Below are 136,547 nucleotides of genomic sequence, written 5' to 3' on the forward strand. Positions count from 1 at the left end.
ATCTGGCTTAACATTAAAAACTTTGGGGCATTGTTTTCATTTCAGAGATTTGATAACAGGAAGTGAGGTGGTCCCTTTTTTCCACTTTCCTCTGCCTCATGTTCTTTCTCGGATGAGGGGACTGAACAGTTTGTATAATATCGCTTTTAGATAATGTAGAACAGGACAGTTAATTGGAAATTTCATTTGTGTCATCATCTGGGATTCAGCCTTTTAATTCAGTAAATCAGAATGAATATTTTGATGTTGACCATCTCAAGGCAAGTAAGTATCAAATGTTCATATCTAATGATTCCTGATAAACGATCTTGATGTTGGCGTCAATTCAAGTTTTGGTGGATTTTTCTAAATACCTAGGGAAAAATTCAGATTGAGGTAGCAAATTTGGATGTTTGCATCAAAAAATAAAACAGCCTTTGTTAGTAACAACCTTCTGATTTATAATCAGCACACAAATTGGTAAACAGTGTACCTGAGTGACAGAAAAAAAAAAGAAAATTTGTTTATTTCACACGCTCTGCCGTTCATATTGTGCAGGGGTATGAGTGGCATCCATTTTGAAGTTTTGTATTAAGAAGAATATAATAAGCGTAAAAACAATAAACTTTCTGTTTGTTTGCTTGTTTGTTTGCTTGTTTTGCTAGTGGCACTCATCAGATTTGCATTGCACATGCAAAATTCGTCTTCTATTTCTATGTATATTTTTTGCCATTCATATAGTACATGAGTATAGGAGTGGCGGCCCTTTTGAATTGAAAATAAGCTTAAAATACTAAATGTACCTCTTCAAATGAAAAATTTCTTGCATGTGCAAGTAGAATTACTCAAGGAACAAAAATTAAAAAAAACTTTGATGGAATAATTTTTCATAAAATTGACATAACTGGGATTATCATGGTCAAATTAGCATATCTGGCGGCCATTTTGTATTTTTGCGTTTTGCCGAAAATGCTCAAGGTTACGCGAGTGGCATCAATTGGATTTGGAATCAACACCCTCGAATTGACAAGAAACCATCAAAAAATATTGTATATATAAAAAAACAAGGTTAGGTGCACTTTCTATGGAGCCTAGCCTGGACTATGATCCCGGCCCTGAACTTCCAATAATTATACAGTCAAACCTGTCTATAGCGGCCACCCAAGAAAAACAACAAAAGTTGCCGCTATAGACAGGTGACCGCTATAGACAGGTTGGGGCCATTTTGAATTTCAATACTTGCATTTTATGATGAACAGAAAATACCGCATGCTGTTCTTGATTTTAAAAAGAAATAACAGCAAATAAGTTTGCATGTGCAGCTATATTATGAGGATTTTTGTTGTACAATTTACTTTATTTATTTATTTGTTTATTTATTCATTTATATATCTATCTATCTATCTATCTATCTATCTATCTATTTTTGGCCTGCTTTTGTTCTTTTGATTAAAAAACAAACAAAAATTTGGGGCCTGAGGAACTCCTCTGGTTCGTACCAGTTTGCACGAACGGGGTTTACTAGTGAGTATTATAGTAATTTGAATACGGTATCTATTTATTCATTTATAGATTTAATGTAATGTGCTGTGTGTAGATTGAAAACAACATCTGTATGAATAAGTATAAATGACCGGCATATACAATTACCATAAACCGACATTTTTAAAATAATTTTGGAGAATAGTGATATTAGACATTGTATTTGTCATATTTTTTTTTAATAGGTTGATCTCATTGGGCAATTGTTAGATGAATAAGATTGATTTTTGTTGTTTTATGCATTTTTTTTCTTTGCTACGCTGTATCTTATGTGTATTTTTAATGTATTCCTGGCCCTTTGTTTACAATGTCTGTAATTCAGCCTCCGGGCTGTGATGGACTTGGATGAATAAAACACCCTTTTCAATTCAATTTCATTTCAGTCAATTCGATTCAAAGATCGACGGAGATTGAAAATGTGTAAAGCTGACGTAATCAACAAACAATACCCAGACAAGAACCCTTTGTCCTCATCTAATCTTCAAGGGGATTTAAACACTAATTAGTCGGCATTTTGGTAAAATTCTAAAATGTTATTAGGAGCTGTCTTTGAGTTTGTAGCATCTATTTAGGGCAGTATTACTGAAGCCTAGATCTAATCCAGTCAAGTTAGTGGTAAAACGGGCTTTTCGATGCACTCTCTTGGTGGAATCTACGTACAGAATTTCGTAGCATTTGAGTTATTTATATATATGTACAAGTTGTATACATATATATATATACACATATCTCATATATCATATGTACATTGTATGTACATGTTTTTTTTTAGTTTTTTTTTTAGTTTTGTTTTGTTTGTTTGTTTGTTTGTTGGGTTTTTTTTTGTTTTTTTTTGTGTGTGTGTGTTTTGTTTTGTTTTGTTTTTTTTTGGGGGGGGGCTCCCTCAAATTGCCATTCTGTTTTTGTCGATCACATTAAAAATCAAGCATTCAAATTCGTTTGTCTCTGAAATTTGTTTGTGCCTCTTAGCGAGCTGTGAGTGCCCTGATCAAATTTGTCGAGTAATTGAGTTTTACATAAACATGTAAACATGTATCTGTCATTCAAGTTTGACAATTACAGTACAATGTACTGCATTATACACCTTTTGGCCTTTGTATGGTGTGTGTGGAAATACATTCACAGGGCTATGCAGCCTACTAGCTAGTAGCTGTATCACGAAAATGAATTTGATTCGTGTGCTTGTTTTGAGGTGTCAATGCAATTTGAGAATACATGTATTATTCAAGTGTAATTTGAGAATATTTTCACAAGTATTTTAATTTTTCTTGTCACTTGTTTCAAATATATCACTGTGTCACTGTGCACGTTTACATGTAGGCATAGCTCTGTGTGAATGTTGAGAAACATGTGCATGTAAAGCGAGAGTGTGAAAGGAAATGTTTTTTTGTTTATGATTCATGCCACGTAAATGTAACGAGTACACTATTTCAGGTACATGTAATTCTTACAGCAGTATAATGCACAGAACAGATTATGCCACCTATGGATGCCACTAGACGAAACTGATTATACAATGTACATGTCTAGTGTATGTACTACTGTAATCCTATCTGTCATCTCTCCTTTACCATCTTGCTGGTGAAGAACTGGAGCCCACTGTTTATTCATCCATCGTATGAATTTTGAACTACAAGTGTATTTTGTCCTTTTTTTCTATTACACATACAACATATCGTACTACAATGATGCTCTTTCATGATAGAGATTTTTAGTTTTTGTATTTTTTTTATACACTGTATACATGTAATAAGCCGTAAAATTTTCTTTGCATAATGAAAATTAGATCAAAATCTGAATAAAAATCAGTAAGTTATGACATTGTAAAGTTATGCTAATTTTTCTGAAACAGTTCGCGAATAGTTTACATGAATATGCAGATAGCGAAGTGATAATGTCATTCCTTACAATTTGCCATTTATATAGTTTGTATGTAAAATTGTGAAATTTCCAGGTTTTCATTAAACACAATTTTGCCCAGGTATAAATTCCTGATACCCTATCTGACCTTTCATTATTTTGAAGTTATTCAACCAGGAACTACAGTATATTCTGTTTTAAACTTTAATAAAAGAAAATAATTATTTTTGTCATTTGTTTTTTTGCACATGATCAATGGAAAATCTTGAGGGGATGACATCATCACTTCAATCATTTGAATATTCATATCAACTGTACAAAACTGTTCAGCAGAAATTAGCAAAACTTCACAATTCCATAAATTCTCTAATTTTTATCACAATTTGATCAAATTTTCAGTGTTGTTTTCTTAAGATTTTACTCTTTCCGCAATCAGACTGATTCATGACTGGCATAAAATTTCCTTTTAATACATTCAACAGTTCAACACTCTGAACACCACAGGAATAACAAAGGTAACAAGGTGATATTCATAGAGAAGCATCTTTAAAATTTCTTTATTATTACAACATGGAAAACAATCTACTTAACATTGTACAAAAATTCTCTTTGCAAGACATATTTCAGGTGAACATCTCTTCTTTTAGGATATCACGTGCATAGTTCAAAATTTATTTTGCATAGACAGTAACTTTTCAAAATACTTAAAGATTTGGGCTCGTAATTTCAGATTGTACTGTAGATACAATCCAGTTTACAGTTGCATATAATGGTCAGCACATTGGAATATTCCTATTCCTAAAGATACACTTCCGGCATCTAAAAGCTCTAAGAACTGAAAAACTCTGGGTTCTACATGTACAAGAAAGACAAACCTGAACAGTTTCCACGAACATGAATAATCACACAAAGAAAAAAAGGCACAGACACTAATTCTACAAAGGAGGCCTCTAGAGTCAGCGCTAAGAACTTACTTAATCTGACAAACCAGAAAGCTAGCACCATTTCAAAGCATTCAATGAAAGTAAAGGGTTTACCTATAATTACACACAAACATCACAAAACTTTTATAGCCCTTTTTTCTTTTGAGAATCACAACTTGATATGACATATCAAATGCCTTTTAAATAAATTTTGACACCAATGACACATAAGGTACAAAAATATTCTGTTTGACATACAAACTGTATACACTGCAAAAGAGAAAAAGTGTACAGTGTTAAGTAGATTGGAACAACAGTTTCTCTAAATTTAGACTATTTCCCCCTAACCAACCATGAAAGATCTATTGCAAGTTGTTACTTTGTGACAGTGTGCTTCACTATGAAAAAAAAAATATAATATTGCTCTCCAAAGTTATCAGAAGGAGTCTGAACAACAACCGGTACACAGCAGTTGAATCCTGTTGGAATGGTGGCAAGGGGGAGTGAAACATGGATGTTCACTGATTGATGATTGTTTGAAGTTCAAAAGTTCCTGGGTCAAAGTTCATTCATGAGGGAAGAATGGGAGTAGTCTTATGAGAAGCAGACAGGTCCGAGGACGACTCCAAATTGTTGATCTTCTCCTCCGATATCTGACGGAGCCACATCAATAATTGGAAGTCGAGTGTTTCTCTTGGTTGAATAGCTTATCACTGTTTGGCTCCATTCTCCTGTATGATACTGGAAGTAAAAAACAAAAAAACAAAAGAAAAGGTGCACAGTGAAGTACTCGTTGCTAGGGACAGAGTCTATCTGCAGCGCTAAATCCAAATCTTAAGACACGTTTCTGTTCTGCTGAAAGTAGGAAAATCATGGCCTACAAAAATGCTTATTTCTTATCTTTCCTTTGATAATTTAGCTTCAAATATTCAACAGATGACAGACAAAACATTAGACTACAACATTCTGACTAAGACAGAAATTGGATGGTTTTGACCGATTTTGATGATCTGACTTCAAACTCGATTTTCTCTGCTCAGCCATCGGTAACTTTCAGATCCTTCTGTTGTGGTGGGTCACATATTCTTTCAAATTAAAACCAATCTTTTCATATCTGCAATGACCTACATAATAAAGATGTTGGAAATTGCAATTCGTACCATCATTTTTTTTTCTATTGATTCATAATTGATTACAGCGAAATGTTGAATTGAAGTCAAAGGAGGTTATACAAAGTGAACGGAGCCTTAAAAATGTAAACATCATCAACTTCATTTAACAGGAAATAAAAATGTGACTTACTTGACATCCATCTTCAATGACATCGTATTGCTCTAGGCTTGGCCCATCACGTGAAAGTTCCACGTCTGATGTTGTCATGAGTCTAAGAGCCTTCTCTGTTGATCCACTCTCACCATTCGCCACGGCTACAGAGTTCTTACAGTGGTATGTGACGTTCTGGTGTGCCTTGTTGGACAGCAGACGCAGGAATGTCAGCTGAACTTCACTGGCCTCATAAGAGAACTTGGGAAAAGAAAACAGACACAGACAGTTTGATTGTTAATAATAGAACCGATATCGTGGACATCAAATCACTTTCACAAGAAAAAAAAAATGAGTCTTGCAAGGAAATCACTATCATATGATTCATACAACGCTCAAGTTGCACAAGAGTGAAATGTTAACAATACATGTATTCAAACACGCATGGACATGCATGGTGCAGCCAATGACCATTCCTAAGAGTTATCAAGAATGAAACTAATGTTTCAGGGTTGTCTTTTTTTTTTCAAATTCAAATAAGATTTTACTACTAATATATCAAATTGTTTGTTCCTTCCATGTTTCCATGACCAGAAATTATTGATAAAACTGCAGTTTGTCAGGAATTTATAGTACAATGGATAGTGTGAGACATGAGGGCACTCTTCATGTTACCTTTTCAATGCCATTGATACTGCTGATGTATCTATGTCCAGAATCGCCAAAGTACCATGGACCAGGAGTGATCTACATTGTGAAGGAGAAAAACATTCCTATCAATGAACGCCACCAACACCATAGACTTCTGCATGCAATAAGAAGGAACACACATCATCAGAAAATCTGACAGATTTACAGCAACCCAGTGCCATCATACTAATGCATCATAAATCATAACACTTATATACATAATCTCTGAATCCTCAATGTTGCAGTGTGATCTAATAAAATGATAGGAGTAATGTAAATTGAAATTCCAATAGAAAAAGAATGCGTTCCGACATTGATATCTTGTTATTTATGTCAACATCTGTTCCCTGAATTTTTTTTTTTCAAAATCATACATCACTTCCTTGTTGTAAATTGTACATGGATTCATTGATAACTTGAATACAAGGTTCAACAGTTAACCTAATAAGACAAATATCTGGAAACCTGATGTAACAGTGTTTTGAAATGAGCTCAAGGGCAAAATTTGTCAGGTTTGTGGCTCTCACCGTATCAATTCTTGGGGTGATGCAGGTCTCTGGGGTGCCCTCCTCTCCTCTCTTCACACAGTGGGCTAAGAAGGCATCCTTGACTGAACCCTCGTTGGAATCGATCCAGTAATTACCTACATGCAATCAATTGAAACCACTTCATGTCAACTACACATACCTCATAAAACTCATCTCATTACTGCTTTAATATACAAAACTACTAATGTATGGGATAATCATCATAGATTTCACATGTTAGTTTGTTGACAGTTGGTTTTCTATGTAATATCTATTTTTTATCAAAAATTCACAAATAAGTAACCTGTAGTGATACCACATTACAATGACAATAAAGCTATTAAAGATGTGCTTCTTAATTGTCATTAGAGGAACTATGGTGACGCAAGTCATTTTAGGACAAGGTCCCTTAATTCAGTAACTTCATTCCCATAATATGAAAGAGACTTACTGTCAAGACTTACCTCACTCCAATTAGCCTGAATAATTAAGCAATTTTCTAGCACACTTTACAATCTCATTACCAAACTGTCACATCATAAAACATAATATATCTTTAAAATTAGAAACAAACATATGATATTAAAAAAAACTGTGCAAAAACTCAAGTCAAAGATGACATCTTGATTTTAAAGCTCTAGTTATTCTTCCTCAGTCTCAAACACCAACCTGTGTATTAAGTTTAAGGTGTGAAGAGGAGATAACACGGTAGCTATTAGGAAGACAGTGAGGAAAGAAATGCAAGCTTACCATCAGGGGCATCAGGGAAACACTTGAAGAGATCCTTGCAGCTACGTACTGGTTGGTCTTTGCTACCAATGGGTGCTGCTAGGGACTGGATCTCACTAGCAAACTTGTTCAGGTAGGATTCAAATTTGGTCCTGTCCAGGTCATCAGTGGTGGTTGGCAGTTCATCCCGATACTGTGAAAAAAAAAGAAGAAGAAAGAAATATATATGCCACAGTGCAAATTCCTGCCATATGCACAATATTGCGATTATAGATGCTAGTTTTCTAGCTTTCACTTGTACAACCACTCTGCTTCTAATATGCAACAAACTGACAGCTTGTAAATGGAATAAGACTTCTTTTAATGTAGCATATTCATACCAAACAGTGGCGTATCTGTTGTTGTTTATTTTTTAAGGATGCTTACTTCTACGGTACAGAAACATGACTGTTTTTTTTGTCATTTATCTTTTGACTGATTAAGGCTGCTGATCTGCAGAATAATCTACATCTCGAAAGGTACTTCGAAACAAACCTACTTCTTTCTTTCAAGAATTGACATGCACTCCCTCATCCTCTAAACAATCATAATCTTCAAAAATGACAATATAAACCGTTTTGTTCTATTTTCTGTTTTGTTTTGTTTGTGGGGTTTTTTTTAAAAGAGGAAATCCTGTACAGAAACCAAATGGACCATTCTATCAAAGCAGAAATTGCCACTCCTGTTGTGTAGTGACAAAAAAAAAAAAAGAAAAAAGAAAAGGAGAGCTTCTGTGATCAAATAGAGTGAGGATAGATAGCTTACGTAATGAGAGTACTGGTTTGGACCCTTGGACTGCTGTGCTGGAGGTTGGTAGGCATAACCCTGTCAGCCAGAGATGGAAGATAAACAGCACATTTCACAATCATATATCCACTTACATTCTTCATCACACATCATCTCATAGTATTAACATATCTTCATATCTTCATACACCTAGTTAAATCTCATTCATGAATTTCATAATCCATAGCTACAGCAAACAAATCATTTGTTCACATTATATCAGTACAAACAAAGCTAATTGCTGGATTGTAGCGCCAGAGGTGCAGCAATTTGTTGTATATTAGTATGCTTCTAAAATTGCATTGGGAAACCCACGTGGTTGAGAATTCATATGAAACAATGGCTGTGAAATAAAGTGCAAAAGCTACCGCTACAGTTGTTGCATGTAGGTTGATATGCTTTGATCTGATGCACATGTGACATGAATTTACATTTGAAACTGTCATTACAATGGGGCATGCATACATGGAAATGTACTTACCATTGTTGCTGCAGCACCCTGTGGAGAGCAAAATCAGGAAAAAAGGAAAATAGTAAACAGAAAAATAACTAATAACCCATTTCCAAATCCACAGCACATATATGTGCTTTGGATGGTTTGGTTTGGTTATGGTTTGATTTGATTTTGATTTGATTTGATTTGAATTTATTTTCCATCAAAAAGTCACATTACATATAATCATTGCATACACAAAATAGTACATAAAATGAACGGAAGGATAGCCCTACTCAGCTACGTTTGTCATAACACAGCTGTTTTCCAGAGGGGTCCTAGAAATTAACAATGTTGTGATACACAAATTGGTAAAGACATGAATTACTAGTACATGATAATGAAGAAAATCTATAAATCTTAAATCAAACCAAAAAATTAAGATTAAGATAAGAACAAAATGGAAACGTACCTCTGACACCTACCAGTGGAATCAAATAAATTGCAACCCCAATTATCCCGTCATTATGACTCACTCTCCCACCCCCGGCCAAAATATCCATAATACATATATATATATATATATATATATATATATATATATATATATATATATATATATATATATATATATATATATATATATATATATATATATATATATATATATATATATATATATTCATATATATATATATATATATATATATATATATATATTAATCCATTAAAGCCATTTTGATATATGTTGATAAATTTCTTTAAGAAACAAATTGTATAGAGTTAAAGATTTAACTTTATCCAATTTGGTTTGATTTGGTTTGGTTTTTAAATTGTTCTACCATTCATGACAAGAGTATCATGTGCAAGTATTTTCACAAAATTTACATATGATGTCCAATAAACATGCAGTCACCATGCCAACTGATATTGGCACTTTTATCATGCACATGATAGAGCCCTTCATAAGACTGCACCCTCACTATTTCACCTCCTGGGACTGTTTGGAGATCCTATGCAGGAGGGTTTAAATATCAAGCATTTACTTTCTTACATAACATTTACTCCACATGTAATATTGTTAAGTAATAAGTAAACGCTACTTTTGAAGTGCTCATAATAATTTTTGTTCCACGTCATCACTGATAGTGATCATGTCTAATACTGTGATGTGATGTGTACACTCCCCAAAGGTTTCAAACCTGGAGGATCTCTTCACTATGTATATATATAGCTTTTACTTCTTTCACCTATCAAGTCCCTTTGCCCCTCTCTACAAGGAGTTTTATGTAAATTAACATACTAGCTACAAAACATACAAAATATATATATATATTTTTTTTTTGGCAAAGTTCTTTTAAACTGAACTCACAGGGGGTCCGGGGGGTCCAGGTGGGCCGGGGGGCCCTTGAGGTCCCAGTGTTCCACGCTCTCCACGATCTCCCTATAAAGAGATAAAAAAAAAAAAAATCAGTTGTTTAGTACAATACCGAGGTAATTGCTACGATGTATACTACATAGGCTGGTTGCTTTACGGGATGTTACAGTATAATCACATTCTCATAGAAACATATATAATCAACATGCTTTACTAAATCTGAAGATACAACGCCTGTAATAGTGTAGGAGTTGAAATCAACGCAACCCCATATTTATTGCATTCTTAGATTAATCTGTTTGTCGTGTGAATTAGGGTTCATCAGTCTGCCTGACAAAAAAGAATGCACTCACAGGGAGAAGGATACGATAAGACAAGAATGGTTGATTACTTACAGATCCTCCCCTGAGACCTGGTGGTCCACGTGGTCCTTCCTTGCCACTCTTACCACCCTCTCCTGGTAAACCCTGTGGGAAACCAACCAATAAAAACACATCAACTTTCCATGATCAGCAACTTCCAAAAGGGATGGCTTCTATTTTCTCTCTCTGATCTTCCCTTGATAATTTCATTACTCTGTGAAAGCAACGGTGCCAACAAACCTCAGCACTCAGGAATGCAAACAATCTTAGCAAAATACACTTCACTTCATTACTTCATGTATACATGCAAGCAACTATTTTTTCCACTTTCTTTTTCCTTCCTTCTCATTATCATCTAATAATATGAAATGGTCAGCAGACATGACAACATTTGCACATCAAAATGAGAGAAATTCCAAAAGCTATTAGGAAGATACTTGTGTTACATGCATCCCAATGACCACAAATAACTGGTGAATAGGAAGATTTGTGTATTTTCTTATCTGGATATCAGGATACAGTCAAGTTTCAAGAAGCTTAGTACAAAATCAGAAAGATCTGTGTCATTTATCTCTAGCTACTTACAGGCATTCCTCGCACACCAGCAGAACCAATAGATCCCTGTGGTCCCATCTCACCCTGTACAGATAAAGAAACAGGTTAGTAGATCACCTGCTGGTCATGTTACTGCAATACATTCAAAGCAATATTAGTGTTCTGCCTTTATAATTCTCTGATAGTTGTCAATATCCACAGATATTATGGCATACCTTCAAAATCTTTAAGCCTCATATGGGTCCTTTTCTTGGCAAGTGACTTTGCCTTTAACCATCACGTCAATCCATAACATATATATCTTGAAAAGGTGCTACATGGATATTGGTTATTATCATTTCCATTTTTATGTCATATACCATACCACATTATATCACATTCAAACCATTCATCACTGACATATCGTTGCTGGGGTGTCAAGACCTCGTATCTACAAAATGTCAAATGTTCAGAAGAGCCAAAAACATGGCGGCCAAAGCACTATGGTGAATGGGATAGCCTTTCCTTTGACATGCTGTGGTGGCTTCATATTTGGAGTCAGACAGTTGGGATTTGGACAGGACATCACTTAACCCATTGTTTAACCATTAATCCAAAAAAGTCATTTTCACCAAAATCTAAAATACAAGCTCCCCTAGTGACGATATATATTTATGCCAAAAAATCACCGCAGGTATTGGATTGTGGAAAGAAAAACGCATAAAATCACAAATGCAACCATTCCAGCGACATCAATTTTCATTGCCTGTAGCTATCCTCAGAACTCTCAGGGCTAGGAAAGTCAGGTTTCTTACCATAGATCCTTGAAGTCCAGGCATTCCAGCTCGACCAGGTAATCCTTTGTGTCCCTGCAGGAATATGAAACAATATCATAAGTTACTACCATTGTAAGAAACATCTTCAATAAATATCTAGGATTTTACTTTAAAATGGGGTAAACAATTCTAATAGGTCTTGTAGCAAGCAATCATGGCAAGGAAACCTTAGAGAATGCATCATACAATTTTAGCCCTAACCTATCCCTCAAGTTTGTGCTTATAGAAGAATTCAAAGTACATGGCTTTCCCTGGATGAGAATACTTGAAATGACTCACCGTAGGTCCAGAAGGTCCTACTTCACCACGAGGTCCAGCGGGTCCAGAAGGTCCCTATGTAAAGAGAAGAACAGAAGTTTCACTTAGGAAGGGACGATTCACACAAATTGTCCAAGGTAAATACTTCATTCAAACATAAAAGCCTATTGTGTAATCAAATTTTGCACAAAACAATTAAAACTTACTGAAGACCAACTTTCATGCAAATGCCCAAACGTCAAGGACACAAAACAACAATCATCTTACACAGGCAGTCTAAGACATACCGTTTCCATTCTTATGTAATACTAGTATAACTATTTTCAGGTCACTCGTTTAATCTTTTATTTATTTATTTATTTATTATCTTCTTTTTTTTTGAGGGGGGGGGGGGGGTGGAGTTCCATGGTACATACCATGGATCCTGATTGTCCACTCTCTCCAACATTGCCGACAGCTCCCTGAGCTCCAACCTTTCCACGCAGACCTCGCTCTCCTTGTGGTCCAGTCACTCCAAGTGGTCCCTATATAGTTAATAACATAGTGGAGCAGTTCAGAAACATTCACTACCATCAATCGCAAAAACACATACACACCATTAAGTTAACTAAAAAAGGAAACTTTGCTTTGGAAATATTTTGCCATGAGAAGGCTGGCTAGATGTGGAAATAATTATGAATTGTACAGAGAATCACTGACCTAGTAAAGTACACACAGAGCTGAAGACTCATATGCTACCAATGAGCGTATGCTTCAATATACTTATTCATTGACAGACAATTCTCTTAGAGAATGAAGTGAGGATGCTCAAGGTATTCTTCTTCTTTGGTGATAGAAGCTGGTACATGTTCAAGTATAGCTGTCTACGGCTGTAATCTTAATTATGGCAGTATATCTATGACTATGGAATCAAATAGATTTTATCCATGCTTGCTTGCTTGCACCAATAGGGTGCTTAAAATATTGATTAAAACATGAATGAAAACCAGACTTACAAGGATGCCTTAATTATGGCAGTATATGGAATCAAAAAGATTTTATCCATACTTGCTTGCATATTGATTAAAACATGAATGAAAACCAGACTTACAAGGATGCCTTAATTATGGCAGTATATGGAATCAAAAAGATTTTATCCATACTTGTTCGCATATTGATTAAAACATGAATGAAAACCAGACTTACACGGATGCCTTAATTATGGCAGTATATATGGAATCAAAAAGATTTTATTCATATTTGCTTGCACATTGATTAAAACACGAATGAAAACCAGACTTACACGCATGCCCATGAGTCCATTCATCCCATTAGCACCCTTAGCTCCGGTATTTCCACGAGGTCCAGGGAGGCCAGTGGGTCCAACCTTGCCATCATTTCCATCACGTCCCTGATAAGACAATGTAAGTCACATCTAAATCACTCAACCTTTACATATGATACTTTCAATAAATGTACAACCATGACCTTAAAACATTTGAAAGCAAGTCCATGAAACAGGCATGAAGTTGCTTCAATGCTTTCCCAGTCTAAGCGCTAAAAGACAATGGCGATCTATCATCGCATCTGTTATGATATAAAAGAGCAGAAAAAAGGAATGAAGTTGCTTCAATGCTTTGCAAATGGAAGTGCTAAATGGAATGTCTATCACAACTGTTACAAGAGTAGAATCATAGAGACAAAGCTATTGTAAATAAGAGCAGAATTAGAGAGCCATAGCTGTGGTAAATAACACCAGAATCATAGAGACAAAGCTGTTGTAAATAAGAGCAGAATTAGAGAAACTTTGGCTTTCCTACTTACATCACTGCCTGGGATTCCTGAAGGTCCTTGAGATCCTGGTGGTCCCCGTGGGCCAGCAGGTCCACGTTCACCAGTGCCTCCATCAGGTCCTGCATTACCATCACTTCCCTGTATTCAATAAGTAAACACTATTCACTGCCATATCATACTCAATTACCACATGCCCATATCATATATCGAATCCTCTTTCTTTTTTTACCATTGACTATGGAGTATGGAAGCCTTCAAAGATTTCATCTGGAGTATGAAGTTAGAATTTAAACTTTCCATCTATAAAGGGAAGTCTTAAGATATACATGATAATGTCTTTGACATCAAACTGTCAATAAACATCAATAATCAAACTGCAGTAGAGTACATACATATCCTATGTTAAGCCTGTACAATAGTATCATTGAAACTACTGATTCAAGAGCTAATGGATTGGCTGTATTAGGGTGTTCATGCCTTCACTGATGAATTCTAGAGATATAATGCAAGCACACACAAACACTACATAGCCTCAGTTGAATACTAACTCTCAATCCACAGTCTAAGCACAATCAACTCATCTCACAAAGTCTGAATCACTTTTTAAGGCCTCATATCAGCGCACAAAATACAGTGCACTCCCGTTATAACGAACATGGTTATAACAAAATTTCTGCTACAATGAAGTAAAAATTCAGGCAGCAACATTATCTGTCCTGTGTATTTTTATCATGTGCATTACCACAGCGAAGTGTACTTTTTGCATGTGCATTTTTGGCAAGATGGAGACTCTTTCACATCTAAACATTTCACATATGTGACCGTGCACCTCAAAACGAACATAAAGTCGCCCACACTGATTTTGTGTGAGGACTGAAAATAAGTGAAATGGTTCAACCTAGCGGAATTTGACTTTTTCATTTTTTCTGAAAGAGCAGGTCTTCTTTTACGTTATACTAAAATTTGGTATCATAAAGCGGGCATGAAAGTGTGTTTTTTGGCAGTTTATCTCGAACATTTTTTTGGTAGAATAGTGTGATCAGGTGTGTCTTTGGAACCCCTGTTTCATTTCTGAAAAACCTTGTCCACATACTTCACTTTCAAAACTCTAATAACTTTTGAAAGGATAGTGCTACTGCTTTGAAAGTTGGCATTAATTATGGACAGAATGTGTTAATGAGGCAGGCTTAATTTCAATTTAATTTGAGAATTCCTTCATTGTTGTTACTCTGCTGGTTTACTTCCTGTTTTTTGTCCCATTCATCGCACAGCCAGCACGGTTTAGAAAAGATTAAGCTCTTGAATAGACACTGTACTTCAGAGCCTCTTTTCTCAGTTCACACTTTTCCTGAGTTTGTGCTTTCTTTCCAATATTTAGATAGGTTAGGAGAGTCCATTTGATTTGAGTTATACATAATTTTAAAGCTTAAAGTCTGCTCTTTCAGAATATGGTCTTAACTAAAAATTCATGTCTGGCGACTTTTTGTTTGTTTTGAGGTGCAGGGTTACATATAGTACATAATTATTGACGAGGACGAAAAAAAAATGGCTGTACACCAAATTATCCTTCACTGGTTCCCAAAAATAAAATTAAAAAAAAAGCAACGAGATCGTTCCTGCCTTATATACTTACATGTCTACCAGGGGCTTAGTAATGTTACCCACTGCTCCTTTCATTAAGCATAGGAGTGTAAGAAAGAAGATCCCTCCTGCCTAATGTACAATGTACTTACACGTCTACCAGGGGCTTAGTAATGTTACCCAATGCTCCTTTGATAAAGCATAGGAGTGTAAGAAAGAAGATCCCTCCTGCCTAATGTACAATGTACTTACACGTCTACCAGGGGCTTAGTAATGTTACCCAATGCTCCTTTGATAAAACATAGGAGTGTAAGAAAGAAGATCCCTCCTGCCTAATGTACAATGTACTTACACGTCTACCAGGGGCTTAGTAATGTTACCCACTGCTCCTTTGATAAAACATAGGAGTGTAAGAAAGAAGATCCCTCCTGCCTAATGTACTTACACGTCTACCAGGGGCTCCAGCAGCACCAGGGGCTCCATTCAGACCTCCACCTCCCTAAGGTAACAGCAAATTACAGACGAACATTATTGCTAAACAGTACGTAGCACACAGCTATGGCATTACAGAGAAAACTTGCATGGCAGCCACGCAGTCACAAAACACAAAACTTGAATCAATATATGAGAACTGATTCCCTCATTGTGGTTTACAATCTTTCATAAAATCAAAATCCACGTTCAAATTGGTTCTCACAAAAAACAAAATATTCAAAAAAATAGAATGGCAGATGCTCATCAAATTTGGACACAAATGAGAAAGCTTTAGGAATTTTTTTGTTTCAATAGATCTTTCTTTCAAAGAAATTTTCATGTTTCACATGATTTTTTGTCTTTTTGAAATGACAGAAGTTGCAACAGCAGAAGCAACTGTTTAAAATTGTTTAAATTTTATACATTTTAAAACTGTAAAAACCAGAAGTGTTTGTGTGCAATTTAAATTCATGAGAGTGGTTTGCAAAATTAAATTGCACACATAAGATCTTGTCTACACTACATGCACTGAATGCCAGTGGAATTCGCAAAAAAAAATACAAAAAAAAAATCATGCTGTGAAAAAGGCCATTGGCTCCAGGTTATAGAAATTTCATGATGTAAAAATACCTTGCTTTACAGCTAAAGGTAAGATAGATAAGGTTTTCATTAAGTTTTCGTGTTGGTGTAGTATTAGCAGGATATTGCTGTAAGCCAAAATCACTATTTGATTTATAAAACATATCAATCCTTGTATTTCCACAACTTTCTGATCTTGTGGAATATCTGCCACTCTGCTCTCACAGTAAAAGTAAAAGTGGAGTAGTACTGCAATAATTAGAGGAAAGTGGATTAGAAATTAGAATTCTCACAGATATTACATACTTAAATAAGAAAATTTGTTTTAGCTGCAGTCTTAGCCTCATAAAGTCCATGCATACAATGAAGAAATCATGTGAATGACTTTAGGTAGCAATAAATACTCACAGCAGCACCCAGAACACCAGAAGTTCCCATAGGCCCAGCAGGTCCACGAGGTCCCTAATGGTGAGAGGGAAAGAAAGAAGTGGAGGTAAACTGTGTTTCATATCAACAATTTATAGAAACACTTTATTGAGGAACATGGCCCTCTAAAAAAAATAAAATAACATATAGTTCCATGTACTTCACTGAATGTCTAAAGTGTACTGGAGTGAGGCACCACAAAGTACCCAAGTTACATAACTGAACAGGATTAGGAATAATCAATACTATTCACAGGAATTGACAATAAATCTACTGCATTTAGTCAGTAAACCACTTAAAAAATTGGTAAGAATGATATTCTTTCATCCTCAGTCAAGAAGAGTTGGTACAAACCATGTTGCCTTGACGACCATCGTCACCAGTAGAGCCAGTTGGTCCTTGGAGACCAATGGGTCCTGGGGGTCCACGCAGTCCAGCCGCACCAGTTGGTCCTCGAAGTCCCTGTCAATATCAGCAGAAAGTACAACACATCACTAAACCTATTGGTACACATCCATTTTATGAAGATACAACGTTATACACAAAGTAGCCTACGATAGACCGTAAATGTAAAATATTACCCTCTTGATGGTGTTATTAAGTACAACTCAACATAGGCTAACTCTCTGCATATATATACATACACAATTAATGAAGTAATTAAAACCATGTTACATGTCACAAAAGTAGATGAACTCGAATTGTTGGAAGAGGCTTAAAGTACATGTGGTGGTATTTTTTTACGTTAAAAAGTCTTGAAATGCACTGGTTACAAAGTTGTAGAGTTGACAAATGGTGTTTGATGGCTATAATCTACTCTACTTTCACCTCTTGCCAGATTTCTTCTTCTCAAGTTCAGCAGAAAATACGATACAATATGGGCACTTTAATATATAGTGCATTTACAATGAGGGAACATGTATCACAGCCCTTCACAGAAATATGATATCCAACTAACACTTTGTGGGAGGTATGAGGGAAAAAAAAGAAGAGTTAAATATGGCAGGACTGATTCTGACAAGTAATATCTTGCTGGAAGAGATCTCAAGATATAATAGGGAATGATTTTGGATCTATATCATGCAATAAATCTAACAACTATCCAGTATAGAATAATCACATCTGACTGACATACTTAATAAGTTTGGCAATCTATTGACCTTTCGGAGTCCTGGTCAGTAAAAAAGGTTTTTTATATTGGTTCTACAGGGTGGATTGCAAATATCCAAAGGGATGATTGAACAATTTATATACAGTGGGTACTTACAGGGCGACCAGCTTCACCAATATTGCCAGTAGGTCCAGTATTTCCTCCAGGGCCCTGGGGTGCCAAACCAACATGAAAATAACTTTTCAGTACGACAGTTTTCATTATGGTGAAAATGATGATCTTAACAGCTACAAACTATCCGAATATCTCCGACAAGTTCTTCACCACAAATTTTTGTTAAAACAATACATTTTGATGAATACGACAAGAACACAAGTATCTTTAAGGAGGTACGTAATAACACTTGGCTCACACACACATACAAACAAACATTATCATATGCCGAAGCACTTTTTTGAGTAAAATCTTCATATCAGCCTATCTGTCGTTTAAACTCATTAAAGCACACATGCTGAAACTCTTTAACTACAATTGTCGTAAAGAAAAAAACAACACACTTACAGCTTCTCCAACAGGTCCTGGGGGTCCATTCATACCAGGGGCTCCCATTGGTCCCTGATCAAGAGATCAGCAAATCAGCAGTAAGTTTGCAAGTCTTGCATGAATCACATCAGTTTTGACAATACAAAAGGGTTGCTAACTAGAATAAAAATCTTCAGATTTGGATGTTCGGGATATCTACTAATCAATATGTCTGTATAGTTTGAACTCTCTAACTATGATGCTCTGTTGCAAAGCTTGGACGTTAGAAGTTTGCAGTGTGCCCTAATAATTCTTTCTGGAATGAGTATAGTCCTGATATATGGACCACTATTCATTAAAAAAATTATGATAAAATACAAATATTTTTTTTAGCTACCGGGGACAATTCTAATCAGCATTAGAATGGCAATTATTTTATGGATAGGTAAGTAAAGCATTGAAGTAGATCAAGGAAATTTCATTAAGGTGATGTTTGTCAAATCAATAAATGGTAATAATATAACATCCCCGGAATGGGTTATTTTTCCGCTGAGGAAAATTTCTATAGCAATAATAGTATGACAGCAATACTACATATATGGACACAAGACCGGACAGGATTTCAAATAACTGATGAAAGATATCAACTTACCACAGGTCCTTGGTTACCAGAATCTCCACGCGGTCCACGAGGCCCAGGTAGGCCCTGTTAGAATGAGAGAAATATAGAAAAGACAAGAATGTGATCAGGTGGACTCTTAATCCCAACCTCAGCCCTAACCATGTCATTTACCACATTCCTAGTCCTTGTCCAGATATACTTTCACTTGAAAGAAAAAGTATAAATAAAGATCTAATTACCTTTCCACAAATGCAAAGAAGAGCTATTATACCAAGATCAGAATGCAATTTATTACACCAGAACACAGTTTGTTACCAACTATGTGTATGCACTCATTTCGTATTGCTGACGAGTTTCAGTTTCAAGATTATCATCAATATCAGTGCATCCATCACTCTCATGTGTAACTGCTGGTAGAAAACACCATTACAAAGTCTAATGGCCCACCTGAAGTCCAGTCCTTCCACGGCCACCCTGACCTCCAGGGGCACCTACTTCTCCTTTGGGTCCTGCTAGTCCAGATGGTCCACGTTCACCAGGAGCTCCACCAGGGCCCTGTGGGGGAAGAAGGGTTATAAGGAAAAAGATCAGATAAACAATTATCAAATTTTCCAAACAAAGGAAAATAGTTATAGGAAAGCAAGCTGTGGCGTAGTGTTTCTACTGTATATTTCTTGTGACTTGTTATTCTGTTCAGTTTTAGAGGTCTGCACACAAAGGCAAGTCTATAATTACACAAAATAGACAGAGAAAACAGTTATGATTCTAACATTATTCGAGGTGAGAGACAAGTCTTAGAAAAAAAAAATGTGTTAGCTTTCATTAAACCATTACATAAAAAATTTTTATACTACATCAATATCAAATGCCATTTTTGTTCATCTTTGACTGCTTTTTCTGAGTTCTGTCTGTAAAGCAGACAAACTTTGTATTAAATATAATCTCAGTGCTATTATCTTCCATTTACTGAGAGAAGAAAAGAGAAGACTAGCTTACGGGGCTGCCAGGGATACCACGTGTGCCCATAGCTCCCTTCTCTCCAGGAGATCCCTACAGGGAAAAGAGCAACAAGAGAGAGAGAGCAGTCAGACGCAAACCAGCATCAATTGTGAATGTGACATAGATTGGAAATGGAATATGTAGAGACATTACACTTGACAAAATGAAGCAATGCTGAAAAAAAGAAAATATCATGTCAGGTACATAACAATAGAAATATGAATGATGAGAATTTTCGTTTTAAAACCAGAACCACAATACTCCATTGTTATCCAAAAGCACTTTATGAGATGGAGGAGAAAACGAAAGATACTGTAAATGTGGTATATCTTACACGAGATCCCTTTGGTCCATTGGGTCCATTTGGTCCTGGGTCTCCTGGTTGTCCCTGTTGCATACACACACACACACACACACACACAAACACACAAGAAAAGAGAGAGACAGAGAGGGGTCAGCAAACACTTCATGCTATTGAAAGACTGATTTGATATAAAAAAGATAATTTACCCTCTCTCTCTCCATCCAACCAGGATTAATGTTGCTATAAACATGCATAGACATCTGCCGGCGTATACTAAGAACTAGTCTTACACAGGTTAACAAAAGGTCAAGTCAGCCTGAACAAGATATGCCGTTGTCAAGGTCCTCTCAATAAATATTGCATGCAAAGAAAAGCTCTCAGTAAGAAATGAGGCCAAGGGAGGGAGCTCACACGAATGTGCTCTGTATTTGCTCACTTCACTCACAATCAGGCACATCGAAGTGAGAGGAAATTTTGAAGGGGCTAGTGGAAGTAAGCATTGTCCTATATCCAATGCACATGTTCACATGTGTTGTTTCATGGTGTGATGCACACGCAGGCACCTCAGCTTTTATTCCCATCCTAAGTTGTTGTTTTTCCTCATCTCAGGGACAAAAGCTCTATAGTGAGAAGGCACACAGTGTGGCTTTTTTCAATAAGTATAGTATTCACAACAGACGCAATACTCCATCTACTTTCTCTTTGCAAGTAACTACGGGTGTGCGATCTCATCTCAAAATTGTACAAGCAACTTCATACAGTGACTATGTGTGATGAGAAATGGTGTGACTTACACTGTCTCCTTGCACACCAGTTATACCAGAGGGTCCCATTGGTCCTCCTCCTCCCTGTAGCACACAAGAGTAAGAGGTAAACAATCATTTATTACTCCATTCACCAAACATAGGGCAACTGCTCTACGATTCTAGTTGTTCCTTTATCAATTTTAAACTTTCAAGAAAGTTTCTACCTCTTGCTGAAACTGGAAATCATCATCTGTGAATTTTTTTGCCAGGCATTTATCATTTCATGTTTCTTTAAATAAATACATTTTTTTAGCTACATCTATCGTGATACGTGTATTTCTGCTCCTTGCAGAAACATGGAAAACAGCAAGATATAAAAGCATATTGTATGAATATGTTCTTCATATCTCAGGTTGATGATCTGCAGCATTCATCAGAGAAACATAGACAGAATACTACCTACAGTGTAGTTCCTTTGAAGTAAAAAATGTCTTTATCATCCTGTTGCTCTCCTGAAAAAGAAAAATTGTTTGCTACTGAATACCACAAATCAGTATTTTATATTGTTTGCTACTTTATATAAAAAACATGGAAGTAACTTCAGCATTCATGTGTGAAAAAATGTTTTCCAAAATTTAAAAGTGATCTTGGCATACTGACTATGAAATGACTGATTATGTTCTGCTGACAAGAGTTACTGCTTTGATACTAGGTCCAACTCCACCACGTAGACCAGGAGGACCCTGGGTGCCAATTAGCAAAGTGTCTTGAGATTACACACAACATAATCATTCATTTTTATTCAGCACATACCCTATGACACTAAACATAACAACACACATTGCAACAATTGCGATTCTAACAAATCAGATGTGAAAGAATTTTAGGTTCGTTTGCTTGTTTCTTTGTTTAGCAATACCATTTTACATTCAATACTGATCAGACTGACAGATATATCTTTTGTAATTGGTAAGAATATGGAGAGAATATCTGAAAAGTTTGAGAAAATGTCAACACTTGTTTACATCAGTGGATTTGATTGATTTCATAACTGTATTGTCTCTCAAAGTTTTTTGCAAACAACTAAATCAGCTTGATTCTTTCAAATCTGAATGTGATACAGATAACAAAAACATTGAAGGAAAAACAGTAATAGAAATATGCATAATCAACTTGACTTCAAGCTTATCAATAAGCTCTTCATCTGTGTGCATGTGACACGGATAATAAAAGAGATTAATATCAAGCATATCATCCACCTTGTTCATTTGCATCACATATCCTATGTGAACTCCTATAAAGGTTTACTAGTAAGGCATGAACTATCTCTGTATGGAGGGGCTGCCAACATTAAGTATCACATGTGTTGATCGGGTAGACTTGGCAGCTCTGTTAGGTACGAGGAATATAAGTTTCCTTGTCAAAAGAGACTTACGGGGAGTCCGCGAGGACCTAGAAGTCCCATGTTACCACCAGCACCAGTTGGTCCCTGCATGGAAACAATCATACACACTTCCAAGTTTTGTTGTGTTACAAGTCTTACTTTCATCAACATGTAGGATGTAATCAGCAATAATAGATTAACCTAAAATTGAAACATGTCCATGACATAAACACACCTCAAGTATGCTGTATTAACAGTGTAATGACTAACTCCCATTTCCTCAGCATAATATGCTCCACAGACTAAAAGTGAATTGTTTGCAGCAAGACAGATATGAGAATTGGTTGATTTTCCAAATGCAATTCATAGCACCACTAGCTTGGCAACACAAAGATATCATAATTGTCAAACATTGGGGATTTGTTTTGATAAGTGACCATCTGACAGTAGTACAATTATGGGCGTTCTGTCTCAGAAACCAGATGCTCAGAAATGTGATAAAGAGGTGTACTGCAAGTACATTATATGTTCTCTCTTTAGTATCATGCAACCATTCCACACATTGCATCATGACAATTTCCCTTTTTTTTGTGTTCAAATCAGTTATTAGAATTGAACTCTTGAATCTAACAATAGCTAGACAAACCTGAAAAACATAATGCTTCAGTTCCACATAAATATCTTACTATAACAAAAGTGATTACAGTGAAATACATTCTCCTCTTTATCAGACAGTACGTTTCAAATATCTCCACTTCTTACAGAGCACAAAAGCAGGTTTGCCAATTTCTTAAGCACAATTAGGTCAAGAAGTAATATTCTTTCGAAAGACAAGTGAGAGGGATGGAATTGCAGTTTCATATGTTCATATCCTTATTTCAGGAATACAGTTTTTAACATTTCCCTTATCTATACAATGCAAAGTCATTTCTTGACAGATCAATTTACCAAGTGACATCCAGGGTACATATCGCGTTACCATTGAGAGGAGCCTTGAATAAAGGTGCTTACCACTTCTCCATTGCGGCCAGAGCGTCCATCAAGACCACGCTCACCAGCAAGACCAGCAGGTCCCTGGATACCAGCAGCTCCACGCATACCTTGTTCTCCCTAGCAACAGGAAGACAGGTTTCCAGAATAGAAGTTAACATTGAATCAGGAAAAGACACACTAAAGCAAGCCAGTCATTAAAATGGCGTGTGGGTGCCTTCTGTATCAAAGTTAGATCTATTATATGCCAATGTTCTTATAACTGGAATGGAATTAATCTTTTAGAACCTCAATTTCACACCACACCTCCCTACCCACTGGGAATCATTCTGCCAAGTGCTTTCTATTTTTCTTTTTTTGATTAGGCGATTAAATCTTAAAAAAAAAAAAACCACCTTTCTGTCTATTTCTTGGTTGTTAAGAAAAGCTGTCAATGTCATGGAACATGTATTGACACTGTCATGGTTTTCATCTAATCTCATTGTAACTGTTGTGTTTGTAAAACTTTTTCTTTCTCTTCAGACTAAGTTAAATCTGGTACAGAATTCCGCTTTATGGCATGCATGACATCATCTGAAAGCTTGGGTTGCCAGGCTACACAGGTAGATCTTTCTCATGATTACTTCACAGTCTCTTCATGTACACTGTAGATTCTACAGTCTTGACAAACAAAAAGTTTTTCTTTCATTTTGTCTCAATCCAACAAGCGTTTGTGTAAGCCCTATAATTATCATTTTCTTCTCTTTTGGCAAATGCCATAGAGCAGTAGATCACTTGCTTGAGTTAGACAATGAGAAATAGCCCAACTAAAGATGATTTAATGTCAAATATGGACACTTTGGTCAAAGGAAGAGCTTCTGGCTAAAAGGCAACTAAAAATCAATACATAAATATAATATCAGCAAAGACACATTTTGAAATACCAATATGCGGAATGCATGCTAAAGAGGAACAGATCGTGTAGAACTCAGAGTATGACAGAGCTACAGAAAGAAGTCTAGACTGGTTACAAAGTTAAAAAGGAAATTCTGCCAACTCACAACTTCTCCCATATTTCCAGCGACTCCTATAGGTCCAGTGCTTCCACGCTCACCACGGTTTCCACGGGGTCCAGCAACACCCTGCATGCCACCAGGTCCCTATGATACAAACATTGGAGAAGCTTTGTCACACGCTGCATACTGACATGGATGCTCCATTAGGTGATGACAGGGTTTGTCTCATATCACTTTTTATTTTCAATAGAAGAATAATATACATGTACAAAAAAATTACAACATCCCTACCACAAATAATGTCTATTCAGTACTGTGATTAACCCTATTCTAACTGTGGGGGGGGTCAATTTGACCCCCCTCTCGACATTTCGCGCCGCGATTCCGCAACGCGCAAAGATTTTGCCGCGTCGTTTCATGACTTTTTTCTTTGAAGTCTCCCGCATATTTTGAGACCAAATTTGCGATGTCCGGGTACACCATTCTGAAGTTACATAATGTTTTGCGTATGCATGTCAACCCGAAAATGGCTCAAATTCATGATATCGTGTGCAAATCCAATGCAAATTGTGTTTTTTGGTTAAATTGATAAACATTAGATTATTTCAACTATTAACCATTGAAATTAATCAATTTTAATGTAGATAAGCTTGAAAAAGTGCCTGCAACAAATTTTGGCCAAAAAACAATAGAAAACAAAAAGGTCAAAAAAACAATGAAATACATCAGAAATTAACAAAACAATAAAAACAAAAGAAACTAATTTTGGTTGTGCTATTTTTTTACAAGAAAATTGTTCAATGTGTCTTGAGGAACTCTTACACAAAAATTTAGCAATCATTCAGTCTTCTTAATGGAGTTACAGTATAGGTGAAAACATGATTTCATGCATAAATTTGCATAATTAATTTACTAAAAGAAAATCAAAATTTTTTCTTTTCTATGACCATGTAATCTTGTAGTTGACATCCGGCTTTCTGTTCAGGCAAAATTTTGCGGCAATCGCGCAATTGGCGGCCGAGATCTGAAGGGGGGTCAAATTGACCAAAAACTTGGTCTCAAATAGCCCAGTTAGAATAGGGTTAATAGAGACCATACATGCACATGTACATAGAGAAAGTATGAGCTGGATGGCTCAAAACAAACCATCTTTTCAGTGAGAGAAGGGCAAAGTTCTCACCTGACCACCTGGCACACCAACCGCTCCCTGACTACCACCTTCTCCACGCATTCCTTGGCGACCAGTCACTCCTGGGGGACCAGCAGATCCAGGCTCACCATTAGCACCCTGATAAGACAAGGGTCAAATCACTGCAATCATTCTACTCTGAATGGACACACAATGTCAAACACAAACTTGTTCTCTCTCACCTATGCTTCACTAAGATATCTCAAAGTATCTAAATTACAAGGGGATAAGAAATGGTAATTTGATTTCTTTGAGCAGTTGACTGTAATGTCTCTGCTCCATACACTACCACTACATCTAAAATAGGTCAACATGACTGAGAACCACATTCTCATTTCGATAAATTTCACAGATCTTAACCTCTGACAATGGCCAGAACTTGATTCTTCACCTGCACCATAAGAAAAAAAGGTGAAGAATATGACAATGGTAAATATAAAGGTGACTCTTTCAACTTAACCTTCTAAAGACATTTCATCTCTGTCATTTCAGGAAATTGATCGTATTCATTACCATAATTCCACACTTCTATTGACCTTTGATGTTGATTCAGTTATTCTTCTCAGTATTTTTTTTTTTTTTTGCTTCATCTAATCATAACATCTACACCACATACAAATGTATAGTTTGTAAGTTGTACAACAAAAAATTTAAAGAAACTCTTTCATTTAACTTGCAAGAAGAACAAGGTGAGAAAGATGGAAGGACAGACAAATGGAAGGCTGTAACATATCACCTTTTGCACCTTTCAGGGGACCGGCATAAAACATTTAATGCCTGTTTGCATAATTAAATTAATCTGATCTATATATTATACAGGCGTACTTTGGATATAACACATTCATCTTGAATGAACACTCTAAATGAAGGTACTTGTATGCGTATACAAAACCAGGAAGAGCCTTCTAAACAGTAAATTCTTTAAAAATGCTCATTAACAAATTGATATCGAATCATCTCTAATTATTAATATTCAAATCCTATGCTATTCATTCATAATTCCAAAGACTTGATTAATAATTATGACTATGAGAAAAGGATTGGTCCAACTCACAGCATCTCCTCGTACACCTGGTGCTCCAGTCTCTCCACGGTTACCATTGAAACCCTATGAGAAACATCAAGGAAAGGATGAGGAACCACTCCCTGCACATACACCAAATTACAAATAGTCTTTTATTGACTTGCAAAGAAACTCAGGTCGCCCGGAAGATAGAGTTAAGGGTTTTCTGCAATCATTAGACACCTTTTTTTTTAAACGATTGATTGATTAATTAAATGATTGATTAAATGATGATGATGATGATGATGATGATGATGATGATGATGATGATGATGATAATCATCATCATCATCATAATAATAAGAAGAAGAAAAAGAAAAAGAAGAAGAAGAATTCCAATTACTTTTAAGATCATTATTATTATCATCATCATTATAATTACCATTACTATTATTAATCAATTTGCAAAGGGCACAAACTATGTACATATATTTTATACTGCAAGAGCTCCTGATGAGCTTCACGATATTGTTAACAATTTTGAATAAAAAGATGTGTTCTTAGTCTTGATTTGAATAATGCTTTGATTGGGAATTTCCTTATTTCTGGGGGCTACACAAGCAAATGTTCAATGTCTTAATTCAATGTTTGTTAAACATTTTGAGACTTGCTGAGCAAAACATATCTGAACAACTATGCAGGTTATGAGTGTGTTTGCAATATTCCAGGTAATAGTTCTGTAATACAACCAGGAGCTTGTTAAGTTGACCATAAATTAGTGTAACTTATATTTGGGTTTGGTGCTTACAGCTTCTCCTTGGGGACCGGGTGATCCAGCCTCTCCTGGCATTCCAATTGCTCCCTGTAAGTGAAGTGAGATGTTTAGAGTTAAGACTATGACTCACTGACAGATTGCTTTCTGTCTTTCTCTCTATCAAGCAGCACAATACAGATGAGATGCGACCTTTTTATACAGCCATGGGGTGGGTTCTGCAGGGTCTAGACACTTCATAATACATGTATGTATCACAACTGAAGTTTGGTGAAGTTTAACATGCAAGAGCATAATCAACTGAAATTCAACTGTTTGGAATTTGATCTTTATGTCATTAGTAAGTAACAAAGACTGAAGATTTGCACTGCAGACATCACATGCCATTGCAGTGAACAGCCTTTGTTATTCCACTCACGACGGATAGAAGAGTAATCTTGAAACAGCCAATAGCTAGAACCACAAGTGGAAATGATGCAGAATGAATTGGTATGGCTGCAGAGCAGGGGTTTTTAGTAGCCTTTGGAACAGACTCCAAAGCAGTCTGTAGCAGAGACTGTAATTGTGAAAACTGATGTCCTTTAAAGAGCATCACAATAAAAATCTCCTTTATGGCCCAGAAAAATAAGTTTGCAACAAGCATATAAGAGTAGAATCGGTGTGACTAACAAATCTCCCAAAAATCAAAATGACTACGTTCACCTCTCCATCTCTTTAGGGAACATTTAGTGACCACTTACCATCTCCCCTGGGGGGCCTGGGGGTCCATCGTTGCCAGGGCTGCCCTATTGAGAAGAGAGAAGAAAACCATACAGACCACTTCAGCTTCTAATCTCTGCAATTTCTACACTGAACAGACATTCAACCATTTTTTTCCATTCTTTTTCAATACTGTAATAATTAATCTTTCCACTTAGACTTTGAAATGAATCTGTTTGCTCTTTTAAACTGACTTCTCTATACACACTTGGACAATTAACCTCAACAAGGGCCATGACATGCATGTGAAATCAATCTATTCTACATTCAAAATAAAATTCCAGGGATTCATCAGCACAGATTTCTATCTAGGGAAGCTAAAAAACATGGTATCTCAACTGCACAAAACAGTCAAAATGAATAACTTACAGTTGGTCCTGTCTTGCCATCATTCCCTGCGAGACCATCTTCACCTGCAGCTCCCTGGTTCAACAAAGAAAAAAAAATGACAGAGTTTAGCATCATGCAATTTCTTTTGGTGCACGAGAGAATGAATGATTGGGTATATATTTTCTTTGGGCAGACTGATTGACAACGAAAAGGAATGAATAGTTACTATTCTTTACCCATTTTATACTGAATTCTGAAATGCCCATAGACTTAATGCGCAGGTCATCATGTTCCCATATGGAACCGGTTAAGCTCTATACACCTTTGCCCAGAACAAGATCTGACCAAGAACAGTATGCAAGAATAGGAAATTTTATGTTTAAAAAAGAGATTCGAATTCATTGTGTGCATATAATTATTCTGAAGGGCTTTCTAGTTTGCAATTCTGTCTTCCTTCTTTAATGTTTATGCATCTCTTCTGCACAAGAACAAGCTCAAAGGAGGGGGATACCATACAAGAACAAGTTTTGATAACAAAGAATAAATAAAAAAAGACATCCAAACATTTACTTACATTTGGTCCAGTGCGGCCTGGGGAACCTGGCTCTCCATTTACGCCCTGCGCAAAGAGATGATTAGACACAAGTGGTTTCATCATTGCTTTCAGACAAGAACCAATTTGCTATCTTGTTGAACTATCACTCAGTACAATGAGGTATGTGAGCTGAACATTCAAATCAATTACTTTATAAAGGTCCAGTTTACTTTTGGGAGTACTGATTTAAAAATTGTCAAGATATCACATTTGATGCATATGTGTAGGTCTGTTGTATCACAACACATCCTACCATATAATAATTTTGCAATAAAGCCTAAAATATGAGGAGATATCTGTGTTTTTCCCAATAAACCAGAACTGTAGACGGTTTAATCAGGAAACATTTTTATTATAACTATTGTTCACATTTTGTGTACTTAACAACACTTAACATCGATTATACGGACTCAAATTTTTACAGTAGTTGTTTCTAGCCATTACTTACATGTAAGAACTATTTTGAAGTACTAATGCTGGGTTTTGTTTCATCTGCAAATGGTGAATTATGCCTTTAAGTAAGGTGCAAGTTTCCATGATATACACCTGTAGTCTCCATTTTATGAACAGACTACATATGACATTTCATCTCAAACATTTCCATTCAGTATGTTTGTTCACTAAAAAAGAAGGTGGCATATAAATAAACTGTACAATGATATAACAATGACGAAAAGTTTCATAAGTTGGACCTTGCCAACTTTGAATGACTAAACTTACCCTAGATCCTGTCTCACCAGCGGGGCCCTGAGGTCCAGCTTCTCCTGGTTCACCCTGTTTTAAGCAAGAAAAGTGAATGCCTTATCAATCAAATATAACCAGCTTAAATCAGCATTCATGTCTTCATTATGCAAGGTCAGCTTCAAGCAAACTTAGAATACAAACATAATGTGTGTACTCGTTGGAGGAGGGTAATAGGTGTATGCAGAACACATTTGCCTTCTTTCTTTTTAATTTGGCCTCATTCATGTGTGTACCAAGTATGAAATTATAATCAATTATCTTAGTGAGGCTCAATGTAATATGAACACAGGATTTCTAAATTGCACAGTAGACTTTCAAGAAATGAAGAACAGGCAGAGTGGTTGTGACTTAAATATCTGAGACTGTACATCATTTTTGTGTTCTTGTGGCCACTCACTTAGTGATGAGATTAAATAGGTTTGGGTGATTAAAAAAAAAAAAAATTGTTAACTTACCATGAATCCTTGGAGTCCTGGAGCGCCAAGAAGACCTGGACCTCCTTGGGGTCCCTAGAAATTAACATCAGGATACATCCATTACTAACATTACTGCTCAGCATACTCATGATAAATAGAGTTCCCTTCTCTTGCAGAGTGAAGGAGTCATCTCAGCTGGGTACCTTAAAATTATCCATACTTTTCGGAAGAGGCAAAAATTGAGTCCTGATTTGGCTTTTCTCAAGTCATCAGTGTAATGACTGACCATGTGGACTCCTAATACTGGTGGATAAAATGCAGCAAGACAAAAAAAAAATAAAATACTACAATAATTCTGAGTAAGTGTTAAAAGAGTAATACCCTGGTTTTGAGCTGGTGGAGAATTACCCATTGTACAAATTATACATTCTTTAATCTACTACATTAAAGACAAAGATATATGAAAAGCTAGGCAAGCTTACTGTTGCTCCGAGTGGTCCACGGGGTCCAGCAGGTCCCATGGATCCAGTTTCTCCCTGTAAACATTAAGAAAACCAGGATCGTGGCCTTGAGACATCTTAGTTTTGTCTATGATATGAAATGACAATTCCTTACCAATGAAGAAAAAAGAGAGTTCATGAACACTTCAAAGTAATAAAAGAAACAGATATGCTAATATAAAACCCTTCCTGTGATTCACATTGAGTCAAGAATACTCTTATCATGTGACCCCTGAGAGCTAAGGGATGCCTTTACTATGACACACCAATGGGCCTAGCAACATCTTCACCTTGAAACTTGTAGGAACTAGGAGACATCATCTTGATACATCTGAAGGCAAGGCACCTTCACCTTGACTTCAAAGAGGGCCAGAAGAATTAACCTAGATACACCAGAGGATTTACAGAAGGGCCAGATTGGATTCTAAAATATAATTATTTATGACTACTACAGTCACTTAGCTGCATTGCTACTAACTGAAGCAGCCTGAGCTCATTCAGACTAGCACTTTGCCATAGTTGGTATTAGTTTCAAAGGGTCAAATGAAAGACTATCACGGGAGTCACAAGAGAGCAATTGATTCAGCAAAAATCATGTTTCTTTCTGAAGCCTCAAAAGAGACGAGTGTATATCTCAATGTGATTTTTGGCAGAAACTCATGAAATAAATTGCAACAATTGATTACAGTGTGGGGTTTTTTTCCAAGACTTCTTAAATAAGAAATAAGAAATAATAATAAACGAACAGGAAGACAGAAGAAGAGACTACATGCCCCCTTCTCCCTCTTCTCCCTCTATTTCAAATATAATTTTACAATGGCTCTCATGCTGGGTCTCTTTTTAGTACTCTCATACATCAAGCTCTCTTCCTCAGATGGACTTTAATTTACACCAAAGTAATAATGAACCAAAGAGCTGAACCTACCTGCTCTCCTCCATTTCCTACAGGTCCTTGCTCTCCACCAGGTCCACGAAGACCCTGAGAAAGGATGAAATCACATCATCCCAATGTTAGGTTCACACTAGACCTACAGCGATAGGTTTTACAACCACCTATCACAATATATTTCAATACATGATATACTGTGTGCCACAACAAATGCAACAGTGACCCAGGCAAGTTCTAATTTAAATAATCAAGAACTCTTCAGCTGTTTCCATGAAGTCAGAATAAAAAGGTTTCCTCAACCAAGAACCATAAAGAATGTTAAAAGAAGCATCCACAAGGAAGTTCCATGCAGCAGAATCAAAGGATAACTGCAAATACAATGATGAATTTTAGACAATTGATATGTTATCTATAAAAACTTCTTCTTCTCATGGCATCAAGAGAATAAAATACATCTTCCTGATTAACAGATCATTTTGCTTAAAGAGTAAAGAGCATGTAAACAGGTCTATGAGTGGTTGGAAACCATAGTGACAAAATGAGACATAAGTTTATCTCTTCTCAGTAGACAGGGTAGTGCTTTGCAACTCTGCAAAAGATGAACAGGCTATTTGCATGACAGAATTCAATATTTTTGTGAGTTGTCAATTTCTTAAATATCAATTTACTCACTGAATTTGAAAAAATAAGAACACTGCAAAACTGACTACATGAACAGTAGAGAGATATATCAAATGACACAAACAGCTTCCTCTCATATGATCTCAAACATGTGCCAATTCACAGTACACTAGCAGTTGCAAAACTAACTGAAAAAAACAACAACAAATGAAGAAAAAAAATGTTTGCAAAGGAGATGAAGTAAAATGTCTAGTAATCAACATTACTAGTTTGGGTGATAGCCACAGGTCTTTCTCTGACAGCATACGATAAATGTTTAGTGCTTAGAATCCTACCCTAGCTCCTGGAGCACCACGGCTTCCTGTCATTCCTTGGTAACCAGCGATACCCTGTGAGTGAAAATAATCAAGGTTAGGATCAATTAATAGAATGAATCATTTCAACAGAATAAAGATATACAGATGTCATTGCTGTCCTCCTCACACTCTATGTGCTTTTTTTTTTCTCTATGTTCCTTCACATCTTTGCATTTATTCCTCCTTGGATTATTCATCTGGCATAATCACAAGTAGCAAGATATTGAAAAAAATGTTACGAACTCTTAATAATGGGTTAATTCATTTTGATTTAAAATATGTCAAACAGAATATAGAAATAAAAGTACCGAGATATTGAGAATGCTCCGAACTCTTCCTGGGTTAATTCATTTTGATTTAAAATATGTCAAACAGAATATAGAAATAAAAGTACCAAGATATTGAGAATGCTCCGAACTCTTCCTGGGTTAACTCATTCTGATTTAAAATATGTCAAACAGAATATAGAAATAAAAAAAGAACTTGTACTTACAACATCTCCTCGATCTCCTGAAATACCTGAAGGACCTGTCACACCCTATAAGAACAAAAAACAAAACAAAACAAAATAACAACAACGAAAAAAACAAGAGATAGAGCTCAGTCATAGACAACAGATTAGATGGAATGATACACATCAGCTACAGTGAAGAGCATGTTACACTGAATACAGATAAAACAGGCAAAAATTTAATCCTTCAAACATATAGCCCTATCACTGAATTAAAGGTAAGCATTTGGCACCATATTGTTATCCTTAACCCGTTGAGGACGGACTGATTTTGCCACATCACGCATTTCCCAGAGACACCTGCCCGAGTATATCAAATTAAACGTAATCACAATTTTCATCCCAAAATGAATAAACACTCCTTACCTGAGATCCTGGTGCTCCAATCCGTCCTGGGGCTCCAACTTCTCCAGCTGGTCCCTACAAGCATTCAAATGAGATGACACTTTGGTTTGCTCAATTCTTTTGCTTTGTGAGTCATGATGCTTTTTTCCTCCTCATTAAGTACATTGTATCAACCTCAGAAGCATGTATGAAACAAAGCTTCCAGCATCCTTGGGGCAGAGGCATACAAAGTCACATATAATAATAATGTATAAAACAGCGATGCATTGTTTTCTCTTCCTACACAGACTTCTTGCATAAAAAATTAATACTCTTCCAATAAGAGTGGAAAGGAATATGCAAGAATTTGGAGAAAAACAATCAGTGATCTACACGAATACAAACAGTTAGTGGTCTTTAGCAGAATTCTACATTTACTAATTCAATCAATGTGTTTCACACATAGTTGATTCCAACTCACTACAAATACTCCACGCTTAATGCAACAGGTATATTTTTCAGTGAGTTGGGTACAGATTCTTGGAAACTGTAGTGATAGAAAAGTGATGATTGTGCATCATTTGACATGATAAACTCCCTGCGTGCCACATTCATTTCCTTTCCACAGGTTTGTGTGTCAAACCGGTGCACACTTGACTCACTGGTATTGAAAGGATTAAAAGGTGTGGTGTCTTACCATCTCTCCTGCAATGCCACTGTCACCACTGTTTCCTGGAACACCCTACAACATGATTCAGAGATGCAAAATCACACAAATTGAACATCACGGGATAAGTGGACAAGAGGAATTCCATAAAAATGATATCATACATCTAAAGCCATATTCCACAGTATGCCATCTTATTGTTTCTTGATAAGGTCATACTCTTTGGGGACATTGGGCTAGAGGAGGAAACAAGACAAGGTCCTGCTTCATTCCTTGGGATTTCAGATCAAGGGAGTGCTAGGTAATATACACTGTACTATCCTGACATGTGTCAAGTAAAAGAAAATACGGGTTAGATTATTGTATTCTTTCTACTATGGCACTGACAAAGAAATACGATGTAAGGGAAAATGAGGAGTTACTCCAGTCAACAACATTGCTGTCGACGCCACAGCTGATGTGATTCAGCTTTGAGAGATTTAGGTAACGCCTCTAAATCTTTTTTTTTCAGTGAATTCTTACAGACTCTCACATTTGTCATCGGATAAATATGAATGGGACTACTCCTACATTAGGAGAGTTGTTGGGTCATAGTTGTTGTTGGGTTGTTGTTTTTTTTTCCCCCAAAGCAATTTCATTTCAAAAGGGATGTAGTTTGGGGTTACTTGGTATTCTATAAAAACAAACCATCTTGCATGATCAATAACTATTGATAATAACAGAATGGAACAACAGCCAGTTTGATTCAGTCAGTGGTATACTTTTCAACTGTCACGTGTACGCTGGAGTGTCATACAAGTACAATAGAGTGAACACAAGATATACTCACAGCTACACCAGCAGCACCAGGAGATCCCCGAGGACCAGTCTCACCCAGAAGACCCACAGCTCCAGTTGATCCACGTTCCCCAGAGATACCAGTCTCTCCCTGTCACACAGTGAATTCAGGAAAATCTTCATAATAATAATAATATATAATAATAAGGTCTTATTTACCCAGGGTAGCCTCTTCAGTGTTGCCACTGCTTTACCAGAGGGCCCTGCTATTATTATTACCCCAGCGTTACCAGGTACCCATTTAAAAGTGTGTACACCTGGGTCGAGAGGGACATGGTGGGTAAACACATCTTGTCCAAGGACGTAAGCACTGGGCAGGAATCGATCTCGGGTCCTCTGATCGGGAGTCTCGAGTCTTCTCCACTGTGCCACAGTGCTCCCACATTACTACATGTTGTTAGCAGAGTACATTGTCTGAGAAAACTATCTAAAAATTCAATGGCAGGCTCATTTTCCAGAATGGTTATTTTCACATCTGCTATCATAATATAACAATATTTATAAACATGATATAAGGCAGATTATAACAATCTTCTTCATAATCTCAGAACATTTGAAGGTCATTAGATATTTGAGACATCAATTCTCAGTTCATGTCACCTATATCCACAATGCAGTTTGCATACAGTGCACTATCACAAAGCACGAATTAAACATCCCTTCATCTCAGGAGCATGAACTATTTGAGCCTTGAAAGAAATGGGAGTAATCCAATATTCCTTTGCACTATTTAACTAATCTCATCTCACGGACCGTCACTCTGGAAGAATTTAGTCATTATACAGCTAGGTATCACCAGCAAGGGATAGGTGACATCTTGAAACTGAGAATACATACCTTGGCACCAGCCAGTCCGGGGGCTCCTGGGGCTCCTAGGGGTCCAGAATTGCCCTGAATATAAAGAGAATAAATCCATTCAAAACTTGCTAGTAGAGACACAAATATATTTCAGAAGGTTTGTCCAGCCACATTGAAAAAGTACAGCATCATTACAGTTGTTACATAGATGACTAAATCATGTGACCTAAGTTTTTTTTTTTTTTTTTATAATCTTATTTACTTAGTATTTTTTTCTCAAGGAATATGAGACCACAAAGGATTCAAATTAAACATTAATTACATTCAATCAATCATGATATTACTACTTGACGTCTGCTAATTTTGAGCAATCAATCCATTGTACAAATCATTTCATCTTGTAATTTCATGAGAAATTATGCTATTCAGTGAGAGAACTTGCCAGTGCGTATGTCCTCAAATTTGATAGATTCCTCTGACATGCAATATCTTGTTCTGGGTAAATTCAACACAAAACTGCCTAATTTTACACTCAAGGAACAGCTTTCCATGTAGAGGATAAACCAATTACCACAAAGTTTAAAATAGTGTAGAAGAATTGCTCTTTCAGAAAATATGAAAAACCCAAGATTGACAAGCTTGACAAGTTTCACCAAATTTGAGTTCTCACATAAAATCTGAGTGTGCCACTTTTTGTTGGCTTTGTGATGCACGGGCACATATAGACTATGCTTGAGTAACTCACTGAATATCACAACCATTTTAATTGTTTTTCTTTCCACCTTTCTAGCTCCGCCATCCATAGCAAAAAGAAGAAATTACAATGAATCAATACTTACCCCAGGTCCCTGTTCACCAGTGGCTCCTGCGGATCCACGTTCACCCTACACCAAAGAGAAACAGTACACAGGGGAGGCTTCATGGAGACCATCACTGAAATCCTTCAACATCATCTCACTTTAATAGTGAGAGAATAGTTTGATGCCCTTTAGCACATAAGAACAGGTGATTGATACTGTGGAAAGCATTATTATTGCAAATAAAAAGTGTTTAAAAAGCACTGGATGAAAGAACTATCTATATCAATGAAAGAAAGTAAATACAGATCTGGCACTACTACCACATATAATTGCAAAAAAGACAAAGTTAATGGCATTGATACTACGAAAAGGAGGAAAAGCTACTTGCACTGATGTAGTAAGAAATAAGGATGATTGACCTTAAGATAGGAGGAACACAACAGTCATGACCGTTATGTTTTTACATCTATAGAATAGTTACAAACTATCAAAGTAACAAACTTACAGCTGGACCTTTAGCTCCACTTGGTCCACTACCTCCAGTAAGACCACGTGCACCCTGTAGAGAAGAGTAAAAGAAATATCAGAAGCATTCTATGCTTTTCTACAGTATGATACAAGACTAGTAGAACAAACTCCAATCTCACAGTCAATATATGAGGCATACAGCTACAGACAATATTAATGATTACTCTCTAACACTCATTCACAGGTCATCCTTAAAGATGGCAGCACAATACCTGCAAATATTCCATGAACTCATCTCTATTAACAGACTAATATGCAAAAATAGCAATATACACATCAGAGGCGTCATCTCTCTTTTTAATCCACACCCCCCTCCCCCCCCCCCCCCAACCAGTTGGGTAGTCAGGTCTTTATCAGGGACAATAGTTTGTACTAAACAATTCATCATTCATTATACGATATGTCATCACATAGCACAACAGAATTCAATAACTGCATTTCAAGTGGCATATCAGATGTGATGTTTGAAACTTTTCCTAAAATTATTCCACCAAGTTAACTCTTTACATTGCAATGGAACCAACAGACAGTGACTTCAGATTCATCCAACTAGTGTTCACTTACAGGGTTTCCTTGTGGACCCATCATGCCCACATCTCCAGTATTTCCACTCTCTCCCTGTAGACCCTTGTCTCCTACAGCACCATTCATTCCACGTCGGCCCTAGAGTGAGAGGACAAAAGAAAGGGATAAAAATCCACCATGTACAACATCATAACTTTGCAGTGCCCTTCACTCTCATGAAGTGATAAAAACCCCTTTTTACTTTACCAAACCTTGTTTGCAAAAGCACTGATCATCTTTGTTTTAGATGAATTTTTATTATGATGATGGTTCCTACTAATGGACTTTGCAAGCATTAGAATATATCCAACAGAAATATAACAAACCATTTAGAGTTCCAGTGATTAAGACTTGGTTAGCCTTTTGTCAAGGTCCTCTCGCTGTATATTGAAGAGAGCCCAGCTGAGTGGGGTAGCATGAGGGCCTTTTGAGATCTGCTTCGCATCCTTCTGTTAGCCCTTTGATTTACCAACTTTTGCTCCCCGATTTCGGGAGCAAAAGTCGATCAATCAGTATATCTGACTGTCCAAGCCCGATTTGCATATGGCGAATGCTTGTCACAGACCTCCATAGGTGGTCAGTGATGAATGTGAATAGGCATGACAACACAGAGATGGAGGATGTGGGGAGCGCATAGATCCACTTTGTCGACCAGAACCCGTTAATATGAATATTCAGTAGCGTTCATGTGTCATGAATAATAATGTGTGAAGCAGATCTCAAAAAGGCCCCCGCGCTGTCGAGCTCGGCTCACAAGAGGGTCTTGACAAAAGGCCGAGACTTGGTTAACTTCCAAGTGTGTCTGTGCAGACATCTTCTACCTTCAAGAACTAAAAGATAATTTTTAAATTTTTTTTTGAATAAAAAAATAATTTCACTTCAATGTGCAACAACATACCAGGATTGAATCGAAACTCAGCAGGCAAAATCAATCTCATCTCATTGGTAGGTTTACATGAAGAAACTGTAAAATCCTCATCTTAAATAATTTCAATCATTTCTTGAGATAAAATTCTGTCTTTCTTCTCACAAACATGATATGACCTAACATCTTTTATGAAATAGCTGGGTGACTCTTATTAATAACATAACATCAAACTATGATGTATTCAAGCTGCATGTATCAGAATAAGTGTCACTCACAGTCCATCCTTTGTGTCCAACAGCACCATGCATTCCAGGCATACCAGACAGACCCTTGGGGAGAAGAAGAAAAAAAGTAAATAAAAGTAATGTTGGGAAATATTTCGATGTGTTTTGAAAAAATATCAGAGAGAAGGTGTATAAATAACAATTGCACTTTTCAAATGATCAATTGAATTAAAGTAATTAAAGTAATTCCCCAGTTTTCTTTCATGAAACTGTACAACAATTACACCTTATCTATTGTAATATCCAATATAAAAAAAACCCCACAAAAACAAACAATCAAATCTACTCAACACATTGATATCTACAAATGACACTTCTAGCTCCTTCTCAAATACCTCAACAGAAATATTGACCATGTTATTACTGCAGGTGCAACTGTCATAGAAGATTGGATATCTATATCAAACTATCAAGGTTCAGTATTAAAAGTACTAGATTTCAGTGACAATTTGATAGTTATCAAAATGTATAAATGTATGAATCGAGGACTCCTTAAGAGAGTAGCATAATACTGAGTTACTCACAGGTCTTCCTGCTTCTCCAGCCATGCCCATTTCTCCTGGACTTCCATTCCTACCATCATTTCCATCTGCACCATCTTCTCCTCTTGGTCCTCGCATGCCAGAAGAGCCCTTTACATGAACATAAAAAATAACTTCAAGGAACACTCCTCACTGAACAGACATACCACCTGACACAACGACAAATTTTGCATCCAGATAGACATGCCACTACCATCTCAGTGATTACTTTACCAGAAAAACAAAACAAACAAACAAACAGAACAAATATGTGCAATCTATTGGAAATAACACAGAAAATTGAGTACAGTTTTTCTGGTACTCACTATTCAGAATGGTTGCTGTTTCCCCCCCCCCCCCCCTCCAATAACTAGGCACTCTGACATATCTGATATGTATCTTAATTTAAATGGCTCTAAAAAAAAAAAAAGAAGCATATTATGACTGTAACTTTGTCTATAAAATGCCTGTACTCTCAGCATAGAACTACTTGAACTCAGGTGTTCTTGTGTGACAATGACCAAAGATTGATAACATTGCATACGATGCTTTCCATTGAACAGGGTACTTATGAGATGATAATATCACTAATTCCATTGGTATGTGTATTTCTTAATATAGCCATTTAGGATTTCAGTGCATGAGTGGCTTGGAAGGGAATACGTAGTATTTATTAACAGATCCATTTCTCAGCTTGATATAATAAAACAAGACACCTGATTGAAATCCTTCTGTACAATTTAGAAAAACATTTTTAATCATTTATGTTAACCATCAACCAATGTCCATGTAATTCACTGTTCAAATATTTCTCAGGAACTTTGTTCAAATGGCTTTCTGTTATATCCTTGTTTGAAAAGGTAGTGCAGAAATAATGCAAAATCAAATCAAATCAATACAAAACTAATAAGAGTAAAAAGCACAATGAAACATGTCATGGAAAGTTTACTCGGCACCAGGCCAAAATGGAATACTTGTCATCCTGAAATAATGAACAATCAAGAATTTGTTTGTTTCTTGCTCCCTTTATTTCAGAGTGAATTAATACCCCGTGCTATGGTTCACTCTGAAGTAACTTTTAAGATATATGACCACAACTCAAGATCCAGCTATGAGATTTCAAATACTGCCAATCATTTTTCTTAATCAGAGAGCTGCTGAAGACGCACATGACATTTTTTCATAGACTTACCATAGATCCTGTGGATCCTGGAACTCCTGGGGGTCCTCTCAATCCCATTGGTCCCTGTACAATACAGCCATTCAAGAAACCATCAAAACAGTGAAAACAATAGAAACTACCAAAGCAAACAAAAAAGAAAGGAGGTACAAGGCATTACATGATCAAGATGAATAGAAACTTATATTAGAGTTATACATAGAACACTTAACTGATTAAAATTTATCACAGAAATGGAAATTATGCCATGAAATTTGGAAGAGAAGCAATTTTTGTATGATCACCTTTAAAATTTGAATGGTTTTACTTCTTTTATTGCAACTGACTAGAAGAGCACTCAAAACCAGATTTATAATCTAGTGTAGACTTCTACACAATGCAATTCTGTTGTAGGTATACATGTACTTATTATCAGGGCACTCAATTCAACACACTCCCAATTACACGATCAAGGCATTTGAGTACAATTAGATGCTCCCTTTAAACTACCTCAAGAAACAAGTAAACTCACCCTAGATCCACGATTACCAGAGTAACCAGGTGATCCAGGTCGTCCCTGGGAAAGTTTGATAGCAAGCAAAGAACTCTGGTTGAGAACATACCCAATATACATGAATATCAAAGACACGGAATGAAATCACAAAGCAAAACTTGTCAGCATATCACAATTCAATAGACAAAATTTTCATTCAATAGACAAAATTTTCTACGTTTAACTGCATGGCCATAATCCATATTGAGCTAACCCTCTTAATGGTAAAAACTGATTTACTTGATGCATACATTTAGTCACGGTACACACAACTACAGTTTTATCTTTATGTTTGTTTTTCTTGCTACAATAATACAATGCGAATTGACAACCAGTATTTTTTTTTCCTGAATAACGTAAGATCGAAGAGAATGCTTAGCAATGGCAGAGTCTGGCTTCAGAATTTCATCTCCCCAGTATGGCTGCTATTACTACTTAGTCAAATCTAACCACACCTACAAATTTGTAAGCCGTAATGAAAAAAAAAAAAAGCATAGTGATAACCTTCACATTTCAGAGCACAGTCTTTCCTGATTTTGCAGTTTTCTTTTTTAAAGGTACATAAGCATGTTGCTATTATTGTAACGGACTGGAAGCAGTGCATATAGATTTGTACTCACTGGCAACATGTTTTGCATGTATGGGTAGGAGAGCGCACCATAGTTTGGTCCTTTGGAAACAGTAGCAGCAGCAACAACCTGACGAGGGAAGAAAAAATTGGTAAGAAAGAGATGGTTTCAGGGAGGCAGAAAGTCCCACTTCTCCAGCACAACTTCAAAACTAACATCACAAACAAGGACTTCCTTAACTGATTTTTAACAAATTATATATTTCTTGTTTAATTCAACTTTACCAGAATTCCAGTGACTCCAATAAAAGTCTAATGCTTGTAACCTCTTGTTGATTGATATAGGTGTACTAATACTTACTCCTAACAAAGCTTCATCTGGTTTATGTAACTGATAACAAACCTCATTCAGCATTATACTTCATAATTCAAATATTCTGTCTTTCTTTCATTATAGAAGTCTAAATCATAATAAGAACCTCATAGTGGCAATGACTATCACAAAACTGCTACTATGAATACACATCAAAGTCTCAGCTTTATTTAACGAGAAGCAGAAGAAAACACTGTAGAGGGTTCACTACTCATGCAGCCCTCAAGAGGTCTGGAGACACCTACCTCACCAGGGGGTCCAGGAGGTCCAGGGGGACCCATGGCACCAGATGGACCAGAACGACCAGCATAACCATCTTCTCCCTGCAAAATGACAAACAGAATTTATTCTCTTCATTTCGGAGATATATTTGCAGGTGTTATGAAACATTGCTCTTGCTTTTACCAGAAAGAAATTCTTACTGGTGCACTTGCCACAGGCAAGGTCACATTAGCTGTAGTATTAGCTAGGAACAGCCACTGTTCAATACAGGTTATATTAAACATTCAACACTTCACTGGCCCTTAACTGTCAGGTAAAGTCACTATTGTTACCGGCTAATATCTGGGAAAAGCAATAAGCTTTGTAGTTGTGTAGTATACACATGTATTACAATATCTTTGATTCATTGTTCTCACAAAACACCAATAAAACTGCAATATAGTGTCTACTCACTCGCACAAACTGCATATAGCATTTATAAGGAACAAAGTTCGAAGAAAAAAAACTTACACGGTCTCCAGGAGTTCCAATTAGTCCGTCAGGTCCACGTCGTCCACGGTAGCCCTATAAGAAAAGTCAATAAGATACAGTTTGGAAAGAGAAATATGCAAGGGTGGCATTTACAGTGTATCATCATGCACGTATATCAACTTTAAGAAGAAATTCATACAGACACGCATACATTTTGACTTCTCATTCAAAGTGAAGGTATATGACTGCTCTATAGCAGGCAGCACATTACTCTCCATGGCTGCATGAGGCTTTTGCCACAACACTAAATCAATCACCTAGGCTGCACACATTCAACATATCAATTTGTCAAATAAATGGCAGGTTTCCACAACAGAAATGAAGTTGTAGATGACAGGAACTTACAGCAGGTCCAGGTAATCCAGGTCTTCCCGGTGGTCCAACCATGCCAGGCTGCAGGGAGAAAGCAAACAATCACTTGTCAGCATAACGGGGACACTTTATGGGAACATATCCTTGGTCCAATGTAGAGGAGCATCAGAAAGGAAAAAATCATTCATGACAAATTCATAGACCTTCAATACATACAAAAGAGGACCTTCAAATAGCATCCACATATATATGTTTAAAGTGTTCGAGTGGAAGATTATCATAAACTGCTGGCTTTTCCCATTGCCTTGGTATAATTGAAGGAATCAATCCTAGATACAGCAGTACTTTACAATGTGTTTAAATTGCCTTAGGTTAAACAATTACCTCAATGGTTAGCCAGGAACGCTTCTATCTTTATCAATCCACAGCTGAAGCTGTCATATCCTCATTGGACCGTTCATGAAGTTGTCTCTCAAGTCTAATATTACTGCAATAATAACAACTACAGCTAGAAATCAAGTCCTGACCTCCTGGAGCTGGAAGAAAAACTATGTGATACTTACTGGGATATTGAATGGTTCTCCCTTAGCACCCTTAGGTCCAGGTCGGCCTGGTCCCTAGTGCACAAAGTTGAGACTTCTCCATAAGCAATGTCTACACATTAACTCTTCAATTCTGCATACATACTGTATAAGCTGTTATTTTCGCCAGGGTTTAATTTTCACAAATTTTGCGAATCACAGCTGGACACAAATTTAACAACACACAAAATTGTCTCCATGCCCTTTGTTAATAGAGCATTACATAAGCGTCGGCGTCGATTCGCGAAAATATCTGTACGCGAAAATAGCAGCATATACAGTAGAACCATCTATGAAACACTTTGCAAAACTTGCAGAGCACTTTGTGACTGAAGGTTCTAACAAAAGACAAAGCTAAAGAATAAAAAGAATATTCCTCCTGTGCTTATTTTTCACCTGCATTGAGATAAGTGCAATTTTCCGACTAGTTTGATATCAATTATGAAATTCTGTAAAATAATAGAGTAAATGTGAGTTGGACATGGCTCAGACAGAAGGCCTGTGGAAAGCCATATGGGAATAAAACAAAATGAAATCCGTTTTGACTGCTGCAATATTCGATATCATCCAAAGTGACAACATCGCAGCAGTGCAAAAATTACATTACATTTAACAATCATGTGGAAAAGACATCAGCAGCAAAGGCGAGACAGATTTATTTTCAAAATTTCTTGCCATAATTCTTCACCTCATTGTCTGACATGGTTACTACTAACAAAAACAACACTGATGATTTTTCCCCTCCATCAATACCTACTTTTAGAGCTTTTAGATGAATGTTTAGGAATGTGCATTAAGCACATCTTTTTCGATGAAGTGACACTAAAGAGCATCAGTTTTGCTGGTTCCCCCTACGGTCCTGATTATTACTTATCTTCATTTGATGGATTCGAATTACTCACCAGAGGAGGAGCTGTTGATACATTGGAAGGCCAGAGCAGAGAATCATGGAAAGAAAGTGACATTCATGATAAGTATATTATTCTGTAAAGTAGAAATGAAAAACACATTTCCCTTTCACCAACATGCATGCATGAACTCCACTGTTCATGCATATGATCAACAATTAAATAATGTGGTTAAGAATGACATGCCAACAAGAGAAAAAGTCTAGGCATCCTTTGGTAGATGCCATCAGCATGCATAAATGCAATCACTACCAATCAAACCACAACTACGTGTATACTTACTCATGTTCATATAGCATACTCATGTTCATATACTGTTCATGATATACTGACACTAATTAATCAGTTTATTCATGCAATTGTTAGGTTTTAGATTTACAGATGTTTCAGACATCACAGACAGACAGACAGACAAAAACTCACAAACATGTTCATGCAACATAGTCACATGCAGTCAGATGTTAGAAGGGAGAAAAGAAGTGTGACAAATCTCCATTATTGCATCTCTGTGCAACAGTCACTTTAAGATGCAATGCAGTAGTACTTCTGGGGTGAACACCCAACATTCTAACAACATCCATTCTAAATCTCTTCTCAAATATAAGAACATGTATTAAGCATGCAAGAGAAAAATTCTTAATCGTCCAAAATCTTACTACCAACAAACATCATTCTTTTCTTTTATTGCCATTAGCCTTGTGGCTTTCATAATAAAGATTGTTTGCATCATTCACCTGTAACATCAATACTGAAATGTCACTTAAGTATATGTGAACTTAACAAATATATATACCTAAGCATTTTGATAGTTGAATCAAATTACACAGACTTTTGATACACATTAAATATTATCCCAATAAACCGATGAAAGGCATGATAAAAGCAGATAACTTACGGGCCTTGGCGCAACGCATTAATTTACAACTAGTGGTGGCATCTTCACGAGTGCCTCTCATAGAGAAATCACTGGAAGCAGCCGGGTTCTTAGTCAGCTCAGCACAAAGATAGTAGGGCTCCACACAGTTGACATCTGCAGAGTCTACAAGGGCCTGAAGGTTGCGGAAGACGATGGTGTTGCCTGAGTCGAGGTCACGGCTAGCGTCTGCGGGATCCAGGGTCTGAGTACGGATGATGTCGCGACGACCGGAACCATCGTTGTTGTTGGAGGTAAATGTTTCCAGACGCCACAAGTTGTTGCCATTTGCATCACCTCCAGTTGGGTTGGAGTTGACCGTGAAGTCAAAGGATAAATCATTTGGTCCGTCTGTCAGCTCGTCGTCCGAATTCAAGGATATGCGGGTGTTGTCAATCAGGACTCCTATGGAATTACACACACGCAGAAACTTTCATCAGAGGTGTTTGAATATAGAAATTTCTGTCATCTCATCAAGATATATCTCGCTTTGTATTTACCATGTTTGATTTTGACATGGCCGTACGTAATTTAAGCAGAAATCAAGCAGTACATTCAGGGTGGGCCTATATAATCACAACCAAATTATGCTCTTTCCAACTCTGTGAACCACCTGCTTAATACACAAAATCATGACTGAGACTGCATAATGTGCCAACGAGAAATCTTAACATCTAGCAAATTAAAAAAATCTTATACACAATGCTACATTCAACAGACAATGAATGACAATTAGGTGTTGTTGTTGTTTTGGTTTTTTTTTTTTTTTTTTTGGGGGGGGGGGTTGTCATCAGTTATGTACTGCTGTTGTTTCTGTGCCAAGGTTGAGGAGATTAAACTAGGTCTTTAAAGGTAGAACATAGTTTCCATTCATGTATAAAACTTGATCTTGCTCTAAAATGGACATAAATGCATAAGAAATGTTTGAAATAATACTGTGAACACAATGTCAGCTTGGAAAAAAAAAAAAAAATGCAAATAATAGAAGTAAATGGATTTGGTCACTCTCCTTGTAAGGGACACTAATTAGAGCAATGAGGAGGCAGTTGGGTGTCTATGGACAATGGTCTATGCCTGTCTATGTTTCTCTTTGGTCTTTAGTTCATACCTACAGTGTTATGTTTTTGCTTTGCTTCTATTGTCCATCCACTACATCTGATTTTCATCTTTTCATGTAAATAAATTTAGCTTGTTAAACCATCATACTATGCATGAATGGACTGCAACATTTCCATACAATGAAACGTTTAAGAAAAGTTTTAGAGGTGACTGTGTGTAGTGTCTACATACCCTCACAGTTGAGTTCAAAACAGTCGGTCAAGACATCCTCAGTTGGGTTGGCAACCATCTCGAAATCAGGGGAGGCATAGTCGCCCTTTCGCAGTTCGGAGCAGAAGTACCTGATTTCATTGCAGGTCAAGCCAGTCATGTCAAAGTTGGTGTCCACTGGTCCATATCGGATGTTCTCCCCAGGATAGGCAGCCTTGTCTTTCTGGTACTGAGTGAAAGTGTAGTCCGTCTGGGGGTTGTATCGCTGACCGCGACCATCAGGGAATGTGCTGCCAAAGGTTGTCAGTTCCCAGAGGTTTGTACCTGAAGCTTTGCCACTGGAGCTGTCTGCGATGGCAGTCATGTCGTACAAGATGCGGTTGTTTCTAGTTCCCTCGTTGACGCGGCCATTGCCAAGCAAGTTGGTTTCAACATCATTGATGATCACAGCTGCATCAAGAAATATTGTAGAAGGTTACAAACAGCCAACTAGGTTAGAAAGCTTCTGTTTGACACTGAGGGGTCATTCTATCAACTCTTTGATGTTAAAAGATCCAACCATTGCTAAATCAATTTGAAAAAATTGTGCTTTCAATAATATTTATCATTCATACCAATGTAAGCATTCAGTTGTTTGCAGATTATACCCATCTACCTTGCAACTTACAACAAAAGGAATCAGTGGCTACACATACTCGCGTATGTGAAGATGTATTGCAGTAGAGAGTGCACATTAAATTGAGCTTACAGGAAAAGAAAGAAAACATAACCATCGTTATGGCATCACAGAAGTTGAAAATCCTATCAAGCAGGGAAGCGGTTCCTAAGCAACAAGAAGAATAGATGCTGTTACTTACGACGGCGACAAGGTTGCTCCTTACAGCTAATGATGACATCACCACCTCCGTTGATTTCAAACTCGAAGTCTGGGCTGGCTCGTAGTCCCTTAGCAAACTCCAAACAGAGGTAGCGATACTCTGAGTCACAACCAAGCTGGGAGAGGTCAAACTCAGTCTCCAAGTTCTGAAGCTCAAGAGGAGCGCCCTCTCCTTCTGCTGGTGTAGATGACTGTCCTCTGGTTAAGATCTGACGCTTGTAGTCCAGACGAGGACCAGTTCCCTGAGGGTTCTGAGCTCCAAACACACCGATGCGCCACAGACCATCTCCGTCGGCTGCACCACTTTCAGGTAAAGTGTCTACATCAACATTAAAGCGGACGTCATCTGGTCTGTCAGCACTCACTGGGCCATGGTCCATATCCCAGTCCAGGTCGGAAAACACAACACCTGTGTGTGTTGTTTGGGGGCGGGAGAGCGTAAAAGGATTTGGTATTATACAATTCAAATAGTCCTCATGTTTTCAACTGCAACATATATTTACTCATATCAAAAAATTGTATCAAGGGGGAACCTCTCTCTTTACTACTTCATTCTGTTTTGGCAGATTTCATGGAAGAAAATAAGCGAATTTTTGGTGGCTGTGCATCGCATACGTGAACATAATGTATTACTTGATTATCTTACTACGATTTGGTGACACACACTTTATGAGTTAAAAAGCAATCATCCAAGCAGGTTAATTTTTTCCGCAAGCAAAGTGTTTTAAATAACTAATTCTAGAATAAGTAATAGCTAATATCACACAATTCAGAGCTCTAAAAGGGAGGAACAGTTTTGCCTACCTTTGCAAGCTCCATCAGGAACCTCGAAACAGCTTCTAAGGACGGACTCATTTGGCACAGCAGTGAATTCAAAGTCAGGTCTGGACTGAGGATCCTTGCTCAGCTCATTACAAATGTACTTCACCTGTGGACAGCGTAGGCCAGTCATGTCAAAGTTGGTAGAAAGGGGCTCAAAGTTGAGTGTGTCGCCTGCTTCCATGACTGGCAGAGCAGCATGGTAGCCTGAGAGAACCTGCTGCTGCTCATTGTGTCTGGGTCCATTGCCATTGGCACGCTCACTGCCGTACTGGCTGAGGGTCCAAAGGTCCACACCACGGACGGTACCAGAGTCTGGAGTAGTGGTGGCCACTGAGTTGTACTGGATGGGATTCTCTGCTTTGCCTTCATACAGCACCAGATCCGTAGGCACGTTAGTGGGGCTGGAGGTTAGGCTGTCCACCTCAACACCTGTGACAAAGGGAGAAAGTTGGGGTATGTGCATGCAGCAGCCATCTGCCAGTATATATCAGGACAAAAGTGCTTTGTCTTTTCCAGCTTCAACATCCAAAGCACTTTATCATGCTAGAAACAACAGATTTGCAGACAGAGTGCAGAGAAATGCGCAGTCAACACAGCTCGGGTGCTTATCAAGGTAGAGTCATGATAATTGACTTTCATGCCTAATTGTAGCTGTGGCTATATGCAAAAAAAAAAAAAAATCCTGACAAAGAGAGTCCATTGCATGATAGCATGCTTCAGATAGAGCTTGGTACGGGAAGGCAGTCAACAACCAAAGAAGTGATTGCATATCCCTCTCAAGTAACATGCATGAAAACAGCATTCATGCAGTGCCCTTAAAAGAGCAGGCTAAGAAAATAATTTTTGATCTGGAAATCATCCATTATCCAGTCTTTGAGAAGTATTTCTAAATGTTGCCAAAAGAAAAAATTAAGACAGGAAGATTTGGGGATTCAGCAAGCAAGGTTGAGAGGGCATCGCCATGCAAGGAACATATTCCTTAACATACAAATGCATTCTCTTTTCAATACCAACTCCAGCACCTTTGACAAACTATTACATTCCAGAATGACTTGTTTCGTTGCTGCTCCACTTCCTAGCTTGTGTCCTGGCAAATTCTCTCCTCGCTGTCTGCAAACTGTTGGTTTAAACTTGCTCTGAAAAATAAGCCAAGCAAGTGAAGACAGAACATAGAATCCTAGAAGAGGGCTCATGAACAACCCATCCAACACCCATTCAAAACTCATTCACCAACACTTCATTTGCCGATGGGCAAACTATGCTGGTGGCCAAGTAGATTTCACAAGATGATTTCAACAGTAATGGAATGGATGTGAGGAGGATGAGATTAAGAATGAAGATGAGTTAGAATCAGATGAGGACAGAGTGACACAGGGTTTGTGATGTTTATACCATGTTAGTTTACCTCTACACTCTTGCTCCTTGCAAGAGATTATGGTGTCTCCCTCGGTGGCAGTCTCAAACTTGAAGTCTGGTGATGGCCGTTGTCCCTTACGGAACTCTACACAGAGATATCGATAATCATCACAGCCAAGCTCATCAATGGGGAAGTTGGTCTTGATGCCATCAAACTCTAGAGGGCCTCCTTCCTCCAAAGGCTTGGCTTCGTTGAAAGGGTCCAGGGTCTGGCGGATCTCATCTCGGCGAGGGCCAGAACCATCTGGTTCCCTGGCAGCAAAGACTCCCAGCTCCCAGAGATCAAGACCATTGACATCAGGGCTCTCAGGGTCAAAGTTGACATCAGCAGTTAAAGTAAGAGGTGATGGTTGGCCGAATGGAGCATCACCCACATCTGCAGTCCAGTCGATGTCAATAGCAGTAGCCCCTATGCAAAGACAAATACAATCATCATGATAATATATCAAAATCTTTTGAAGAGTATGAACATATACATATAATTTGCATTTCATCTTGTCAATGAACACATTTGAACTGTAAGTTGATTTGTGATTAAATCAAAGAAACAAAAACAGACCAACAAATCAACTAATTCTATTCCAGTTTGTCTCACATTTACACAAGGTGAGAATGCATGATCTCATTGTGCTACAACTAACCCACGGATACCAACCTTGTTAACAGTACTGAACCATTCAGAGATCTGAAATAAAAAAACTTCACTTTTTTTTTTTTTTTTTTTTGTGGTAAAGCAGTATTTTTACCTTTCCAGCAATGGACATAAGTGGTGATATAATTTGGAAAAAACAGTATTTTCCATGAAACCTGCATCATTTTTAGAGCAAAAGAGAGTTCCAGTTGGCATCTCTGCTGACCCCATTCAAAAAAAGCTGTCACTGACAGCACCTACCTCACCCAAAAAATAGTCAGTACCGACAAAAACCAAAAAACAACAAGAAAACATACACATACACTTAATTTGAGTGTTTTGAACTGTTGTGATTTCTATTTTGGTCAGTTTGATGGCCAATTCTCTATCATGTGTACATATGTAACAGAGAATTACTATGTATAATGTGCATGACTGTGTACAAATTCACACTATATAAACATGCCACATATTAAAGCATACCTTTGCAACGATCTCTCATATCAATACACTCAGTGGTGACAGAGTCATCAGGGCGTGCCTCAAAGATGTAATCCACACTGGATCTTGGGTTCTTATCCAAATCAAAGCAGAGGTACGAGGCATCTTCACATCGGATTCCAGACATGTCAAAATCAAAGTCAACATTCTCAAGAGGAAGATTTTCACCATCATTGAGGGTAGTACCGGCCTCCTCAGGATCAAGGATCTGTTCAACTAGGCCAGCCTTAGGTCCAGTGCCATCCGGTTTACGACTGCCATAGACACCAACCTTCCACAAGTCATCTCCTTTGACGTTGGTAGCTTCCTCATCAGTAATACCAGTCAGATCAACAGTCAGAGGGTTGTTCCTGTTCTCATAAATGACTTGATCTCCCAGATCAGCATTCAAGTCAGTAAAGATGGCCTCTGTAAATGAGCAAATTGGAAGAGAAGAATTACTATGAGATGCACACAAAAAAGTCCTACATCCCCTCCAGTTTAATATGACATGCTATAACCCTTTGACTTAAACATAATATAAAGTTTTTTGGTGTACCTCAAAAGTTTCCCTGAATTTCCTTGTCTTAGTTTGTGTTTCAGGTTAAAGTACCCTTCATATAACTAACACTGTGAGACTTACTCGCCCCAAAGTGCTCTCATGTCTTAGTAATCATGCAATAATGGTTTCGTACCAGAGCCGCCGCCGTATGGCGGCGAGGTAGTACACGTATTGTACGAAACCATTATTGCATGATAACTGCGATCAGCAGCGTGCAGCCCAATACGCATAGAGCTAACTGCGACCAGCAGCCCCATACGCATAGCTAAATGGGGCTTCGCATTGTAGCTTACAGGATCATGACAGATTTAGCATCGCGGGTAAATATCAACTTAAAATCCAAAAATTTCCTCAATTTGAAGACTTACCAGTTAAGTTGAAGTATTGAAAACAGGCTTCAGGCAACGTTTGGTTTTGCCAATAGTCCCTTTCTGTTCGAATTGATGACTGAATGTGTCTCGGTCGAGAGGACCTTGGGAGAGCTACACTGAATTGACGGCCAGCGCATGCGCACACAAACATCTTATCCGTTCATGGATTTGAAATTTGTTCGCATGTGATGTGTGCGTATGCGCTGGCCGTAGTAATCAGTGTATGTAGCTCTCCCAAGGTCCTCTCGACCGAGTCACATTCAGTCATCAATTCGAACAGAAAGGGACTATTGGCAGAACCAAACGTTGCCCAAAGCCTGTTTTCAATACTTCAACTTAATTGGTAAGTCTTCAAATTGAAGAATTTTTTTGGATTTTAAGTTGATATTTACCCGCGATACTACATCTGTCGTGATCCTGAATGCTACAATGCGAAGCCCCATTACGCTATGCGTATGGGGCTGCTGGTCGCAGTTAATTGCATGATTACTAAGACATGAGAGCACTTTGGGGCAAGTAAGTCTCACAGTGTTAGTTATATGTAAGGTACTTTAATCTGAAACATGGAAATTCGGGGAAACTTTTGAGGTACCAAAGCTTTTTATTATCATTAATACAGCACTTTACTCCAGCTAACAAACTCATTCATCCACATTAAGTGATCCCTCACTTTGACCTTACTTAAAATGGACACCCCCATTTAGGCATAGCAGTGTGTCACTCCAACATAAAGTTGATGGTGATACAACAGGTATTTCAAAGGACTAGCTAACTTCTATTCATGGATATAAAGACAAGTTTTTGTCAACCTTATTTTTGTCTAATATGGTTGAAATGCATCATTAATGCTACAAATATCAGGGATTTTTGAGTGGCATTTTAATTGGTGTTATTTGGCTTGCCCCTGAACATGTCTCAGAGAATATCTGCACAAAAGTAGAGACTTATCTATTCTGAAAATGATTTCATGACAGAATCTCTGGACTTCAAATTCAAATTAAGTACACGTACAGCTAAACTCGCATAAGTCGATCTTCTCGGGACTGAGCAAAACACATCCACTTCGGCGATTTTCGACTTGTGCGAAAGTAAAAAAAAAAATCGACTTATAGTTACACCACACGTACATATGTATAATGTACATGTATGTTGTCTACTCTGGAGCCTAGAGCTGGAGCGGTGTGCCCGATATTTGCCCTTCAGCAAGACACATTGATGCAGGCCAGGGCTCCACACTAATTTTTATTTTGGTGTCCCAATTGGGCCACCAAAATGATTGATTTTTATTTTTTGGTGGCCCCCCCCCCCCAAAAAAAAAAACCAAGCAAAACTAAATCGGACCTACTAAACATAGAAAAATAAATATTAAGCATTACTGAAGTGATACAGGACGGCACCCATGTCTAAAATAAATAAATAGAAAATTTAATCATCTTATACCGTTATTCTGAGTTCTAAGATTTAGCAAATAGGCTTATAGATTATCATAAAAGTTGATGCCTATTTAGGTGGTCAAAATTTACGTTTGAAATGAGAAAGTGGGAGCATTTGCAGACAATTGTAAACATCCGACATTTGTTTTAGCATCGTAAAGAGCCGAAAGTTACCGTTATTCATTTCTGACTGTAAAAGCAATCATCCACTATTTACAAGTATTTTAACACCTTCCGGAGCCGAATGTTACCGTTAATCATTTTCAAATGTAAAAACAAGCAAGCGACATTCATTTTAGGATCTTACGGAGCTGAATATCACCCGTATTTATTTCCAAACGTGAAAGCAAACATCCGCTTTTTATTCTATCATCTAACTGAGCCCACTGATACCGTTAAATCATTTCAAAATGTAAAAGAAACAATCTGCTACTTATTCTAGCATCGTACGGAGCAGAATATTACCGTTATTCGATCTCCAAATTCAAAAGCAAACACCCGACATTTATTTTATGATCGTAAGGAGCCGAATGTTACTGCTGTCCACTTCCGAAAGTGAAATCAATCATCTGACAATTATTTCAGCATCGTAAGGAGCCGAATGTTATACTGTTTTTCATACTCGAACGTCAAGGCAGACATCCGACATTTACTTTACCATTAAACGCAGCTGAATGTTATTATAATTCATTTCGAAATGTTAACCCTTACTGTACTGGGCTATTTGGCTCCATGAAAATACTGGGGGGGGGGGGGGGGGGGGCCTGGGAGGCCCCCCCCCATTGATCTCGGAAACGCAATGTCCGATGAACTTGAAAATTTGCATGCTGATAGATCTTCGTGTGCTGAATCTGATGGTGTAATTTATTTTAATCAATTATGCAATTTTTTTGCATAATTAGCTAATTAATTATTCATAATGCGTATTTTATGCATTTGGGGGATATTTTCATAATTTCAGCCTAAACAAAACAAGTACAAACTTACATGAAAACTGTGTAATAATGAAGAATAATGTTTCCCAAATGTGAAATAAATCAGAGAGAAAAAAAAAACCGAGAAAAAAACAACTTTTTTGTTATGTTTTGTATTGTTTTTATTTCTTATGTTTTCTATTGTTTTATATTCCTTATGTATATTATTGTTTCTAAACTTTGCCCAATTTATTTCAGAACAATATAGGAGCATGAACCAAGTGGAAAACCAATTCCTGAGCAAAATTCATAAAGTAATGCAAGCCATGGTCTATTGACAGTATGCAACTGTACACAAATTATGCAGCGATTAGCCTTTTTAATGACATGCGCATACTAATTGGCCCATAACATCCCCTAGGTAGGTCCGATATGGACAAATGTGGTATCAAAATGTGCGCAAGACTTCAGGGGAAAAAGTCATGAAGCGAGAATCCGAAATTCCCAGCGGTCGTGATGCAATCGCCAAAAGTATGGAGGGGGGGGGGCCTCCCAGGCCCCCCCCCCCCCAGTGCAGTTAGGGTTAAATAGCATCTGTCTGATATTTATTTTAGCATCTTAATTATGGAGCAGAATGTTACTGCTATTCACTTCCGAACGTAAACACAATCATCTGACATTTATTTTGGCATCTTCCGGAGCCGAATGTTACATGCTATTCACTTTCGAACCTATAAAATGCGAACATTCGGCATTTATTTAATCATCGTATAGAGTTGAATATTATTGTTATTCATTTCAGAACGTCAAAGGGATCGTTCGACATTTATTTCAGCATCTTCCAGAGCTGAATGTTATTGCTATTTACTTTCGAACATAAAAGCAAACATCAGACATTTATTTCATCATCGGACGGAGTTGAATACAGATTGTTATTCATTTCCGAACGTCAAAGCAAATATCAAACATCAACTTTATCATTAAACGCAGCTAAACGTTACTGTTATTCATTTTGAAATTTAAAAGCAAACATCTGACAGTTATTTAGCATCGTATGGAGAAGAATATTACCGCCACATGTATTCACTTCAGAACGTAAAAACAATCATCTGACATTTATTTTAGCATCTTCTGGAGCCGAATGTTATTGCTATTTACTTTCAAAAGTAAAAGCAAACATCCGACATTTATCTCATGGTCGTACGAAGTGGATTATAATTGTTATTCATTTCCGAGCGTCAAAGGGATAATTCGACATTTACTTTAGCATCTTCCGGAGATGAATGTTATTGTTATTTACTTTCGAACGCAAAAGTAAACATCCAGTATTTATTTTATCATCGTATGGAGTTGAATATCATTATCATTCATACTCGAACGTCAAAGCAAACATTTGACATTTATTTTAGCATCTTCCGGAGCCGTATTTTATCCTTATTCATTTCCGAATGCAAAATCAAGTATCTGACATTAATTTCAGCACGGAACTGAATCTTACCATTATTCATTTCCAAAAGTATTTAAGCAAACATCCGACATTTATTTTAGTATTATACGGAGTCGAATATTATCGTTATTCATTTCCAAAATCAAGAGCAAAAATCTGACATTTATTCTAGTATCTTATGGAGCCGATTGCTACCGCTGTTTATTTCCAAAACTGAAGGCAAACATCTGGCTTTTTTGGTGGCTCAGCGTGCATTTTTGGTGACCCCAGTCGCAAATTAACCCTTCGCGAAATCGTGATTCGATTCGCGAAAAGACTCCGCTAAATATAAGGCATAGATCGCTACACTCAGCCGGGGCTACGTCGTCCTTTCACCAGGTCTCTTAACAAAACCAAAATCTCACGCGAGTTCTTGCATTACCTATCGTTAATGTTAACGAAACATCGTTAATTTGCGCTAGGGATCGTTACTCATTGTTACTACAAACGTTAATTTTCCCGAACATTAGTTTGCGTTACTAACGATTCATGTGAAACCGCTTGCGTCAATGAAACGTTAATGTTTATTAACGCAAAGTTTCTTTTGGTATATACTTTATGTAAACAAAAACTGGCGTCTCGTGCTTTTGACAGTGATTTATTACACAATAAAATCTTATTCAACTTAGGCACAGTGAATTCAATGGTTTTTCCGTGAAAGTGTTCTTGGAATTTCATCGACTTAGGTGAGTATTCGACTTTAAAAATTCAACTTGCAAGTGAATTATTACACGTAAGTCAATGGGGAAAAATCAGGACTTTTTAAAATCATCGACTTGCGTGATTATTCAACATATGCGACGTCGACTTAGGCGAGTTTAACTGTACATGGTTTGTCAAGAAACAGTCAAAAGCATGTTTCCCATCCTTACAGGTCTCAATAATCGTAATAGGTGCCGAACTAAATAAGTTGAAACAAGGTTAAAACATAAACATAAATATGGCGAAAACAGGTGAATCCAGCAAAAATGATACTACAACTGGATTCCACTTTAATAGCAACTTAGCACATTGTGCAATTTCTGAATTATGTGTGGCATCAGCTGCATAGAAGAAATAATCAGAGTTGGGATTGTCATCGCCAGTGATTCCAGACAGACGTAACCAAACTCTCTCACATTATTTTATTTAGGGGTCCTCTGTCTTCTTCCTAACAATCCAGACTGCCATTAAACAATAAAAAATTGTTGTAATCACTTACTTGCTAAACATTCCTGCTCTTTGCACTTGACCAGTGTGTTTGCTTCAGGGGAATTATCAGTGGCATCAGCTGCACGGAAGAAGTAATCTGGGTTGGGGTTGTCACCACCAGTGAATTCTAGACAGACGTAACCGAAATCATTACATCCTACAGACCCGATCTCAAAGTCTGTAACAGCATCAGCAATCTCCAGAGGGCTGTCAGATTCCAGTGTGGTGCCAGCCTGGGGCCTGCTCAGTGTTTGACGCTTGTAGTTGAATCGCTCTCCGCTGCCGTCGGCATTTCGGCTACCATACAGACCCTGCCTCCACAAGCCGCTGCCAACAAGCTCACGGTTTCCCTCTCGGAATGTTACAGAGCTGTCAATACTAACGGATGTCTCCTCACCAGGGTAAACAGGTTCTACTGGCTCAAGGTTCCAATCCAGCTCTTCAGCAAAGACACCTATAGAGAACAGGAGTCAAGATATTTTCAAGATCATGAGTACAATGTCTCTTTTTCTTCTTGAGTAATGCCTCTGGTATGCTCTCGGACAAATCATAATGAAAGATACATGGCTGTATCAGTTGACTTCCTGCAAGTAAGAATCTTATAACAGACAAGTAATCATGAAGCACATCAAACATCAAACATCAGATTGATCAATAAACAGAAATACACCTGTATGCCAACAACAGAGGAAACAAAGAGCAAGTGAACATTTAACAAAGTCAAGAAAATAATCAAAGTTTTTCAAAGAGCAGTGATTTTGTAATGACAGATTGTAGTAGGTTTGGTTTTGGGTAGATTTTGAGTTGCCATTCAGCATTCTCACTTAGATATGCACAAACCATCCACACACGATTGAAGCTGGTCAGAGAGCATAACACAACATATGATTTACTGCCAGTCAACCAGTTTCCAACACATCCATGAGGTGAGATAAAAGCTGGAGGCGGTGGAGCTGTAATACATGTCAAAATTACGAGAGGAAAATCACTTGAACAAAAGAGACATAGAACACTCCTGGATCATTTCTGCCCTTTATTCAAATTGGTGACTCAAATACACAATACTCTTAATATTTACAGTGTACTTAAAAGGATTTTGCCCATAATCTAATCTGCACAACTACACCTAAGGTGGCATCCTGGACTAGGTAGAAAGAAATGTACAACAAAGTTGGACTAAATCACAAGATGATCTGAGATTGATGGACAGAAAACCCATCCTACAGCATTAATGCCTCTAGTACCTGTTAGGTCAGAGGAACTGTATAACAAAGACAAAAAAGTTTTTTTTTTTTTCCCAGAATTCTGTGTTATCGTATGCAGTCACAGAACAAATGTGACTTTCAGGGATGAACAGTTGTACCAAACAATTAATTCTGAACTTAAAATGCACAAGCTGCATGAGAATGGCAAGTTATTGACTTGAGGACATTGTTATCTCAGCTAATATGGTTGCAGCTAGTATCATCTTAGGTGACATTTTAGTCCAATTTATAATTAACCCGTTGAGGACGGTTTGATTTTGCTACAACACGCATTTCCCATAGACACCTGCCCGAGTATACTCGCGACTCGTCCTCAAAGGTTAAAAATACCTTAATGGCAAATATGGTTTTGTTGACACTTTAAACATTCTGTACATCTGATTTCTTTATACATTAAAGTTAATTAAGAATTGATCTTAGAATAAAATAGAATAGATCTACTCACTGCTAAATGTTCAATCTCCTAGACAATGACAGTGATGCAAGATTTGTTTAGATAAACTGTTACAGGATTCCAACTGTTTTCTTCCTAACAGAGAAGTAGTAGAGGCAAGTAATAGAGAGCCCTACTTTCAATTTAGATGCCTTTTAAGAATATTGGTGAGAGTAAAATATTTATTTCATTGTCGACTTAAAATAGTTGTATCTTGGTTCTACATAAATTCCTGTTTTATATTATTCAAAAATATGAACTTCCTTTAGGACAAGGCAATGAATATGTAAATACTTCATAACTCTGGCCCTAGCGACATCCATTACTGGTTCCAAGCCCTTTTAGTCATTATCAATAAAAGCCCAGACAGTTCAGGTTGATCTAAATACACTTGAACAAATTCCACAACCCCCTTAGAAGGGGAGTTGTGTCCTGTTTAATTGCATCCAGAGTTGCTTTGCAGACTTGCATGATAGATAAGGTGCAGAATGGGTGGATTTGTTTTTCCATAGTGGTTGACCATACCTGATGTGAAGAGTATTTTCTATGTGGCCTTTCGAAATCAAGTTCAGAAAAACAACACAACGATTAACAAACAAAAAAGGAAGGGGTGGGGGGGGGGGGGAGCCACGTGCTCCTGCACAATGTATTTACGTTCTTCTTTCCTTGTTTTTTGGCATGAACTAATTTTTCATATAGGTTTGGGGTGAATTCCCCTGTTATGATAACTGATGTTTGACTTTTGCATTTAATGGACTGATTCTTTGCAAAAATCACCCCCCAAAAAAATGTTCTTTATGAATATGCCAACATTCAGGGTTATTTGATAATCCTTTCAAAGCATTTACTAGATGGTTTCATTCATTTTGTGTGTGCACAACAGAAAATAAATCAGTGCGCTTAAATAAACCCTGAACTTCAAAGATTCCTGTCTTGATATCTGAGTAACTTTCCTGGAGTTTGATATGCTCTCATGATTTCACATAGTTTAGACCATTCAATTTTTGATGACTTTAATATCTCTACAGGGTGAAATTCTCTTCCTGTGACCCATTGTAGACTGACTGATTTTCCTGAAACACTCATTTCCCACTAACCCCAGCCTGAGAATACTCATGACTAGTCTTTTATGGCTTAAAGTTCACATTTTAAAAAGCAAATCTTATCTAATTACAATTTGTTAGCTATACAAATGTATAATGCAGAGCCACACATGTGCTTTCATCTGACGAATGAAACTAATTTAAATGTTAACTTAGGTTCAGACAATTTCTGCCAACGAGACAACTTCCTCCGATGAAAAAACAACAACACATGTGTCCATCTTAACAGAAAACTCTGTGCAGGGTAAACTCCAGAGGCTTTGAAGATCAAGATGCTCATTCTTAGTCACCTTCTCACTTCAGCAAGCACTTGTGAATCTGGGGGGAAAATGAGATACATGTACCTGTAAAGAGAAGGTTCCTTTCAACCTACAGACCAGAATATCATTACTTCGAGTGAAACACAGGAATTTCTAAGTTTTTCAATTGACTATCAAAGTGTGAAAATGACACTGAGGAACATTTTGCCAATACTTCTACAGGAAATAAAAGCGAGACTGAATTGACACGGAATGAGAATATCTATGTGAAGAGAAAAAAAATAAGATGTACATGTAGTGTAAGATTAAGTGAAGCTTATGCATACTCATTTGTATCAAATGTTTTTGCTGTATTATCAGCAAATAGGACTAGGTGAAGGTTGTTATTCAAAATAATTCAACCATCGCTTAATTCACTGAACTAGTTTTGTCAGACTGACCTGATGTTTCAAACAAAAATTATAAAGTCTCCCACTAAGGTATGTACAATGTACGTATTTCATGATAGTAAATAATGAGGAGGCAACATTTTCTGTAATAAGGTGATTTGACATTACACTTCCCTTTTGTGCAAATGACTGTTATGCAATTATATAATTACAATTTTTCAATCAATCAATTCCCTTGAAACAAGGATACGTCACTCTTCCACACCATATAACCTTCAGCAGCATTTCCTGAATCTTCATTCATCATTTTTCCATTAAAACACCCCCAATAGGGTGTGCAGAATTAGTTTTTTTTTTTCTCGCTCTCAAGCATTACAACGAACAGCAGCTAAATATTCTTCATCTCAAACTCATTCAGTTTGAATTTTATAGCAGTCAGTCTCAAAAGCAGACATGACTTTCACTAAAGGATTAAGTAGAAAGCAAGCATTTAGTACTTTTCCCTACCTCCATTAAAGGAGACCGGACATTTTGTACTCTGGAAAGCCTACAGTATTATCTGGTAGAATGAGGGCTGCAAACATCTAATCCAAATCAGGGAGATTCCAAAAGCAATCAGGAAAATACTTCTACATTACATGCATCTCCATAAGCCAAAATAATACCCAAATCAGGAAGGCTTTTGTGTTTTGTCAGGATAAGAAGATAAATTTTAGTTTTCAGGAAGCCTCCTGCAGAGTCGGGAGACGTGGCAGTTCTGCATATTAAACCCAGCATCTGGTTTGCCTGATTCCAACCTGACAATGAATGGTGTGTCAAGTTGGTATCCCCCTCCCCGTTTAACCCGTTGAGGACGGGCAGATTTTGCTACAACATGCATTTCTCATAGACACCTGCCGGAGTTTTCTCGGGGCTCGTCCTGAACGGGTTAATGAGTTGGCAACTTAACTACTGCTGCAGCTCTGAAGAATGCCCATTCATTATAACTATCAGCACCATATCAACAAGGAAACAAGAGGGCTGATCAGAAACTAGCTAAATATCCTATTTCTAGACATGTATGTTGAAGCTTGTACAGTACAAAAACAATGAATGCATTTCATTTGTATGCCTATAGAACATGCAGTATCATTTAAATATTGACTGCATTTTAAAGAGATGTGAAAGTAAAAGAAAATGAAAACCAAAGTTAAGACCACAAAAGGTTTCATGATATGAAATAAAAACCTAAGAGAAGAGTTGAGGGCAAGTGGTGTTATAAACATATTGCATCTTTCTATGTGATGGTGACCAGTATGATTACATCTAATACAATTAACACTTACATTTTTCTTTAATACTAGTCTGGTTCATGACCACAACATCAGTCTTAGTAGTGTGAACAGATTTGTTCAACAATTTATTTGGTCTACTTTAAATTACATCATCATGCATTTTTGTGTAAAAATTCATATTCAAAGGCAAATCTCTATTAACAAATCAAATGTGTTCTGGTTGTACCAATAAATTGCCAGAAGCAAAACTACAATAATCAACTTAACCTAGACGGGATAACACCTTTCTCTGAAGTGAAAAAAAAAAGTTAAAAACCCACACACACCTAATTGCATTGCAAAGAGGTGACTCTTCCTCCATGAAAACTACACTGTACATGTAAGTAGCAATTAAGAAATACAGTGAAACCCCGTTATAACGAGAACGAGTTCGGTTATAATGAGGAACCTCTTGCATATAACGAGGTGATCGCATCGGTCCCATTTTCCTTTGCGTGTAAACCTATGGCACAACGAATCAGTTATAACGAGTTTGGTTATAACGAGATTCCTGTTGTAACGAGGACAATTTTGGTGCATCATGATAAAGAAAAACATAAGCAATTTGATCGGATATAACAAGGTTCCATTTCTTGACTTTCCTGACTTTCAAACACGAGACAAACGAAACACTGAAAACCAAATTCACGCTATCCACGTCTCTTTCCCGTTTTGAAGAGTACCGTTCCTTCCATCTTTTCTTGTAAACCACGCGATAAGACACAGGAATACCTTCGGTGTTCCAACTAAGTTATTGAATATAATCATTCGATTTTCTTTTTCGCGAGATACCCTTGTGTGATAGAAGGTCAGAACACACCGCAACGAGAAAAAAAAAATAACACATTAAAAAACTTTTCATGTACCAATACTCGTGGCCAAAAATGGACAATTGGAATGCGTGTGTAACTCATCGTTGGTGAGTGTGTATGATTAAAGCCGAAATAATTAATGAAATCATCGCGATCCTGCCAGATGACAGTAGCGTAGAAATAGTTGAATAACGCATGTTTATGTACTAAATTGAGTCAGAGTTGTACAAAAGAAACAAACACATTTAACAGTTTAAAAAGATCTGGCTTTGTTCATTATCATTTAACAAATGATAATGTAAATATGAGTGTGCATGATTAAAGCCGAAATAATTAATGAAATCAACACTATCCTGCCAGGTGAAATTAGCGTAAAAATAGTTGCATTATGCATGTTAATCTACTTGAGTCGGTGTTCAGAGAAAGAAACATATTCAACAGTTTGAATAGATCAGGGTTTGTTCATTATCATGTGACACCGCATTTCACAATGAAGATTTTTCTTTCTTTCAGAATGGTCTTCGAGGTACAGATTTTCGTAAAAGGATCACAACCTCCCAAATTCCCTTTCTCACACTTTTTCAAGAAGGGATGTACAAAACGCGAAGAGATTTTCAGAAGAAAATAAAGAATGCATTATTAATCCCTTCGGGCACAACGATCATACATTGTATACTATCACAGCCGAAATGATTCATGAAATCATCGCATTCCCGCTGGGCACCAACAGCATAAAATGCCTCGAAAGTTGCAGTAAACAACGCATGTATGTTACTCTATTTTATACAATCTGATTTTGTTCATTGTCATTTTACACTGTATTCCACAAGCAAAAAATATCATTCTTCCAGAATGGTTCAATACAAGAGGAAGAGATAGGTGTAGAAAGAATCAAGAATATGATATAGGCCTACTTGTCCAGAACATAATGTGCAACTATCATGCAAAGAGATTTTCGGAAGCAAAATAAAGAATCATCGCATTTCAACCCCTCCTTTATCAATTCACAAATAATTTCCCGTTATTCTCTTGAAAATAATGATCCATAATTGTATAATAGCAACGCAAAGGATGTTCGTAAGTTTGATTGATGGGTATATGACGTCGTGCTTATGTTTGTCTTTGTTTTTTATGCGTACGGTTTTAACAAGGTAATATCGCCGGTCCCACAGACCTCGTTAAAACGGGGTTTCACTGTATAACTGTATAATTTTACCTCCTTTTTTTTTGGGGGGGGGGGGGGTGGGATGTGGGAGATATCAAAATAATCTATACCTTCAGCTGAAACTAGAAACATAAGATGCCAGTTAGAATATGGCTAATAGGCAAAATATTACTAATTGTTGCGAGGTACTTGTAAATTGTTTTCTTGATCAGTACGCATATCACAAGTTATGTGTAATAGACACATATTTCTAACCACAGGCAATTGATTAACTTACCTCTAATTGCTTGCTATTTTGAGAATTATGCACACGAATCAAACTGCATCGCGAGACGGAGAGTGAGCACTTGAAACTGCACGTGATGCACACAAATCACACTGCATTGCGAGACGGAGAGTGCTTGTTTGAAACCGCATGTGGCACTTCAGAAAGAACATAAAACTTTGTCAGAACGCACATTAACCGATCAAGGTACTGACCAGGAATATGCGATGTTTGCACACACAATAAACTTTGATGAATCAAATTAATAAATACACTTCATAAAAAGAATTTCATCAAGACAAAATAAAGACATGTAAAACAAGAATGATTACATAATATGAAAAGAAATGTGAAAAGGAGAAAGCACCCATGAACAACTTGGCCACCAGCAAAATATACCCAGTAATGGCAATGAGGTTTCAAACATGGTGAACGCATATCCCTCATACATGTGATATAAAATAAGTATAACATAAAAGTATCTGAGCACATAATGTACATGTAGAAATAAAAGAGTCAGACAATGACATAAACAAGAATGGTTAAATTTATATGAGTAGATGTACATCAAAGAATAATAGCACAAGGCATGTCAAACAGAATCACATATCAATGAGCACAATAACGTATAAAAAGTATCAGTTGTTGGAAGCTGAAATGCATAAAAATAAAATTAAATCTCAAAACCATCCTGCTCAGACGCTGCTTCATTTAACAGTTGCTTCAACATCACAAATATGTCATATTTCTCTTTGGACAAGCCATCAAGGAAACATGCTGCTTCAATGCTATTAATGGTGGCCATAAATACGGTGGTACAGAACTAACATTTCCCCCCCCCCCAAAAAAAAAAAAAAAAATAAAAAAAAATTATAATAAATGCTCGAAACATTAGGCCAACATTTAATGAAATTCCACTTTGAAAATCCAGCAGGACATATGAGGTAAACTCAGCAGAAACAGTCCCAAGCCTACTTGTTTAAATTATCTCACACACATCATTTGTGATAAAGTCTGCCTATCCATTAAGAGTGTACTCTGGAGTTTTCTGTTTTGATTTAAATGGTCTTTCAGTTTCCACACTAAAAAGAGTCAGACTGTCTTGTTTCTATTTTCATGGCTTTCCATAACAAACCTTCACATTCTGTAGGGGAGCAGCTAATCAGGACATTGGGGTTGGGAACAGGAATAAGGTTGAACACTGTTGTTGGGTTTTCTCCTTTGGCAAATTCAACACAGACATACTGGACTTGGTTACATGTCAAGCCCTGCATGTTGAGATCAAAGTCAACGCTTCCAAAGAGCATATCTTCAGTTGTACGAAGAGTTTGACCCTGCTGGTCGCCGGTCAGCACCTGTGGTCAGTCAGACACATGCAATGACCAGGAATAGAGACAAGAACATGGAACAGACAGACAAAGCCCGATGATGCAGAAGACAATCATGGCAGAAGAGAAAGAGAAAGGTAGGCAAAAATATTGCAAATGTTGACATGAAAACAGACATGCAATGAACAAGGGCAGATGTGGTAGTTGTCATATATATCAAAGTCATTGAAACAAGAAACAAATGGAAATTGAACATCATTCCAATTAATCATGAAACATGCATGGTAAAATGGTGATTCAATGATGAGAGAAACAATGAATTTGACACACAAACAAAAATGAATGTATTTACAAGCAATAACCAGACAAAAGAAAGAAATAAATCACAGCATCCGATGAATGAAAGCAATAAAACCAAAACAGTGACAGTGAAAATGCAGCCATGAATTAATGAAATTCAAAGTTATCATAAGAATGATTCAATAGATGGGCATGGGTCAGTATGCAACAAGTATACAAAAATGGAGGAAGAGGGGAGAAACAAACAAGATTGAACATAAATTAATATTCCCCATTCATAAACAGGATTTGTCATTCATTCAGATCACAAACAATACATTATGCAATGCAATTGAAATTGTAAGGCAACAAAGAATTTCTGAAACAAGCATTTAATGCAATAGGAAAGCATCAGCATTATAGCAAACAATGTACTTGGGAAAATATATCAAGGTTTTTCTAAGAACAAGAAGAACAAGTTCAGTCTTTGAGATATGACGGCATAAACAGTACAGAACCAACATTGATGTGATTCTTTGGTTACACTGCTTAGTCTCATGATTTCAAATACATGAAAAGGTGATACCATTAAATGGAAATGAAGAATTCTCATACCTGAGTTCTCTCACTATAGCGTCTTCCACTTCCATCCATGCGGGAACTGCCAAAAGCCCTCATGGCCCACAGTCCATCTCCTGCTACACCCACTCCCTGGCCACGTATTGACACCTCCATGGAATAAGGGTTGGAATAGCGACCATCAAGGACTGTACCACTCCGCACCCGGTTGCCAACATTTGTAATCTGCACATCTAAAGACAGAAAGGGAACAGAATAGCTCTTGATGAATTGCAAGACAGACCACATCTAGCTTAGACAAATGTTACTGACACAACTGGGAGGCTAGCAATGTTAAATGCAATTACACTTTCTTCAAGATTCATTTTCTGTGATTTTATATATATGTAAGGCAGTGAAGCTGCCAAGTATTATATATTTACTGACATAACTTTTGGTACAAAAAAAAAATCAAAAATGTACTGTCACAAAGCATGATTATTGTAGTTACTTCTTATCTTTCAATACATTTTTGCAAAGTGAGCATCGTTTGATAAAAACTACACAATGAATACAAAAAGAAAATGTATGGTAGCAAAATGTTTCAAATTACCTGCTTGACATGGGCTTTCTTGACAGGACACAATAGTATCAGCTCCATCAGGAATAACAGTTAAAGTGAAATCAGGATCAGCATTAGCATTCTTTGTGAACTCCATACAGGCATACGTATAAGGACCACATCCAATGGCAGCCACATCAAACATGGCTTTGGCCTCAGTGAATTCTAGTGGTCCAGCATTGAGAAGACTTTTGGACACCTCCACATTATTCAGGGTCTGTTCATTATAGTTGAATCGTTGGCCTGAGCCATCCTCATTTCTACTTCCATAGAGCCCCAGCCTCCAAAGGTTAGAACCAGTGACATCCATTGAGGATTCAGTGAACTGGACTGTAGATGTTATATCCAGTTCATTCTCCATGCCAGCAATAATGTTTGATGCAGTGTACCGCCACTGAAATCCTCTCACCTGCACACCTGTACAAAAATGTCCCCAAATCTATATTTTAAGATGACAAAATATTTTTCAAAATGCAACTAATATCTAGACCAAAACCTTGTCAGAATGAATGAACTTACTATTTATTTACATGTTTTTCATACATAAACCAGCATTTGGAAACATTATTACTATGAAAGAAAATGAATTCTGTAAATGGAAATAGTCTATCAATACATGTCATATTCTGATCTATGTGAGGATTTTCTTCTTCCAGAATTAAGGTGAAGTACATCGATAGAGTGCAATTATTCAGTGGAGTGCTGGTAAACTGTTTGGAATTACAATGGTAAATGTACCGGTATTTGCTTCCCATGTAACATAAAATAGAAGTAAACATACCGTAATACATATGATTTGAGTCCTTAGTTGTTTTGACATACAAATAGTTACAGCACTACACAATTTCAAAAGGCTCTACATTGCCAAATTTCCAACTGATTCTTGGATTGACAAAGCAGCTCAGGAGGTGAAAATTCTCAAATTCTGAATTTCATGTGACCCATCATTTTCATGAATTTTGGACAGATATAATGGAATTGACCTGTTTCATCCAATCTTTCTAAAATACATGACAAAATCTATATGACAAAATTGTCAAACTCTCAAGAGCAATATCCCCTTAACTTACAGATTAAAAAATGCTTTGCAAAGGAAAGTAAAACAAGTGACTTAAACACAAAGATTTTTGTTACAGCAGCAGTTAGGAATTATCTGGTGGCTTTCTTGTTGCTGTTTAGCAAACAGCAGCTTAACAGTAGTTGATTTCATTTAATTATCACAAAAGTCATTTCATCAATGAATGAACATGAACATCAGAGAGCAGGATTTTACCCATAATTCCAGTAGGTGAAAAAAGAATTTACTATGGGTATACAGTTATCATCATTTATAAAAACTTAAATGCACATTTTGGGGGCTTACAACAATTCTGTTTACAAGTTGCACAGACAAACAAGTATACAATGCGTAGGCATATTCATGAGAAATGAGTGCCTCTGAGAAGATGCAAGTCTCAAGAGCAAAAGTGGAAACAATGGAATGGCATTTAAACAAAAGAGGATGGTAAACGGGTAGTTAGGTGACTACATCACCATGATAGACAGACAGGGGAAATTGAGGGACAGTGGCAATTCATTTACAGAAAAGAAGGTAACTGAGAGAAGAGAATTTGTTGTTAGACAGGAGTACTTAGCACCAATGTGTTACATATGCTGGAATCACACATGAGGACAATGAAGAAAAGGGCACAACATGGTGAAAATATCCTATAGATCTACAACTGGGTAGAAAAGACCAATCAAATTAACAGGTTGGCAGATGGGTTATCATCAAAGCAAGGAGTCAGAAAATTTACTATTACCAATTGTGTCATAGAAATACGAAAAGCGGAAGCCAGATTTAAGCATAAAAAATTTATCACTTGTGAAATCAAACCCACCTCCTTGGGCTTCACAGATGGATGACTAGCTTTCTTCAGTTGCTCCATTCATCATAAGGACTTCAGCTCATGTGATTAATATTCTCCTTAACTTAATTCATGACACTTGCAGCAAAACCATATTTCATTCACATATTGACAATAAATTCATCTTCTTTGCAGCAATGGAAGGCTGATGGGAGTGAATGAGGCACACAATGATTTAACATGATTTGATTTTCCTCAAAATGCATCATGAGAAAGGATCTATCAGATTTTGTCATGGCAACCAACTCATGATACACATTCAGATGATTGTTTGAGCAATTGCAAGCAACTAATATTTGTACTGGAGTAAAAAGTAATTTGAATATAGTAACTTGAAAACATCAATATTGGTGACACCTCCCTTAAAACAGCCCTAGCATACTTGATACTAAAGAAATCATGAATGTGTAAATGATTTCCCTTCTACAATGTTGACCATGGTACATTGTACCTAGTCACCTCTTACTGCAGAGTGTTTCAAATCTTATATGTGTGTGTGCTTGTGTGTGTGTGTGTGTGTGTGTGTGTGTGTGTTTGAAATGTTTCATTTTGCTGTCTAAACTGTCCGCTTGCTTGAGGGCATGTGCATTACTCGGTTGTTCCCATGCTAATTGTTGTGAATGCATTTCTCCATAAAAATCCTATGCTTTCAAGACAAACTCTTTTCATTTTTATATGAATTGAAAGAGGGTTGAATTTCTTCAGCACTAGTTTTCTCTCCAGTTTATCTCCCTATAGTCATATCAGAGGTAAACTTTTCAAATACCAGCCATTATATACCTTACATACACAGGAGTATATATTTTTGGAGAATAGAACATGATAAATATGACATATTAACAAACATTGCAACAAAATAATCATTTTTTGCAACAAAACAATTGCAACAAAACAATCCACAGATACAAAAATTTGTGTATACTACAATATATATCGACTGGGACTTGTCGAATATACACACATTTTAGGTGAAACAATCATGAACAGAGAACGATGTCGCTTGGATTCATAACATGATGTGATGTAATGTGGCACAATTTTCATGACAACATAAAGCACACACACCATGATCTGATATACTTCACACAGTGACAAAATGGAATGAAGTGACTATTGTAACATGTTCAAAACACTTGATGCCAATTGATATTTTGAGAACACTGAGATGTGATGGAATAAACTAATTATTAATACAGACACACAATGTAATGAGACAAGAAGTGACAAGTGAATATTTGATCAAAACAAATTTTGTAATGTTTGTGGACATCAATCACAACATGTTAAACTGAACATGAACAAACTATGAAATGAATGTCAACATATACATTTACTTGGCCACCAGCAAAATATTCAACAAGAATAAAGAAAGCGATGAAGCAATGTTGCCTCCATAATCAATTTTCATTATCAGCCTCTAGTCAACCTCTAATTTTTGACAAAAAAATAATCATAATGATGATGATGATGAAACAGCATTTGTATGGCGCCATTTATCTGTTAGAAACATTCAAAGGCGCCCAATAACATAACAATGAAAACAAATACTTTCCTCTTTTGTCTCTGAGATATTCTATATCAGACCTTACAATATTTCTTAACTGTCTGAAGATGATAAAGATAAATTCTGCAAAAAACAGAAAGCAGTACGAAACATGGATCCTGATGTGCCTTCTTGCACTGATAAGTGAATTGTAGATGGTACACAAACCTTCACATTCAGCAGGTGAGCAGCTAACAAGGACACTAGGGTCTGGCACTGGGATTAGGTTGAATACGGTACTGGGATTTTCTCCTTTCGCAAACTCCACACACACATACTGCACTTCAGAACACGACAGGCCTTGCATGTTGAGGTCAAACTCAACATCTCCAAAGATCATATCTTCAGTGACCCGCATCGTCTGTCCTTGCTGGTCATCGGCCAAGACCTAGATGAAGAGAGATGTATGATGGAGGCAGTAGGGAGGCAGGATAGAAGATGGGCAGGCATTGTATGACAGTATGAAGGAAATAATCCACAGACAAGCATGAGAGAAAGTTAAATGGAATGACATGATGACAACAGAAGAAAAGATGATAACAAACAGAAAGGAATGAAGTGAGTAAATCAAGGTAGACAATCAGTGCATGTGAACATGAATGACAGTATGGGTCAAATGTACAAATGAAACAAATAATGGCAAAAGGTGTATAAAAGAACATGTCATTGATGATACAAACATGTGTCAACGATTATTTCACAAATGGATGATAAGATAAGTGTAATGTTCACAACATGTAGAAACCAAACAAAAATCAGTGTGAAGCATGCATGTTAAAATATATAATGAAAAGAAACCATGAAAAAATATCCACCCAAACACAATGACAATGGCGTTAAGATGAATGGTTGTTATGATGAAAAAGGCAATGAATTCAGAAGAGGAGAGAAAAGACATGAAACACTCGATATGAAACTGTATTTTTCACAGATGTACTCAATGAGAAACATAAGGCAAGAAAATAACTCCAAAACTTTTTCACTGCATAAACATCAAATATAAAGAAATCAGCAATTGGACACAAGATATTTAGAATTGAACTAAGAATATCAACCATCAGTCTGTCTTTACAGCATCACCAGCTGTTGTATCAACCACTATTAGCATTCCAAATACTGTAAAACATGATATATTCGCGGCATGAATTTTTCACAAATTGGAGCAGACGGCCTTTTTTGCGGCATGAAATTTTCGCGACCTGCCACTGGCATTCAATGCATATAGTGTAGACAAGAACTTTCATGTGCATTTTAATTTTGCGAATCTTGGCGCTCGCGAAATTCGCGAAATTCAAATGCACGCGAACATTCCTCGTTTTACAGTATGCCATCCAACATGAATGAGATTTCCACAGACAACTGGCAGCATTGACACATCAGAGAGGACAGAATTGCAGTATTGTATGTGTGTGTTGGATTGAGAAATCATTTATGTCAGTGGATTAACACAAAGTTCAGCAAATTACAATTAATCTCTTCAACTTTTCTGCTTCCAGTTTTCCAGGATTATCTCTGCATAGAAAGTTATGTTTTCATACATGTAGGTGTTCCCTTGTTTGTTTTTCTGTGCAAAATAAGTCAAGAACTGAATTGAATTGAATGAAACTTGCAGGAAGAGTAGTTAATGACACAGGTAACTGTATGATTGGATTTTGGTAGTGATCTGGGAAATTTTATGGAATTTTGACAGTTTTTTTTTTTATTTTTGGGGGAGATACTGTCAATGAATTTGAGAATTCAAGCTGCACGTATTTGAAGTTTGCATATGCGCACTAAAGTGGGGGGTTTTGTGTTGTTGTTTTTCTTTCATTAGACCCAGTAGCATGGGGGATACCAACGAGTGGGAAGGCTGTCCTGGCTTGGATAAATTAAAGGACCTCAATAATCATTGTGTACATGTACTGTTTGTCAATGATCTCAGTGTAAGTCCACACACAGATGAAGGCATAATAAGTACACGTATAGAACCAGCATTGATGTGATTCTTTGGTTAATCTACTTAGTTTCAAAACTTCAAATACATGAAATTAAGGTGATACCATTAAATGGAAATGAAGAATTCCCATACCTGAGTTCTCTCACTATAGCGCCTTCCACTTCCATCCATGCGGGAACTGCCAAAAGCCCTCATGGCCCACAGTCCATCTCCTGCTACACCCACTCCCTGGCCACGTATTGACACCTCCATGGAATAAGGGTTGGAATAGCGACCATCAAGGACTGTACCACTCCGCACCTGGTTGCCAACATTTATAATCTGCAGATCTAAAGACAGAAAGGGAACAGAAAAGCTCTTAAGGATTGTTTGACACCCCTTACCTATCTTAGATATATGTTACTAACACAACTGGGATGCCAGGAATGTTGAAATAAAATTGTGACCCGCTACAACAAAAGGATCCTGAAGTCGCCGACGGCTGAGCTGAGCAAATCAAGTTTAAAGTCACAACATCAAAATTGGTCAAAACAATTGATTTCTGTTTCTGACATAATTTTGTAATCTAATGTTTTGACTATCATCTGCCGAAATGTTGAAGTTAAATGATCAAAGGAAAGGAAAGAAATCAGCATTTTTCTGGGCCAATTTTTTCAGACTTTCAACGTGAACAGAGATGTGTCCGAAGATTTGGATTTAGTGCTGCAGCTAGACTCTGCAGCTAGACTCCGCAGCTAGACTCCACCCCTAGCAACGAGGGAGTGATCTTATTGGTCAGTGCGTGGCATCCTTATTACTGACTGGTTGTGTGTGGACTGCTGGTGCTAGGCTTGAATGAACACTGTCAAGGTAGCTAGGAGCATGCCTTCTATTGTCAAGCGGGGAAAACTGTCTTGCCTCCCCTCGATTATGATAGCATCGGAAGGAAAACTTTGAAGGCGTTTATCTCGAAACTCTGATTTCCTCGACCACTCGACATGCCCTAATAAAATCATCGATAGCTCCGCAACCGAGTACTTTTATAAGTCATGTTATATATGAAATTAAAGAGGAAGAGTAAGGGAACAACGGCATTTCATTTTCAGAAAGCTGTCCTCCCCTGACTTTTGGATCCTTTTGTTGCAGCGGGTCACAATTATCATTCCATTTTCAATTCATTTTCCATAATTTTATATGCAACACAGTAAAGCTGTCAAGCATTATATACTTACCGACATAGCTTTTGATAAGAAAAAAAAAAAATCTAGAAAATGTATCATTACAAAACATGATTATTGTAGTTACTTCTATTCTTTCAATACACTTTTTTTTTCAAAATGAGCATCAGTAAAGAGAAACTAGACAGTGAATAGAAATAGAAAATGATTCACAGCAAAATATTCAAATTACCTGCTTGACATGGGCTCTCTTGACAAGAGACAATAGTATCAGCTCCATCAGGAATAACGGTGAAAGAGAAATCTGGATCAGCATTAGCATTCTTTGTGAACTCCATACAGGCATACGTATAAGGACCACATCCAATGGCAGCTACATCAAACATGGCCCTGGCCTCAGTGAATTCTAGTGGTCCAGCATTGAGAAGACTTTTGGACACCTCCACATTATTCAGGGTCTGTTCATTATAGTTGAATCGTCGGCCTGAGCCATCCGCATTTCTGCTTCCATAGAGCCCCAGCCTCCAAAGGTTAGAACCAGTGACATCCATTGAGGAGTCAGTGAACTGGACTGTAGATGTTATATCCAGTTCGTTCTCCATGCCAGCAATAATATTTGATGCAGTGTACCGCCACTGAAATCCTCTCGCCTGCACACCTGTGGAAAAATTTCCCCAAATCTGTTACCATCCTGGTTCTAACAGACAAAATATTTTCAAAAATGCGACAACATCTAGACCAAGAAGTCTCAGAATCAATGATCTTGCTTTCCATTTACATGTACAATTTTGTATTTCATGCAAAAACCATCATTTAAAAACACTATTGCTATGTAAATAAAATGCATTCTGTCGATGAATATAGTTTATCAATACACGTATATGTCATATTCTGATTCATGTGAGGATTCCCTCTTTTCACATATCAAGTACATTGTTAAAGCCAAACTATTCAGCTAGGTGCTGGTAAATTGTCTGAAACAACAATGGCACTTGCTTCCTGTAAGTTATGAATGGAACATAGAATAGAAGAGATTTGAATTGAAGCTTAGATGGTGGAATCCAAGCACTCACCATTTATATACGTACATGTATGATATGAGACATAAGTTTTGACACAATTCTAAAAGGTTCAAAATTGCTAAACTTCCAACTGATTCTTGGATTGGCAACACAGCTCAGCATGTTACCAAATGCTGAAATTCTGAACATTTTTTTTTTTTTGATACACATTTGAGCATATTTACTGGATTTGACCTGTTTCATCCAATCTTTTTCAAATACAAACATGTGGTAATTTTTTGTGATTTAAAACTACTAAAAAAAGGCTTCTTTAGCAACATAACCTCCCCCCCCCACCCCCCCCCCCCTCCTGACTTACAGGTCAGGAAAAGCTTTTTTGGAAGGAAAGTCAAATCAGGGATTTTAACACAAAATGTTAATTACAGCAGCAAATACAGCTAATTTGGTTGGTTTTTGTTCTAGTTCTTGTTTAACTAACAACTAAATATTATTGGATTTAATTAATCTATCCATGTATATACTTCATCAAGAATGAACATGAACATCAGATATCATAATTTTACTGTAACTTATCGTATTTGCGATCTTGCTAAAAGGTAATTCAGTGCTTCTATTTTTTCAAATAGGTCAAAAATTAGACTCCAAGTAGTCTACATTTATCATCATCTTTAAAAATTCAAATACATAATTTGGATGCTCTTACAAATTCTGTTAATAAGTAGCAAAGACAGATGTGTATGAAAATAATCATGAAAAACAAGTACTCTCTGAAAAGGTAGAGTGCAAACAGATGACATAAACAGAAGATGGTAAGCAGGCAGGTGGTTAGGTGACTACATCACCATGATAGACAGACAGGGGAAGTTGAGGGACAGTGGCAATTCATTTACAGAAGGTAACTGAGAGAAGAGAATTTGTTGTTAGACAGGAGTACTTAGCACCAATGTGTTACATATGCTGGAATTACACATGAGGACAATGAAGAAAAGGGCACAACATGGTGAAAATATCCTATACATCAACAACTGGGTAGAAAAGACTAAGTAAATTAACAGGTTGGCAGAAAGGTGATCATCAAAGTAAGGGGTCAGAATATTTACTGTTACCAATTGTGCATAGAAAAATGAAAAGACAAGCCGGATTTAAGGATAAAAAAAAAATATCACTTGCAAAATCAAAACCCACCTCCTTGGGCTTCACAGATGGATGACTAGCTTTCTTCAGTTGCTCCATTCATCACAAGGACTTCAGCTCATATGATTAATATTCTCCTTAACTTAGTTCATGACACTTGCAGCAAAACCATATTTCATTCACATATTGACAATTAATTCATCTTCTTTACAGCAATGGAAGGCTGATGGAGTGAATGAGGCACACAATGATTTAACATGATTTGATTTTCCTCAAAATGCATCATGAGAAAGGATGGACACAAGATTTTGTCATGGCAACCAACTCATGATAGCATTCAGATGATCATTTGAGCAAGGGCAAGTCCAAGATAAGGTCCCCTCAGAAGGCAAAATTTCATCTTTGCTCAATATTGACATGTTTGGTATCATTTTGAAGCTTATGAGTTGAAGTTTTGATTTCCGTGGAGGAAAAAATGATATTATGTAAATTTATGCAAATTTCAAGGGCTTCATTTGCATATATGTGAAACACAGCGTTACGTATGGGACATTTATAAAAATTCATATTAATTCAAAGGAAAGCAAATAATATTTGATTAATATGCGGACATAAGAAGTTCATCACGTAGTTTAACTTGGTATGAAAATTTAGGGATTATGCAAATGATTATGCAAATTAGCTCGTGTCCTATCATGAGATGTCCCATACGTAACAAAATGAGGTCATTTTTTTAGGTTTATTCTGAAATTGCTAAGGTTGTTTTAATGCCCTTTTGGAAAGTTCTAATTTATTGTTTAGAGAAATTAGATACCAGAGAAAAGAGAAAAAAAAGTAAAAGAAATATTTTTTATTAGGCATTGAAATAATGTTACGTATGGGACAAATGTGTTACGTATGGGACATCCTCATACATATTGCATGTGAATGCATGTAGCTAGCTGGGAAGGTTTCTCAGTACACAAATGGTCAATCATCCTGAAGAAAGCATCCCAACATTGTAGCTACTTTTTGAGTTATAGACACTTGAAACAATACATGAACTTGACTGAACAATTTTCAGAAAGGGGGAGGGGAAAATGGCAAAATACACAATGAAAAATCAGCATTAAAGGGGTGGTATACATTGTAGTTTTTTGTAGAAATGGGGATTCAGTTTTCAACATTTAAAGAGATGATTGGAAACCAATTATATGAATTACTTAGGAGCATAAAATCCTAAGACTAGAGGAATTCAAAGTTTATGTGATGGAGATTCAATTTGAAATGGTTGTGATATATATAGAAAAAAAATATAAAAGGTAAAATGATTTTTTTTTTAATTGCAAGTGATACACAAATTGTCCTTATTCAGTTTTCAGTAGTAGCCACAACAAAATTCATGGGTATACATACTGAGGTGTGACTCGAATCAATGACCTGACTGCTAGACAGACATCATATACAATGTATCTACTCGATCACTGGGGTTCCATGCAGCAGGTATTGCTTATTTATTAAACTTAATATTTCTTGTGTCAAGTTGTTTTTTATTGAAACTAAATGGCAAACTGCCCTTCATCAATGGAAGAAAACACTTTAAACTACCAGGTATTCAATTTTTCAGTAGTAACTATCCTGATAAAAATAGGGCATACACTTGTACATACTCAGGTTGGTCATAAAAAATATAGAATATGATTGAATGTGATTATGATGGTAAATATCTAGGGAATATTGTTCCCTTGTCAATCTGGATCAGTATTTCAGTAATTTCAACTGATTCCACCTCAATAATTATGCAAAAATTTGTTTATGGGTATTTTGCAAAATTATTTTGCAAAATACCCATAAACATGCTTCTCCACACACTTAACGAATGGGGGACAAAGGGCATGCATACCCAGGTTGATCATAAAAATATAAAAATATGATTGAATATGATTATGAGGGTGAATATTTGGGGAATATTGTTTCCTTGACAATCTGGATCAGTATTTGAGTAGTTTCAACTGATTCCACTTCAATGATTATGCGAAATACCCATAAACATGGTTCTTCACACACTAAATGAATGGGGGACAAACTGTCCCATACGTAACTGTCCCATACGTAACACGTCATGTCTGTCTTTAATTAGAACCTGTAATTAGAGCTTTTTGCCTAATGACATGAAACTTACCTGTGATAATCTTGAGTGTTGTGACTTTCATCACAGTGAGTTACAAGTTGTAGAATGATATACTTTCAGAGAGTTTTGAGGTTGAAAAAAATGTTCAAAAAAACAAAATTTTTCTGGTCCCATACGTAACGGCACATATTTTCTCTTTTAGAATATAATTGTCAAGGTCATTTTTCTCAATTTTTTACAAGATTATACTTCTCCTAGATATCAATCACCATGATGAAGTTCAATATGATCAGAGGCCATTAACACTATTTTTCAGGTCATAAAAGTCTCTGAATGTCCCATACGTAACGTGCGTGTTATCTTGGACTTGCCCGCAATCTCAAAAGCAGTATCTGTACTGGAGTAAAAATGATTTGAATGTAGTAACTCAAAAACATCCATTTTGGTGACACACAAAACAGCCCTAGCATACTTGATACGAAAGTAATCATGAATGTGTAAATGACTTCCCTTCTTCAATGTTGACCATGGTACCTAGTCACCTCTCAATGCAGAGGTTTCAATTCTTATGTGTGTGTCTGTGTGTTTGTTTGTGTGTCTGTGTGTGTGTGTTTGAGATGTTTCATTTTGCTGTCTATACTGTCCGCTTGCTTGAGGGCATGAGTATTACTCGATTGTTCCCATGCTAATTGTTGTGAATGCAGTATGACATAAAAATCCTATGCTTTCAAGACAAGCTCTTTATTTCTTTATGAATTGCAAGAGAGTTGCCTTTCTTCAAAGAGTCATATCAGAGGTACACCTTTCAGGTACCCCTCATTATATACATGTACATGTACATGTACCTTACATACACATCAGGAGTAAATACTTTGGGAGAATTGAATATGATGAATATGACATATTGACAAACATTGCAACAAGGTTAGCCAATAATCCACAAATTTGTGTATATGCTAGATTTCGACTGGGACTTGTCGAATATACACATATTTCAGGAGGAACAATAATGTAAAGAGTATGATGTCGGTTGGAGTCAAAACATGATGTGATGTAATGTGGCACAATTTTCATGACAACATAAAGCACACACACCATGATCTGATATACTTCACACAGTGACAAAATGGAATGAAGTGACTATTGTAACATGTTCAAAACACTTGATGCCAATTGATTTCTTGCCGACACAGACGTGTATGGAATGAATTAATTACCAACACAGACACACAATGTAATGACACAAAAAGTGACAAGTGAATACTTCATCAAAACAAATTTTGTAATGTTTGTAGCCATCAATGACACACATGTTAAAAGTAATCAGCACTGACACGACATGAACAAACTATGAAATGAATGTCAACACATATATACAAATGTATTAACTTGGCCACCAGCAAAATATTCAATAAGCACAAAGAAAGCAATGTTGCCTCCAAATCAAATTTGCATAAATCAGCCTATTATTTTTGACAATAAATAATCATGACAACACTAAAACAAAAACTATGTTCCTTTTTTGCCTCTATTCTATATCAGACCTTACAATACTACTAATTGTCTCTTTATCATTAAGTTTGCAAAAACAGAAAGCAGTACAAAACAGGATCCTAATGTGCCTTCTTGCACTGATAAGTGAATTGTAGATGCTACACAAACCTTCACATTCAGCAGGTGAGCAGCTAACAAGGACACTAGGGTCTGGCACTGGGATTAGGTTGAATACGGTACTTGGATCTTCTCCTTTCGCAAACTCCACACACACATACTGCACTTCAGAACATGACAGGCCTTGCATGTTGAGGTCAAATTCAACATCTCCAAAGATCATGTCTTCAGTGACCCGCATCGTCTGTCCTTGCTGGTCATTGGTCAAGACCTAGATGAAGAGAGATGTATGATCGAGGCAGAAGGGAGGCAGGATAGAAGATGGGCAGGCATTGTATGACAGTATGAAGGAAATAATCCACAGACAAGCATGAGAGACAGTTAAATGGAATGACATGATGAAAACAGAAGAAAAGATGATAACAAATAGAAAGGAATGAAGTGAGTAAATCAAGGTAGACAATCAGTGCATGTGAATATGAATGACAGTATGGGTCAAATGTACAAATGAAACAAATAAAAGCAAGTCATTGATGATACAAGCAGTTGTCGACAAGAATTCACAGATGGATGGTAAGATAAGGGCAATGTTCACAACACATCGAAACCAAACAAAAAAATAAGTGAGATGCATGCAAGTTTAAATACATAATGAAAAAGAAAAGAACCATGAAAAATATCAAAAACACAATGAAAAGGGTGTTAATATAATAGGTTGTTATGATGAAGAAAGTAATGCATTAAGAAGAGGAGAGAGAATAAAGAAACAATTAGGTATGCAATTGCATTTTTTTTTTAACAGATGTAATCAATGTGAAACATAAGGCAAGAAAATAACTCAAATCATTACCCTTGCACTGCCATCAAACATTTTTAAAAATGCAACAACTGGACATAACATATTTTATCTAGAATTGGACTGAGAATATCAACCATCAGTCTGTCTTTAAAGCATTACCAGCTGTTGTATAGCTGTATCAACCACTAATAGCATTCCAAACATATATGCCATCCAAAATGTGGAGAGAGTATTACTGGCAGAATTGATCCATTGAATACATACACATCATGGAAGACAGAATAGTGTGTGTCTTGGAATGAAAAATCATCAGTGTCAATGGATTTATACAGAATTCAGCAAATAATAATTAGTCTCTGCAACCATTCTACCTGCAGTTTTCCATAATTTCACACTGATTTTCCTCCACATCTTATAATCACATCTTTATCTCATCTGGAATACCCAGCCCAGGTACCAAAGATATCCACTGTACATTTTTTTTTTTTTTTTTTTTTGGGGGGGGGGGGGGGGGGGGTGGGGGTGGGAATGGGGTGGCCTGGCTTGGATAAACTAGAGAATCCCTGTAACTCATTGTATACATCTTCAATGATCTCTGTGCAAGGCCCTACATGGATGAAGGCATTTCAACTGGAGTCGACCATTACAAATGAGCATATATACTTTGATGCACAAATATTCATTGACATGGGCTATTGGTGGGTTCCTTGGGCAGCAAATCAAGATTGATTCAACCATGAATCATCATGACCACGTATGAGTCCCCAAATACTGGGTCTTCATGGTAATGAGAACTGAAACCAAAAAAGACTTGAAAGCATAATGCCCTTTGGCATCCTTTCAGCTAGAGGCATTGAAGTCAAGAGTAAATGCACCTACCTGAGTTCTCTCACTATAGCGCCTTCCACTTCCATCCATGCGGGAACTGCCAAAAGCCCTCATGGCCCACAGTCCATCTCCTGCTACACCCACTCCCTGGCCAGTGATGGCCACTTCCATGGAGTAGGGGTTAGAGTAGCGACCATCCAGGACAGTGCCACTTTGCACCCGATCCCTCACATTCACAATCCTCAAATCTGGGCAGACAAATACAAGAAATTTCAAATCAGTGATCAACACACTGCCATTAGTGAGTCTCAAATATGCAGTCCAAGGGATTTTTTTCCAACATTAGACTGACTTCCATGTTCTGCTGTAACTTCTATCTGTATAAAGTATCAGGACAACATTTTACTGCTTGTATTTTATGTGTTCAAGACCTATGACTAGTGTTCCTCCCGAGATGGCATTCATGAAGTAGTACAAACACAACAACAAAAAATGACATGTATATGATGACCAGTGAATAGCTGCTTTGGGCAAGAGAAGCCTACTATGTATCACTAAGTGAACATACAATACGATCCATTCAAAAATGCATCATCTTATCCTGCTCACAATAAAAGACATAATATATAAAAGGATGATTTATTATTGCTCAGAATATAGTGTACATTGTATGCAAGAACAGATGCAAGAAAGGCACTGAGAGAAATGTATTCCATGTATATAATACCTGCACGACATTCACTCCTCTGACAAGACGCAATGGTGTCCCCTTCAGGGTAGACCGAAAAGGAAAAGGGGGGATCTGCCCTATCATTCTTGGTGAACTCCACACAGACGTACTCGAATGGACCACATCCGATGGCAAGTATATCAAAATTGGCGATGGCTTCTGTAAACTCCAGAGGGCCAGCATTGAGTAGATCCATGGACATTTCATTGTTGTTCAGAGTCTGGCTGTTGTAGTTGAACTTTTCACCAGACCCATCGCTGTTTTTGCTACCATACATGCCTAGTCTCCACAGACGAGAACCGGTTACATCAGCAGTTGCAGGGTTGAACTGGACAGTAGAGGTGAGCTGTAGCTCATTCTCTATGCCTGCAATAACATCTGATGCTTGAAATTCCCAGGTGAGACCTGTGGCTTGTACACCTGAAAAAAATGACAAACAGACAGTGTCTGAAATTTGCCTACAAACAGTATCTCTCACTCTCCTTTCTCATACACCATAATAATACTACACTTTCTTATCTGTATGTGATGCTGCTTGCTTCTGAGTATACAAAGTACTCAAATTTCAGACACTTATTTTGATACAATTGATACAAAGATTCAAGCACACTGCACATGCCTAATACTGTTGATATGCAAAATTTGTTCTTCCTGGACACTGTACAATACCAAGGCTATGAAATACTAAAATCTTATGTCCCACAGGCCTTTCTCCAAGAGCATAGTAAACAAATACTACCAACAAGAAGTGATATAATATAAATCTTTCAATTTTAAAAATGAATAATGTTTAAAAAAAAAATCATAAGCTATAAATAGATATAGTGTAATCCTAATGATTCATTCTGTAAAAAAAACAACAATGTCTCCAAGGATACCGATGCATAAAAATTCCAAGGTTAATCTGTAAACTGCATTAAGCTCATTCTAGATTGATAATGGCATAACAGACTCTTCCATGCACTTAAACACAATGTCAAGTGGTTAAATGTCATTTACCATGACATATTATCTTACAATACCATTCATATTGATTTTATTTCACCTCCTGGAGTTATCATTATGCCCTCATCGGTAGAAACTTACCTATCATGGACAGACAATGAAGCACAGGATGTCAAGCATGTGTCAAAAAAAAAATTTGAAGTGTTGCAGTGTATATGAATTAGAGCAGTTATGGGAGTGGTTAGTTTTCACAAGATACTTCACATGTAATGACTTACAGGTTACAGACACTGAACACAAATGAAATGGGCACACTTTATGTTGGAGAAAGTAGTGTTTCCTTAGTAATAGCCATGGTACTATTGGCTAAACTATTAGTCATCTTTCAAGCATTCAAGCAATATTTGAACTAACATGTTCCAAATTCAAGAACACATAGGCCACCAGTCCTGATCAAGAATCTGGCACTTGTGCAGTATGAACTCGTCTGCCTTCACTATATGAACGAAGAAGAACTCAGATAGGGGGATAACATCAAGAGGTAACTGTGGAAGTGTGGTGTCTTTGTGTTTGTTTGGTTGGGTTTTTTTTTTTCCAGGAGTATATCCTCTCACTCTCCCTCTCTTGACTGGCAGGTGTTTTTGCCTGATTAGAACTTTAGCAATCCCTTATTCTTTCTGAAGACATTAGGCTGCCTGACTCAATTTGTGTTTGGGTTGTGTGAATTATATTAACATGATTTGAGGAAGACCAAATTGTCAGAAAATTGCCGTAATGCAAAGAAACAGAAACCTGTTGCATAGAAAATTTAGGGGATAACTTGGTTAAATTAGCTGAAAGGAATGATTTTTACCACATATTCCAACCAAAAATGTCCTATCCTTGTTAACATCTTGCGATTGAACTGTGTCCACAACCACCTGTGTCTAATAGATCATTTGGGTTGGATATGTGTGTGTGTGTGTGTGTGTGTGTGGAACATCTAGAAGGATATATCTGATTCTAAGTGAACTGTATATTATGTGACAGACCAAATGTGAAAGAGCAAACCATCAACTTTTTGTATTGTATCAAATAATGTCATACTTTTACACAGGGTTGTGATGAGGATTTGAATGGGGGAGCTGGGCTCTCTAATCTACATGTAAGTGAGACATAATGCAAGACATGCACCTCTTGCACACTGGATACAGTTTGGTGTTTATATATGAGGAATACGTATCTTTTTTTTTTAAGGAGAAAAGAGAATTCATGCAATAGGTCAACGATGAAAAAGGTAATAATGCCTCCAGCACCCTTCGGGTAGAGGCATAAAAATCAGTCACCTCCTTAACAAAATAACATTGTCTTACTTCTGTTTCATTTGATATCTATTATTCAGACATAATTTTGCCTATCACTAAAACCCATAGAGCCTTAAAATGCATTTAATCATTAAAAGTCAAAATTCAGTAAAAGAAACCCCCAAAAACTGTCTACCTGATTCTAGCTTTGGAAAAGAGCCATTTGTAACTATAAATGACAAAGCGCAACAGACACACCTAATAGCAATGATCACTTGAACCTTATCCAAAGGCATCTTGCTCTTCATTACCTTAAAATCAAATGTTAATTTCTTGGGCAATTTCTGTTGCATCAAGTCATTCTAAAACACAATGCCTCCGGCACCACTTCGTGTCAACATGAGAACCGCCCGGGGTCGAGTACTCACTCATGTATGGCAAGTTAACCTTCCAGGCAGTCTGCAGACTATTACCCATGAAGAACAAAGCAAATTTGGGGAGCTTTGGGGTACCTCCGTGAGGTCATTGTGTCTATTCGTACATTTCATTGCACTAGTAATTATACCTGCGAAGTTTGTAGAAAAAATTGACCATGTCTTTTCAAAGAGAGAATCAAAATGACAAAACTTGCCCTTACTTTGGTCCAGCCTGAATCTGCCTCAAACAAACTTGGAATTACACTTACTAAATGTACATTGTATCTACTCACAGCATTTCTGCGTAATTATGAAGTTTTTTGGTACGACTGTCTAATTTGGGGGTTCTGGACACCTTAGGGCTTCTCAGTGGAGCATGGCACCCATTTGAACAAGACTGAAAAGTTTGATGCAAAACTGACCATGCCCTTTCAAGAAGATGACAAAAGTGTAAAAACTAGACCTGAATTTGCACCCTCCCCTGTTCTGTCAAGGACAACTTTGAAAGTGCAGGCACCAATGTACTTCGTCATAGTATATTCTGGGTCTAGAGAAATAGACTTTTAAAAGATTCCTTTATTTCACTGTTTTGGAGCACCCTGGGGGCTCAAGGCGGGGGCAGTAATGCCTATTTGAACAAATTGAGATCCTATAATATGTACCGTAGAAATACTATAATAAGTTAGGTAAAATTTGTCATGGGTTTTAAAAGAAGCAAAAATATAAAAAGTTCAGTCATAAAAAGGTGACACAATGACATACCAAACAATGAATGATTGCACTCGCTCACTTAAAACTTTTGGCTCAGATTAGTTAATGACAAATCTAACAAAATATCTTTGGAAGCAAGTTTACCCCTTATCAACTAGTTGTGAGCTACAAATTTAGGAAAACTATGAAATCTCTCATTCCTGAATTATATTTTCCTGACCTTCCCTTTCCCTCTCCTAATGGCGAAAGGAAATTCATGCATAAAAAAAACCCAGAAAAACAAACAAACGACATTAAGGAGAGTTTCATGTTTAATTTGTGCATGTCAAAACTTTCCAGGGAATGGCATATCAGCATGTACAGCCATATGACAACATGCTAAAAAAAAACATGCTGGAATTACAACCATGTGCATTCTAGGATCTGATATTACCATTCTAGTTATCTGGAGTGTAGTGCAACATTGTGGATTTAACATAAACTGACAGCAAAGGTCATGTCAGAACAAAGGCATCCAGTAAATAGTAAGATTCATGAAACCCACCTACTATCCTTGACTGTCCAGGTTGATGAGTAGACTTTCCTGGCCAACAGTCGCGGCTTCATAAAGCGGCTTTTAGTCAAGATAGGGTTTGTTAGTTTGACTTCCTTGCTCTTACTGAGTACTGATGTCAAGTATTAATCCGTAAGTAGCCTTGTTAAGGAAGCGAGCTCCTTCCTCTCTGAAGGAAAATCAGTTTTGTTGACAAAAACCTTACAGGAGCACTCTGGCCGCTTTAATGCTGTGGCATTAATCAAACTTGCAAGTTGCATTGTAATTGATTGTAGAATCTCACTTATCAAAACCTTGCGGCGCTTTCATGGTGTGATTCCGCAAGAGCACCGAGGATGGCAGATGAGATGAAAAGAACACTGATGAAACACGGTGTGAAAAACATGAGAATAATGCTAAAGATGAAAGAGATGAAAGATAATCAGCACTCACACAAAAACTTTTTCTTGACAAACACCACAATCAGAAGCATGAATGATACAATCACACACAACACGCTCTTCCACATTTTGTTCATATTTTTTTTCGCACAGTTTGTGTACATAGTGGCTATGATTCACAATGTATGAGAACACAACAAGAGAATGATGAAATTCTGTCAATACTGAAAGAGATGAAATTTGTCAATGCCAGAACGAGTATGACACAAATGTAGTAGCTGACAGAACGATAGCACATGAAAATCATGAACAGCTTTTATACTTTAGTTTGCATGTGACAAAACATTCAGACAGGTGATATTCACAAACATTTACGGACTGAGGAATGAATATGAAGTACACATACACTAGTTAATGGATTACACACTTTCGGAGTTAAATTCAGTTTTATCATGGAGAACACCTACAACGTGTAATAATATTTCCTGCTTGTGGTGTCCTCACGCATTGGATTCCATTCAGAGTTGCAAAACAAACTTATGTGATCATCACTCATGATTTGTTTTAACTTATTGCGTTGTGATAAAAATTCATGAAAGTACACCACCCTGACACATTCAAGAAGTGAGGGCTTACGTACAGATAGACCAGTATCAGCTTACATTATTATCGCTCTTATCTTTTGTTCGTGGATTAGTTCTTTTGGAATACATTGGTTAGGTAAAGCTTCAGATATATGTAATTATAAATTATATGCCCTTTTGCACGTTTTTTGGTTTTCTGTCCTCTCAAATGTTATGATTGTTTGATATTCCACGAAACAAAATAAAAAGGGGGAAAATACTGATCCTCAGCATTATCCTTACAACTGTTTAATTTTGGTGAGCAATCCTAGCTGTCTGTTTGTCATTCTCAATGCTGTATACACTTTCTCACCTTTGCACTCTGGTGCACTTGTACAGCCAGTCAGAGCAGATTCATCGGGAAACCCACTATACTCGTAATCAAGACCACCCTTGGTCCTTGGAGCATCACCACGATCAAGCCTGGTACAGATGTAGAGAAGATCTGAACACTGAGCAGTAGGGTCGGTCAGTCTGAAGTCCACCGACTCAAACCTGAATTGCTCTTTCTTCTTGTAGTGTTGAGCCTGCTGCTCTTCCGTTAAGGTCTGTCTTTGATAGCCAAACCTTGAAAAAAGAAATAGATTGGAATAGTGACAAAATAAAAAAAGTCTTCAGGTTCCTTTATAAGAAAAGTTCAGGCAATGAGAGATGTTCACAGTGCAGAAGAATAAAATAATTTCCACAATTCCAGGTAGTTTCAAGGTAAACAATCTCTTTTATCATTTTACCACATAGAGCTTGGACCTACTTCACTGTACGTTCTAATTGTGGAAGTGGAACAGAAAAAAAGTTTTTATGTTCAAGACATTCCAGTGCTGAGATTTCTCTCCAGTGTTGGAATAAAATCTTTATAGCAATCTCCAGAAAATTTCACATTGTTAGCATTCTGCTATAAAATCTCTTTTGTTAGATGCGTTCAGGTTAGACAACACACTGTGACCAAATGCAACGTGATGACATGAGGTGATGACATCGTATTACACAGCTAATTTACATGTGGTTGCTTTCAAATATGACTGTTTAGGGAATATGTGTGAAATATTAGATAACCATGACTTACTTTCCATATCGGGGCCGCAAAATTTATGGAACGTGAATCTGATTGCACTCAACTTACAACTAATTAATTTGAACAGTGTGGAATTGCCCTAATTAAAAATTGTGTCCATCAGCATGATAAGGAATGCAGATTCCTCAGGATTAGAATCCCCTCCTACATGATTATTTCTTCAGCCTAGGATCCCTCCTCCACTATATATCATACATTACATACCTTTGACCTCTGCCATCTGGGTTAGGGGAAGCCCAAGCACTGAGTCTCCACAGCCCCTCTCCCTGTACACCTGTTGTGTCCTGGGCCTCCTGGAACTTAATGGGGACAGTGAGCTCTATCCTGCTTTCTTTGCCTTCTGAGATGCTGCCAGTGCTGGTGATCTCTGGCGTAACTCTCTTCACCTTCACGTCTGTTTAAAAATATAATTAATTAAATGGAAATGGGGTCACTTCATATCATGCTGTATATGCCAATGATATACTGACATATCAATGGTTGGAAAAAAACTCAATATATCAAAATAATTTCTGTTATCATAACAACCTAATCTACAATAAGAAGAAAGGGAATTAACCCATTGAGGACGAGTCCTGAGATACTGGAGCAAGTGTTTGTGTGAAATTCTGAAAAGGAGGGAAACAGAGCAAGAACTGGTTTGTATGTTAGGATATTAAACTGTGAATTGCTTCATGTTTAAACAAGAAGGAACCAAGGCTTATCAGCACAATATTTAACAATTTAATCAATTATAACAGGCAGCCAGCTTACCAAACAAAACAGTTAATACTTCTTCTTTCTTTTTTGCTAAATGTGAAAAGAAAAAAATGATTGTGTATGGCAATAAGTCAGTGTTCACCTTCATAGCTGAAGTAAGCCCTTCAGGTTTGATGGGTTCCACACAGAAGGCTGGTTGACAACTTTCAATCACGCATGTCGTGGTGGCATTGTCACAATTACATGTTGTACACTCGTCTACTTTCCATTCCTCGCCATGGAGATAGGGAATACCACGATACACACATGGAAGAAGTGGCTCTCCAGAACTGATGCTCAAAGAAAACGATGACTCTGAAAAATATAAAAACGAAAATAATTAATTCTACGAATAAAAAAGTAACAAGTCATCCATATCCACCCTTATACATGATTTGTCTTAAGGTATATGCCATATATACCTTTTTTCTGAATTTAACTGAATATTATCCCATTTCACCAATACAAACCTTTATGGACATCTGAACCTTATCCCCAGATTATTGGGGGAGTGTCTCACAAGGGTGTCTCATTACAGCATCTGTAATATCTTTACCAAATGTCAAGTTTTGAAAGAAGTTTTAACTGATCGTATACACGGAGAAGGAGAATTGTTTGTATTATTCACCAGCAGTTCCATGGCATCAGCTTGATATAAAGTTATTCAGTCAGTACTGGTATGCATTAAGCATTTATTGGTTTGATTTTCACTGTTCCTATTATTTGAAGATCAATAGCGAATCAAAGGTAATCAACAAACATTCTGTGAATCTGCAGGGAGGAAAGGATTGAAATCATAATTCAGAATACAAAATACCAGTAGATATCCAACATGTACATGTACTGCAATACAAATACACTTCTTACAAATGAATACTATAACTCTCAAAATGGCATATCAATCAAATCACATTGATGGTTTGAACAAATGTGTGCTTACCAGGCACGGTGACTGACAAAGAATGCTCCAATACAAATCTACACAATACACAATAATACCTGAAACTTTGGGACACAGTTATGATGCTCCTGAGAAGCTTTCATTACCAACAAAGACTGCTGAAACTTGATTGTTGTCCATGCTATCTTACTATTCATATTTGGATTAAAAACCATCAAGCTTTCTACAGATGCAACAATGATCATTGTGCTAAATTTTACACTCAGTTTAAAGGAATGATACAGTATTGGTGGAGATGAGAAGTGGGCTTTTGACTTTTTGCGAGATACCAAGAAAACACTTATGATATAGTACAGAGCATACCATTTTAAGAGAAATTCAAAGTTTATTTGATGAAAATTGAGTTTTGGAATGACTGAAACATGCACCAACAAATTAAAATAAAGCAATCGCAATAAAGTGTGGGTCCCACACTTTATTAGAATCACTCTTTTTTGGATATCTCAGCCATTTCAAAACCAATTTTCATCAAATAAACGTTGAATTCCTCAGAATTACATGCTCTTTCATATTTTGTAAGGGCCGGGTTTCTCATTATCTCACAAATAAATGTCAGAAACCTGAATCTAGGTCTCAATCAAAACTATATGATCCCTTTAACCAACAGGCATAATAATATCATAGAACAATTATCACATACACATTCTGTCCCTCCATCCCTTGCTCCATCTTTCTAAGTGAGGAGCATAAGGGGGATTTTATGTGGAGGACAAGCCCTGCCCTTTCGGACTCATATACACTGTACATCTCCATTCAAATATTCCTTATTTTGACCAGCTACTGTCACAAAAATGTACAAGATTTTTTTTTCTTTCTCATTTTTGTTGTTGTTGGTTATAAATTTTTCTCACTGTTTCTCTCTGGGAATATATGTTCAATCTGTAAATCATAAACAAAGATTAAAACTAAATAGCTTCCAATTTTGGTCCAATTCATCAATTGAGTGCAATTGTAAGACTATATTAGTTTGGGGTATGCTCACAAACAGAACAGAAATATACTCCTGCACTTCAGATCAGGTACTGTAATGTTATTAAACAAGCATTATCTCAAGTTGTATATACAATGAGTACGAACACTTCTATTACAGTACACATTACCACATTACCACACTATACGTTGGTGTAAGTACACATGCCTGATGCCTATAAAATCAATCGCTTGCAAAACAAGTTATACAAGATCTCTAGGCAGAAACACTACGTGGACATTATGAAGACCTTAAATAAAACACTTTACACTCTTTCAGTTATTAGAATAAAGAACACCACTGTATATAATATGCATATGATCTTTCAAATGGATACTGTGCTACCATCCATAGGTGTACAAAGACGGAAGTAAAGTATAGTTGCCATACTCACGAAGCTTCCGCTAAAATCATGCTTGTCTGTGAATGGAACCTAGATGATAAAATGCTTCATTCCGCACACTGGGTCCGAGGACCTAGCTATCTAAAGGCATAGACTTGATTAGTACAGAGTTAGTGGTTTATTTGTTAAAAAAAAACGTTCATGCACCATTGAAAGATGAAATACTTGCATGCATCAATTTCACAAACATGCATTTACTAATCTAATAACCACGGCATGCTGCTATCAAGTGTACTAAAACTGTGATTCTATAAACAGTAAAAATGAATTAAGTTAGAAAAGTGGGAGACTGACATGCCTCTACACAAGAAAGAAAGATCTTTTGTGCAAGATTGGAATTTTTTTTTTCCAGGGTAGATTCACGGGCTGCATACAAACCCATTTGCCTGCTGCCCAGGGCAACTAGCAACTTACTGTTGGGCATGTAACTTGAAAACACTAGCAATAACAACAAGTGCTGTAACAATGCTAATTTGGACATATGGGAGAAATTAATTTTTGTACCCTATAAAGTGTGACGAAATTAAAACATTCCAAGATTATTTCTTTTCTTTTCAGAGGGTCGGTATAGGATGGAACAAATCAAACCATCATGACATTCATTGATTCAGTTCACTGCCGTGGAAATCCCAACATTTATAATAGAAGACATTCCATTTTACAGGGTTTGGTTTCCATGTGTGTGCAATGGTCTGATCTATGCTATAACAATTGGAATCACTAGCACAAGATGAAATGAAATAAGTTTGTACAACCCCCTACCCCCCCCCCCCAAAAAAAAAGCAAACAAACAAACAAACAAACAGCAGGTCCATACTGAATGAAAACTTTGGAAACAATGGTCGGTATGTACCGGAGACAATGATTAAATCACAAATCAAGATGGAGATTAACTCCAATTCTATCCACATAGGATTTGTCCTACACTCTGCAATATATAGACTAACTTATGGCATTGCATCCACGTGAAGGTGAGATTTATTTCAATTGCTTGGTTTAGTTTGTTTTATTTGATTCCATAGGTTATTTCATTAATCTATTCATTTTCTATTTATTTTGGCTGTACATCCTCAATTGTTGTAAACAGGGAGGTGCACCTCCCTATTGTGACTATGTCATCTCATAAGAAAAGTTAATTAACAATGCAATATGAAATGGCCTATTTGATGACAAATTATTCATCCCCATAACTATTAACAGAATTGGTTTTCACATCAGATATGGAATTAAAGCATGCTCACATATACAGACGCATGCAAATGAAGACAAATACATGAGCATGCAGGCTTACTGCCTTACTGCAAAAGGAGATGATTAACAGATCAGTCACAAACACTTGTAAATATAACTTGATTGGGCATCAAATACAGCTTCAAGGAAACACAGGGTGCGCTAATTTGAAGAACTGTGACCAGTCCCCATGCATGAACTTGATAACACGTCAACCAACTTGTTTTCAATAACTGCCACGGCAAAGTAAGAATTTCTCGTGATATTTTGATAATGAAATCAGCTGTCAAATCCAATTTCATCGCACTTTGGATAACAGCATGGGTGAAAATGAAAAAAAAAAAAAACTTTCATCAACAATGTGCTTCCAAATGGTTGGTCGTGGTTGCTAAGAAGCTTACTTGTATGTCAGAGTATGGCATGCATGCTCATGCATTATCACAATATAAATTCCAACACTTGACTTATTAGTGTTAAGAAATGACAGTAGACATTCAGTCTACAGCCAGTCATGACAAAAAAATTATTTAAAAAAAATCCTACGAAAATCAATAATTCTATTACTTGTATCTCAAAGAGGAAACAGCAGACTGATAACAGATTCTTGACAAAACTTTTTCGACTATTGAGTATTGTGCATGTCTGCTCAGACCACAGCAGGTCGGATGAAAAGCTATCAGCCAATCTGCCACGTTAGCAGGGATGGAGTCACTGCATATGGAAATGCTGCCGCCTGCGGGGGAGGGGCTTAGTGAGCCAGTCTGTGTCAGACGTACTGCTGAGTCGACAACTCTTCTTAGTATCAGTCAGGGACGAAATGAGTATGCACATGGGCTGCCTAGCCTGAGAAAGGTCAAACTTCAGATGGCTTTCCCTTGCTGTCTGCTTGGTGGCTTTTTTTACAAAGAAAAAAAAATCCCCTGGAACAGCATTTTCTTCGTCCTGAAATTTGTGCCAACTGGCAATGTCAGCCTGTGGTTTCACATGGGGGTGGATCTGGCTATGTTTTGATAGCAATGTTCATCTACTTACATGGCAATACTGTATTGATTACTTTCAACATGAATAGCTATAGTCAACACCTACATCAGTTATCTCATGCACCAGAAGTTTGTTATGGAGGCAGAATCATATTTGTTTTTCCATGATCAGAATTTGTGGACCAAGATCTGCAAGCCGCATATAATACTAATGTAAGAATGAAACATTGTACTGTTTATCCCTGAATCTACATATGTGGTCCATAAGATGCACTGTCACCATCGATGCTTTGCTCAACACACAAAATGATAGCTCATTAAAAATCACGGATCAGCTTTGTGGTGAACCATCATAACCAATGTACATTTACCTTCCTAATGTTTACTTCAGTTAAAATCAACAGACTTGTCTTACCAATACCAGTCCAATAAACTTTTCTTAAACATCATGAATCAGCATTACTAGTCATATGAATCAGAAAGGTATGTGATGTACCTGAACTTTATCCAGTCCATACCTATAAATACAACATAAAAGGCAAATGCAAGCTCTCGCACATCCTAAACATACAAAAGACTGTAAGTTAAAGTAAAAACCAGTATTTACACCCTGGTAAAATCCTGATGTATTTGCCACAACCTAGTGCTAAATTGCTGAAGCATATATTAACAGCATGCAGGATCTACTGACCTATTCCCTCACACAACCTATCTTCTAGGAAACATCCCACTTGTCTTTTTCCACACCTCAGCTTTGTGATGAACATTCCCTTCTAGCACACCTCGACATGCTCCCAGCTAAATTCAGTTGCACCATCTCAATTTGCTGGGAGCAAGTTATGTGTAATCTTTTCTCCACTCTCAAACTATACTTTTAAGGATAATCCATGGATATACACTACATTACAGGAGTTTTCATCAAGACAACTTTTACAAGACCCAGTCATCCCATTCAATCTAAATAAGACGCAAGAATCAAGAAAATAAAAACCTCTTTACCTACACATCCCATGTAGGAAAGGCTATCATATGAGATTGCATGGACACACAAGCAAGCTTCAGCATTCCTTGATATTTCAAAATGTTATCAATGCTATTTGCCATATCATCATGCATGAGAACTGTCATCAGAACTGATATCAATATAAACTATACAACACAATTTACTAATTCTCAGACTTTGGATACAATGAAATAAAATATGTGATAGGATACATATGAGTCCTACCTTCCCCCTGACATATCACAGCGCAAGCTGCTACTGCGGCAAATAGTAGTAACAGCTTCCGTCTCTGCCGACGAACCTGGTCCACAAAGCTATACATGATGTACAATCTTTGTGAGGGACCAGCGAGCAAGCTTTCAGGATAACAGTTCAAAGGCAAGTGCTGAACAACTTTACCCTGCCAGCTGACTCCTAGCTCCACAAGATAAGTGCTGGGAGGTTTTTATCCTCCTATTATGGGATGGATGACATTAGTGGTCACCACACCAACCAATGAGCTACAGCCTCACAGTAGGGTCCCGCCCCAACCACAGTCTGACTGAGAAGCAGACACCAGTGCCTGCAGCACCAAGTGATCAACCCAACTACCCCTGCCAGTCAGCCTTTGGACTGCCACTGAACTACATCCTGCATAGATAACCACATTAACCTTTGTTTTCCCATTTGTCGGTCTCTCTGACATGCAGTCCTCTCTTGTTAGGGAATATATTTTGTATCCAGCATAGAGGGCATGCTCTATCCCCACCCATCCAATTTACAGAAAATCTGCAAATTTATTGGTAGATAAACACTATTAAGTAAGATAACAGTTCTGTAGCACATAGTGGGATTGGTGAAACAAAGTGCTCTAGTACATATATGGCTCGACACAAAAGCAGACATTCTGTGTGACTTTCACATCTCTTGAGAAACAGTCATGAAAAGGTTTGCCTCTATAACTCAACTGAGTTAATGCTGATGCACATCTTTCTAAAACATGAAAACAAATTCTTGTTTTAACCAAAGCCATAGGAAGATATTAAAAGCTCTGCAGCATTTTGACCTTCTGGAACCAGAGTGTGCTGTGAGGGAAATCATTTCAATCTGTGTCAGTGTGCATTCGGCTGAAATTTGCCATCAGGAAATGGGACTTCCTATGAGAACAATTGGTGACAAACAGTGTGTGAAGAAAGGAAACATTGCTATTAAAAGACTCTCAATGAACCAAACATTCACCAATTTCATCAGTTTTCAATATGAACATATCATATAGGGCCAATGTAACACACACACACATTATATACATTATATATATACATGAATAATCTGCATCTACAATTGTGTATGTAAAAAAAGTTTCCCTCACATACTTTGAAGCATTTTTTTTTTCTGCCAGCAGATAGCACAATCACTTGAATACAGAAAGAAATTTCTCTTCATGTTCCGTGCACATGTATTGATTCATTATAGACTACATATTACGAAAACTTGGAGGAAAATTGAGCAAAGAAAGTGGGGGATGGAATCCCATTTTCTTTGCTTAATTTTCCACTAATTAATATTATACATTCTGGTAAGTTTTCCTGTTTGCGTTTGTTGAAAACTAGAAGGGTTAGAATTGTAAATAAAAAGTTTATGCATAGAAAATGCATGACTATCAAAATGAAATGAGTCAGCCGAACTTTCGAACCGAGACCATCATTCATAGTAGCTGGTCGACATGATGGTCTTTATACCATAAACTCTGCAGACCTTTATGTCACCGCTGCCATGTAAGCAATTTTATCTCAGACAGGGCTTTAAATTGCTGCCATTGGCTTGATCTACGCTCTGATAAGTTTCAGGAAACAGACTTTGTGCACTGCGCAGCATATTTCCCCTCCTGGGAAAACTGTGAATGCAAATTCGACTAATATTTAGCCCAAAGCCACCAGCTGCTGGTGCATTTGGGAATTTGGGAGAATGGAGAGATGATAAACAAGGTGACACATGGTCAGGTTGTCAAACTATAAATATCGTCATCCCAAAACTGGAAACATAATCAGAAGTCAAATTGACTCTGCATCAGAAAAATCTCTGCATTTTCTGCTAACATGTCTTTTCCCATGCGACCAGCTCAAGCTGATATTACCATTGACTGCTTCTTGTGATTTCAGTACTTCTTTTTCCCAAATTATGATGGCTTCATGATCATAGAAATAGAATAATAATGTAAATGATATCATAAGATAAAAAAGACCAAATAATTGATCTTTTCTTTTCTTTTCTATTTTTTTTTCAAGTTGATGGGGTAAAGTATGGAATCACCTCTAATGCACTGTGAAATTCTGCAGATTATCAAATAGTCTCTAGTTGTGAAACAGGCTATAAGTAGCTCCACAAAGTGCTGTGACAGCCTTGCATAAGTTTGTGCTCTCAGCCAGGTTACCCATAGATGGAGATGCGTATTGCTCATAAAGGGACTGTACGTACTGGTTGAGGTAGGGATTCATGTTTTGAACATTCCTAAGTGAGATGAAAAGCCGCTTATGAAATATGAAAGAGCATGTAATTTTACGAAGGATTCAACATTATTCGATGAAATTGGTTTTCATGGTGATATATCCAAAAAAGTGCTGATAATGGCTGACATAGCTTTATTAGTATTCTTTGTTTCACCGTTTTTGGATAAAAGCCATTTTAAAAACGAACTTTCGTCGAATAAACTTTTGCCCCCTGCATGCTCTTTGACATCTCATAGATGGAGTTTCTGAATATCTTGCAAAATGTTAAAAGCTAAATCTTCGACCAGAACTGCACCCTTTAAGTAAAGGTGCCATCACTAAATATATATTCTGGGGACTCCAATATCTGTAGCTTCATTTTCAGATCCATCTTTGGTGTAGGTAGATTTGTGCATGTGTGTGTGTGTGTGTGTGTGTGTGTGTCCACTATAGTGATGCAAAAACAAAACAAAACAAAAAACCCTCCCAGTCAAGTTTCTGAACATTATACCAGCAAATTAAGATGTTTGTACTCAAACACTCAAATATCAGAACAAGAAATGTTCCACAACTTTCCATGAATTAGAGAACAGACGCACTATTCAGCAAGGCAACCTGGGACAGAATTGAACAGAGCATTTCTTTTCACTAAATTTGAAATTTTATTCTCTTGTACAAGACCATTCAGTATTTTTCGATCGATTTTATACTTCATATGCTGACAAATAGTAGAAACACTACATTTGTATCACGAGGAATACAGTGTATATTACATTTCAGTTTTCCTAAGAAACAAAAATCAAAAGCAAAAACTGAAGTAAAGCAATGTGAAGTAGACAAATGTGAAGGTGAAAAGGGACTGAAACCCAATTATACATGTAAACTGAGTGAAAGCAGCTATAGAGCACATCAGTGAAAGTTACAGGAAATACAACTGTATGAGTCAGTTGTTGTGTAAAGTGTTAGTTTGTTTTATTCTTTTTGTCTCCCTACTGTATAGCTGAATTATTCATTTTGCCTTACATCAGTTTGATGTAAACCAGATATACAGTCTACTGACTTTTATTTGGTATTTTTATAATAAAACAGAAATTGAATTGAATTGATACCCACTGCAAAGCAATGCAGTTTTACAGTTTCAGTACCACCATCTCTTGATGAGAAGACTAGAACATTTTATTCATAATAATGAATTCTTGTGTCCTTATTTATTGCAACTGATGGATGAATTGCCCTTCATCGATGTAAATAAACATTGATTATTCAGTGTTTTTGGAGTAGTGATGTTAAAGAAAAATCATGGGCATACTTTGTACATATTCAGACTAGACTTGAACCAAAGTTCTCTCAGTTACCAGAGAAGCATTCCACACGAGACCACCAATCTTCTGCTTGACAGCCAGTGTCGATTCTTTCCCATTACATCAACGGTTACTGTAGATTTTATTCAAATAAAATAAATTCTTGCATCAAGTTGCTTTTAGTACAACTGGTTGACAAATTGCCTTTCATTGACATTTATATAAATTTATTTATTTATTTATTTCAACATATTTTGACAGGATAACAAGATCAGCAAGTGAATGCTGTTTTACATCAAGGTCCTGTACAATCCAACTATATAAATATAAAAATCATGTTACATAAATATAAGCATAAAAACTATACAAACAAGCAATCAGAGCTGAAAGGAGCAATGCGTTAAATTGAAATCAGTAGTAACCAGATCTATGTATGATATAACGAAACAATATGATAGAAAGGGATATATTAAAACAGTGAATAAAATGATGCAAGATTATATACACAATCAAACCATTTGGTGTACAAAAGGAATGTAAAAACTCTGCCAGAAAGGACTTGAATCAACAAGCCCACGATCATACAAAGCAGATAAAAATTCGATGTAAAAATCTACACTAATAAATAGATTACATGCAATCTAGCAGTCATACCCGTTTACAGTCGAATGCATGTATACTCATAACACACATTCAAGGATTCACGCACACATAATTTGCACCACGCAAGTTTGGGTAGCACAGTGTGACATAAAATAATATGGTACATATTACGTAAAAACAGGGCGTTTGATAAAATCAGTAAAAATACATTTTCTCATATAACAATTTAAAAGCTGATAATGACTTTAAGCGTCACTTATTCAGTGCTTAAGTAGTAGCAATGTCAACAAATCATAAGCACACATACTCGGGTTGGACTAAAACCCATGATCTACAAACATGTACTATACTGACTAGACAGACATCCTTATCCACTACAGTATGTAGACTGCCAAGCTCCTACCTGACAGCCAGTTCTGGTTCTTATCCCTCATACAATGTAGCATCGGGTATTGTATTTATTCACATTAATGATTTCTACAAAGGGTCAATCTATTTATACTGGGTAATTGCAACGCATAATTAATCGTATAACATTCCTTGCTATATATGCTGCCAAGATGTGGAATATCGTATTGGCATTATGGACACAAAATTGGCAGTATTTTTATATGGGAATAATTCATAAGGGTGGAGATCCATCCCAATACATCTGATTGTAGATGGGTCTTTGTTCTGCCTGTCTTCTTTAAAGTTTTGGGAAAATAGTCTTTATTCATTAATATGCTTCTTTCCAAAAATAAACTTTTGAATAAACATCCGCATGGATCTTATCCTAGCCTTTCAACTCAAACTGCATTTACAAACACTTGAACACTTTTTCTGCCTTCTATCAAAATTTGGTAGCTTGAAACAAAAAAGGTCAGTTTTTCTATACCACATTTTTTTTTCCAGACAGGTGCAGGTACTGCTTTCAGAGGGATATGGAATTCACACCTGAGTGACCCTCATTAAATTCTCTTCTCTCCCTTTCACATGAAACTGCACTTTCTATCTCTCTCTCTTATTTCAATCACTATTAGAATAGGTTAAGATGGTCCAATTTCAAGTTCATGTTAGTTTGAATTTCATAACTTACTTTTTCAACTATGTAGATAAGTAGAAATTCATGTTGGCCTACTTTGGTGGGTTTTGAGTTGGGTGGTCAAATCTAAACTTCTCTCTGGTAGAAATTTGGAAATTTTCCAATTCATTTCTACCCATAACACCACATAACATTAATCATTGGACTTATTAGACGGCCAATGGATTTTATAATAATAGAGAATGAGCATCTTAAAGGTAGGCAAATTTTAGTGAACAATGTAAGTATTACTAGCAACCGCATTCATGCACACTGTCTAGATGAGGTAATGACGTGATGGCCTCAAAAGTCTCCAAATAGCTTATATACACTTAACAGATTGACAACGAAGTTTATTTTCTGACATGAAATCAAGGCAGAAACCTGAATTCTTCACATCTCAAAGTTTTTTGTGTAGTAACAACCCAGGAAATGATATTGATGACATTAATGTGGAAAAGAATGTAGCTGCAGACTAAATTATCAATTGAACTGAATTGAAGAGGTTGTTTATATCAGTGTGTGCATAGTAGGCTACTTAATAATTCACGTACAAAATCACAGGAAATTTTGAGCAGTACAATGTAACAGGTCATTGCAATCAATGCTTCAAATTATCTTCCACAACCATACACAGTGAGTGTAGACTATTAGCTATCACTCGAGCAGCTAGTAGCCATGGTTGCAATTAGGTACACGCAGGGACCAACGATATATCAACACACTGCATCCACTGCATCATAAAGAAGCATCATTATAGAGCATCAACGCATGCAGCAAAAGATGCATAAGTGTTGTCCTTGTGAGGATCAGGTAAGAAATTATGGAGATGAAAATATAAGTGGTGATTGGTGATTGGTATATCTCTTGTTGAATGTTTTCATTAAAAAAACAAATCATGTACTCAACATATGGAACCTCACATTACATCCACAACAGCTCATCACAGGGGGCATCAGAGCTTTTTAGTGATGGCCAATAATGCATGTACAGAGCCTTTGAAAACAGCATACATGTACAGTATATTGCAAGTTGACAGCCTGTGATATCATGGGGGTACTATACACAGGACTAGCTTTGCCAGATTGCATCACTTGCATCACTTGATGCGTTCCACAGGCTTGACCCTGTCACTGGCTAATCAAAAGCAGGGTCAGTAAATACAGAGGACAAGTGAAGGCCCCAGAACCACACAATAAAGCATCAAGTAATTGACATAAGTATATGCTCATAATACACTATATGTAATGATATAGTTTGCATTCTCATTGCATTCAAAATAACTCATCATTTGGGGGCAGAATCAGGATTGCAACACAAATTGTGTAATTCTTACAGTGACAACAGAAAGAATGCATTACTTCATAATCATATTGGCAAGATTTGGGTTGTAAATTGCTGCACTGTGTGCAACTTGTTTCCAAAAAGACATGATGCAGTTTGAACGATCACTGCAAAAGTTTTAAATTTTATATCCCACAATGCACCATGTGTGTCACTTGCTTAATTACTATTTTTACCAGTTGTAACACGTAGTGGTATATATTGAATTGACACTGTCACGTACAACCTGTAGTATGGTAAGCATACCATTCATGTACTGCAAAAAAAAAAAACATTATATCAATGGAATGTGGAACAGATTCATGGTGTTTTTGTGACAATTAAAGGGACTGTACAGTAATGGTCGAGGTGGGGATTCAGGTTTATAACATTCCGAAGTGAGATAGGGAGAAACCTCTTATGAAATATGAAAGAGCATGTAATTTTAAGAAGAATTCAACGTTTATTTGATGAAATTTGGTTTTCAAATGGCTGAGATATCCAAAAAAGTGATAATAATAAAAGGCGACAGGCCACGCCTTTTATCAGGATCTCTTTGTTTCACCTTGTTTTTGGATATCTCAGCCATTTCAAAACAAATTTTCATCAAATAAACTTTTGATACCCCTTAGAATTGCATGCTCTTTGACATCTCATAGAGTGGTTTCTGAATATCTCGCAAAACGTTAAAAGCTAAATCCTCACCTCAACCAGAACTGTACACACCATTTAATGGCCACCAAATAATATTACAAAAGTTAAAAATAGCATCACAGGACACAAGTGACCAACACAGCTTTTGCGGAGTTGCCACATATGATGTACATGTAGTTTTAAAATCTAGAAATGTTGCTACAATATTGTATAATGGCTACTGGTTATGCCTCCGTTCCATCGTATGATTCTTCCAACAACAGCAGACAACCCCAAAATATGAATGATGGAATTAAGATTCTCTCTTTGACCAACATAGAAGGGCAGAGGAAAGAGAGGGAGGAAGAGAGTATGAATAACAGAAAGAGAAAGCAAAAGGAGGAGGGCAAAGTAGAAGAATAAGAGAGAGAGAAAAAAGCCTGGGGCTACACAAACCACATGGTTATGATACTCCCTTGTTACAACTAGAACTATCACTCATTGTGATTAATATACCCCCACCCACAACTGAGGAAATTAGCTCAACCAGGATTTTTGTTTTACTTTTTAATGAAAAAAAAATACCATGGCAATGCACTGTCCAACAGTAAATAAATGTATTGCTCACAGCTAGTCAAATGTCCCACATCTCAAGTCAAGTGCTCAAAAACTGAGTGAGCAAGATAAATAAACTGACGATTTCTATGGTTTTTATTAAAAATTGTGTAACCATGGCAACACAATCTTGGATATTAAGAAAAAAATGAAGTTTGCACAACTATATTGTATATATCATAGCCGTCACATGTGCCAAATTTCAAGCCAAATGCTAACAGGATGAGGGGCTTAGTTGAATTCACAATATTAGTGTATCATTTTCATTCAAAATATACTGTTACCATGGCAACACATTTTTCACACTGGCAAAAGAGTTTTTGCACGTCTAGGCAATGTAGAGGTAACATGTGCCAAATATGAAGCCAAAATGCTCTAAACAGAGAGAGTTAGGATCTAATCGAAATGTTTATATGATTTTCATTCAAAATGCACTGTTACCATGGCAACACATTGTTCAACAATGATGAAATACAAAGTTTGCATATCTCTGTACTACAATGGTTGCATGTGCCAAATTTAAAGCCAAATGCTCAAAGACTGAGGGAGTTACCTGAATCCGCAATATTTTTATATGATTTTCATTCAAACTATGCTGTTACCATGGCAACACAATGATCAACAATGACAAAAGGTTAAGTTTGCACATCTATGTACCATAGTGGTCAGGTGTGCCAAATTTCAAGCTAAATGCTCAAAGACTGAGGGAGTTGGCGGAATCCACACGCTTTTTGGTGAAAAAATGTTGTTACCATGGCAATGCATTGTTCAACAATAATGGTAGATTAAGTTTGAACATCTATATGCTATAGTGGTCACATACATGTGCCAAATTTCAAGCCAAATGCTCAAAGACTGAGGGAGATAACTGAATCCACAATATTTTGCATGATTTTCATTCAAAATATACTGTTACCATGGCAACACATTGATCAACAATGACCACAGACTACGTACGCTCATCTACGTACTATAGTGATCACATGTGCCAAATTTCAAGCTAAATGCTCAAAGACTGAGGTAGTTACCTGAATGCACAATATTTTTGTATGCATTTTAGTGAAAAGCTGCTGTTACCACGGCAACCCATTGTTCACCACTGACGAAAGATTAAGTTTGCACATATCTATATGCTATAGTGGTTGCATGTGCCAAATTTCAAGCCAAATGCTCAAAGAGGGAGTTAACTGAATCCACAATATTTTTGTATGATTTTCATTCAAAATAGGCCGTTACCATGGCAACGCATTGATCACCACTGACAAAAGATTACCTTTGCAAATCTACGTACCACAGTGGTCATGTGTGCCAAATTTCTAGCTAAATGCTCGAAGACTAAAGGAAGTTAGCTGAATACACAATATTTTTGTATGTTTTTTGGTAAACAAAAGCTGTTACCACGGCAACGCATTGCTCATCACTGACGAAAGATTAAGTTTGCACATCTATATATTATAGTGGTCATGCGTGCAAAATTTCAAGTCAAATGCTCTAAGACTGAGGGAGTTAACTGAATCCACAATATTTTCGTATGATTTTCATTCAAACTATGCTGTTGCCATGGCAACACATTGATCAACAATGACGAAAGAGTAAGTATGCACATCTACATACAATAGTGGTCACATGTGCCAATTTTTAAGCCAAATGCTTGAAAACTGAAGGAGTTAGGCTAATCCAAACATTTTTGCATGATTGGTTTAAAAAAAAATACTGTTGCCATGGCAACAGATTCATTACCACACACATCAATTGTTTTGCACAAATATACATTACATTGATCGCATATCCCAAATTCAAACTGAATTGCTACAAAACTAAGAGAGTAGAGCAATCCACAACATTTTGTAAGATTTTTATGAAAATTTTCCGTCGCCATGGCAACGCATTATGAAATACTCATGAAAAAGGTCTCTTGCACATCTGCCTGTGATAGCAGTCACACATGCCAAATTTGAAGTTAACTGCTCAAAAAATAAGAAAGTTGTTCGATCCACAAGTTTTTATGAAAATATGCCGTTGCCATGGCAACGCATTATGCGATACTAATGAAAAAGGTGTCTTGCACATCTACCTTTGATAGCAGTCACACATGCCAAATTAGGGGTCAATTGCTCAAAAAATGAGAGAGGAGTTCGATCCACAACACTTTGTTAGATTTTTTAAAAATTTGCCGTTGCCATGGCAACTCATTATGCAATACTAACGAAAAAGGTGTCTTGCACATCTCCCTTTGATAGCAGTCACACATGCTAAATTTGGGGATAATTGCTCAAAAAATGAGAGAGTAGTTCGATCCACAAGTTTTTACGAAAATATGCCGTTGCCATGGCAACGCATTAGGCGATACTAACGAAAAAGGTGTCTTGCACATCTACCTTTGATAGCGGTCACACATGCCAAATTTGGGGTCAATTGCTCAAAAAATGAGAGAGGAGTTCGACCCACAAGATTTTGCAACAGACCGACCGCCCGACCGCCTGACCGACCGGCCACCCGACCTCAGGGTGATTCCTATATACTCCCCCCCCCCCCTTACACACTATGTGTGGGTGGGGGTATAATGACAAATAGTTTAGCTCAAAGGCAGGGCATACAGATTGGGAAATAAAGGGCATTTCTTCAACTTTATTAATAATAATAATAATAATAATAGTGGCTACTTGTATAGCGCACAGGTCCACTTTTCAGTGCTCATGGCGCTTCAAAAATGAAAAGATATCATATATTTACATGCATATACATATTCAAACATTTCAACAAACAAGAAAATGGTAAACAAAAACAAATATATACCAAATAAAGAATACAACATATACCAATTAAAAATACAATATTGATCCAATATTAATGACATACAGCAAGTACAGTCCCCAGTATGAAAGGAACAGATAAGTTTTAAGTTTGGATTTGAATGACTCTGTCGATGACAGTTCCCTTAACTGAAGAGGTAACTGATTCCACAATTTTGGTCCCATAACGGAAAAAAGCATGATCACCATACCCATGTTTTACTCTGGGTGTTTGGAGTAAGAATGCATCTGATGATGAACGTAGCCTTCGTGTCAGATTGTATTTTTGAACAGAATTACTTATGTATATTGGGGAAAAAGAATGAACTGAATGATGTACTAATAACAGAATCTTGAAAATAATCCTTTTTTCTACAGGTAACCAATGTAAGGAACGGAGAACTGGTGACATGGAATCAAACTTAATAGTAAAAGTTAACAATCGGGCAGCAGAATTTTGCAACCGTTGAAGTTTTGTGACATCTTTTTTTGAAAGATTACACAACAATGAATTCGAAAATTTATTCATGCTTAGGCGGGAATGACATTTCCGTACACGACAAAATGTGACGCGCTACAACAAAATGATCCTAAAGTCGGGCGAGGTCGATTATTTGAAAATTGCATGACACAATTCCCTAATCTTTCTGCTTTACATTGATATATAACACATCTTATAAAAATAATCGGCTGCGGAGATATCGATGTTTAAAAGAGAGCATGTCGAGACGTCTGGGAAATCACTGTTTCGAGAAAAGCGCCCTAAAAGTTTTCCTTGCAACGCAATCACGATCAAGGGACACGCAAGTTAGTATTCACCTCCGGACAATAGAAGGTAAGCCCTAGCAACCCCCGAAATGCTCATTCAAACACAGCGTCGGCGGTCTCCTCACCGATCAATCAGTGACCAGGATGAGGAGAAGCGGCTGGGCATAGCGCACCCCGCCAGCACGCACCAGTCGACTGGGCAGTGTGCGAGCTTCACGCTTCGGTTAGCGGTAAGCAGCAAACTGACCAATGAGATCACTCTGGTCGTTGTTAGGGGCGGAGCCTATCTGTGGTGCTCAATCCAAATGTTCGAACCAGTTTCTGCTTCCTTGAAACGCCAAAAAAACATGGCCCAGAAAAACGCTATTTTTTGGTCTTTCCTTTCATCATTTTGCTTAACAATTTCGACAGATGATAGAAGACATGCCATACTTTAATAATATGTCAAATTCAGAAAATCGTAAGTTTTGACCAATTTTGATGCTCTGACTTCAAACTCGATTTTCACGGCTTCGACCGTGCGCGACTTTAGGACCATTTTGTTGTAGCGGGTCACAAATGAGGTCCTAAATACATTGTACATCTCTTCTTCTGTAGGCCTACATGTATGTCCCCCTTAAAAGGGAGAAAATGAAAGAGAGACAAAAATCACTCCATATAGGCATACTTGCCAACTCTACCGCTTTGGGCGGTAGACTACCGCTTTTTAGAGGTTTTGACCGGCTACCGATTTTCTCTTCTGATCTACCGATTTTGTAGCAAACCTACCATAAAATGAAATGGAAGTCATATTTTCCCTTCATTGTGCGTCGATTCCCTAAAGTAACCTAGTAATTAGAATACTAATAATAATTTCAAGGAGCTCGTTCCTCAAAAACGCCGTATTCAGCCTTCTATATGCACACATGACATGCACATGTCTCTATCATATCTACGTGCGTGCAAGACTTACTGTACACGTGTACGTGTAGCTAGAACCACGTATAATAGTAATGTTTTGGTAGCTCACGTGTGCGTGGTACGGCCGATGCGGCATACGGCGTGGCATGATCCCAGCCTGCCGTGTACGTACGTGATTGTATTAAACTATTTACATGTATTTTCATATCTAACTAGTGATAACAATATGTTTGATTACTTTTTCACATATATGCTTAGCCTACAAATATTATTTACCAATATGTCTGATCTTATTTTTATATGCATAGTCTACAAAAAATAGTTCATAGATTTACATGGATTATATGTTTTTTTATCAATACCAAGAACCCTTTAAAAAGGTTAAAAAGCATGCACCAAATCTCATATTTTGATATTGAAAAACAAAAAAAGTCCACATGCACCGCGGGAGGGGGGACACCCCCCTCCCACACCCTCCCCCCCCCCCCCTCGCGCGCAAGCGCGCTCGGGCTTGGTCGCTTCGCTCCCTCGCAAAATCTACCTCTTCAGGATTTCAAAATGTTGGCAAGTATGATATAGGGCTCACATCTGTAAATAAAATGGACTGTCCCAGACCCCTTCACAAATTCGTACCAAAGATACCAAAATAAATGAAGAAAAAATTTAATTAAAAAACAATGATGTAGTTTGGCAAAAAACTGAATAGCTGTAGATATTGAGTATGAATTCCTCTACAAACTGCGTTTTGGTTGGAAGATGAAAGCTTTTCTGATGGAATTTGAGGGGACTATATTTCATTGGGTACGTGTACGGAAAATAGGTGATTTTTTGAGTGACAAGAACTCGTAGTCTGGCTTTCCGGACCCTTGGACAGAATTTGAGCAGAACAACCCACCCTGGAAATTTGATGGATGAAAGGTAATATCTCACTTATTCAGGTTAGTGAAGATGAAACACCTCATTTCTCTCAGCTATTTTACAGAATTTTTTGAAATTTGAATTTTAACACACGTCTCTATGGGGAATTATTTACTGTAAAACAAGAAATGTTCGCGTGCATTTTAATTTCGCGAATTTCGCGAGCGCCAAGATTCGCGAAATTAAAATGCACGCGAAATTTCTTATCCACACTATATGCATTGAACGCAACAGGCAATTCGCGAAAATTTCTTGCCACGAAAAAGGCCGTCGGCTCCAATTCGCGAAAATTTCGTGCCGCGAATATTTCATGTTTTACAGTACCCGTGTGAGCCCTATAGTGAATGCACGCAATACATGCAAGTCTATGGGAAGTATTCATCCCATACAAGCTCTGCTGGTTTATGTCGATCTAGTATTGTGTCAGATCTCTCTTCCTCCCTCCCCCTTCTCCTCCCTACTCCCCCCTCCCTCTACCTCTCTCCTCTACTCCCTCCCCCCCCCCCCCCCAACTCTACCTTACTACAATTTCTTTTCTTAATATTATGTTCTTGTGGTACTAGGCGGTACTAGATCTTAGTAAATAGCAGTCATCAGTATTACACAACTTTGAATGACTTCTTGTATTGTGTATCTTGTATTGTGTCAGATCTCTTCCTCCCTCCCCCTTCTCCTCCCTACCCCCCCCCCTCTCTCTCTCTACCTCTCTCTACTCCCCCCCCCCCCTCCAAACTCTGCCTTGCTACAATTTCTATTCTTAATATTATGTTCTTGTGGTACTAGATCTTAGTACACGTATAGCAGTCATCAGTATCACACAACTTTGAATGACTGTGTTATTCTTGTATTGTGTATCTTAATAATTGTATTGTGTCAGATCTCTTCCTCCCTCCCCTTCTCCTCCCTACCCCCCCCCTCTCTCTCTACCTCTCTCCTCTACTCCCCCCCCCCCCCAACTCTGCCTTGCTACAATTTCTTTTATTAATATTACGTTCTTGTGGTACTAGATCTTAGTACATAGCAGTCAGTCATCAGTATCACACTAGCAACTTTGAATGACTGTGTTATTTTAATGTATTTCTTTGTTTTGGCTACCATTGATACAGCTCAAAATACATAAAGTTAGTCTATTTGACAAAACAAAGTCTTATCAAGTACTTTGTAGGCTATAAGGTGATGATGACACCTCCATAATCAAGGATAACTGCCTGGATCTATGTATTCATCTTGTGAAGAACTGATCAAAACTGCAAGATTTATTTTAAAAAAAAACCTAAAGGGCATGATTTTCCAAAAGTGTCCCTTTGAGAAGCTTTATAATCCTTGAATGTGTAATTTCTCATATGATGTAGGGGCAAATATCATAAAAAAACACATTTATGATGTTTACAAGTCAAATAAGAAATATGACCTCCACTATAGGGTCACATAAAATATGCCCTCTATTGACCATTTTGCTCACCAAAAGGGTGCTGGCACTTGCCCGTGGGCATGTCACATGCCAAATCACAAGAGTACGCCCTCTTTAATAGCACACTACGTGCATTTGTATACTCTTTGCCGACATTACGCAAAACAAAGCTAACCAGACTGACACTATGCAAATTAGGATCACAAGACCGATACTAGGCAAGAAAGGCCCATGAGTACCAACAGGATGAACGAAGCCATCTACAAACCAGAGTGTAATTGTATAGGGTGTTCAGATAGTGGCATAAGAAATGAGTGATGGGAAAGAGGAGTTGCTAGGGTGTACAGTTGTAACTGCATCAGTTGCCCTCCCTCACCCCTTGGAGTTTTTAAGACCTTTACTTGTGTGTGCGTGTATGAATGTTTGTGCAAAAATAGATAAAATTCACTGAAAATGTGCATCAAATCTTTCCACTTTAATTCCAAGAATGCTAAAGAACCCTCCTTTGCATATTAACTCCTCTTCATGGTCTCTCCCTCCCCCCCCCCCCAAAAAAAAAATTAAATCGGTGGTGAGTTAGCTCAGTCAGTAAAAGTGCGTCTGCCTCACAATCAAAAGGACCCCGGTTTGATTCCCGTGTCCCACGTCGAGCAATGTTGTCTGTAATCATATCATCCCCTTTAGTAAGAGGCAAAATACTCTATCCCTCAGATAGGACATAAAATAGAGGTCCCGTGTGTGAGAGTCACAACTCCTGCACATAAGGATTCCACTTCATTTATTCATCGCAAAGAGTAGGGAGATTAAAGGCGATGTCTACCGTTTGCAGATGAAACAAAAACCCAGCTTTAGAGCTTAAAAAAATGTGAGTTAGGGATAGAAACAACCAGTGTAAAAAAGTTAATCAGTATAATCAATGTTAAGTGTTGATAGATAAATACAAAATGTGAACAATAGTTATAATAAAATTGTTTCTATACTAAACCCATCTGCAGTTATAGGTTTACGAGAAATAATAGTGAAATCTATTATAAGATCCTTATATCTTCAAAGCTTTATTGCAAAATTTTCATATGGTAGGATGTGTTGTGATACAACTGACCTACACTTAAATGCATCAAATGTCAGTGATAACTCAAAAAAATTTTAAATCACAGAGCGAAGTGGTCCCGTCTAAAATCCGGGTGCTGTTCGTTATTCCGAAGGTTCGTTATTCCTCAGGTTCGTTGAGCCGAAGCACGCAAATTCCCTATACCTACAGGTTCGTTAATCCGAAAATGAAAAAGAGTTCGTTAATCCGAACATTTGTGGCGTTATTCCAAAGGTTCGGTATTCCGAAGGTTCGTTGATCCTAAAATAAAATAGGGTTCGCTATTCCGAAAGCCGTTAATCCGAAAATGACCTAGGATTGGTTATTCAGAAGGTTCGTTAATCCGAAAATGTGTATGGTTCTTTATTTCGAAGGTTCGTTAATCCGAAAATGAAATTAGGCTCGCTATTTCAAAGGTTCGTTATTCCGAAGGTTCGCTGATCCGAAAATAAAATAGGGTCCGTTATTCAGAAGGTTTGTTTAATAATCCAAATATATGATAAGGTTCGTTATTCCGAAGGTTCGTTCATCCGAAAATATGATTAGGTTCGTTATTCCAAAGGTTCGTTGATCCGAAAATGAAATAAGGTCAGTTATTCCGAAGGTTCGTTAATCAGAAAACGAAATAAGGCTCGTTAATCCGAAAATGAAATGAGGTTCGTAATTCCGAAAATGAAATAAACTCACTGTAATGACAAAATACACTGTCGTAATAAAAAAACTGCTTGAATATTACGCAATGAAAATTCGATATTGTCTCTGGGGAGGATGTACACATGTATATCAATTTCAGGTAAAGCACATCATGTTGCGTGAAGAAGTGGCGTATCACAGATCAAGAATCTTGATTTTAATTCAGTCTGAACAATTATTTACCTGAGCGATTGGATTTAGAGCGTAGGGGACTGTATATGTGATTTTTTTATAGCCTATTTTCAGACATCCTCACATTTTTAATGATAATAACAGTAATGAAGTCATATTCCAAGTTTGGAATGAAGTGCTCCATTGTGCCCCACCTTCCCAATACTGTAGTCGGGATCTTTGACATGTAGCGACTCTGTGTAAATATGATCTCACATCGTCCACCTTCATAATGGTTTTATTTCAGCACTCTACCCATGTATCATATTTATTATGTATGATAACGAACTATATAATCGCCAACATCTATATGTATAATGTTTGTTTGTTTGCTTTTTTAATCCATTGTACCAACATCCAATGACAGGGAGTATTTTGTTTTTGTAAGGTGCTTGCAGATAGTCCCCTTTTTATTTTGTGTCCGTATGTACATTGTATGTGTGTGGGGGTGTCTATCGGTCTTCTGGGCGAACCTTTGGAATAATGAGTTGTAACCCTAAAATCCAACTGGACCCCATGGACGACCAGCTATTGCAGCTGAATATGGGCTATCGAGCCATCTTCTCAGATGGAACTGAAACAAACAACCAATGGTTATTATAGTCTTAGTGCAGGATCTTTAAAAAAAATGACTGCTTGAGGAATTTTCGAGCAAAAGTCAGAGACCTCACTCTTCTTTTGGCATAATGCGAGTATGCTAAGTTGATTAAAAAAAACCCCTAGAAATATTGCTATTGCTATCGAGTGGTATGCCACCGCCATAATGCATGGTTCTCCCAATAAGTCTATAGTACAATGTCTTGACAATGTGTGATGACAGTTTCACATGATTGGCACAGTATTAAAATGACAGGTTTGCCACAAATGTGTTGAATGTTCACTTTCCTTGAACTAGGCTTGATTGGATGAATGGCTATATTGTCTAAGAGTACAGGAACTTCGGGATTTTAGGATTTTTATTTCAATTTTGACCCTTTTATTAATGCATTGAGTAATTTTCAAGGTATAAAGAAAAAGTAAAGTTTCAGTATTATATAGTAAAATTTTAGCATTCTATCCTCGTCTTTGACCCTTGACCTTTGACCCTATGACCCTAAAATTCCCAAGAGAATCACTGGCAGGTAGAACATGCATAAACATGTACCCGTATTAAGTTTCATGACAGCACCTTGAGTCACTTTCGCGATATATGGAGGAAGAAGTGAAATTTAGCACAAAGTTTTCATTTGACCTTTGACCTTTTGACTTTGACCTTTTAGCAAGACACTTCCTAGAGAATCTCTTTTGGGTAGTAACTTTATGTACTAAGTTTCAAGAAAAATCCTGCAGGTATTGCATAAATATGAGGGAAATTGTGAAATTTTGAAGAGTTGACCTTGACCTTTGATCCTGACCTTTGAGTCATGACCCCAAAATTTCCTAGATAATCACTGCCAGTCAGTACATGCATATATGTACGAAGTTCCATGAAGATAACTTGAACCATTTCCAAGATACGGAGAACAAAGTGCAATTTAATGAACACTTTCACTTGACCTTTGACCTATTGACCTGAAACTCTCTCTAGAAAATCTTTATTTAGAAGTACATGCGTGCACTAAGTTTCAAGAAAATACCTTCAGGCATTGCAAAACTATGGGGGAAATATAGTGACATTTTGAGCATTTGACCATGACCTTTTGACCTTTGATTTTGAGCATGTGCACTGAAAAATTGACAGGCACAACTTCGCCCACTCATACACACTGTTCATGCCAAGTTTCATTAGGATACCTCAAACAGTTTTTTAATTACGCTGTCCACAAATTGATTACAGATGGAAGGACGGAGGAAGGACAGATGGACGGAAGGATGGACAACCTGAAAACATAATACCTCCAGCGACACTTTGTGGCGGAGGCATAAAGATGGTTTGCAAGCAAATTTCAAAATGCTGCAAGTCCATTGAATATGCATTTAGAAAATGGCCCGTAAATCTTTCTTCTTTTTTTAAAAAATTCTTGTAGGCTGCGTGTACTGGTACTGTAAAAGTGGATATTTTCATGTGACTGATTTTTCGCGCTCGGCCGGGTAAAGAGTTTCCCATGTTTTTGATTCTTCTGGATCAAGACATCAACTACTGGAACATATAGCAAACAAAAATATTTGCATGCTTTTATTTTGCGCTAGTTTCTGGTTGCGCGAAATGCGTGAAAATTTCAACATCGCAAAAATTTCCACTTTTACAGTATATTCTCAGAAATTCTCTACAAAACTGACAAATCAAAGCTGCCTTGCACAACCTCATAATGAGAAGGTAGGGCTGCAGACAAGATTTTAATAGCATATTTTGCTAATGCTATGTTACATTATTTTTGGAGTCATAGGGAACACCAATAATGACATGCATGTCTGTATGCTTTTAAACACAAACATCAGATCTAAGTCTGACTAATTAGGTAGTAAATTATGCATACTGTACAAATCTATGCAAATGCTGACTGGATAGATGAGAGATGAGGGGTTAAGCAACTTCACAGATTTTGAGATTTTATGAGATACTTCTGTGATATCCTCAATCTGCATTGTCTTAACAATTAAATTACTTAATTAGATTACTGCAGTATGAATGACAAAAAAAAAAATCTCACAAAATCTAATGGCAGTCTATAATGAAAAGAAAAACAAATTATGACACTATCTCATGTTTCTGCTCTCAATCAATTTCAAAATCAAAATCAATTTTGCCTATTTTGCATGCATTATTTTGTCTAACGTGTTAAAGCTTATGATTTCAAACTCTCAGGGACTACTGAACAGCTTTAAAGACAGTCAATCCCTTTTGCATGCAAATTTTTGAAAATATGGTGAGAACACTTAGGTATTGAAGAAAACACTATTTGAAAAGCTCCAGTAAATTTTGAACTCAAGAGGGTCTTTATTTGTTTAGTTAAATTGACCGTCAAGATTTGAAAAAAATTTTCGTACGAAAAAAATTACAAATCCACACTACTAGTACTAGTCTAGTTTTATAGACCTGTGTGATGCACTTATTTGCACATGTAGTTCATGTAAGTGCTGTGTTGTTATTTGCCATCGATAACAAAGTAAGAGAAGCTAAAGTGAATTCTTCTTTTTTGACAGCTTTAGTTTTCAAAAAACATGCATATTATCTTTTGTTCGAAGTTTAAGTATCATATTACAACCACAGGAGGATTAATGTATGCAGCTGTGCCTAATACCGGTACACAGAATACGTTACAGTGAGCATTTGGCGCATTATTTTAATTTTAACGGCTAACAACCTTCAAATATCACAGAAATGTTTTAGATTTACTATAGTCTTGTCATTCTGGTGGAATATATCATGTTCTGTGCTATTTGGGAAGGAATGCAAAACGGAAGGGCCATAGACCTGGGTAATTAGAAGATAATTTCGTAAACAATTTGGATTATATTCAATCACATGCATGTCACAGCCAAGAGATGCAAATGAGTGACCTACGCAAGGTACCGTACTTTGACTTTACAAATGAACACAATCTCACGCTTGTGTGAGGAAGATGCACCCGGAAGTATGTTATTTTCTTGTTTTATGTCTTTGCAATTAATGCAACACCCTGTACAGCTATATTCATTTTCCACTAGTCGCATCTTTGTCAATACAAAATTTGGTATTTTTTTCAGTCAGTGAAAATACTGTATGATGTGTTGCAATGACCCCAAAATTTGGCTATTTTCTAAGAGTTTAGTGTTCCTCTCTCTAATGAAGGCCAGATATGTCCTAGAGGCCTACAGTAGTTCAGCTTTTAAATTATAGTCCAGTGTATATCAATGGAAAATCACAACCAACTTCCTTAGCATTCATCAGATTTTGACCCATTGATCCTCAAAGTTGTGTGATTTCTGTAACATGTGAAGTGTCATGTCCATTTGATACGTTTTTTATGCCTCCGCAACGAAGTGGCCGGAGGCATTATGTTTTTGGGTCGTCCGTCCGTCCGTCCGTCCGTACGTCCGTCCGTCCGTCCCGTTTTGTTTTTGTCGATATCTCAAGAACCATGTGGTGGTTTTACATCAAACTTGGTATGAGGGTATATCCTTGGGGGATAATACTTTGTGTGGATTTTAGGGTCACAGGGTCAAAGGTCAAAGGTCACAGGTTATTTTGTGAAAAAAAGAATTGAAATTTCATGTTTTTCTCCATATCTTGCAAATGGTTCAAGGTATCTTCATGGAACTTAGTATATATGCTTGTACCGATGGGCAGTGATTATCTAGGGAAGTTGGGGGTCATGGGTCAAAGGTCAGGGGGGTCAAAGGTCAAGGTCAACTCCTCAAAATATCACTACTTTCCTTAAAATGCAATATGCCTGAAGGTTTTTTTTTTTAAACTTGATGTATGGCATGTATTACCCAATATATATTTTTGGGAAGTTTCTTGCCAAAAGGTCAAAGGTCAAAAGGTAAAAGGTCAAGTGAAAGTGCTAAATTGCACTTTTTCCTCCATATCTCGAAAGTAACGCAAGGTATCATCATGAAACTTACATATTTATGCATGTTCTACCTAACAGTGATTCTCTGTGGAACTGTGAGGTCAAAGGTCAAACAAAAGGTTTAGATGATGCTATTTTCCCATTTGATACTGAAATTATACTTTTTCTCAATACCTTGAAAATTACTCAATGCATAAACTTATAAAAGGGTCAAAAGTCAAGTAAAAATCATCAGTTCCCCAAATACCTGCACTCTGACATTTTAATCATTCATCCAATTGAACCTAGTTCTAAGAAAGTGAACATTCAGCACATTTGTGTCAAACCTGTCATTTTAATATTTTGCCAATTGTGTGAAACTGTCATCACACATTGTCAAGACATTGTACTATACACCTATTAGGAGAACCATGCATTATGGCGGAGGCATATCAGTCGCCGTAGCAATATATCTAGTTTACTATATGTTTTCATAGCCAAGAGGAAATTATCGTAAAGTTGCTGCAAATTAATTTTCTATGTTAGGATTGAATCCCCGTGCATGTATGGAAACCACTTTTCTATACCACTTCTAGTTTTCCTGTAAATGGCGTAACGGACATGACACTTTGCGTAACAGACATGACACCTCATATTAGACAAGTGGCAGAAATAACACTGTGGCCCAGTGAAACAGGGTGGTGATTAGTTTCAATTGCTTGAGGATAGTAGGACATTTCTATACTTGAGTAAATAATTAAGTCTGCACATCACTCAATAAAACAAAAACAAGCAGACTTTTCTTTCTGCCACTGTAAAACTGTTGATTTTAGATGATCTTGCTACCCTGCTACACCGATTTGATCCATTCCCACCTCTTGTAATCCTGACTGATATTCATCAGCTGTCATTTAAAGGAGTATTTAGACATTGGAGCTTTCACTGTTGGCCTTCCCTTTAATACTTAAAATTAACACTTTCTACATGTACACATGTATAACAAGTATACATTCTAGACCACATTTAACACATATCCACCATGGAGTCAACACTAACACAAATGGATCATTGTGCATCCAATGAGCATGATCACTGATGATACAGCAACAAAGAATCCAAATGTCACCAGCATCAATGTCTTCAATGATGGTGTTGCCTCATAATTAAAAAACAGACAGTTTGTGCTGCGTCCATACATGTACCTCTCTCATCTCTATGACTCTATAAATCCACACCTTCAGTGGCATGTTAATGAGATATTATGTCAAGAGGGCTGAGAATGGAATCGTTTGCTTTATTAAGCTTGTTGAAAGTACATGTACACACCTGTAGCTCTATCGTCAGAGAAAGTCGGTCTGAATGCTGCCTATCCATTTCATCAATACAACTAAAATTAGATGTACATTACACCATCATACCTCTACGCCAAGGGATATATACTGGTATATGACAGGACACAGCATTGCACAAAAAGCAAAATTTTCAGATGCTATGAAAAGATGTTTATCCACTGAAAGGAACACTATATAATCAGTTACAACCAGTTGGAAGGGAAAGCATCCAGTATTCTAAAAAGGTCCTACTCACAAGCTGGTGAGAATAATGTAACCAGTACACCACTCTGGCAAGCCACTAGAAGTGCCTAAGCAAGCAATAAGTTGATTAAATTACAATTTGTACGAGTTGAATTTGCCATGAAGAAAACATGAAGTACTTTGTTGCCCAGGTGACCACTCAACATGGAAATGGATTATATGTTGTGAAAATTCTCAGAAAACAAGGGGCTAACTTGATCATTCATTTCGAGCCAAGAAAAGAAAGCATTTGTTGAAAATGATATTTGTATTTTGTACTAGCAGTGGCAGTTTTTACAATAGTCTATCCAAGATTGGATAACAGAGGATGATTCTACTCCAAGGATGACATTAATGCCAAATGAAAGAACTTTGCAGAAATTAAATAAACATACCTTATTTCTTTCAGATGATCATAATTTAATATGGTACCAAACAGTTTTGTGGTCCTGTTTCATTGCATAAAAGTTGATGGAATCCTGAGTGCATTTTAATGATGTTGTATTCAAACTTTTATTTTATACAGATCTGGTTCGTTCTGTTTTCTTTGCCCATCCGCAAATATAGAGACATTGTCTTCTGTGTTGTACATGTACAAATGTATGCCATTGTGGTACTTTGGGCATTGTACTCAGTGCGCTTTAGAGTAGCTGTTAGATCACTGAAACCTGCAATAAAAGGACTGTTTGATGTTTTGTTCAGGAACATGATGTACAAAGGTTGTAGTTAGCAGTGTGTAGATATTCTTAAAATCTTTTTGTTTTGAAACAAAGAAGTGAAAATATGGTTCACGTCACAAGGGTGTCATGTCCGTTACGCTAGTGTATAATACTAAGTATCAAATATCAGGCCACAAAGAAAAAAAATCACCATAGTATATGGTAGGTGTTCAACACACCGACCGGGTCCATATCAACCAACCGCGCTCTACAATGGCATTGCGCGTACAGAAAGAAAATGTACGCCTGGGACTATGCGTAAGGGTGTTCGATTCTTCACTGGGCTACGCTACCGAGTAAAATGAGGCGAAAACAAATAAGTATTCCCTCTAAATTATCGAAATTTAGCAAAATCGAATAAGATTTATCGTGTAACTACATTAACTAGGCCTACCTTTGCTGACTCGTTGTTAGATGTAGAGTATCTTTCCGTCATAAATTTGACGATTTTGACCGCAAAATTGTCATTATGCCGCTCTCTCAAACTCCGCCGCTTGTACGATCGTGCACACACGTTACACATTTCTTGACATAATTAAATTTATTTTGTCGCCTGCTACGACCGTACGAGTTGAAGCAGAAACGAGAAATAAATGTGAAAAAACAAACCGACTCATCTAATTTATTTCAATTACGATGAAAAGTTTCCTAATGAAAATCAATTGAAATTCATCAAACAGTCCTCCAAAAGTAATATCAAAAAATTCAAAATATATTCAAATATTATTGGGGAAAAATGACGGCTAGAAAAAAACAGCAGCTTGTCGAAACAAGGAAAAGTAGAAATTACGCGATGCGTAATGTATGTCCCCGCCGGAAGTAGCATTTAGTAGCAAAATGTACAATATAGCGCCATCACATAAAGCAAACGGAATAGAAATCGGGTTAGAAATGGAGAAGGAGTAGCATTTTGTAGCCAATGTACAGTATAGGTTAAAAATCAAGGTCAAAGGTCAAAGAAGTCAAAGGTCAAAATTCTATGTAGAAGTTTTGAAGCCCTCACCTAGTGCCATCACATAGAGCAAACGGAATCGAAATCGGGTTAGAAATGGCGAAGGAGTAGCATTTAGTAGCCAATGTACAATAAAGGTCAAAAATCAAGGTCAAAGGTCAAAGAAGTCAAAGGTCAAAATTCTGTGTAGAAGTTTTGAAGCCCTCACCTAGTGCCATCATATAGAGCAAACAGAAACCGCATTTAAGTGCACTTTATACATATTGTCAGGGTAGTCGGTTGAAATGTACAGGGCAACTGAGTGCGGAAAAAATTACACCCCACGTGTTCGAAGCTGCCATCTAGAACGCGTACCTCAGATCGCATTTTCACTGTGCGCTTGTGAATCCGGAGTATTTTCTCCACTCGTGAATAAAATTTCAGGCAAATTGTGAGATTTTTCACATCTCTATTGATAGAAAAACATTAGGTGGTGGGTGTGATGAACACCCAACCATACTTGTAGTTGAAATATAGATGGCGCTGTTCATCCTGTCGATCTCATGGGCCTTCTTTACTGTAGTCGTAGACGTTGAGCGAGTTATTGCACTGGATCGATGGTCCATATGTATAGTACAATGTATCTTTGACTTAGGGCCTATATTAGTATCTGTTCAAACTCGACAGATTACTGAGTAGGGCCTTCGTTAGGGGGCCTATCTAAGCCTGTAGTCATACTCATGGATTTTTAAACAGTTCCGTTAAAATAATGATAGAACTCTAGGGGCTAAGTAACGTTACCCTAGCTTTGAAGTACGAACCCATCAAGTTAAGTTTGACGCCATTATATTCCATCTGGCCATATGGGATCCAGCCAACTTAAAACGTCAACAGAATCTGGATCTGAATAACGTTACAATTACAAGAGGCTTTAATTAGGCCTATGTATATGAAGTCTGTCTTCAGTAACATCCATTGCATGCCATATCATGATATCATGTAAAGAACGACAATGCAATGGATGCACGAGACCACGCACACAATGAAAATGTTCACCGGGGATTAAAGCCGTTAAGTCATTGCTAGATTTAATAATCTAACTGTCTTTCTAGTGCAGTGGGCTTCCACGTTCCAGACTTTTTTCTTTGCTTTCAACTGATGTTTTTCTTCTCCGAGGCGTCCACATCCTACAAGTACACAAGCTTTGTCTTTGGACTTTGTAAGTGGGTCCCTCCATTTTTCGAATTATGCATAGAACTCTCACATTGTTAGATCTATTGTTTATATAGTTACTTCTGATCACTTGAGTTTTATGATAATGTTTGCTATAGGCTCTAATCATCGTAAGGTGCTGTACTTGTTAGGCCTACAATCATTGTAGAACTAGGCCTAGGTCTACATTCTTTTCATCCTGCATAGTTTTACGCACTTTATTTTCTGTTACAAAAAAAAAAAGAAGAAGTTATGTTTGTATGTTCTTGTCGAAAAATGACATTAAAGATTGAATTGAATTGAATTGAATAATCTACGGTAGATATAGATAGAGACTTCTGGACAGCTTACCTTCAACTCTCCGCATGGCAACCCTGGAAATTGGAGCTACTAACTGCTAGTATCCTAACCGCAGCAGCAACAACCCCAATACTAGCCCCGGAGACCCCCGCGGCCCCCGCCCTGCGGCGGGTTGGGGCTGGTCGCAGTTACCCCAATACGTACCTTATAGGGCTGTTACTGTGCACAGCGCCCCGCGCCGGGTACCGGGTGCTATCCCTAGTATAGGCCCAGTCGCTGTTAGTGTGTGTAGCACAGCCATAGAGATACTAGGCTGCGCAGCGTACATTATACAACAGCGTCTGGTCGGGCTGCCGTACCCTGGAGCGTTCCTTAGTCGCATTTAACCGAGGTTTACTCTTAACAAAACTCGGCAGAGACTCGAGTGAGTGTAGGCCACCGATTCGCCTTCGCAAAAAAAAAAAAAAAAAAAAAAAAAAGACTTGTTTCATTTTTCTCGCTATAATGATCCCTGTCATTAAGATGTCATCAAGGATAGAAAAGACACGTAGGCCTACCTATATAGATACAAAATATCATCTTGTTGAAATTGTTTGTTTCTATCATTTCACTGAAATTTCTCAACAAATTGTTTGCGAGAAATTATGTTTATTATGCCTTTGTTTGTATTGGTGGTGATTTTAATACTGATATTTCCAGAGATATTTACCAAACTAGACTTTTCTTAACATTTTTCAGTGATAATTTTACAGTCTGCACACAAGAGGAGTGTTGTACTTTTGATCATCATACCTTCAGGAGCAAAGGGACTAATGCTACATCGTTGATTGATCATATCATTTTAACTGAGAATTTAGCAGAGTCTGTTCAAGAATATGAAGGTATTGACAAAGTTCATAATTTTTCTGACCATGTGGCAGTAAGATTTTTATTGAATTCGAAAGTTTCCGATTTTTTGAGAGTCAAACTATTCCAGGTAACTAGTCTTAGGAGAAAATAAGGAGGTTGTCTGTAACTGGACATTTGCCACAAAAAAAAAGAAAAGAAAAAGAAGAAGACATCATGTATGCAGCTGTATAAGTAAGAGGTTTGTTGGTAGAAGATTGTTGTCCCTTACTGTGCTGTCCATTGCAGTGTAAATGAATTGTGGTGACCATAACTGTGATATAGACAATTTTCAAGTGAATATAATATATTTGACAGCTGCCATGATGCAATTTTGATTAAGACATTTCAGAAGCCAAGAGCAAAGTGATACCTGGCTGGAATGAATATAATGTTGACCCATTTTTTTTTTACACATAATGCACTTTTGGGGCATAGGATGTGGGTTGAAAATTGAAGTCCACATGAGGGTCAGTTATTTGAGATTAGAAAAAAAAATCAAGGGCTGATTATCATAAAGCTTTATGTTTGTAGAATAGGGCCTACTGAAAGATTCTAAATCAATAAAAAGTGACAAAATTGCTGCGGCTATTGCAACAGGTAATATAAAAAAATGTGGAAAGAGGTTTTAAAAAATGTAACAGTTCTAAGAATGTGAAAAGATCCAAGTGTAATTGATAGAAAGCAGGGGAAAGAGGCTATTGCTGAAATGTTTGCACACAAGTTTGAGAACCTAGTGTTTGTTTTGATGTAGAGAAATGCCTATTCTCAAAAACAACATTGACAGTTTATCAAATGAAAAATGTAGGTGTGATTCATGTATTCATGGTGATCATCTTATATCAGCATCCAGCTGAAGTGTTAAATGCTTTAAAAAAGCTTAACAAGTCTAAGAAGGATGATATCACTGGAGTCATGTCAGATCATTTTATTCATGGTTAATGCGGTGAGTGGATATGTTGCTTTGCTGTTCACTACAATGATCAGACATGGATATTATACTTTTGAAAATATGTGTAGAAACACAATGGTCCCTATTCCAAAGGGAAGATGAGCACATTTTGGAAACTCTTGTAATTTTCGTGCAATAACTTTGAGATGTGTAAATGGAAAAAAAAATAGAATTAGTCATCATGAACAGAGAGCTAGATCATTTATGCACGAGTGGGGATCTTCATTTCGGAGGGGATATCTACGACCAATAATCACTCTGTCCACAAGTATATGGTTAAAGAAACAGTTTCATATTTTGTTCATGATAAGAGTTATGTTTGTTCTTCTGTTAGATGCTAATAGCAAAGCCTTTGACCACAGTCAACTTTGTCAGATTATTTGAAATTGTGTCACACAAAGGGGTGTGTCCATCACAATCTCCAATGTTCTATAAGTTGTTGCTGAATATGTATTTAGACCATGAAGATCAGACTCAGATGTATGGAGTTTACTCTGATTTGTTCATGGTTTCTAGAATGGAGTTAAACAAGGTATAGTACTAGTATATTATCTCCATGCATGTTTTTTCTGTATATTGACAATTGATTGAAGGGCTTTTACATCAACAAATGCAAGCACTTGGTAAAGAATGTTTAATGACTCATGATTAGTGGTGTTTTTCATTAAAAAATGCTGATGATTTGATCATCTTATCTCCAAATGTTTCAGCTCTGAAAAATTATTATCCTACTATTTGTCAAAAGTATGCTTTTCAGTTTGATTTGAAGTTTAATGGTGATAAAATTCAGCTCATTTATATTCAAATGTGATGGAAAAGAAGTTGCAGATCCCAGGATAATGGAGAGTATGTGAAAGTTGTAGACAAAATAATCATGTCAGCCTGGTCATATTATTTCAGACGATATTATGCATGCTGACCTGTCTAACATTAATGGTGATTTTAATCGTCAGTGTAATATTTTATTGAGTAACTTTAAATATGCCAAGTGTGATGAACGTAATGTTCTATTTCAAAATTTTGCTGAAGCTTTTATGGCTCTCAGTTATGCCCATCATTATTTGGCTCCTCATTAGATGCGTTAAACATTGGAGAATTGCAGTTCGAAGAGTGTGGAAAATTCCATGGCAGACACATAATGCATTCTTGCCTTTTTCACTTGTTTTTTACATCTCAAATGATGAGCCCTGAATTATATGGTTCCAAAAAACGTGTTTGAATTTTATAGCGAAATTTTAAACACAAAGAATCAGACTGTATCCAATATAACGGGACTAAGTAGATTTTGTGCATATTCTGTACTAGGTGGTAATTTGAGATATCTGAACAGCAGGTAGGACCTACTCTTAAATAGACAATATGAAGATAATAGAAAGATTGAATATGTGGTGATATGGATGATGCAAAAAGGAATGTTGAGCAAATAAAGGAATTGATACGTATCAGGGACTACAAAGAATTCTCAAGAATGTAATGAGTTGATTTCTTATGTCTGCATTCATGTGGCATAACTGGAATGGAATCCTGTCAGAAATAATTTGGTTTTATCGGTCACATTATTATACAGTATATGTTGCAGCTGCAATTTATTTCTTCTTCTCAGAGTATGCCATCCTTCTCCCTTTGACGTCATCATCAGTAGCCATTTTTAGCCACAGATTATTATTACTTGGCATAAGGAACATTATTTTCATTGTCGGATGATTTCGGATTACGAACACCACCTATATACTAGTAATTTATATATGGATCCATAACTTCAATTGGCGCATTATCAAAAGCCATTTCTCACCCTCCGTTAGTATTTTTTGTTTATTTTACCCGTCATACCAATTTCCTAAATTATTCATGATGTTATTTTTATCCTGCTGGTAGCCCCAGTGTTGCCAATGCTCTACCTTTTGCCCTGCCATTATTACTGCCTTAGCTTTGTCAAGTGCCCACTTGTACAATTGGGTCGAGAGGGGTATGGTGGGTGAAAACATTTTGCCCAAGGACGTAAGCACTTGATATTTAGGATTCGAACTCCAGCCCTCCGATTGAAAGTTAAGAGTCCTTTCCTCTGTATGCCTCAGTGTGGCATACAACATGTGCTTCATTCAAAACGACCTAATTACCGTTTGTCACTTGTCGTCATAATGCTATATAGTATTTTGCGTAACATTTGAAATCATTTATGTATACTTGTATACTCAGTAACGTTCCTTTTTTCCTCTCCAAGTGTTCTTTCGTTTGTAAGGATGAATAACGATTTCGCATTATTTTGTATCTTCATGATACATTTTATCTTTCAGCTTTTGAAAGTTCTTACCGTGTTAATCAACAAACTCAACTCAGTAAAAACTTGAAGACGCTGCCCATTCTGGCTTGTGATTTATACGCTGAATTCTAAGCTCGACGATTTCCTTGAAGCACTAATTTGTTTTGTATGCTCCCTGGGAAGAGGCGAATTATTTCATCTAGATTGCGTGCAATTCAGACATGAAAATGATTCCACTTCGACAGACATTCGAAAACATTACACTGCATTACGCGCATGCAGGAACCACCTGCCGGCTGGCTGAATATACCATTCCAAAATGTAATCAAATACTGCATGCATAGGGGTGCGGACTGTACGTTCTAGAGGCCGAAAAGAATTTGCTGACAGGCAAATTTAAGCTGGGAAGAATTTTAGTACTAGTAAAAGGAACGTACTATTGTTTGTTTGTTTGTTTGTTTTCCATCTGAGAAGATGGCTGGATACAGTGGCGGATCCAGAGGGGGCGCAACCGGCGCACGCCCCCCCCCCCACCCCATCCTTTATTTTTCGTAAAAAACACAAGAAATAAAAAGAAATAAACGAAATGAAACCCGGAAGTGGCACCAGAAATATTAGTCACGCCCCCCCCCCCCCTTTTACAAAGTTCCTGGATCCGCCCCTGGGATAGCCCATATTCAGCTACACTAAGCTGGTTTTCCATACTACAGATTCCAGTTGGATGTGAGGCGGGACCACTTCACCGGTTTAAACACCCCGCTCCTGTTTGCTATGAATGAATGAAGCGGGATCTTTTACGTGTATGAGTTGTGTCTCTCTCACACACGGGACCTCCATTTTATGTCCTATCCAAGCGTTTTGCCTCTTGCTATAGGGCTCGCACGGGTAAAATGATTCCCCATAGAGACGTGTGTTAAAATTCAAATTCAAAAAATTCTGTAAAATTGCTGGGAGAAATGAGGTGTTTCATCTTCACTAACCTGGATAAGTGAGCTAATACCCTGTCATCCATCAAATTTCCAGCTCAAACTCTGTCCAAGGGTCTGCAAAGCCAGACTACGAGTTCTTTTCACTCAAAAAAAAAATCACCTATTTTCTGTACATGCATGATAGTCCTTTCAAATTCCATGAGAAAAGCTTTCATCTTCAAACCAAAACAGGACTTGGACCAATATGCAGTTTGTAGAGGAATTCATACTCGATATCTCCAGCTATTCAGTTTTGTGCCAAACTGCATTATTGATTTTTGATTAATTCTTTTCTTCATTTATTTTTGTACCTGTGGTGCGAATTTGTGAAGAGGTCTGGGACATTCCATTTTATTTTCAGGTGCGAGCCCTATAGAGGGGACGGTATGATTGAGGTTGTACACAACATTGCTCACTCCAAACTCGGCTATCGAAGCCGGGTCACTTGGGTCGGGGCATGGGTCGAGGTACAAGTACCTCCATGGTCGGAGGCAGACGCGCTACCGACTGCGCCAAGTCACCGCCCTATAGTAGTGGTAGGAGTAGCAGCAGCAGCAGCAGCAGTAGTAGTAGACGGCTAGTGTGTTGCCAAACATCGAGTTTCGAGTTTCGAGTTTCGAGTTTCGAGTTTCGAGTTTCGAGGTTCGAGGTTCGAGTTTCGAGTATCGAGTTTCGAGTTTCGAGTTTTGAGTATCGAGTTTCAAGTATCGCGTTTCGAGTTTCGAGTTAGGAGTCTCAATTTCAAATTTCAAGTCGCAGATTTTAGCGAATTGGTAATTGTAAAGTCCGCAATAAATCGGGAGCCTGTGTCTCCTTCTTTGTCATTGAATACTTCAAGCCTTACATCAATAGCTTTGGAATTTGCGCTATTTTGTTATTGCATTGCACTTTCACTGCAAGTCCATATCAAATTTGTGATTGAATTAAGTAAGTCTGGTGCTTTATACGCGGCGGTTAAGGTATAGCAGTAATCGTGTAACGACAGGCAGGTCCCGTCTGCGATATCATTACGGCATCGTCAAATTTAAAACATTTGATAACAAGTCTAGAAAAAAAACATTTTGCTTTGTTTTTCGTGAGCAAAGGCCCTATACGGTCAGCACTTCCCCATAACATGTACTTTTTCTGTTCATCAATATCGCGTCATATTATCCGTCTATACATGTAACCAGTTTGCATCAGGGCATTTTAATAAATGCACAATTAATGGTTGTATTCCATGTGTCAGGATACAATTGTCTCGACATAATGAAGTAAATTAGTCGGACCGATGATCTCGTTATAATGACATTCCCCTATTCCTTTTTCTTTTTCTTTTTTGTTGCATTTATGTTAAGGGCTGTACAGCACACTTGTTACATAACTCAATCACAAATTTGATATGGAATTGCAGTAAAAGTGCAATTCAATAACAAAATAGCGCAGATTCCAAAGCTATTGCTGTAAAGCTTGAAGTATTCAATGACAAAGAAGGAGACACAGGCTCCCGATTTATCGCGGGCTTTACAATTACCAGTTAACGAAAATCTGCAACTTTAAATCTGAAATTGAGACTCGAAACTCAAAACTCGAAACTCGATACTCGATACTCGAAACTCGAAACTCGAAACTCGAAACTCGATACTCAATTCAATTCAATTCATGGTTTATTCAATCATCTTCGCAGCTGAGTAGCTGAATTGCGATAATTGTGTATACATAGTAAAATGACATAAAAAATAACATAATTTCATCAATTAAAACACAACATATAAAACATGAATTATACTTTTCAAATACTTTGTTTTAAATATAGAATCTAATGAATTCATAAAATTATTGCAAAATGCCATCATACCTGTAATTTTAAATGATATAAGTGCATCACGAAATTAAAACCGGATAAACTCAGCAACCCTGATTTGAAAACATAATAATGAACCAAGTTAAGAAATTATGCTATTTGATAATTCCTCATACAGTGTATCCAGCTTAAAGGGTGTGTACAGTTCTGGTCGAGGTGAAGATTTAGCTTTTAACGTTTTGCGAGATATTCAGAAACCACCCTATGAGATGTCAAAGAGCATGCAATTCTAAGGGGTATCAAAAGTTTATTCGATGAAAATCGGCTTTGAAATGGCTGAGATATCAAAAAACAAGGTGAAACAAAGAGATACTAATAAAGTTGGGGCATGTCGCTTTTTATTATTAGCACTGTTTTGGATATCTCAGCCATTTGAAAACCAATTTTCATCAAATAAACGTTGAATCTTTCTTAAAATTTCATATTTCATAAGAGGCTTTTCATTATCTCACTTAGGAATGTTCAAAACATGAGTCCCTACCTCAACCAGTACTGTACAGTCCCTTTAAACTTCTTAAAAATGACAAGGCTCCTGGGGATGATATGATTCTAAACGAATTGTTAAAGAATAGTTCTAAATCTCTTTTGAAACTTGTTACCAAACTGTTTAATGTAGTACTTGACACAGGTAGAATACCCTCAAGCTGGGTGGTAGGCTTGATTAAACCTTTGTTCAAAGGTAAAGGCTCACCTGATGCTGCTGATAACTACAGGGGTATCGCCCTCTTAAGTTGTGTTGGTAAGCTATTCACTGCTATTCTAAATGAACGCATTGCTTTGTTCATTGACTCTTATGATCTACTTGGTGAAGTTCAAGCCGGTTTCCGGTCAGGTTATTCTACGATGGATCATATTTTTTCATTGCACGCAATTGTTGATTGGCATTTACAAAAAAAGAAAAAAAAATGTATTGTGCTTTTGTGGATTATAAAAAAGCTTTTGATTTAGTTGATCGAAGTTCGCTTTGGATTAATTATTGAAGGACGGGATTGATAGAAAATTATTGCGTGTAATAGTCAAAATATACGACAACGCTAAATCTTGTATTTCATATGGTGGTAAGAAATTCGATTTTTTTTTCAGAGTAACGTAGGAGTAAGGCAAGGTGAAAATTTGTCTCCAATCTTAGTGAATACTGTCGTTAATGCTATTGATAGTGGCAGGTATTGTATTGGTATATTTTTAGATTTGTCGAAGGCTTTTGATACTATTGACCATTCGATACTCCTGTGTAAGCTTGAGCATTATGGTATTCGTGGGGTAGCTCTAGCTTGGTTTAAAGATTACTTGCAAAATAGACAGCAATGTGTAACGGTAAATGGAGTTAAATCACAGTCGAGGCAAGTAACATGTGGTGTTCCACAGGGCTCAGTCCTAGGCCCTTTATTGTTCCTTATTTATATTAATGACATCATCAATTCATCTAGCTTGTTTACTTATTCGCTTTTTGCAGATGACACTTGCTTACTTGCCCACCACAACTATTTGTTACCCTTTATAAACTCTGTAAATGATGAAATTGGTAATATATTTGAATGGTTTTGTTGTAATAAACTATTATTGAATACTAGCAAATCTCAATATGTTGTATTTAGATTAAGAGGGAAAAGAATCCAAAATGACATTGTTCCACTTGTTATAGGCGGTAACCAGATTGATCGAAGCCAAAATGTACGATTCCTAGGCGTTATAGTCGATGAATATTTATCGTGGAAAGACCACGTCAGTTACGTCTGTACTAAAGTTTCTCGTAGTGTTGGTATCATATCCAAGTTACGTCTCTATTTACCAAAAGAAACCTTAATTACTCTGTATAATGCCATAGTTATGCCTCATTTAATGTACTGTAATGTAGCTTGGGGAAATACTTATAAGACTCATATAGATAAGTTGATTGTTCTTCAGAAAAAAGCTGTAAGGTATATTACAAATTCAAACTTTAGAAGTCCAAGTTTGCCATTGTTTATTCAACTTCATATTTTGCCATTTGAAAAATTAGTTATCATGAGTTGCTTGATTTTTATGTTTAAGACACAAGGTGATCCGAAATCTTTCATGAAGGATGCGTTTGTGTTAAATTCTACCGTTCATGCTTATAATACGCGTGAAAGTAATCTCATTCATCAACCCTTTGCAAGAACTCAAACTGCCCAAAATTCATTTGTATATGTTTGTATTAGAGAATGGAATAATTTGCCATTGAGAATTAGGTCAGCCTCATCACTATCCAACTTTAAACGTACATGTCGCATTTATCTTGAGGGAAATTTGTAAAACAAGAATGATCAGGGAAGCTGAATTTATAAGTATAGTAAAATAGAAAGTATCTTTCTGCAATTTCATGTAAATTATATGTATGTGCATGAGAGTTTTTGTGACACGTGTTTGTGTGATTGAATGTGTGTGTGTGCGCGTGTGTGTGTGTGTGCTTGTGTTGCATCTGTCCTATGTAAATATGTTACTATTATACTTCTTGTTAATATGTTTAAAACTTTAGTATGTTTTGCTTTGTTTTATATGTTTATCTGGGACCCCTTTTTTACAAGCTCTGCTTCTTTTGGGGTCCCAAACCATTCATTATTCTTAATGCTGTATCCTTTTGTAAAATGTCAAATGTTTAATGAATTGGTTAAATAAACTTGAACTTGAACTTGAACTTGCATTGTATCTAAATGATTTTGAATCTTTTTTTACGAGAGAGATACAACGGTCTGAGCTCTCTATCTACATCAATTCACGATTGCTTTTATGAGAATGAAATGGATGTTTATATAAATTCATTCACTCTTTTGTACGCTGACGATACTATTGTACTTGCTGAAAGTGCGAGTGATTTACAAGATACTCTTAACGCTCTTTCTGATTATTGCCAATTGTGGCATCTTACTGTTAATACCACAAAGACGAAGGTTGTTACTTTTTCTAGAGGAAAAGTTAGAAATATTCCAAAGTTTTATTTTGCCAATGAACTTTTAAGTGTAATTGATGAGTATGTGTATTTAGGAACAATTTTCAACTATAACAATAGCTTCAAAAAAGCTATAAATAAACAAGTAACTCAAGCACAAAGAGCTATGTACTCCATGAAGAGCAAAATTGCATCTCTTTGTCTACCTGTTGATATTCAACTTGAGCTATTTAATCAATTGATATTACCAATTCTGTTATATGGATGTGAGGTTTGGGGTTTTGAAAATGTAATTCAAATTGAAACGTTTTATTTGAAGTTCTGTAAAGAATTGCTTGGTCTGAACAAGAGAACCCCCAATTGCATGACTTACGGTGAACTTACAAATTAGAAAAAATTGTCACTAGTCGAATGCTAATGTTCTGGTATCGTCTCGTAAATGGGAAATCAGCTAAATTATCAATCATCATTTATAGCTTTGAATTTTTCTCCTTCTTGAAGGGGAAAAATCAAATGGGTTGGATTTTCAAAGTAAAGAATACTCTTGATAGCTTAGGCCTTTCTGACGTGTGGAAGAGTCAAGCAAGTAATCTATCTTTATCTTCATTCAAAAGAATAATAGATACAAAAATTAAAGATATGAGTCAACAGGAGTGGCACAGTGATGTTGAGTTAAACAATCAATGCACTGTTTATAGAATTTTTAAGCAGTAATTATGCTTTGAAAAGTATCTGATTCGTCTTAATGAAAATGACAGGAAATCTTTAACACGTTTTCGTTGCCTTAATCATAAGCTTCCAATAGTGTCTGGGCGTTACAAAGACATTCCAAGAATTGAACGTTTGTGTACCTATTGTTCTCAAAATGATATTGGTGATGAATTTCATTATTTGTTTGTATGTCCCTTCTTTAAGACAAAACGTAAAAGATTTCTCGAAAAATATTATAGGAAGTATCCTAACACATTTAAGTATGATCAATTGTTCAATTTCACTAAGAAAAAGACTGTCAAACATTTCAAGGTTTTGTAGGGTAATAATGTCCTTTTTTAGTTAGTTACTGCACTTTATTATTTCGTTTGATTTACTTTTTTTATATACCCTTTGCATGATTATTTGCATCAGGCAGTGCCTGCATCGTTCGTAATTCATGTGATAGATTTACATTTGTATAGTATATTATTTATAACATGCTTGTATGCAAATTATATTTGAAAAGTATGTTGATATCTTGTATATATTTGTATTATACATGTATATATGTTAAGCAAATAATCAACGTTGGTGAAGGTGATGGGACAAACTATCACTTCCGAGGCGATCTGGATGTAGCTATCTTTCCGAAGCGCTTCTGAGGAAAGATAGCGTACACATTCTGATCGCCGAGGAAGTGATAGTTTGTCTCATTGCCTGAAACTAAAAGTTGATTATTTGCTTTATATTCCACATCAAGGGTCCTAGAAATTCCCATTTTATCCCACATCTGAAACCGTTTTAGCTGTCTTTAGGTATCCTTAGGGCTTAGGCTACGTGTGCGCGTAGATGACAAAACAATGAATTTGCTACGCGCACCGCTCGGCACTGAAGTGAAAGTGCGTTGCACTGTGTACTATCAAGTGACCTAGTTAAATGATAGTCCACAGTGCAACGCACTTTCATTTCGCGCGTACTCATCTCGCGTTAAGACTGTATGGACTGCCAGAGATCAGCAAAACAAACAGCTGTCTTTATAGATGACAAAACAATGAAATTGCTGCGCGCACCGCGCGACACTGAAGGGAAAGTGCGTTGCACTGTGTACTATCAAGTGACCTAGTTCTTCTCAGGTGATGTGATGGGCAAAACTACGCTTTATCACGTGATCAGCTCTTGACCAATCCTATAGCAAGATTCTTAGTATGTGGAATATAATTCTTATTTGAAATTTTTCTATTTTGTGTATTTTTAATTGACATTGTACTCCCATACCCCATGAGGGTCGTTGAGTAATAAATCAAACTTCAAACTTCAAACTTCAAACCTGAGAAGAAAAGTTCGTTACACTCTATGTTGATAGTCCGTTTTGTTTCGCTGATCTCCACACAGTCCACACAGTCCTAACGCAAGATGAGTACGCGCGAAATAAAAGTTCGTTGCACTGTGGACTATCATGTGACCTAGGTCACTTGATAGTACACAGTGCAACGCACTTTCCCTTCGGTGCCTTGCGGTACGCGCAGCAAATTCATTGTTTTGTCATCTACGCGCATAACGTAGCCTAAGCCCTAAGGATACCTAAAGACAGCTTAAACGGTTTCAGATGTGGAATAAAATGGGAATTTCTAGGACCCTAGATGTGGAATATAAAGCAAAATAAAATAATCAACTTTTAGTTTCAGGCAATGAGACAAACTATCACTTCCTCGGCGATCTGAATGTGTACGCTATCTTTCCTCAGCTGCGCTTCGGAAAGATAGCTACATCCAGATCGCCTCGGAAGTGATAGTTTGTCCCATCACCTTCACCAACGTTGATTATTTGCTTACTACTAATACTCCTGCTGCTGCTGCTGCTGCTGCTGCTGCTGCTGTACTACTACTACAATTTAACACCCAATACAATCTGTACTACTATACTACTATAGTATACTAGGCCTAATAGGCTACTACTGCTGCTGCTGCTGTACTACTACAACACCTACTTACTACTACTACTACTACTACTACTACTACTACTAGTAGTAGTAGTATAGTAGTAGTAGCAGTAGTAGTAGTTATACTACTAATACTACTTCTACTACTACTGCTATGAAACGGCGGTTCCATGCCATTTCTTTAAATGTATCAACAACAAAAAAGAAAACAAACTAAAGCAGCACACAAAATTGCTCCATGGCATTAATTTCATTGCAAAGCTGTTAGCTTCGACACTCACAGTTGGATATCTTATCACCTACATGTAAAATGATAATAATAATGATAATAATGATAATAATAATAACAATAGATATTTTTAGAGCGCCTTTTCCACTGGATACAAAGCGCTGTGAGATGTAATCCCTGGTCGCCATAGGAGATAAACATACCAGACAGTGACAGTACAAGTCCAATAGGGATATCAAAATAAGTAGGTCCTCAAATTTTGTTTGAAGTAATCCAGGGTTGGTGATGATTTCAGAAGAGGAGGGAGCTTATTCCACAGTCTGGGAGCAGTAGAGGAAAAAGCTGCATCGCCAGCTTGATTGTTGGTGCGTGGTTGAGTGAAGGTATAAACGGATGATGAAAGAAGAGGTTTCGTCTATTAAATTTTTAAGTGTTTGTGTTGATAATAAGTTATCATGGAAGTGTAATATAAACAATATTTGTAATGTAATTGCACGTAACATAGGCATAATGAATAGATTGAAATATTACCTTCCTTCTTCTGCTTTGATGACGCTTTATTCAAGTTTGGTATTGCCGTGCTTGAATTACGGAATTCTTGCTTGGAGGAATAAATATTCGACATTGTTAGATAAACTCTTTCTTTTGCAAAAGATGGCGCTCAGAATTGTTTTTAACCTTCATATCCGAGCACATACTTTATTTCACCGTAACAGCCTCGTACATAATAAATCCCACGAGACAATCTAAAGAATTTCATCTTCCCTTTGTGAGAACTGTACACACTCAAAATACATTTGTTTATACCGGACCCAGATTTTGGAATAGCTCAGATAATGATTTAAAAGAATCTGTGAAGTATAAACTTTAAAAAATATTTGTTTTCCATATATACCAGTTAATTCTGTTCATTGAAAAAAACCCGTTATGTTTCACTTGTCCTTGAGATTTTGTAGTGTGTCCACAGGCCTTTTCCATCCCTCTCCTTATCCCTCTCCTTTCCCTTGTCTATTCTTCCCTGCTCCTCTTTCCTCGTTTTTCGTCGTCCAGTAGCTGTCTGAGTGCGTTTCCTCAATTTCTGTTATTTCTGTGTTTTGCGTTATTGTTGTTGTTGTCGTCGTTATGTTTTTTGTTGTTGTTGTTGTTTTGTTGTTGTTGTTGTTGTTGTTTGTGGCCGATTGTCTATCTTCCTTTCCGGTCAAGTAGTTTCCTGGCATACCTGGCCCTATGTCTGTGCCATAAATGAGATATGTTATATAGTTTATATGTTTGCATTCTAAAATCATAGTAAGTATATTGTTCATGGTATATATGAGTAAATGTACAATAGTATATAGAAGAATTTAAAATGAATATGTTTTATTGGTATAACAAATTGGTGCTGTTGTTGTTTTGTTCCAGTGTTCCACGTCTTACAAGCTTGGCTTTTTTAGTGGAACACTGTTTTCCATCCTTGTGATTATTTACTATTTTTGTTGCCATGGCAAAGTGCATTGTTTCTTTTTTATGACATCATTAATGCATATACTTTATATTGTATTTGAAAAAAATGCCTTTATCAGACATAATGTCAGACAAACTGAAAAAAATTGTACCACTTTGGATCATGTTCCCTTTTTTCTTTTCTTTTTTGATGATAGAAATAAATAAACTATTGAATAGAATTGAACTGAAAGATGAGTGCGCTTAAAGTGAGAGTGTCGTACCAGACACAAATGATTGAAAACCAAACTAACAGAATGGTATCTATAAAAGTCACCAATCAGACCGAAGATGGAATAGTTAAGTCTTATGTTTACGTTACGAAACAGCGATATGAGGAGCAGTCACGTGTATGGGCTTGATGTCGTCATTACCTTTCAAGTCTCCCTTAACCTGCGTATTATGATGTTTAGGTTATGTAACATAAGACGACTACAACGATAGTCGTGATGTCAACGTTATAATGAAAATGTATATTATATGACGACTTTCACAGAACGTAATTATTAAACCAAAGAACAATAATGTTACTCCTTCTACTTCTCATTGACATCAGTTAGGGGTAATATTATTCACCCCGCCTTCTAAATATATCTCATTTTTCGCTGTTCTGCGTCGTAACTATCGTCCTACCATATCATCACAACTGTAGTGGTCTCCCAGCGAAAAAAAAAACCCACCTGTTTAACCAAAACATTAGAATATATAATTTTGATTGTCAGATTTTCATCAAACTTCACCAATGTGTACTTCTAATATAATTTTCTGTATAACGCTGAATGCATGTAACGTAACTATACCGGCAGATTTCCCTTTGAACCAAGTAGGCCTATTACCACTCCAGAATGCCATTGGTAGACTGAAAATGAACTTCACAGTTTTCAGCTACTCTTATGATTACACCAGTTATATATCTAAGAATGTGTGTGTTTATTTTGTTGTCATCATTCGTCTCACTTTCCTGCCATGTTAGGACCTGTAGATCGAACCACTAAGCCGCCATGTAGGCCTAGTAGGCCAAGTTTAGTTTCTCTCGCTTTCACTTGATCTGTAAGAACATGATGTCTCTATTTACTGTTGGTATGTAGGCCTATACGTAAAGCTATTGCAGGCTGGATTGTTCGCAGGGGGGGGGGGAGGGTACAGTCCAGTAGATTGTGTCATAGACCATGTCCATAATTATTTGTTCTAGAAGGGTACTGAAGCAAATTTAGCTTGGTTACCACCTTGGCAACCTTGGGCATTTTTTTAATCAGCCTAATTAGCAAAATTACGAAAGTAGCATATGTAAGATATGTATTAGGGCCTATACTGCTAATCTTAATACACGTACAGGAAATATGAAAACATGGGAAATACAATTTTTCAAGGATTTTCTGTAACGAGGAATCCACTTAGAACACGATTTTCAAATTACGAATGTGTGTTTTATCGTCGTAATTAGAGTAATGAGTTAATTTGCCTTTGCACAATAGTGAAGTAGATGGTAATAACTTGTATATCATGTATATGACCTGAAAATGTTTTTAAGCAAAAATTTCTGTTGTTGTTGTTGTCGTTGTTGTTGTTGTTTTTGTTGTTGTTGTTGTTGTGGTTGATTCATAATCATTATTTTGGAGGCATATTATTTTGTCGTTGTTTACTTTGCTGTATTTCTGGTTTGTCTACTCTCCTTTTGTTGTCTGTCTATAGACCTTGTATTGATTTGCAATGGTTTGCTTTTCAGCACTGCCTTGCAGTCTGACATTAATTCAGTTAAGTTAATGATATTCAGTTGTCACCTCCTTGACCATCACCTCAGATACCTTTCCTCATCTTCAGTTTTGTCACCTTCATTCTTTCTCTATTTAGGTGTGTTCACTCATTTCATCCCACACCTTATTCTTTAGTTGAGTCCAGACAGCTCCCATTCTTACGTAATCACCACCTTCTGCTCCATCATCTCATGCTCCCCTTTACTTATTGGTTGATTTATTGAATTAGACTCTTCCACTTTATTGAAGTCCTCCGTTCCATTTAGTTCTATTGGTTGCCATAAATAAATTGAATATTGAAATGTAAATATTCGAAATGTAAATTATGTTCATGCAGAAGTTTACTGAGGGCGAGTTGTCCTCAGAATGAATCAGAGCACTACCAGACTTCATCGCCTTCGGTTCGTCTTATTTGCGTCTTTCCTGAGATCTAGCTCAACCTTAAGTCATCTCCCATCTTACAAGTACAACTCTGCTACCGGATCGAGAACATTTCTTAATGATTTACAAAACATTTATTTTGACACGCTACAAAAGCAAGAAAATATTCATCGAAAGGGTGAAGGGTGAAATGTGAATTTTCTTCAATTTGTCTCCCTGTACAAATTGGGTCTATAGGGTAATTACCCCCTGGGCAATTACCTCGGACCCTTCCCCAGGCCCTAATCGGGTTAAATCCTAATCCTAATCTTGCACCTAATCCAAACCCTAACCCAAACTCCTAACCCTAAACCTAACTCTAACCCTAATCTTTACTCTATTTAAACC

At 37.0% G+C, this 136,547-nt stretch overlaps 1 protein-coding gene across 1 annotated transcript; it reads right to left on the reverse strand.

The window, feature by feature from the left end:
- Positions 1 to 3,916: 3,916 nt before the first annotated feature.
- LOC139732793 (uncharacterized) lies at positions 3,917 to 94,252 on the reverse strand. The gene is made up of 74 exons (XM_071643636.1): positions 94,156 to 94,252; positions 87,850 to 88,039; positions 86,887 to 87,140; positions 81,660 to 82,082; positions 80,984 to 81,180; positions 79,357 to 79,576; positions 73,661 to 74,086; positions 72,404 to 72,600; positions 70,504 to 70,723; positions 57,104 to 57,547; positions 51,140 to 51,565; positions 50,015 to 50,434; positions 48,592 to 49,038; positions 47,768 to 48,196; positions 46,932 to 47,360; positions 45,587 to 46,046; positions 44,723 to 44,774; positions 43,803 to 43,856; positions 43,273 to 43,320; positions 42,907 to 42,960; positions 42,420 to 42,497; positions 41,854 to 41,931; positions 41,213 to 41,257; positions 40,714 to 40,767; positions 39,525 to 39,632; positions 38,992 to 39,045; positions 37,849 to 37,947; positions 37,262 to 37,315; positions 36,796 to 36,840; positions 35,996 to 36,049; positions 35,151 to 35,249; positions 34,352 to 34,396; positions 33,697 to 33,750; positions 33,313 to 33,357; positions 32,799 to 32,852; positions 31,879 to 31,932; positions 30,936 to 30,989; positions 30,493 to 30,546; positions 30,014 to 30,067; positions 29,273 to 29,317; positions 28,738 to 28,791; positions 28,350 to 28,394; positions 27,646 to 27,699; positions 26,889 to 26,942; positions 25,826 to 25,933; positions 24,691 to 24,789; positions 23,672 to 23,770; positions 22,712 to 22,765; positions 21,966 to 22,019; positions 21,325 to 21,378; positions 20,561 to 20,614; positions 20,224 to 20,277; positions 19,675 to 19,782; positions 19,258 to 19,311; positions 18,645 to 18,698; positions 18,240 to 18,293; positions 17,327 to 17,434; positions 16,955 to 17,008; positions 15,939 to 15,992; positions 13,943 to 14,050; positions 13,422 to 13,529; positions 12,556 to 12,663; positions 12,161 to 12,214; positions 11,861 to 11,914; positions 11,097 to 11,150; positions 10,545 to 10,616; positions 10,144 to 10,215; positions 8,820 to 8,837; positions 8,318 to 8,377; positions 7,535 to 7,706; positions 6,785 to 6,900; positions 6,243 to 6,314; positions 5,607 to 5,828; positions 3,917 to 5,045 (listed from the first exon to the last, which is right to left on the reverse strand). Exons 1-74 carry the CDS (start codon positions 94,250 to 94,252, stop codon positions 4,899 to 4,901), a joined length of 9,420 nt encoding a protein of 3,139 aa, XP_071499737.1. The 3' UTR covers positions 3,917 to 4,898.
- Between the last annotated feature and the right edge of the window lie 42,295 nt (positions 94,253 to 136,547).

Source organism: Diadema antillarum, unplaced genomic scaffold (genome assembly GCF_040938485.1).
Source record: "Diadema antillarum isolate AM-2024a unplaced genomic scaffold, OU_Dant_1.0 seq00000447_RagTag, whole genome shotgun sequence".
NCBI lineage: Eukaryota > Metazoa > Echinodermata > Echinoidea > Diadematoida > Diadematidae > Diadema > Diadema antillarum.

Coding starts and splice junctions, on each gene's coding strand:
- LOC139732793 (XM_071643636.1), bottom strand. CDS start 94,252: ATGTATAGCTTTGTGGACCAGGTTCGTCGGCAGAGACGGAAGCTGTTA. Junction 87,141..87,849: donor CCAGATGGCAGAGGTCAAAG/GTATGTAATGTA, acceptor TCTTTTTTCAAG/GTTTGGCTATCAAAGACAGA. Junction 51,566..57,103: donor AGAGCAGGAATGTTTAGCAA/GTAAGTGATTAC, acceptor GCTCATTTACAG/AGGCCATCTTTACTGACTTG.